This window comes from Coturnix japonica, chromosome 2 (assembly GCF_001577835.2).
Source record: "Coturnix japonica isolate 7356 chromosome 2, Coturnix japonica 2.1, whole genome shotgun sequence".
NCBI lineage: Eukaryota > Metazoa > Chordata > Aves > Galliformes > Phasianidae > Coturnix > Coturnix japonica.
Window position 1 is genome coordinate 72,101,758 of NC_029517.1, and position 144,179 is coordinate 72,245,936.

The following is a 144,179-nucleotide window of genomic DNA, read 5'->3' on the forward strand; positions in this document are numbered from 1 at the left end:
CCAGTGAAGGATCAAATATTTTCTATCCTTGTCCATTCCAAGGAGGATGGATTGGATCAATATGATGTCAAAATATAATAAAAGCTGTATGGTAGGCCAGCTTTCAAAAAATTACAGGTATTCAGAAAGCTGCATGACCTTAAATGTGTATTCGATGTAGGAGATTAGCCAGCAAAAGGAAAGCAAAGTAATTAAAGGACTGAAATATTTGCAGGGCAAACGAAGCCATATCATTTTTATGACATGGTTCTGCTCCACTGCTAAGATTCTCATATCCACATACAGTAAGAGGTCATTCAGTATCAGTAAACATACTTTGTTTAACAGTGGTCATTGTAGAATACGGGGCAAGATTTTGTTCAGGGAACCTGGAGATAATTTACAGTACTTTCTGGTTTCCTTAGAGAGGTTATTTGTTACGGCAGGGAAAAAGAAGTATTGCATGAATATAAAGCTGGTCTCTAATGCTTCATATTATGCTATGAGGATCCTGTTAATAGTTACCCATTCACTGGTAATTTGCCCAGGGACTGATACCATGGCAAATACTGTTGATCTTGGCGATGGGGCAGGGCATGCATTCAGCAGTTTTGCAGATGATACAAAGCTGAAAGAAGCGAGTCATTACACTCAAGAAAAGGAAATGCCAAGTCCTGACCCAAGGCAGGAACCAGGGTAGGCTGCTCTTTAAAGCAGTTCTGCAGTAAAGGCATTGGTGACCTGGTGGATGCCAAGCTGACCATGTACCAGTAAACTTACTTTTGTAGTAAAGGATGCAACAGCACCTTGGGCTGCATTAAGAAGAGCATCACCAGCAGACTGAGGGAGGCAAACATCCTTCTATGCTCCATCAGACAGGGCGTGCTGGTACAAGAGAATGTCAACAGACAGAGACATACTAGAGAACGTGCAACAAAAGGCCACTGGATGGGCAACTGTTGATCACAGCCTGAACCTCTGATTAACCACCCGAAGCAAGCAATGAGTCAGCTGCAGGAGCACAGGTGAAGGCAATTCAGCTGTACTCCCAGATCTCATTTAAGGGCTGACTACCACTAAGGCAGGATCTCTTTCTCTGGAGATTGCTCCTGTGTGGAGTTTATGGCAAGCCTTCAACATTGGTGAGCATTTCCCATTTATTGTAGATTATTTTTCTATCACAATTACCTTTCGTGCAAAACATCTGCATAACCTCTGTGCACCTACTGACTGTATAACTACAGTTGTAACTGCACAGCCACAAGCAGTACTTATTAAATGATTTGGAGCATATGTCACAGAGAAGGTTGAGTGAGTTGAGACTGCTCAACATTGCAAAAGATTCCAGACGGATCACTGAAATTGTGTTTATGGGTGGAGAGAGAGATAAACAAAGGCAGATTCATGTCAGTGGTGTCCTCTGCCAAGGCAAGAGGCAATGAACGCAGACAGAAGTACAGCTTTTTTCACTGTGAAGGTGATTGAATGTTGGAAAAAGTATCTGAGAGTGGCTGTGGAGTCTCTATCCTTGGAGATTCTTAAAATCCAGCTGGAAGTGCCCCTGAGCACCCTGCTAATCTTCCTGCTTTGAGCTAGGGGGGTGGGGTTAATGATCTCCAAAGACCCATCATTCCCACCTTAATTACTGTTTCAGTCTTTTCTTGACGATAATTATTAACACGCTTGGTGTTATAGGGTTTTTCTAGACTTAGAAGTCTACAAAGGTTTTCGCAAAAGGGATGTTCCTGATCAATTCTCCCGCTCTTCAAGGATCTCTCCTTTCCTTTGCACTCTTTAATACTGCCTTGAGGCTGTCATTGGCCTGCTTGCTCTGAAGCAGAACATTAACAATCCACCCCAAAAGGAAGAAGCCTGAATAGAAGCTAAAAACATTAGCCAGACAAGAAGTGAGAGCAAATGCTGCAGGCCAGAACTTGCTGGTGGAGCTACATGGTGAGCTACATCAGGTCTACTGGCCTCATTACCATCCACTGGTGGTGTTAAATTCAGTTTGCATGTACGACTTACACATGTATGACTTGGACATGTTTCTACAGTGCTGATGGTTTTTATTTTCTATTAGGAAGAAACAACACTGATTGACCAGTCATCCCAGTGAGAACTGTCTAGTATTGCAAAGGAAGGAACAGTAAGGCAAAAGGAAAGCAGCTCACTTCTTATGATGCAATTTTACAGCATGCACATGTCAACGTTAAAAATTATTAAGAAGTTGACCACCTAGGTATTAGTCTGTGGCTGCTGTTCCCAATAAAAAGAATAGCTGGGGCACACATAACTTGTGTTCAGCATTCTGTTTTAACTCCAGTATTCAATGTGTGGCTTTATTCTCTACTTGCTTCACTATATTCAAATCCATTACCTATTATAATAACAAATGTTCTTGTAATTAAATCACTTCAATAAGAGCAACAAAGTATTTATCATCTCCCTACAAGCTTCAGGAAAGAGTACTTACACAAACACTTTCTCAGATTTATTTCCCTTATTCCAAACAAGAGCTCTGGAGCAGCAGGAGAATTAATAATCACGAGTCTCCTAAGCAGTACCCAAATACCTTAACCAGGAAACCAAACTATACATCTCACATTTCTTCCATCTTGTTTATAAACACCTTCCAACCTCTGTAACAAATGGCTGGGGGACAATACAGTCAACAGCTTCTTCTGTTATACTTGTCACTGTCTGAAGGTTGCTTACAGTGAGAGCGGGGCAAGTCTCTTCTCACTGGTGACAGGATGAAGGGAAGTGGCCTCAAGTTGCGCCAAGATAAGTTTAGGTTGGACTAGGAAACACTTCTTTACAGAAGGGGTAGTTAAACACTGGAATAGGCTCCCCAGGGAGGTGGTTGAGTCACCATCCCTGGATGTGTTTAAGAGCCATTTAGGATCTGGTGCTCAGGGATATGATTTAGCAGAGGGTTGTTAGGGTACTATGGTTAGGCTGTGGTTGGACTTGATGATCTTTGAGGTCTTTTCCAACCTGAGTATAATTCCATCACATCACATGTGTTTAAGGAACATTTGGACATTGAGTGGTTTAGTGAGAACTATTGCTGATAGGCAGTTGGTTGGACTGAATGATTTCATGTCTTTTCCAGCCTCAGTGATTCTATGAATCTATAACTTCAGGGTAGTATCCTAACAGCCCAGCTATCTTGTGAAGTTCACAGCAGTGTCTTGCAGGCCGAATTCCCTACTAGCTCATACAATCCTCACTTCAAGGTACCCCAGCTGGCACGCTAGGAGGGAAATCCTGCTATTTCGAGATTACCCTGTGCATACAGGGTGTGTCCCTTTGAGGCTCTCCTGTTCGCGTTGGTTTCTCCCTGCCCAAATCCCGGCTGTCAACGAGCAAGCCGAGAGCTCAATAGCAGCGACCTCTCCTAAAGGGCCCTGACTGCGGCGGCTGTGCAGCGTCCGACCCGAAAGCAGAACTACAACCCCCAGCACGCCTCGCTCACGCAGCCCGCCCTCCATTGACGGCTCGTGGCGGGATGGCGGCGGCGCAGAGAGGCAGCCAGAGCAGGAGAGGGCGCTCGCTACCCCGGAACTGTGTTTGAAGCCGGGAAAGGGCGGTGCGCGGGGCTCTTCCCCTGTTCTCGCTCCTGTGGCGCGGCTGTGCCTTTAAGCTCGGCCGGGCGCGCGGCGTACCGCGCCTGCGCAGCGGGGTCGGCACCGGCGGTGTCTGTTGTGGCGCCCCGTGCCCCACAGCGGCAGGCCGCGGCCCACTGCCAGCCCGGTGGCGGGTGTCACCATAGCGACCTGCCCCGGCGGGATGGAGGGGCCGGCCGAGAAGGGCGGCGGGAGCGGCTCGGAGGGCCCCGCGGTGCTGATCGCCGAGATCCGGGCGCCGGGCCCGCGGCCGCTGCGGTTGCTGGAGTGGAAGGTGTCGGTGGGGGCGGCGGTGCAGATCGGGTCCGTGCTGGCGCTCTGCGCCCCGCTGCCGCCGGCGCCGCGCCCCGCCGCAGCCTCGCCGGGCTCTGCCGCGAGCCCCCGGCCCCAGCGCTCCGGCACCGAGCGCAAGCTGAAGGCGGAACGGCCCGGCGTAGTGCGGGAGCTGTGCGTGCGGCCCGGACAGGTCATCGCGCCCGGGTGAGTGCGGCACCAAGGAACGGGGGCGGCCCTGTGGCGGGGGGTGCCGGCGGGGAGCGGGCGGCGTGCCGCGCTTCGCTGCTCGCAGGTGTTTATCGGGAGCTTCGCTTCCCCATCACGACGGGCGATGCGCCGCGTAAAGCAGCAGCTTCTTCCGCTTGGTGCTTGTCTCGCTGCTAGGAGGACGAGGCTGTTCACGTGAAGCCCTGTGCTGAAACACCTGTGGGAAGCTGTCGCTCTGGGGGAGGCTGTGGGAGCTTAGGGTACGCGAAATTGTTTCCAACCCAGTGTTCCAGAACGGAGTCCTTCTGTGCTGACTTCGTGCACGAGATAAGAACGTCTTTGCTCCAGGGTTCCACGAAAGCAGTTTTTACCAGCAAACCTACCCAGAAATATCACGGTTTAGTTTGGCATCTCGCTCTTTAGTCAGCATAAAACTCTAGAACCAGCGGGGTTGTTTATTGCTTGTTTGGAGAGATTTTACTGACAAACATCCCTGCAGCGAAGTGTTGGAATTGTTGGACACAGTGCAGATACCATCAGAAGCCTAAATGCTGTCAACTTTATATGTGTCTCAGTGTGTAAATCTTCACAAGTATCAACCAAATTCTGTAATTCAAACTTAAGAAGGGCAAGGGGTTTATTGAGAGAGGTTTTCTAGTTTAACAACAGCTCTGTCTATAATATTTTATATTAGTCAACTTTTAATTTCTTAAATGTCTAACAGCTAGATAGGGCCTCTCAGATTTCTAGGTTAAACTGGGCTAATAGCTTGCTACCCTGCACTTAAAGCAGTTTTTTTTTTTTCCCTTGGCAGGAAACCATTGAAACCCTCTACTTCCTCTGTTTTATGACACCAAGTTCTTTTCTTTTATTGCAGTTCTCTTGGTTGTTGGGTGGGTGCAGCCAGGCCTAAAGGCCTAAACTTTCTTGCTTGAAAAATCACCAGCACATATGCAACGTGTGTGTAAAGAGATGCTCTCAGAGATTCAGGAGAAAACAATGTTATTATCAGTCAGCACTATGAGATAATGCGAAGGAGATAAAGTTGTATTTTTCTTGCTGCAGAAAGCATTATTCTTTCTGAGATAAGGTGGTGTCTTTCCGCTCGTGCCACATCAGCATTCAGCTGTTACATCTGGTGCAAGATGAGTGATCTCTTAATATGTGATTTAGTGCCATAAATGCTGGGTCAGAATAAAAATGTGTGTAAATATAACCAACATTTTAAAATAGTGTATGTGAGGTGAAAATCATCTTGATAGCACTGAGGGGACAGAGAGATGAAGTTTTGTGTTGTATCTTACATTAGCTGAGCACTTTGAGGGGAGAAAATGAAACCCAATGTAAGTTAAGAATAAACTAAAACATGGCTCTGTTATGGCAGCATTACACGTTTAGCTTTGTGGGGTAAAATCTTTGGGACTTAAATGCACCAGTTCTTAGGCAGTGCTTGTGTTGATTCATTTAATCTTAATTCACTATAATTAGAAAGTGCTTGCTTTGAAACAGAAAATGAACACTGTTTTTTATTACTATTGTCCCTAGCTTCCAAAAACAATTGTCTTAAACTGACAGGAGCAGGTTGTTAGTACTGACCTTTGCTGAACTGTTCTGGAGTTCTGAATTTTCAGCTTGGTTTCTTATACACTGTAATGGTGTTTGCTGGGTAAACATAGAAGACAAATTGAATTGGGGAGGTAGAAAAAGTATGACGTGAAGAGAGTAGAGCTGGTGATTTGGAGACATAACTGCGTTTGTTCAGTAACTTACAAGGCATCTTAATAAGAGTTTTATCTCTTGCCCGTGGCTTCACATTTTGTGGAATGGAAGTAAAAACATTTCACCATCTGTCAGCAATATTTAAATGCACATAAAAGTTGTTCACTATTGAAATATAGTAATTGTTAAGGTAGGTAATGTAGTAATATAGCTGAAACTTTTCTGTTGTCTCCAGCTTCCTAGATGCCATTTGCGGCTTTAAGAAAAGTGGTCTTGGTCAGTTTAACCCCTAATTCTTTGTAAACTGAAGATATGTGCAAATGTTTGCCAGTCCTTTAAGCACTGTAGGCATTCTGACTCAAATATATTTACTTCAGTTAGAAAGTGAGAATAAAAATTGCTTAAATCTTTTTGAGGATGAACAATGTGACTTGCTGTAAGTTCCCACACTGTTATTTTGGCCAACTTTATTATAATAATGTTTTCTTAGAGCACAGGTTTCTCTCAAGATACGTTTCTAATGCTTGTTCATGGTTGTTTGTATTTTTGTTTTGATCACGTATGAGCTCAGATAAAAATGAAAGTAAGCGTGCAGCACTCATTTTTCTTATAGCTTGATTTTCTGCTTCTTGACATAGGCAGTGGCTTTAGCAGTCATCCCCTCATTCAGTATGGCCTTCCCTGAAGGCCTTGGTGTGTATCGCACTGGCAGAAGCTGCTGAAATGACTCACCTGGATGCTACGGGGGAAGCCATATCTATTCCTTGCTCCAGCCTGCCTTATTGGTGTGCAGAGGGCTGCAGGGAGGGGGTGGCTGGAGTGAAGATTATAGCCTGGGGCAGGCAGGAGGTGGATGTTGCTTATGCTGGCATACGTGGGCAATGAGATGCTGAGCCAGGGCTTGAGGGACTGAGCATGACCTGCTAGGACTGCAAATAGCAGGAATGACAGCAAGCAGGTAATGGAAGGTCTTTGATGTTAACAAAGCAAAATTTTCATGGGTGGCAGGAGCAGCAAATGTCATAAGCTGCTGCACTGCTCTGTGTATAATTAATACTAGTTACTCATCAGAGTTAATCGTTTGGAAGCTGTGACTGGTATGTCAGGATGCTAGACTGGATCAATATTTTGTTTTATGTGAATATTTACATTAAGTGTTTCTAGGGTGAAACAGTTGCCTCCTTTTAGGCTCTAATAATGAGATGAACTGCTGAAATTCTCTTGTGTAGTTCACGCTTGCAGAATCTTCCAAAAGATTTATTACCTGTACATTGAGATTAAATATCTTTCTGCCTTAAATAGCTGGAGTAGCAAGAACTTGAATTCTTTTACAGAACATAAAATATATGAGAGCTATAATCAAAGTCTTAATGTGTTGGATTCCAGTCAAAGCTTATTTTCTAAGAGATGGGAATATGTTCTTTAAAGCTGTACGTTATTGTGTTGCTCCGTGGTTGTTCTTTATTTACTGTATCACCCTTTGTTTTTCTAATGTCACAAAACCTCAGGGCTTCATTTAGCACCCAACTTGAGGTGGACATTTGAGGTGGGCCTCAGTACCATTCATCTTGGAATCTTCAGGAGGAATAAAATACTGATCAACTGCAGCTTTTGAAGTAATGACTCTTGTAATAAAATACAGATAGAACGACGTGCTGTTTCACTTAAACACAGATGTTTTCACAGTATCCTGTCAAATATTGAAGGAGCTTCTTAAAATCTGCAGAAGTTGCCAAATGCTGAGGGCTGTTGAATAATACTTAGTAATCTCTATTTACTGTATCTCTTGCCTACTTCCTTTTAATATTTGGATGCATTCTGTTTTTATATTAAGTTATGGAATGCATCTTTTCAGCCTGTTTCCTGTTTATGCTTGTATTTTTTCTTTGGTGTTCTGAGTGCTCATGCTAAAAAAAGCTGCTTTTAATGTATCTGTTGGATATTTGAATTTGATGCTGGAAAGGGTTCAAGCTCCATGTGATTTTCATTCCTTTATTGCTCTGGCACCTAACAAGCACCTGTTGTAAGTAGCTGAATGTAAGGGTTGAGTACACTGTGAGAAGGTTAACTTCTCTTTCCTTTATGTGAACATCTATTTTCGCAAAACTGCTAGGATCTTCATTATCTGGAGGAATGAATCTACCTGCTCAGCAGAGTTTGGTTGGAATCAGACATGTTCAGAAGTAACTAATAGGGAGGTGAGACAGTATAGTGTGGCTGTAGAAGCCTCGTGTGTGTCATTCTGCTCAGGGAGGCCTCCTTAGATCTGGGTTTCATAATTGCTTCCAACTTACAGGAGAGATGGCTGGAAGGAATGTGCCTCCAGCTTTCACATGTCTGGGTGTTAGAAGCCATGTAGCTAAAGCTGGCCTGATCTCCTGCTTTACTTTTCATCCTTCCCACCCAGTCTTCTGCTAAATAACCCAGTCTGATCAATGCCTTCGTTTGGTTGCTTCAATAGGAAGGCAGTGTGGGGAAAGGCAGCACGTAATTACGCTTTTAGCAGTAGCTGGCATTAGGTGAGATCAAATTGGTTGTAATTGTTATAGGGATTAAATTATGAAGTGAAATCGAGAAATAACATTATTGAGGTTACGTATTTCCCATGCTGCATTCTGTGTAATTGTCTTTAGTAATGAATTGCTTTTATCCTTACAGATTTTCTCCCAAGGTTGTGTGTTTCCCGTTGTCAGAGTTCTTGCTATAAGTTGGGTATCTTACTTAAGCTCAAGGACTTTATCAGTACATGTGGAATCCAATGGGCCAGCAGTGACATAGCTCATTGAACTGCTTATGCATTTTATTGTAGATACGTTCCATGACAACAGGAAGAGACTTTTACTTTAGTCATCTGATGGTACTGAAAAAACAGATTTAGGGTGTCTGGGCTCATGTTGGTTGATTTGTACAGGATGTCATTCATCAGAATTGTCAAAATCCAGAAGGAGTTTTTACTCTTTGTACATAACAGTGTAAAACTTTGCAGTGTGCTGTGTAGGTTACTTCTAGTGGATAAAGGGAACGCAGCTTAAATGTGATCTCTGAATGGAGAAAGCGGTCAGAAGTTGGAAGATAATGTAACATTCTTCGTTAGGAAATGCGGGGTTGGAAGGATCATAAGAAATCTGGTATGTTGGTTGATATGTGGGGAAGTTGTGTGTCTTTACCTACAGAAGTGGAGAGCTTGAGAAGGGATGTGCCTCAAAAGAGTATAAAGGGGTCGGTGATGGGCAAGCCCAGGACTGTTACTGCTTGGCTTTGCAGCTGCTCACCTATGACTTAATGTTGGTGGGTAACATGTGAAAGTCATTATGTGGTTCAAGAAAACCCTACATCAGTTATTCAAGGACTGTCTGCTTCTTGGCAGATATTTTTGGGAGTTTTTCTTTAAAAAAACCTCATGGTTAAATATCTAAGGAATTAATCCTTCATGGTCATCCTTCACCTTCAAGGTGATTAAGGCTTTGAAATATTCATGCTATGAAACTAGAGTCCTCTTATAACAGAAGCTATGGTTATTTGTTACAGTAAATTGGCTTTAGGACCCTTTGAGTTGGTTCTAAATGCTGCAGCCACATACCACAAAGTGGTTCTCTGGTGTTTAAAAATGTCAGTTTCTCAAAATTTGTGAAATTAACCTGTAGAAGCAGGCTTTAAGTTAAGTTTGCTTGTTTGCCATTCTTGTCCTATAACAGCTATAATACTGCACACAAACTGTGGTGTAGATTGGCTGGATGATTCAATAATGCTGGCTATTAATAATCATGAATCTAGCGTAATTTCATTTTTACCTATTGACAATTACTTGATGATAATCTCTTGAGCATGCTGCAGAACTGGTAGGGGCAGAGGCTGTTGTTTAGTTGTTTGTAGGAATCTTACTTTGCTGTGGCAGTGCAACTTGACATCTGATGTTCATTGTTAAGTCATCAAATTGAGGTCAGCAGCTTTAAGTGACAACTGACAACTCAGGGGTTTGTGACTGTTGTGGTATTTCTTTATCCCAGACTGATCTGAGGAAATGCGCTACTTTTTTGGCTTTTCATTTGTGTAAGTGACATGCAGGCAGGTGTGAGGCAGTTACTTTATGGCATGTAAGCTGTCAGTTTTTCCATTTGTACATCTGACAAATTCCACTGTAAGTACTATGATAATGCTTGGTTCCTTTAAAAAGACTATTAAGACAAGTAAAAAAACTACTAAAAAGACTGTTAAGATGACTGTGGCTTGGTTTCCCTGTCATGAAGGTGTTCAGCTAGTGCTGAACAAATAAGGAAGATAAATACGAGTGGAAGTGACCTGTCTGCTGTGGGGAGGCTGCTCAGTAGGGTGAGTTGTTGACGCTGCCTCCATCCTCTCTGGGCATTAGCCATTTTTTGTTAAACACTTGCAACATTGTCATCTTTTCCCATCAGCGACCTTGCTGCCTTTGTTTTTCGTCGCTGGAAATGTGCGATTGTGCTGGAAAGACTGATTAAAGACAAAATTTAAAAAGCCTTTAGGAGGGTGCTTTTTATTTGTAGCGGCCTTGCTTTAGTGCACTGTTGCAACTGAAAAGTGGCAAATTGCATCACAGGTGAAAAAACCTTAAATGCTGATTTTCACATTGAAATTAACCTACCCAGAGCTAAAGCTGTGGTTACATTCGTTAGGGACTTTGTATGGTTTTGAGTTAACGTTAATGACCAGGCCTTAGGAATAGCAATGGCATTGACCTCCTCTGTTAATGAAAGCAAAATGCTCATATTGGATTTCATGAAAGCTTTCCTTCCACCGAGCTTTTTCAATCAGCAGCATGGGTAAACAGGTACTTTTAAAGGGCCTATTTTAGAAACAGACAAGGTGTACAAGTTAGGTAGTGCTGTGAAAGCCTTGATGGGCACAGAGCTATCACGTGCATCCTGATGCCATTAGCAAATGTTCATCTCTGACCATGATTGTTGCAATAAAAGTAAAGTTTTGTTGCAATTGAGCATTTAGTGCCTCTGTTTCTGATGTACAAACACACCTGGAAAGAATGGGAATAAGAGTTTCCTTATTTCACAGAATCACCTCAGTTGCATTATATATATGTATTTAAAATATATATGTGTTCTCTGAGAAAAAGCAAGGTGCTGTTAATGCTGCCAGCAATAGAATGGCAGCATATTCATTCTTTAAATTTAGAGGGGATTAATTTCTCCTGCAGAAGTGGAATAGGGAGCAGCTGTGTTCTTACAGCAGGTTTCAGTCATGATCTGGGAAAGAAAAGAAGCGGAAACCCAAACCCCTCTTTGGTGTATGCAGCCATTTAAGATAGATATGCAGGCTTCTGTTCCAGAGTTCTACCTCTGAAGATCAACCTGGATCTTGGCTCTTATATTTTGAGAATCCATCAGCTAAATAGTAAAAGGAGTGTTTCCAGATCTGAAATTCACAAAAGCCATTTTACCTGATTTCTACAGTATGCTTTTAGCAAATATACTTTTTAGTAAACATTTACAATATACGCTAAAACGTAGGTGGGTTAAGTATTTAAAGGTGCTTAAACCTTAGTAGAGTTCAGGTCTTCTTTCTGCAGCATTATGTAATATATGTTGTTAGTTTGTGTTTGTTTTCCTCTGGAAGGAGTCTGCTTAAGATCCTGGCAGCTGTGCTTGGAAGCTTGCTCAGCTCAGTTGTATGGTGCTACTAAGATCTCTGGTGCTCCAGAGTTCTTTCTCTGTCCTTTGGCTTAGATTGCTCTCAGGTACCTTTTAACTTTAGCGAGCATCAGAAAATTAGCTGTTCTGGTCATGTTTAAGTGTGCAAGGACAGAACTGGTATTTACTGGTGTTGGTGAGTATGTGACAAGTTAGGGAGGTGATGCTTAGGAAAACTGTCAATGAATAATTTAGAAGTCTCTACTCTGAGATTGTAAGTTTAACATGAACAGGAACTTTTGCATGTCCTAATTTAAATCACACCTTAGCTCAGGATTATACCAGTTGCATGTCTGGAGGATGATGTTGGGTCAGATGCGAAGTACAGAATGCCTGAAGATTCTACTGATTCTAAGCTGGCATAAAGTGGCTTTTTTTCCGAGCTATTGAAAACAATTAAATGGGGGACTCGGTTACAATTATAGTCTAGTCAGCCACTGTAAACTTTTCATGCACATTTTTGAGTCTTCAATTGATTTTGGAGGGTTTTCTTGGACTGTTTCAGTGTCTGTGTAATTCAGGTTCATGCTCTGAACATGAGCAGTTCTAGCTTAGTGTGAGCCTGACTAAGGCAGATGAAAAAGGAACTTCAGAGATGAACTAAGGTAAAGGAGAACAAAGCAAGAATGTTTGTAAAAGTGAGAAGGGAAGAAGAGTCAAATGATGAAGTAGTGTGTACTTGGGGAGATGAGAGAACTAAGTAAATAATCAAATGCCTATAGAGAAGGATCACTCTTCTTTTACGTTCTTGTGAATACCAATTGACTGCTTGTGTTCTTTGAAATATATACTTTACTTGTAAAGTGGAGGTCTGAAATGGTTGCAGTGGAAGAGAAGATGCAATTTCCAAGCAGATGATGGGCCCCCATGCGGAGGGATCTGATCTGCCCTTTTGTAAAAAGGACATGGTTCTGGCTTTCAGTAATCTAAGTACCTGAAATCAACATGCAATAAGTTGGATGCCTGTATCTCTTTTCCAGGGGTGTCTTGGTGAGGCTGGAAGGATGTAGCCATCCAGTGGTTATGAAAGGTTTGTGTGCAGAATGTGGCCAGGACTTGACTCAGTAAGTATTACAGCTCCTTTTCTTTCAAGCTTATCCTTGCTTGTGATTAGGTATTCAAACTCTTCCTTCTGTCATTTATTTTGCTTCAGTGTTCTGATCCTTGGTAGTTGTGAATCATACTTGTAAGTATACCTGTGAAGTTGTAGAAATAACTAGTAGGGAGAGAGGACAGCATTCATACTGCCTAGCATAAACAGGTCAACTTAATTTTCAAATTTTAGCATAAAGCACTCTTTTAAAAAGAAAAGAAAGTCTGTTTTGAGTTTCTAGTGACATTCTTGCTTTGAGTGGCCTGAGTATGTTAATTCACAGTCACATTATTAGTGGTGTAATTATACTTAAAAGTGTATTTCTTATGTGATAAATTGGTATTTATAGGCAGAAATTGGTGTTTTGTGGATAAAAGCAGTATTTAGAGAAATCGGTGAGGTCTGTGCCATTGTTGCAGGCTGCTATAATTTACTTTCACTATTTACACGGCGCACTTGTTTTGTTATCCTGAAGCGTGCTTTCAAAGACATGACTTATTTATATGTTGCTGTGGTCACAGATGTATTGTTTGGAACTATATTTACTTGTAACTGTTATAGAGATTCATAACTTGGAATATGAGTGAATAAGATGCCTGTTTCTTTGTCACTGCTTAAAGGCCCCAGCAGAGATGAAGGATAATCTTTTTCTCAGGAACTTGTTTGTAAATTATTTGGCGCTGTGTTCTCATGAAATAAAAACTGGATGAAGTTTAACTTTGGCTGTAGATACAAAACTTTGTGCTTGATTGGAAAGAGGTACATAAAAGAATCAAAAGGTGCTTATGTCACACCACACTAAACTTATATGATAATATTTTTAATGTTGATGAGTCAGAAATAAAGTCTTTAAAAATGGTTGTTCACAACAAATTTGTGTTTACTGGAAGCAAGTAATGCTGAAACACTGTGGGGTTGGTTGATCTGTTTTAGGGAACTTTGTACTTGTACATGCTTGTGTGTAAATGTACTTATTACACATACACAAATCCTCCTACATACATGATTTTGAGTGTATGTGTATGATATGTGCATATATAAATATAGGCACCAACTCAGGATTGCGGTTCTGTAATACCCCATTCGGTGCCAAAGAGAAATGTATGTATGTTGGGGTGTTGGTATTTTGAATTTATTTGTTTATTTTGGCTACTTCTTTTGAAGCAGCAATCAGATATATTTTGTTCTGCTACACAGAGTAAGTTTGCCTATGATTTGCATTATTATATCATAGTCCGGCTTGGAAGAATAGGTAATTGTGTGCTGAGGGTTTATGAAAAAAGGAAAATGTTTTAGCTGTGAATGGTTTGGTAGCTAACAATTTATAACTCGTCACATTGATCAATGTGTAGGTGCTTTCTTCACCTTGGGGTCTTCATATGTGGCTGTATGGAAGCATAACTAATTAACGTGAATTCTGCAAGGTTTACTTGGCGAGCCTCTTCGATATATTTACACATTTTGTTCAGTAACTTGAATTAATGATAACTTAAAATTATGGATGAGGCAGAAACATCACTTAATCATACAGTGTTTTGGTATTGCAGGTTGTGCTGTTCAAATGTTAATTCACTTAAATTTTGCTCTGTTTTGATGCCTCTTTTCTCTTTGTGGTTAGAATACGAAGCAAGAATGGAAAACAGAATGTACCATTATCCACGGCAACTGTGTCTATGGTTCATAGTGTCCCAGAACTGAAAGTGAGCTCTGAGGTAAGTACGGTTGTGCTTTCTGTATTCATAACCTTCATTGTAGATTGACAGTTGAAAAGCTTAATAAAAGGAGTTTCTTCAACATTGTATATACTTATATCAAGTGTTTGGCTCACGTATGATGGGATACTTGGTGCTGAGCATCAGTAGCCCAGAATTTTTGTGTTTATGCTTATGCAGATCAATTATATCAAGTTTTATAGCATTTTTTTTAGGCCTGTGATAAATGTTGGTTTGAGTTCATCAATTATAAGTTGTCCCTGTCATATGGATCAGGATAGGGATATATATTTTTTTTTCTATGGGAAAAGTTGCTGACGTGGCTGCCATCTGTACAACATTACTTTTATGAAGTGTTAGTGCCTTTACAATTAGTTTATAGCAGCGTTTCTTCTCAGGTTCATAATATACAGAGGCCAATAACCCTAGCTCATTTATTGTAAATTAAGCTTATTCTATGAATGCTTTGTTACAGCAAGCTGAACAGCTAGGAAGAGAAGATCAACAACGACTACACAGAAATCGGAAACTAGTGCTTATGGTAGATTTGGATCAGACATTGATCCATACTACGGAACAGCACTGCCAACAGATGTCTAATAAGGTATGTATTTGGTGTTAACTTTCAAACTGAAGTGATGACAGAGATATTTCTAAGAATATTTAAATGGTGGATGTTCTAAAACAAGAAAATAACAGCAATAATAATAAAAATACTGTTTAAATATTTATTATTTATTTTTTAAAATACTGTGCTAACTGAAGAATAACAAAAAATGTGAGGAACGTATTCTGTAAAATACTCCCTTTTCTCCCATCTCTGTTTACATTGTTAGCTTTCTTTCTTTCATTTGTGTTTCTTTTCATTTTTACATTGCAGTTACTTTAAGCAAACAATATTCAGGTTGTTGTTTTTAATGTGAGCATTTCTTCCTCTTCATCTCCCAGACTGAATATGGGATTAGGAGATGGTTTTTTTTCCTCCAAATAATCTTTGTGGCAAAAACTTGTTCTAGTCTACTCATACTGAGTTAAAATATTGGAAGTGATGGAAGAGTGTACTTTTTGAATGCTGGTATTTTTGTTTGGCAGTTTGATAACATAAAACATGCTTTTTCTTTTAGGGCATATTTCATTTCCAGTTAGGTCGAGGTGAGCCTATGCTGCATACTCGTTTGCGTCCTCACTGTAAGGAATTCCTGGAAAAGATAGCCAAGCTGTATGAGTTGCATGTTTTTACATTTGGCAGCAGACTTTATGCACATACAATTGCAGGTGAGTAGTATATTAGGTTTAGCAATGGCCCAGTGATCTGACTTGATACTCACATGATTTATTTCCTTTCGGTGATTGTTTTCAACTATTTGTTCTCTAGTTTTGCACAAAATAATTCCTGTATGCTCCTGTAAGCAGAATTCTCATCTTAGCATTTAGGTGCTGCATGCGTAATTTTAGCATCAGTCCCTTTTTTCCTCATATCTGATGTGTGGGTTTTTTCGCTTCCCTGAGAAGTTAAAGGATCAGATTATGCCATGGCAGCTATTGTATTCTGGTTTAATTAAGAAATCATGCAGTGGGGCTCTAAGAGTGATCTGCAACATCACTTAAAGATCTAAAGCAGCAGTTACATGAAAACCTACAGTGTGGATCTCCTTTGGGGAGAAGAAATTTACTATTTCTCTTAACCCAAGGAAGATTGTCTGCTATATGTGAATTAAAAGTAATTCTGTTTGTGTTGTGGAACTGATAAGTACTTTCTAGTGAGAAAAGCACAGGTCTAACAGTATTTAAATTTATTATTCTCAAAAACTTTTAAATATTTTCTCCTTGTAACTGTAAAATCAGCATTTAAATTCTAAAGCTTTTAGCAATAATAATCTGTGGTGTGGGTCATAGTCTGAAATGTTATTTTTCCAACATACATCAAAGCTAACTTGTTATGGAATCATGTGGGTTGAGGTAATGAATGTGAGGGGTGTGATCATGTGTTTAAACTACTTTTTTTCATTGGGGGGGAAAAAAAGAAAGCTTTCATTTCATCCCTGAACGTTCCATGACAGAATGGCATTATTACCTCAGATTTCCCTTTATTAATTGCCTGTAAGACGCTGATTGCACGGAAGTAGGGTGGCTTCAGGCACTCACATACTCTTCCAGCTCACCCACTGATTCAGGCTGTGACCCTGGAATTCCACTACGTGTATCAATGAGAAATAACCATTTCTGATCAAGAAAGGAGCATTTCAAAGTAGAGCAAACTATTGTAGTTATCTTAGTTCTCCGAAGGAATTGTATAAACTGAGAGCTGCGTGCATGTTTAACACGCCATAGAAAATACTTAAAATGACAAGATATCTTTGTTGCTGGAAAGTGATGGCTATTTGTCATCTCCTCAAAATAAATATCAGGGGAGAAGTGTCCAAATTACTACATTATTCAATATTGACTCAACTGTTTGAAGTTCTTCCTAAGGCTTTGTCAGTCTCTCTATTGGTGTATGTGTTGTACTGCTATTGTGCAGTGATTTTTGGTGTTTTTTTTCCACCCTTCTTGTATACTGAATGTATACTTCTTGTATACTGAATACTTATATACTGCATCTGGATACCTGTCATAAGGAAAGTGGGTGGCCTGTCTTGAGATGGATTTTGTGCCAAAATTTTTCCATGGCCTAAGGTCCAAGCATGAATACCAAATAAAGTCAGAAATTGTATAGCAAATACCCTTCTGAGCAAGGGAAAAGTAGGAGCTGCATGTACTTAATAATAGTGATTATTCTTATCTGACTGTGGTCCTGTTTTTGCTTATTTTCATCTCTGAGCTAAAATTTGGATTACCCTGCAGTCCCCTCGCTGTCACAGACTGATGCTTACTGTGTAGCAAACATCTCTGTAGTTGTCATACTTGAGCTGTTCCATCTGCTCCATAGAGAAGGTAGCAGCAAAATGAGCAAATTAATGTATTGCTGCTTTCAGACATTTTCAGACTTCTGTATGTAACCTGAGCCTGTCTAATCTCATCAGAAGCATTCAAAACAGGAGAGGATTTTTGCAATGATGATGGTAGTTTTTGTTGAAACATGTTGGTATGGAGAGACACAGAAGAATGTTGATATGACCTCGAGCCCACATGCTCATCGCCTAAATAACCAAGGTGCTATAGGAAAGTATGTATGCTAATACATATACAGTCCGCCTGGGGGCAGTATTGGCTAAGTCATTTCTCACAGGAAACAGTAGACATTTGGTTTGTGTTTTTTTTACCATTATTCCCATGCTACATAAGGACTTCTCATAAAATTCCAGGAATCTTCTTATAAGATTCCTCTATGCTTTCTGAGCTTCTCCATATACACCCTACATATATATATATATATTTTTAATTATTATTTATTTATTTATTTATTTTTGTATGAAGCCTGTGAACTTTGAGCTGCTGCGTCCACATTCTGGAGTACTTTTCCTTCAGTTGGAAAGTAGATGACATATGGTCAGGCCATTTCTGCTGCCCTGACTGTCACCTGCTAGGTGGACGTAGCTGATATTTGTAAATATGGTTTATATCTGCTCAACTAACCCATTCTTATTTTGTCACACTTGCGAAGGAGTTACTTGTATGTTTATGAAGTTGTTTTGGATATTCTAATCTAAAAGATTTTATAGTATTTTCCTTCATTATTATTTTGACCACTTGCTACCTAATCTTTTTTCTCCCACCTCTGCATAAGAGAAATTAAGTCTTTTTAAGAAAGAAGTCAGCTTGTATATTGGCTTAAAAGTTAATGCCTTTGAATTTTGGAGGCCATGAGCCAGAAGTGACGATATATGAAATCACTCTTAAGATTTATAGTGGTATTATAAAGTAGAAGTAAATAGAGGGATTTTGTATATATTTGTGTGTGTGTGAGTGTGTATGTTTGTGATTTGTTATTCACTTCTGTGAATTATTTGTTGAACTACATACCTCCTGCATGTATGTGATTTCCAGCAATGAAAGATCTCAAATACTGTTGAAAGATTTGGTCAGCAGCTCTACTGTTAATATTAGGAATTGCTGTTCAGCTCAGTCCGTCTTTTAAGATTTGAGACTTGGGAAGTATGAACTACTTACTTCTGAATGTTGTCTTGTGGTGGTCTTTTTTTGTGTTGTCTCATATACACTTCGGTTTAAGATGTGGAGCAGAGGGCCATGCTTAGAGATGAGTTTTATATAAGTCCATCTAAGATTTAAGATCTCTCACTAAGCAAATCATCCAGACTTATACTGACAAGTCAACAGAGTGAGTTTGACAGAGATTTTATCCCAGTGTAGAAAAAAGATTTACCATTATAAATATCTAGGGAAACAGACTGTTGAAAATCAAGTCCTAAAATTGTTGTAATGTTACAAACTCATTTGCGTAGCAAGAAAAGGTTTTGCTATATAAATGCCCAAGGATTGTGAAGAATTGTAACTTCATTTATGGAAACTAGTAGGAAACTAAGAAAGCGTGATGGTCAACTTTGAACAGAAGTCAAAACAGTAACTATTCTGAAATCTCTGTTCTGTTTTAACAAAAAGGAATCACACCACTGCTTTCACAGTTATGCTCAAAAATTGAGTGCATCAACGGGGTTCAGTGGGGTTTTCGTATTTTTCTGATCTGGCTTAAATAAGACTGTCAGGAGCAGAACTGCCAGTAATAACTTCCAGAACATGTAGTGTTTGGTTTTAATTATAAACAGTAACAAATTTGTACCAAACTAGGTTATGATTAATGTGAAATTGTTATTTCTTCAGACTCATGTTTTATTTGGCTTCCAATTGCAAATTGAAGTTAATGTTTTAAATAACTGTGATCTAGCTGGTCAGCTTCTTGTCTGCCCCCATTTGGAATACCATCTCTAAATAGATTAATGTATATTAATGCATCACCTTTTTAAGGGTTTAAAGCGGATATTAACATTTTATTGAAGAAAACAAGTCATGTATGATGAATAAAACTGCCTGCCTCCTGTAGCAAAAGGTCTGGGAAAGTTGGAGAGAGTACAGAGAAGTTCCTAATATACACAGGAAGAAAAGTAGAAAGGAAAAAGCCCAGGTTGAACTCAACTTAGCTACTGCAGTGAAAGACAACAAAAAACTTCTTTACAAATGTATTGACAGTAAGAGGAGGGCAAAGGAGAATGTCCATCCTTTGCTGGATGCAGTGGGGAATGTGACCACAGAGGATAATGGAAAGGCTGAGGTTCTCAGTGTCTTCTTTACATCTGCTTTAGAAGTCAGATCAGGTGTCTGTGGGTACTTAACCCCCTGACCTGGAAGTCTGCAATGGGGAGCAGAATACACCCTCCACAATTCAGATGGGGACAGTTAGAGACCAACTCCTAGATGGAGTTGGTTTGTTGTTTGTTTCTTTTTGTTGTTTGTTTTTTTTTCTTTGGTGGATTGTCACAAGTCAGATGATCATGGCCAGATGGGATTTACGTAAGGGTATTGAGAGAGCTGGCAGAAGTGGCCAGCCCACTTTTCCCCTGTGTTACTGGTCAACTGGATAAGTCCCAGATAATTGGAGGCATGCCAACAGTACTCCCAGCTACAAGAAGGGTCCTAAGGAGGATACACATGCCTGTCAGCATGACATTGGTGCCAGGGAAGGTTATGGAAGAGATCATCTTGGGTGAGATCACACAGATGTGTGGGACAACCAGGGGACCAGGCCCATCCAGCATGGGCTTATCAAAGGTGGGTCCTTGCTTGACCAACAACGTCTCCTGTGGTTGAGTGGATGATGATGGAAATGCTGTGGTTGTAGTCTTCCTCAGCAAACCCTTTCACACTGTCTGCTATAGTGTTCTCCTGGACAAGCTGTCAGCCCTTTGCCCAGACAGGTATGCTCTTTGCTGGGCAAAGAACGGGCTGGAGGGTCTGGCACAGAGAGTGGTGGTGAATGGAGTTAAATCCAGCTGGTGACCAGTCACAGGTAGTGTTTCCCAGGGTTTGGTATTGGTGCCTGTCCTCTTTAAAATCTTTATTGTTGATCTGGATTTAGGTATTGAGCGTATCCTCAGGAAGTTTGCAGATGACACCAAGTTGGGAGGAAGTGCTGATCTTCCTGAGGTAGCAGGGCCCTACAGAGGGATCTGGACAGGCTGAATATCTGGGCTAAGGCCAGTGGGATGAAGTTCCGCAAGACCAACTGCTCAGTCCTGCACTCTGGCCAAAACAATTCCATGCAGAGCTACAGGCTTGGGGCAAAATCACTGGGAAAAGCACGCAGACAATGAGGACCTGGTGGTCAGTGCTCAGCTGAACGTGAGCCATCAGTGTGCCCAGGTGGTCAAGAAGGCCAAAGGCATCCTGGTTTGTATCAGAAATAGTGTATCCAGCAGGAGCAGGGAGGTGAATCTGCCCCTGAACTCAGCACTGTTGAGGCAGCACCTTGAGTGCTGTGTTCAGTTTTGAGCCCCTTGTTACAAGAAAGCCACTGAGGCCCTGGAGTGTGTCCAAGGAGGGGCAGTGAAGTTGGTAAGGGGACCAGAGCACTTAAAGATTGGCTGCTGAGGGATCTAGGATTGGTTTAGTCTGGAGAAGAGGAGGCTCAGGGGAGATGCTGTTGCTCTGCACAGCTGCCTGACAGGAGGTTGTGGCGAGGCGAGGTGGGGTTCAGCCTCTTTTCCCATGTTGCTTGTGATAGGACTAGAAGAAATGGCCTCATGTTGCACCTGGGAAGTTTGGGTTGGATATTAGGAAAAACTTCTCCGAAAAAGTGATCAGGCACTGGAATGAGCTGCCCTGGGAGATGGTGGACTCACCATCCCTAGGGGTTTTCAAGAAACCAAGAAACATGTTAATGTGCTGCTAAGGAATGTCTTTTAATGGGCAGCCTTGGTGGTAAGTGGATGATTGGATTAGATTTAGATTAGCTTAGCGGTCTTTTCCAACCTCAAATGATTCTATGATTTTGTGATTTTTTTTTTTTTTTTTTTCCTGAAACCTAATAAAGTTAAGATTGTGTTTCACTACTGCTTTGTCTTATTGTTATTCAGATACATTAGTTCTGAAAGACCGTGCTCTGGTGCATCACTGGTTAACATCCTCTGTATTCTCAGTGAATTGTGAGGGATTTTAAAATCTTCATTAAAGCTCTCTGGAATAGCTGTGGAACAATACTTCATCGGTAATCCCTAACAGCCAGGACTTACACGTTTGGGCTCTTTTTATTTAATTTACTCTTTTCTTAGCAGTTGTAGCTAGACAGCAGTGCAGCTAAATGCCTCATTTGGGTTTTGTCATTTGAACAGTGCAGTCCAATGTACTGCAGAATCCCTCTGTGTTCACATAATTAGTAGAAGAGATGCTGGTTTGGAAGAAGAGCAACTTGTGTGACAGCTTATGTAGTTTGTCAAAATATCTGTGTGTACAGCAATAAATCTCTGTAGCTAATTTTCTCAATTCATTATGCCTAGGTACTGCAAGGGTCTCACTACAGGGGATGATTCTACGATTTGCAGCAATTCTTAAGCATAGCCGGGTGAGTTAAGGTTGAACCTCTGTCCTTAACTCGGAATTTTCTTGCTTTTATGGGTTTTAAGTTATTCCAGTTACACAGTAATACTTGCACAATCAATACTGCAGAAGTGACTACAGATGTTTTTATTATTTTTTAGTTTGTGCCCTCTGTTTTAGAAGACCCAACTTAACATATGCCTGGGAGCTGGGCTTTTTTATTCCCATTATTTAAAAAAAATAAGGACATTCCTTCTGTAAAAATCTGAGCTCCATGAAAGAAAATTAGTGTGGGTCTATAGCGTCAGTAGTCATTTTGAACTCTTCTTCTGTCTAGAAGATGGCCATAACTTAAATAGAATGAAGTTTTAATAAAAACCAAAACCACTAAGTATTTAGTTCCTTGTATTATTCCTAAGAATAATGAGAAGTTGATCAAATTTGATGAGATTGCAGATTCAGGTTAGGATGCAATTATGTGGCTATGAGGTGTGTTCATGAAGACCAACTTCATTACTGAGGACAGGTTCAGAAGCATGTGCGTGTGGGTTTGAACACCAGTCACTATTTTCCTAAATAATGGTATCTAATCTTGCTTTAAAGTCAGCTAGCACAGCTTCTCCTATTTCTTTTATCACTGTTTTTTTCCCTAAAGAGTACAGTCAGACTTGTAACTGCAACTGAGTGTAAATATTTCAGTGAATCATAGAATCTACTTCTTCTATATGAAAGTATTGAAGCCATGTTAGAGGTAGAACTTAAAACCTACAAATGCAAGAGCTCCGGCTGAAGTGGTCCCATAACTTGCCTGTTGTGCTAAAGCATTGCAGCACATTGCCGACTCTTGTGAGACTTCTTTGCAGTCCCTAGGCATAATGAGTTGAGGAGAGCATTTAGCTTTAAAGATTCACCTGTAGAGGTATATCTTGTAAGTTCCAAGAATGTGCATTTATCACCGCTGCATTTTTCAGCCTAATCTGTTTGGATGTCACAAATCTCATTATTTTAATATCAGATTTGTTGCTATGTTGAAAGAAAGTGAGATGGATTTTTTTAGAATGAATCCCACTGCATTCCTTACAAATATTTGATTTGCTGTACATACCCTTAACTCCATATGGTATCTCTTATCTTAAACTTGTCTCTTTGTTAAACTGCTGTTGCACAGATTAAAATAGCTGAATTATTTAGAACATGTAAAAGGACCAAATGTCTCAACTGTTAATCTTGTACTCTCTTCTTTCAAAAGGATTTTTGGATCCTGAAAAGAAGCTTTTTTCCCATCGGATATTATCAAGGGATGAATGTATTGATCCATTTTCTAAAACTGGGAATCTTAGGTATGTATGTGAGTCTTATGCCGTAAACAAAACAGGACAAAGAGACAATACTGCAAATTCACTAAAATTTACTTTCTCTGTAGTTAACGTGTTCTTAATCCTTCCTTATTTATCTCTTAAATATCAACACTGCCTCAGTAAAACTGAGATGTTATATACTGCAGCATTTCATGCTTGTGTTCTGTGGTAATGGAAAGGCAAAGATATAAACCAGCGACGTTATTTTTCACTTCTACTTTTTATTCTTGCAGTAGCTTTATCTCAGTTTTTTTTGGTGACATTGTGTAATGACTTAATTAAAGAATAGTACCATATCACAATATTCTTAGATCAGTTCTGTACGCTTAGTATTCAGGCTTTTCTTTTTTCTTGGTGTTTTCATATGCATGTGTCTTGATTACTGCACTGACCTCCTGGTTGGTGTAAATACTAATACTGCTTTCTTTGTTTTGGCTTGAATAAGTCTACTTTAAAAAAAAAAATTAAGTGTATTTATGTAATTTTCTTACTTAGATAAAGGCAGTTTGTTTTGGTTGTTTTTTTGGTTTTTTTAATCAGTGTGAAATGTGAAAACTAGACAGAAATTTTGTGATGTTTTGTTCATTATGAAACTTGGTAGTTCTTGCTTCTGGCCTATGGGATAAGGATTTCAGAACAGGCCTTCCCTTTTTAATTAATTTTAGTTTAAATACAATATTCTAAATTTTGTAATTTTAATATAGCTGTTTTTTTTTGTTGTTATTGTTGTTGTTTTTTTTTAATTCTTACCTTGCAGACATACCTGTAATAAAAAAGAAGTTCAGCAATAATATCAATTTCTAAACTGAATTCATTTTAACTGTCTCAACTCTTTTGTTTCTTAGAGATCTCTTCCCTTGCGGGGATTCCATGGTTTGTATCATTGATGACAGGGAGGATGTCTGGAAGTTTGCACCCAACTTGATAACGGTGAAGAAATATGTATACTTTCAGGGGATAGGTGATATTAATGCACCTCCTGGATCAAGAGAAATTCAAATGAAGAAGAAAAGTAATTATCCATAATTCTTATGTATTTTTTTATTATATTTTTCAAATGTGATTGATTGTGTTGATTTCAGTACTATCACTGTAGCACTCAGCTGAGTGATGTTAGGCTATTGCAGTTGACGCAGTGCTCTTGAAGCACGTATGGAAGTAGCTCTGTGAAAGGGGACTGGTTTTTAATAGCTTCCCTTTTGGTGAGACATTGAATCAGAAGCAGAGCTTTAGTGGTAGCTTTTTGGTTGATACGGCTGAAGACCTGTTGTATTATTCTTCTGTGGGAGGGGGGAAGTATTTGAAAGTTGGTATATAAGAAATCGTGTTGTTTTCTCTAGTTCAGCCAAGGGATTTTTTGTTTTGTTTTTGTGTGTTTGTTATTTAATATGATACATCTTTCCCCCTTTACTGAACTTGAAATATCCAACCTGAAAACAGTTATGTGGGGTCTTTCTTTGATTTGTATCACTGGGTACAGGGCAGCAGGGACATACAAAAGTGGGACAGATTAGGATTATTGTTCCTATTCATTCCTGGTCAATATCTGAGCGCAATTGTTTGAATGTCTACAGTTTCTTTATCTCTTATGTCTACAGATACCTAATGAAAACATATCCTAAAACTTTTTCTGTTTTCAGTTCATTACATTACACTTGCATTCCAACGACATCTCAAGTGACTCTTGATCAGTGTGTTTGTCTAGCTAAAACGTGTCTCTCTTCAACTCTAAAAATGCAGATATTTTGGTTAGGAAAATTAGGAAATACATAGAAGTGATGGAAAATTACAGAGGGAATTCTTGTAGTTGAGGTTCTTGGCTGGGGGCCTTGTAAAGCGAGATCTGCCCTGTATAGGTTTTTTTGTTTGTTAGTTTGTTTGTTTGTTTTTGCAGTAGCTTAATTTCTTCTGAGATGTAGTATAAAAGTCATGCTACAACACAGATTCCTTTAGTGCTTGTAAGTTGATAAATTACTTTTTAACTGTACTGACCATAAGTCATAAAAATCTTACAGAACTTCTTCAGAAAGCTGAAATTTGTTAATTCTAGTGGCAGTTGATTTCTGAAATATCTTAGCAGCCTTGAAAAGTTTAGTTGTGCTTAATGAAATCTAACTGCGTGTATCAGTTGTTTGCCTAAGGAAGAGGGAAACACTCAAAATCTGAGAAAACATCAATATGTTGTTTTTTTCTTTGTGTATCTTAGTAAACCACTCTGCTAAGCCAGAGGCACAGGATCCAGCAGTGACATTAGCAAAGGATGCCGATGAAGTGAAGAATGTTACCTGTACAGAAGAACAAAACAACGGTCTCAAGAATTCTACAAAGGACACGTGCACTGCAAATGGAAACACTTCTGTAAGCAGTGAGACACCTGCATGTGATTTGAGCTCTCATAGTAAAGTTAATACTCAGGACTCTTTAAATGACAGTAGTGACAATAAAACAGACAATGAGGTCCCTAACAATTTGTCAAGTACTAAGGAATCTCAGATTTCTTCCGAACAAGTTGATAGGACGGTGGTAGAGAAACAGCAAACTCAAGAGAAGACAAGTGATTTGGACTTTGAACTGTCTAGCGACAGTGAGAGTGAAGGTGGATTGGATACCAGAAAATCATCTACTTCTGTATCAGATAGTGAGAATGAGGAAAAGAGAAGCTGGAAGAAATCCAAACAACCTCTGCAGGATGAAAATCTACAGCAAGGGAGTTGCACTGATGTGAGTGAGAAAAAAGATGTTCAGGCGAATCATTCTGTGGAGACACAATCTCTACCAAGTGAAAATATTCTTGACAAAACTGATATTGATGTGCAAGAAGAAAGTGAACAGGAAAGTGTTTGTGATTTAGGAAATGGGTGTGCAGACAAGAAAGAAGCTGAAACAGAATCTCAGAATAGCGAACAGTCTGGTATTACAATGGGTGAGTCCTTAGACCAGAGCATGGAAGAAGAGGAGGATGAGGATGATACAGATGACGATGACCATTTAATGCATCTCGAAGAGATCCTTGTGCGGGTTCACACTGATTATTACACCAAGTATGATAAATACTTGAAAAAGGAGATAGAGGAAATTCCAGACATCAGAAAAATAGTACCAGAACTGAAAAGCAAAGTTTTGGCAGATGTAACCATAATCTTTAGTGGACTCTACCCAACGAACTTCCCCATTGAAAAAACACGGGAACACTATCATGCTACGGCGCTTGGAGCTAAAATTGTTAAGAATCTAGTACTGAGTGCTGATGATCCTGACAAAGCAACGCATCTCATTGCAGCAAGGACAGGTAGGTAAAAAAGAAAGAAAAAAGTGAAGTTTTTTATCAGTGACAACACATTCATTTCTGTGGGCTGTTTTTATATTAGCTACAGACTTTAATGCAGCAGGAATTAGGATTTAAATTTAAAAATTGCTCTTAAATTATGAATTTGGTTAGACATTTTTTAATGTCTTGCTGCTTTTTGATCATGTGATTTGTTGAAAGGGAGACACTCTAAATTACCTCTTAGGGAGCAATTTCATGTCTTCTTGGTTAAGAGTTGATGACACCAGGTTTTTGACTGCTGTGTATGTTGAGTAAAAGCTTTATAAACTTTTCTGTTATAAATGTTGGTGATCTTGTTCCAATGCTGTAGTGATGACTTCCTTCTCTATTTCTCAGGTGTATTCTGAAATAGCTACGTTTCATTTAGTGTGGAATAGAAGTCATCTTAAGAGGCTGGAATTTGATGATATCTTGTCACTGTTGTCTGTTTGTAGTCTGTATGTCTTTGTCATTAACATATATGAGAGCTTAGCATTGATATTTCCTCATTGTTAGATATTTTACAAAGCTATCTACTTTTACATCACTTTAATAGATAAGAATGTGCCATAGGTGAGCTTCAGTGGAGGAATCAAGAGGCCATGACTTGCTTCCAGTCTGAATTTGTGTGCCTCCTTTCACCTGAGGAGGATCCCGTAATTGCTCGCCTTAGAAGCTGCATGGGATCTAAGTATCTAGTGATCAAAAATATGGAATCTAAAAGTAAAACTGCATGGATGATCATCAGCATACTGTGATATGTTAATAAGCTATTTTTAATATGTTAGCCTAAATAACAAAGTGTCTTTGCAAGGTTAGTGCAAACCTTCATTTTGGTTATCTTAGCATCGAGCTCTACTGACAAAATGTTCAGATAGCATTAGCAAAACTTTATTTAGCAAAACTGTAGGAAAAAGAGACTGCAGTGTTGGTTTAGCAAAGCAGTAACAGGATGAGAACTATCAGAGTACAGAAGTAACAAATGTGTAGTAATTGTCCTGATGTAAGTAGTAAAAACAACTTGAAAATTCAGAGAGTGGAATTAGTTTCACAGGGATGAAACACAGCGAAGTAATTGAAAACTATTTTGTCTTTGAAGCATCCAACAGGTTGGGGGTGGGGAGTAGCATTATCTATATATGTATGTTTATATATAGATATCTTATGATGTCTTCTTTTGGGGTGAGTGGGTTTGAGCAAATTCTTAGCTGCCTGCACATTCTTAGTGATTGTCCACTGATGTAGAACTTAGAAACTATTTAGATTTTGATTATGTTACTTTAGAACATTTGAATCAAAACCATTATTATTTCACTATTATTTCACTGAGCAGTTCATATTTATTCACTTTATGCCAAGACCTGGACTATCTTACAGGATATTCTTCTGTTGTTGGTGTTGCCCTTGATATTTAAAACCGAAAAATACATTCAAGTATTGCAAGTGAATTAAAGCTAAAATAGCAGGAATACTTATATTCATAAATTGTTGGGCTGAAAAGCATTTATTGTCAGTATTTAGAATCTGACCCGTGTCTTTACTAAGAAAAAATAATTGCATCAATTCAAAGCAGTCTTTTCTGCCTGACAGGCAAGGCTATTGTTATCTCTCATCAGCACTCTGCAATTATTTCTGTAACAATGGCAGTGAGATAGAGATATTTAGAGTGACAGAACTATATTCTCCAACTTCTTTTTCATGTGAAGTTTTATGGATTCCATGTGGCTTTGGTTTTGTGTGGGAGAGGTTCATTGTGTTTTTTCAGCTGAAGACCTCTCACACATTTGTTTAGATAGGAGTATTTTTGCTGTATCCTAATTTAATGAGGGAATCTCTGGAATTTAATCAGATTTTAAGGATATAAATTGTGTCCTCTCACAGTTGGAGTTGTGATAATTCAGCTGTCAACATAATTTTCATACTGATTCTTGTGTGGTTAGAAGGCAAATTAGGCAAATCTTTATTTGCTGCAGGTAGGCCATGCAAATAGAAACATGAAACTTGCTTTCTATCTAATTGCTCATGAAATGGTGAAGGGGAGCATGTTCCTTCTTTAGTGTTATTTGCACACCTGTTTCTTCACTGCTGAAACTAGACATGTTGTGTGCTTTCTACAAGCACCACTCCTTGTCTGGTTATGAACTGTGAAAAACATGAAGCATAGCTGTCAGTATGATGTTTCTGCATGACACCAAGAATGGCAGACTTAGGACTCAGACCAAGTAAGTTAACCTACATGATGATTTTTCTTTAGTTGAGCATGTACAATGACATGTTCGGCACTTGTGGAGGTAAGTAGTGCTAGCTTTAGAGTGGTGAAGAGAGGAAGAATTCATCAAAGAAGATACAAAAGGGAAATCAGTGTGAAACAGAGCAACCCCCAAGACTCGGAGGGTTGAAGGAAGGTTTCCCCACTCTGTGAACACAGCATAATTACTTGTTCCATATGCAGAGCTAGTGGTTGCTATATGGGGTTGTACTTACAGTGTCTCTGCAGCCTATTGCAGTAAATAGTTTGAATTTCCTTGAGTATGTATGTGCTAGTCTGTTTCTGTGCAATCAGGCAGTTGATTTCATTGCAGTGCAGATACTCTGAATTCTAAAAATAAATAAATCCTTGTCCTTAACACAAACAAAAAAACAGAATCTTAATTTTCTCTATATAGGGAGGAAAATACTTGCTGCCTGGATTACTGGCCATCTAATCAGCTTTCCCAAATCTGAGTGACTGAGAAAAGGCTACCGTGTAGTTCCTCCCACACTATTTATATACCACATGAATCTCGTTTCATTTTTGTGAAACATCTGTTCTTTGATCTAAGCAACAGTGAACAGCACTGCAGAATTAGGTATAGCCATGTGCACACACTTGGCTAACCATTTGCTATAATGTTTCATAAATCTTGTTATGAAGGCTGCTCTGAAAGTAATGCCTCCTGTTTATTATGTTGGCCTACATCAGAGGCAGAAGGTAGTGGAGTGGCAGTAGAGGTTGAATCTTGCTGACAGTATTCCATTGCTGGTTGTTGCTGTGTGACAGATGGCAGCAGAGGGGCACTCTGACAAAATAGCATTTGACATGGAAGTGTATATGAAGCAAAGGTGTGTTTTTGGTGTTGAAGAAGGTAAAAGCTATTCAGGTCGTTTGAAAATTATTATGTGGAAATGGAAATATTTCAGTCAAGGCCCTCAACTTTTTATTTTTAAATTACATTTCTTATTCTGTCTTTTCCCATATTTTAAAAGCTATTTGGGAATCAGTTTATTGTTCTTGGTGACTTAGTGTATGTGAAGGTTGTTTAAAATGTCATTTGCCATATGACTGTATTCATCCTCATCTGTGTTCTTAATGCTTATGGCTGTGAGACTAACCTGGAGATGCTGAGAGAAAAGAGAAAGCTGCCCTCAGGGTACACTGACTTCCTAATGTTAGAATTCCAGGGGTCTTCTGAGAGTGAATCCTTAGAGTACTTTGGCTAACCCTGGAGCAGTCTCGAGCTTGCACACTTGATTACTTTAGGATGAAATTGAATTGGAAAATGCAACTGAATGAACAGTCAAAGGTATTTGGTCTCTGGAACCAGGCAGAGCTAAGCCAAAACAAAACTCCATGAAAGCTAATGAGGTACAGGTCAGTCCTCCAGCATCTGTTCTGCTCTGCTGGGCTGTGCCATTTGGTAATGAGAACGCGGCCAAATATGCCATATATAATTTCTTAGTCTTCATAAACATACAGCTTAAGTCTCATTTATCTTCTGCACTTAAGTGCCTTCGTGCTTTGGATAAGCTAAAGTTAAGTGCTATAATAAAACTGTTTTTTGAAGAATGTCTGTAGGAGTTTATTGCAGCACTATGGGTGTGTTGATTGCTTTATTAGTAATACATTTATTAGGAGGTGGTTGGTGGGGTTTTTGCATTTTATTTAGTTGTTGCTTCATTATTGTGGTCTTTTAGTTGTTTTGAAAGTTCAGTTGTAGAATTGCTCACTTCATTCCTCAGGTCTGAAAATCCTTTCCCAGTATTAAGTGCTTCCAGCTGTACTCATAGCGGGTAGATGTGATAAATTTAAACCCTAGCAGCTTTGTGTGGAAAGTCACATATACCTTCTTAACATTCTTTGGAATAATTTTAGATTGGAATTTGAAGTAAAAAAAGATGAATAAAGGAGAATAATGCAAAAGATTGTCCAGGAAACAACAATTCTCTGGTGATTTGATTTATTTATTTTTTAGCCATCTGGGTGATTCAGATATTCTAGCTGCATTAGAATTACTGTTATTGGATTAAAATCCTTTTTCTGGACTAATTGTTTTTCCTTGATAAGGATGCTTCCAAAACAGAAAGTTATACTGGTAAGAGAGGGAAGACAAGGCAAGGATGTTAAATAGTGCAGTACTATTTCTTCTATCCAGTTAAATTTGGTGTTCAATCAAGTATTGCTCAAAGAGCCTCATATGTATGAAATCTTGATTTCTCAAGATGTCATCTAGAAATAGAAGGCTGCCTGTAAGATGACAGTTGTGTTACTTCATGCTGTTTCCAGTATGCTGCAATAGGCAGCTGCACTTCAGAAATGGGGAGGAAGCAAGAAAAAACCTGCAAGTTGTAGTGCTGAGGAAGGTAGGACTTTTGGGTGCAGGGAGCTGGGTTTGGTTACGCAGTGCTATTCTTGTCACCAAGTGTATCTTAATGCAACACTGGAAAACTGGCTTACATTTCATTACAGTCCTGTTGGCTAGAAGAGAAACTTATGTAGAACCTCAACATATGTCCAGTTTGAAATGATCAGATATGCGCAAATGTGAATGTGTATGGAAGGGGCAAAAAGATGAAATAGCTGGCAATGCAGAAAGTTCAGTTTTAGGAATATCTTGAGAAAGCTGTCTTCTCACATGCGTCTTCACCTCATTGTATCTGTTAAGAGTTTAGTGGTTATGTGGTTATTATATAGTTCAGAAGGAGCATCAGCATCCTGATGGAGAAACAGATGTGCAGTAGAAGTAGGAAAGCTTTTATTCAGATGTTCCAAGCACGATCTGTGTTCAGCACAACTCTGGTTAACTATTCTCTATACTTGTTACAGAAATCACACTCATGTTGCTGTTCTGCAAGTGTTGCTCTGAAGATAATGCCTCCTATTTATTGTATTTGCCCACAGTGTCCATAAGGGCACTGTTAGGTCATGGCCTGAACCAGTGATTGAGTACACTGTGTTCCATTGGCTCCAGAGTTGTTACATGAAGAACAGCATTGCTAGTCATGTGTAGTATTTTATTCAGTATTGAATACCACGCACAAACACTTAAACTTCCAACAAGTGTCTTGGTTTTATTTGTTTTTCTTGAAATTTTTACATTTATGAACCTGATTTCAGTACCATTTCTGAAATAGCTCGTCTCACCTCTTTGTTCATCTTATATCTCTGAAATTCTAACAAATCCTCAGCTATAATACATTGTCATGTAAAGGTGCTGCTGTTGAGGGTGAGGCACACAGATAGCAGGTCAGAATCATGGTGTTTGTTTGTTTTTTTTTCTATATAGCATATACATTTAACCAATCCTGAGCAAGTTTTAGAACTTTATCTCCAAATACTAAGTCTTTCGGTAGACCTCTTATAAATACTTGAAACAAATGTTGCTTTTTATTCATTTATTTGTTTATCCATCTTCCCCCTAGTCAAATATAATAAAGGAATACATTCGTGATGTATTTGGACAGCCAGACTATACTTCAGGGTTAATTTCATCTTTTATTTTATTGGCTTGTTTTTACTCACTGGTTCTGAAGCTTCTTGGCAAAGATCTGTTGCAACATTAGAGAGTTTCTTTTATGGTGGCTTCTGTAGAGGATGGAATTTGTGATCAGTTGTTGCTTACACGGTGCACTGAAGGTGGTTTCATATGGGCTTTTTGCTAGCCGCGTGTAACTTCATGTTTGTTGTTCCCCTCTGGCACTAAATAACCTACTTGTCTGCTTTACCGTGCTTCTGTAAAACAGATGGAGTGGGTGGATGGCTGTTAAATGGCAGCGTGCTGTACCATACAGAGGTAGTGTGTAGGGGACATTGCATAATGAAATTAGTATGGTAAGTTATTTCTAGTCTTTAGCAGTGTTGAACAGCCATTGCTGCTTAGATTCTGACAAATATAAGTGAAGGAGGTGAAATGCAAAGCTTTACATTGTTTATTTAGTTAACATAGAAATGTAGAGACTTTCCATACAAATTTATTTCAGAATTCTTAGTTCCCCATGCAGATTGAGTTGGACTGTATCATGTTGTGCAGAGGCTCACTTGTATTAGTTAGAATTGTTTTCTTGGAATTTTTGGGTTTTATTTACTTATTTAAGGATTGGTGGCCAAAATTGTTTTTCATAAGCCAGTTTGTACTTAAAACTATCTTGTGTATACACCTAGGAATACTGTAATGTTACATTTGACTTCATTATAGGCACAGAAAAAGTACGGCAAGCTCAGGACTGCAAAGACCTCCATGTTGTAAACCCTGACTGGCTGTGGAGCTGCCTGGAGCGCTGGGACAAGGTTGAGGAACAGCTGTTTCCCTTGAAGGATGACTACATCAAAACACACAGGTAAACACAAATTTGAGGGAACAGATTGTGAAAATGGATTACTTAATTTCTGCATGCACTTAAATGCCACCAAACTGTCAACAGTCAAAAACTATACTAATGCAGGGGAGGCCAAAGGGGAAGACCTTTTGCAGAACTAAAATAACTTGCAATAGTATATTGTAGAGCTAGCTTCAGCTTCTTGGCTTAGTCTGTTTGGATAAACTTGTTTTAATAGCAGCTTGCAAGCCTATCAAAGGACCTTCCATTTTAGCATGATTGAATTACTTGAGCAAGTTAGAGATTTCCTTTATGAGGGCAAAATATGCATGTGTAATCACCTGATACACACCAAGGACAGCAAAAGCAGAAACACTGAGAGTGGGCTGACTTATCAGATGGGAGATTAGATGTAAATTTGGGGCTTGACTAGAACATTTTGTTTTTAAAAAGTACTGCTAGCTTATTTGATCAAATTTAGAGATGTATTTCTACTAGAAAACTTTGTGTCTGCCAGTAATCTGGACAGTGACTTGCATAGTAGGTTTTTTTTTTTTATGTCTGGGCAGGAGAATGTAAGGCTTTGTACTTATTTTAGTCAGTAGCATCATGAGCTGCACCTATAAAGGAGCAGGCAGTGGGGAAGAAATGATTGTCCCCATCTGCTTTGTCCTTACACTTCCTATCTAGAGTACTGTGTCCAAGCCTGGGGAGCTGAGTAGAGGAAAAAAGGTATTGCTGCTACAGTGGGTCCAAAGGAGGTCAACAAAGATATCAAAGGGCTGGAGTGCCTTTTGTATGAAGAAAGATTGAGGGAGCTGGGCTTGTTGGAAAAGAAAAGGCTCTGTGGAGGGGAACCTCACTGTGACCTTCCAATACTTGAAGTACTGGGAGCTTACAAACAGGTGGGGGACTGTCTTGGCAGTTTAATACTAAAAGGACATGGGGAAATGGCTTGAAACTAAGAGACAGTAGATTTAGGTAGATGTTAGGTAACTTTTTTGTTTTGTTTGTTTTACTCAGAAAGTAATGAGGTACAGGAACAGGTTGCCCAGAGAAGTTGTGGGTGCCCCATTCCAGGAGGCATTGCAGGCAAGGTTGGATTGGATTCTGGGAAGCCTGATCTAGTGGTTGGCAATCCTGCTCATGGTGGGGGCGGTTAGAGCTCTGGACAGACTTTAAGGTCTCCTACCTAACTCTGTCCATGGTTTTTCTGAATTTATTTTTTCTATTTCATGGAAACATTATGATAATTTTTCCTACTTTGTTTCAAATAAAATATACCTTCATATGTTTTCCCCTAAAACTTTGATGAGTTACACATTTATCTTAATGAAAGTACTATATTAACCATACTTTTTATACATTTTCTTAAGAAATAGTATAATTGTTTTTTGGGGTTTTTTGTAGCATTAGTTCCCTAGTGCTCTGCATGCTGGTTTATCTGATGTTGTTTATTCTTAATGAGTTGATTTGCTTCCTTTTCTTGTGGAACTTAATCTTACTTAGATAGTTTGCTGGAAGATATTCCTGCAGACTAATCTGTATATTTCTGTTAATACTTCTAAAATGTTGTAAAATACAGCAGAGTGATCAGCTGTGGTTTAGTATTTTAAATGAATTTGGAGAATTAGCAAATTAATGCTATATGTTTATTTTGTCTCAGAGCCATGCTGAAGTGCAAATGCTAAGATACAACACAGTAGCATGCTTTTTTCTTTGTTACTTATGTGCAGATTGTTATTCTGGTAGTCTGGCTGTTTTCACGTGGAAGCAGTTTCAGTAACTTTAAAACAACATTTCAGACGTATAATATTTTATCATTTTAGTAACATAAGTATGAAGTGGCTTGTTGCTTTTTTGTTTTTAAATTCAGTGAGACGTCTGATGGGGGGGGGGGGGAAGGAAGAAGGGAATGTTTCCTCAGAAATCTTCCAAGGTGTTGGTTGTTGTTTTTTGGGCTTGTTTTTTTCCCCTTATACAGGAAAAAAAGGAATGCCCATTTCTTACAGTCTGCTTTGTAGTCCATTTTAAATTTTTATTTTTTTATTTTTTTTTATCCTTTCAACAGAGAAAATAGCCCTGCCACGTTTCCTGATACACACAGCACGTTTCAGACAGCTCTGTTTCACCCAACACCCATCCATCCCAAGTCTCAACCTGGTCCTGAAGTTCGGCTTTATGATCCTAACACTGGAAAGCTAATCAGGAAAGGCCCTCAAGCATCTGGCCAGCCTATGTACATCCAGTCTCCAACTCCTCCCATCACCTTACCTGTCCATGGTGAACACTCATCCTTCAGGTACATAAAGCATAGCTATGAGTCGCTTCAACTATATGTTCAGATGTTGTAGGAAATGTAACTGATTATCTTTGCTTTTGATCACATGGTTATCTTTGCTTTGGTTTTCTAAAAAAGGATGGACTGTTTAAACAACTAGCTTAAGGAAATAAAAGAAAGAATAGTCAGTTGAAATGAAATCAGGATCCTTGAAGTGTAGTTGCTTTTTGTGCTTCATATAGGCATGTAGAAACTATAAGAAATAAATGCAGTGTGTAGCTCGTGTGCTCTGTGCTTAGGGAGGGAGCTGGGAGGTGGTTGGTTTGTGTTTTTCTTTTCTCTGAGAAATATATCTCATAGGATTTGGCTTTTGTTGGTAAAACATTTTTTTCCTTGTCTAGTAATTCTTTCAGATGTCATAGGCCTGTCATGGTTTAACCAAAAATCTACCTGTGTCCGTGACAGGGGGCCGTTCTGTTCTGAAGAATGTAAGTGGTAGAAGAGGACTGTACTGTAGTTAATGGGGTATTATTTAGTGTAGCCATATGACCTAAGTACCTAGTTAGTAATCCTAGCAGCACTAAATTGAGACATTGGAAGCAGGAGGAGGCCTGTTTTTTGAAGTGTAAGGCTAGCACCTAGACTTTGTCAAAGAGAGTGGGTTTGGTTAAGGAACACAAGCAACACTTCGCTCTTATGAATACATAAAATATTTGAAATGTATTCCTAAGAACCTGTGTAAGACATCTTGTTTTCTGGAATGCTGAAAGTTTAGCATGTCTTCCTGACAACAGTGGTTAAGAAGTACCTGACTGTAGGCTGAGCGCTTGTATTTACAAAATGCGATGAAAATTCCTTTTTTGAATGTGATCGGCATAAAACAATTGCTATAAAGCAATTTAGTTTATCAATCAACTACAAAAATACAGTAATAAATGCAAAGCTCCCTACCCTATGCCCTTTGAGATATATAATTTCTAAAGATTTTGTACAGTAGTGTAGCTTATTATGTTTTTTGTTACAATGCCTGTTGCTAAATTGTTTTGGCCTTTTAGGTTGGTGGGTGTTTTTCATATTTTTATAGACATGCTTTTATCTTGTTTCTGGGAACATAAGGGGCTTTTTCAGTCTGTTGTTGTGGAGAGGCATTGTGTTTTCAGCTCTTCCAGCTGTCCTTGAAGTCTGTATTTTATTTCACGATGGTATGTTAAAGGAAGAAATTTAAAGAATCATAGAATCACTAAAGATCTCTATAGATCTAAAGATCCAGTCTGACCATCCGACTATCACCAATGTTTCCCACTAAACCATGTTCCTCAGTACAACATCTAAGCATTTCTTGCATGTCACCAGGGTTGGTGACTCCACCACATCTCAGGGCAATCTTTTCTTGCACCTGAACACTCTTTTGGTAAAGTTTTTATGAATGTCCATCCTGAATCTCTCCTTGTGCAATTTGATGACGTTCTGACATTTCAGTACTTTTTTTTTTAACCTTTTCACAACGATGCTTAACCCCAGTGCTCTATCAGTGGGAATATTAAGATGCTTAATATTTCCATAAGTGTCCACAAGCCTACTTGTAGACTTCTAATGCACATGTATGTTGCTTTCCCTGTAAAACTAACAAGTACCAACTAACCTGTATAGGGTTAAATAACATAGAATCATAGAATGGCCTGGGTTGAAAAGGTTCATGCAGTTTCATCATGCAGTTTCAAACCCCCTGCTATGTGCATTGTTCCCAACCACCAACCATGCTGGCCAGAGCCACATCCAGCCTGGCCTTAAATGCCTCCAGGGATGGGGCATCCGCAACCTCCTTGGGCAACCCATTTCAGTGCATACCATCCTCTGTGTGAAAAACTTCCTCCTAATATCTAAACTAAACCTCCCCTGTCTCAGTTTAAAACCATTCCCCCTTGTCCTTTCACTATCTGCCTTCATAAACAGTTTCCCAGGTCAAGGAATTTAATACCAAAGAAAGTGTGTGGTCTTAAATGAGAAGTTTCAGCTGGGGGGAGAGATAAAACTGTTAAATTGTATTTAAAAATTCTTAAGAGGGGAAAAAAGGCTTGGTTTCATTCATCTACACAGTATCTAAGTCAGTTGTTTTTTTTCCCTCATAGAAAAATCTAATGTATCCAAGAGGCAAAATGCAAGGACTGTAAGTTTTGCGGTGGTGCTGAGTAGTGTTGAGTTGGTGTGCGTTTTCTGTAGCACACAATGCAACTCATGGCAAAAAAGCAATTGGCTTGAGTCATCATGTTGTCCTCCCCCAAGTTTAAAATAGGGATTCCCATTACCTGTACATGGCCATTGGTGGGAAGGAGACATACTATTTAAGAAATACAAGTCCTCAAAAGGCGTTCTATTAACAGCTTCAGACTTAATGAAATACTGATATAGAAAGAAATTTTCATATTTATATGGCACTCATGAAGATATTAAATTCATGATAGGATAAATATTTTTCTAGGACTTCATGTGGCTGAATTTACATAATTTTAAGGTATATTTGGTTGTGGAGTGTTTTTTGTTTTTTCAGTTTTTGTTATTTTGCAGAGCTGTTGTTCAGGAAACACCTTTAGAGCATGAAAATGTGAGCTTGATAAGGAGCAGCCATGCTGCACTGAAACTTGTCAGCAGGCACTGTGCTATGTCCTTTCTAAATTGCCATCGCTGTCATACACAGCTTGATACTGGTGTTTCACCTGATGGCTTCAGCTCAAAACAGCTTGAGATTCCAGATATACAGCTGCTTTTAAACTTTGTGCTAATTGTTGTCCACGCATGATCTGTTAGCTAGCTTAAAGAATTTATGACACAGGAGCTCTTTCTGACTGTGAGATCTTTAAGTATGACCCTGGGGTGTGCTGAGCTGCTGTGATGTGTTTCAGGAGGTTTGTGCAATGATAAACTTGATATTTATAGGTAAAAGTTCTGCATAGCAGTTATAGCTTCTGCAAGTCTTAATTAGCTAGGTAGTAAAGGAGGAGAAAAGTTACCTCAAAAAGATGGATGTCTGCTGCTATTCTAATTATTGTCAAGTGCTTTATTACCATTAAATAGCAATTTCCAGGAAGTTACTGTTTTATCCTTTCTGATTATTTTTTTTTGTCACTCCTTTTTTCTATATGTTTGTATGGTTAAATACAATAACTAAGGTGATAATGCTATTCAAGTTGAACGTACTGATATGTCTAAATACACAGACCCAAACAAAATATGGTCTGTCTTGCATCTTATACAGGTTTAGCATCTGGGAAGCATTTGAAGATTGAGGCCATAGAAACGAGCTTTCTACCTACAGACCTCTCATCTGAGAGGCTGAGAACTAGAAAAGTATAATTTAACACTAAAGAATACAAACACAATGTAAGATCAGGAGAAATATAGGAGTAGAACATAAGAGTTGTTTCATAAGTGATAAGTGTGTAAAACGAAGGACAAACTTTGAGTACCAACCTTGAAGTATTTTTGAGGACAACACATCTTCAGCTAATAAAGCTCTTAATTTCATTAAAGGTTTGATGTTTACAAGAACAATGAGAAGATGAGAGTAAATATCATGTCAAAGTAAGACCTTAAGCTATAGGACTGAAAATAAAAGCAGTGTTATTGAAAGACTTGATCTTTCTTTCTGTTGAGTTGATGAACATCGAAGCCTTTTAAATGAAGTCATACATATTCATTCACTCATAACCTGTATACAGGATTTTATTTCTGGACTAGTTATAAATTGAGTAAGTCTTTCTTATGTGAGACCCCTGAAATTTTTCAGAGTTGTTCAACCACACCAGCAGCAGATCTTTGAAGAAGACCTACCAGTGACTGAAAATGAAGAGCAACCTGGTCCATCAAAGCGAAAACGCCAGCCAAGTATGTCTGAGACAATGCCTCTGTACACCCTATGTAAAGAGGATTTAGAGAGTATGGATAAAGAGGTGAGCTTAACTAATTATGATAGGTTTCTAACATAATGATTATTAGTTATGCATAACTCCTTAGTTTCTGTTAAATTATGCATGTATGTGAACTAGTTTTGTATGCCTCTACAGTAACCTGAAATGAAAGCTGTAGCAGACTGAGAAGTACAGTTTAGCTTAAAATGGAAATTATGTTCTTCTAGGCAAAATCCAGTTTAGGGATTGAGTTTTTGTGCATATAAGCAGGCCATGAAAGCAGATCTTTGTTTAGTACAGCTTTGTTACAAGAAACATCATATTTGCTGTGTGTTAGGCTTTCTTTGTTGTCAATTTAAAATACATCTTAACTTGGACTGAATTAGGGCTGGACAGGAAAAAACAGGTCTGGGGCTGTAAAGAGCACAGGCTATAGAGAATATCAAAGCACCAAGGGAGAGAATGGGGCCTCATTCATCTGTAGATGTGTAATTTCAACCCCGTTAAAAAGTTTTTGGAGATGATGGGCGCCTTCTGTTAAAGAAGTAACTGTACTTCTTTCAAACCAAAATACGTTGTTTGCAATTCATTGAAAACCTCTACTAGCTGCTTATTTTATAGTTATCTTTGTGTGTACTTACTTCAAATGAACCACCTTGTGTGATACTAAATGATATAGAATGGGGGGAAAAGGGTATTATTGCTTGCTACGCTTTCATAATCATTACACTGTGCATAGCTTTACAGTAAATCCGATCTTGAGTGTTCCATTCTGAGCCCAGATCAGTTGCAAGGTGTGGAGACAAGGGTGTGTAACTTACCAACTTCTGGCTGTAAGTTGTTTATGAAATTCCAGCCGTAATCAGCCTTGAGTGCTACTTTCAGAAAATAAAAGCATGAGAAGGAAACTGCACATTTTGTGGAGGGGGAAAATAAAATTGTGTACTGCATATCATAATTTTGAGATGTGCTGTTATTAGATTCTGGAGGATCTTCAAGCTGAAGTTCAAGCTCATGTCCAGTGACTTTCTACCACCATGATCTGCTCTCACATCAGTGCAAGCTTTCAACTCTATCTAGTGACTCTCAAAGATGATAACTTCTCATTTCTCATGGTTTTTGTACCTAAGCCTGTTAACCATTAGACCTAAGGCTTTCATGAGAAATGGTATACTGTTCAATCATGGTACAGAGTCTCTAAACCTTATCTTGTTTTCTTCTGTGTTTTCAACAGTATATATAGCAATTTGTTCTTTCTGGGTTGTCTTTGAATAGTGTGGTGTGGCTTTTGGAAGGCACTTGTGAACTGCAGTTGAATGCAATATATACTTTGATCCAAAAGGAAGTATGTGCGTTTCTCATAATTAGTTCAAAAGTATTTATTTTGTTTTTAAAGACATACTCAGGGATCTTGGTAGAATATTCTGGCACTCTTTTGTGATTAATTATGTTTCTGTTGCTACAGAAAGGAATTGCTGAATAAACTAGTGTTTTTTCTAAGTATTCTGCCCATATAAACATCTTGCATTATGATGATTTATTTCTTTGAATTATGCTTTTACTTGAACAGCATCTTTGGAAGACTAGACTGGATGAACTTCAGAAAAAAATGAGGCCTCATTTCCATTGTTTTCATAGTTGATTTAGCTTTGGTTCAGAAATGTGATTTGAAATTGCAGATGCTGCCAAAAGATTTCATTTCTGCCAGTTTATGTTCTCACTCTGTCTTTATGGAAACATTTATATTTTCCTCATCCTCTGGTAGTTGAATCAGAAGAAACTTTTCATTTGGTTTTGGTGGGAGTGTACATCTTGGGTTTGTTTGGGGAGGATGTGTTCCTGGTCTGTTGGCTCCCCAGTGTGGTTTGATGAAGAATCAAAGATCAACATTGACATGGAAAGAGGGCACAGGCTATGAGGAGGTTAAACTGGACATGGTAGTGGCAGCAGGTTATCTGCTGGAAGCTGACTAGAGAGGTCAGAGGAGACTAACGTAGCCTTGAGACTATGGCCTTCATCCTGCTAAAGATAATGTAATCACGAAGAAGAAATGTAATTTAAGTAATAAAATGGATTTTCATGGTGTCATAGAATCACAAAATTGCTCAGGTTGGAAAAGACTTTAAAGATCATTGAGTTCAACCACAATCTAACCATACTACCTTAACTCTTAACAACCCTCCGCTAAACTGTGTCCCTGAGCACCACATCCAGATGGTTTTTACACACATCCAGGGATGGTGACTCAACCACCTCCCTGAGGAGCCTATTCCAGTGCTTAACAACCCTTTCTGTAAAGAAGTTTCTCCTGATATCCAACCTAAACTTACCTTGGTGCCATTTTACCTCATCACCAGTGGGAAGAAACCAACCCAGCTTTTGCTGTAAGCACCTTTCAGATATTGGAAGAGAGCAATAATGTCTCCCCTCAGCCTCCTCTTCCCCGGACTAAACAGCCCCAGTTCCTTCAGTTGCTCCTCATAGGGCATATTCTCCAAGCCCTTCACAAGCCTCATTGCCCTTCTCTGGACCTGCTCCAGCACCTCAGTGTCCTTTCTGTATTCAGGTGCCCAAAACTGAACACAGTATTCAAGGTGAGGCCTCACCAATGTCAAGTACAGAGACAAGATGACTTCCCTAGTCCTGCTCACCACACCATTCCTCTTACAAGCCAGGATGCCATTGGCCTTCTTGGCCATCTGGGCACACTGCTGGCTCATGTTCAGCTGACTGTCCATCAGTACACCATGGTCCCTTTCCATTAGGCAATCTTCCAGACACTCCTCCCCAGCCCTGTAGGGTTGCCTGGGGTTGTTGTGACCCAAATGCAGGACCTAACACTTGGCCCTATTGAAACTCATATGGTTAACGCATGGGAGTACCCCTTATGAAAAAGAGGAGTATGTGTGGTCATGTAGTCTATAAAATCCAAAAATTTAATGGAACAGAACAAGAGATTGTGCTGTTAAGAGCATCATCAACTGAAGTGAAAATAAGCTTAATAGGAATTTCCTGTTAGTGTTCAATTCACTCTCATAATGCTGTAACTAATGTATTTTCCACAGATGGCTTTGTCAACATCCAATTCTTTATTAAAATTTATTGGGAAAAAAAAAAAAAAAAAAGATTTTTTTGACAATAATGTCACTGAAGTGTGATGTTTTTGCTTCCTGCCATAAAGAGGCTTTAGTGCCATTTTTGGCTGTTGCAGTGATGTAATGTGTGTGCCATTAGCTGCTCTGCCAAACCACCATGGGGGAGCAGTGGAGTACGTTTCTGTCACAACACTGATAGCTTGCTTTAAAACAGCAAGTGCTAGAGCTGAGGAATGGTAGGTTTTGGATAATATGTGGTCTAGGAAGGATGAAAACAGATCCTGCCAATGTGGCTTTGCTGTAGTGTAAGCCAAATCTCAATTACTGCGTTCCTGCCCCTGAGCCACTACTGATTATGGGACTATACTGTAAGCCAGTTCTGGGAGCTGGTCTGGTCTGAAGAGATTACTTTCAAGGTTAATCTTTGTCATTATCAGCTTCCTGAGATAACTTGCCATTGCAGCAGCATGAGCACTAATGCCAGCAATAGGCTGTAGATAGGAAAAACTAGGAATGAGCCATGAGGGCAGAACTTCAGCACTCACTCTGTATTTGTAACTGCATCTTCATTTTTTTTCTCCTGAATTCCCTGGCAAAATCAGATAAGGATTTTTACTAGGTCAAAAGGAGTCATTTGAAAGCAAGCACTGAGTTGTATTTTCAATAAAATGTGGTAGATAATGCATGGGTTTATGCTCTTGCTGTGATTGTGAAAAAATGTTTAATATAACTGCTTTGAGTTTAATTTCTTACAAAATCTTGCTTTCTACTTTGAAGAAATCTCTGGAAAAGCTACACAGATCCAAGCAGTGAAGAATTTGCATGTAGTTATACATGAAAACCTTGTTTAGGTGTATCAAGATGGATGCCAATAAATTGGGTTTAATTGTAACTATTTCTAAAATCACTTCCTATCCTTAACCTGTTTAAAAATTATTACAGAAGGAAGAATTTCCACAGGCAGACATCTATCACAAAAATATGGTTTTAAGTGTTTACATGCAAGTTGTTGTACTCTGGGTACCAAATGAGTCAAAGGGAGTAAGTAGCATCCCAGCTGTTGGGCAGCAGTTTAAAATCACTTACTCTTTTGCACCTTTGTTGGTGTCAAAGATCTGGAAGACCATCCAGCAGTAGCTTCTTTTGCCACTGGCATAGGGGACCGCTTCAGCATAAAAGAAATGCAAAAAGCAAGAGAGTTAAATGTGCTAGGATTGCCTTGCAAAGAGATACTGTCCAATCATAATGCATACTGAGGGGATCCATGCTTGAGAAACAAAGTGTGCTAATGCTGACACATCCATTGAAAGAATTTTTTCTTCTTTCTTTCCTGTGCTAGCCATGCACAGATGCTTTGTCACTCATTGATGTTGCCTCTTTTGTGGAATAATTTAGTTTATTTATACATAAGTTGTTCAAAAAGTAATATCTCCTATTTATTTCCATGAAAACTTCAACAGATACAAAGAGTGGAATAAGAGTATCTGGCCTGCCATGGAGGTATGGAACTGTTCCTTGTATCTATTTGGTGTGATTCTTCAGGGCTGTAATCTTTCTTCTAGGGTAGGTGAAAGTTGCTGACTCACAGTCACTGTCTGTACAGTACATTGTCACAGCCACTCTGTGTAAGTCACTACAGTGCTTGTCTGCTGATGTACAGGCTGATGACAAATCTATAATAGACTGGAGATGGCAGCAAAAAACATCCAGCTGTGAATATTTAATCTGTTGCTGTCAACACTTGCAGGTCAGAGGAGGAACATCTTAGATATCCAATATGGATGTCACTGGTGGAAAGTTCAGTAAGGAAAGCTTCATGGTAGAAATATTTCTAATTGCATTTTGCAGGGACTTTTCTTCCAAGATGGCCTGGACTTACCAGTGTCCTATAACTTCTGTGTACATGTAATCTACTAGTTGTGTGATCCTTGTGCTTTTATATTTATTAGCCTTTTTAGTCAGTGTTTGAAAACAGCATCTGTGTCTTGTCAAGTGTCACCATCTGCTTTGTACAGTAAAATATTTTGCTGCTTTAAATCCCTGTCTGTGACTTGGGAGAAGGGAAGAGAGGAGATGAATCTGATACCAGTCAGACCTCCAGCTTTCTCATCTCTTACTTAGAGCTGTACTGATTCCTGCCATCTGTCTGGATATGTATTTAGCAGCTGCAGAGTGACCACACTGCAAAGGTATGTTCTGTGAATCAGTGGATCTGAGTAGACAGTTGATTTTTCCCAAGTGGGATTTGCCAAACTTCTTTTGCCTCAGAATAATTTTGTTGATTTGAGGTGCATTTGAGAGGGTAGGAGCTGGTAGAATCTGCTCTAGTTTCTTCGAAATGGTGTAGGTACAGTTGTATTCCTGAATATCAATTCTGTATTCTGAGTGGCCATGTTATGCAGCGCTTTAAGAGGCGGTGTTTTTCTTTCTCTGTTCAGTGAAAGTTATTATCTATAATAACTGGTAGCCTCTTGATGTGTTTAAAAATACTAATGTGATACAACGGATGTTCCCTAGTTCAAAATAGAAGCTGCATGGGACTCACGGGACACTATATTGTACATTAAAACTTCCTTGAATTTCCACAGTTGTTTCTTATACAAAATATCATACTGTATTTTAAAATGTAGCATTGTAAATCATACAGATAATAAATTTGGATAGCAATCTCTTTGTACATACTGTAGCTTTTTTCTGTGTGTGTTAAAAGCATATAATTGTGTATACTTGTCAGCAATTGTCATATAGCATCTCAGCCCTTTAGTTAAGATATGCTTTAAAAGATGTGGACTACTTGCACTAAAGAGAGGAAAAAAGTAAAAATATAAAATACCATAGATGAAAAAATACATGTGGAGAAGTCTCAAAGATAAATATGCTATTCTTAATCAAAAGTTTACAAGTCAGTAGTAGCCAATAAGGAAGTAATTTCTGAAAATATACTGAGCAATAAACAGAAGTAAGATAGTAAGGTAATGCTGGTACATAACCTTTGTAGACCTAGCTATTTCCTGGTGCTTCGTTTTTCTTTGTTTGCTGCCCTTTTATCACCCTTCATTTATGTCCTTCGCTCACATCTGTCCCAGCTGTGGTGCTCTGACCAACTTCTCATGCAAAGTAGCATGGAAACTGGAGAACCTCCAGTTTTCCCATCCAATCAACTTTTCATCGTCAGTGTGAATCACTACAGCTGGCTTAGACCAGTAAGACTTAACTTGTAACTTAGTTTTCTTCATTCTGTGGTTGGTTTTCTGTAGAGAAATAGTTAGGCTGTGATGCTGGGAATCTCTGTGCTGCTACTACTTATGCTCATAGAGCACTTACTGTTGAGAGGTGGCTGACAGATGCACTGAGAAACATTAATTTGTATTGTAAAGAACATAACCTAAAGCTGTTGTAAAGTACAGAAGGTATCCTTACCGCTTTCCTATGTGTAAGATTTTGACATTTACTTGTCTCTAATATTAGTTGAATAATATTTAAGCAGTTTATTCAGCCATATCATACCTGATTAGTGGTAAAAATTGATTTAAAGTTGTCAGGTACTACTTTTAACAGCGCAGCATAAGAATCATAAGTGTGGAATTGAAAGAGTTTACTGCATTGGAAGAGAAAGTCAAACTTTAAAGGAAGCTGGAAGCTTCCTGGGCAGCCATTCCAGTGCCTGACCACTCTGAGAGAAAAAGTTTTTCCTTATGTCTAATCTAAACCTCCTATGGTACAACTCGTGGCCATTTTCTCAGGTGCTGCTTGGGAGAGGAGGCCAAACCCCTCCTCATCACAGCTTCAGGAAGTTGTCGAGTGCAATTAGGTCTTCCTTGAGCATCCTCTTCTCCAGGCTGAACAATCCCAGCTCCCTGAGCCACTCCTCATAAGGCCTTTGCTTCAGACTCCTCACCAACTTTGGTGCCCTTCTCCGGACAAGTTCCAGGGCCTCAGTGACCTTCTTGTAGTGAGGGGCCCAAAACTGAACACAGTACTCAATGTAATTATTTCTCGATATTTTCATTTTTCTTCTTCATACATCTAATGTAATCAGCAGTTTGTTCAGATTCCTTTCTTCTACAGCTGTTCTCAAAATTATTTTTGCAAGTAATGTTGGGATTTTAGAGGATTTTGTCATGATGTACTGAGAAAAGTGTTTGTTTTTTTTTACATGATACTATTCTAGCACTTCTGCTGAAAATTATCTAGCAAATAAGATCAAATCCAACCTCTTTGTGTTTTTGAAATTATATGTAACTTTTCTTGCTGACTTCTAAAATATCCCTGTTGTATAGCATATACTTTATTCTAATGTTAATTTGTCTGAACTAGAAACTAGATCTATAAATTCTTCACCTGTAGAATGTATTTACAGGGTGTTTTAAAAAAAAAAAAAAAGTAAAGTTGGAATATTGTATAGAGAAGAAAGCATTTCTATATGTTGTGGTTGATTTTTCTGGTCAGTGCTGATAGTACGTTAGATATTCACAACTTTGTTTAGCCTTGTGAACAGAAGCCATGAGCCATTTTCAGCTCTGCCTGTTCACTGAAAATGGGGCAATATGTTTCTAAATGCAGCTCAATAACCTCATTTTGACATATGCATCTACCTCCATGTTCTAAATCAAATGCATCTAGGCTGTCAACACTAATTTGACATAGTTAAAAATGAGTTGTCTGAGCCATGTAAAACAATTTTCAAGCTGCTCCCTAACATAATTCTGAGCTTTCTGTATATACAGCCTGACAGCCTCATCACACATCTTAGCATGTTTTTACACTTGAGTTCTAGCTGCTGTTCTCTGTGAACATTATTTAAACTTGCCTGCACAGGTCTTGGCCTAATCCTGAACTACTCCTTAACTAGTTTTTTTTTCAATATACTTTAATATTTGTATATCAACATAAAGGAAAAAAATGCAATATAGCATAATATATGCTAAGTGTTTTGAAACATCTTTAGAAACGTGCACAGTGCTGTAATTAGCTAGAGTTGTAATTAGTTTGGAATTCTAGGGTTATAAAAAAAAAGTCCAATTTGCTGACCTAAAGACCGGGTTATTTCTAGATACAGCATTGAGTGACAGTTTATACCATTAGTGTTTAGTCCACAGTTCTCAATAGATCGTCATAAGACGACCTACTTTTAAATTGAAAATTTGCATAATTGAAGTTGCTCATTTCTAGTACTTCTTTGAGGCAAAATAGCTTTCTTTCACTTTGTTAGTCTTAGCTCTTGTCTGCTGCCATCTTCAGAGAGCAGTGAGTACAGGCACTCAGCTCTGTCTGTGACAGTCTAGCAGCTGCAAGTATTGAGCTACTGGGTCAGCATTACCAGGAGTATTTTTACTCTGAGTACAGCTTTAACATAATTATGAAAAGCTGCAGAACTGGAGCCCCCCAACTGATGCAGCAAAAAAATTCCTGCCATGATGCACTCACAAAATGAATAATTACCAGAATAGCCATGCTGTCTACTGTAGCACTATTAAATTTTGATTTTGAGAGAATGTAATTGTTGATCTCTGTTGTTCTGGGATTTTTATTGTATGTGAGTTCACAAGCTTTTTCTCTGCCAGGGCTTGAGCTGTAGGCAATATTATCTGTCATCCTCATAGCAAGTATGATGATACTGCTTTCTGTGATGAGCACAGACAGCTGCCTGTCTTGGATATTTTAGTGCTCCAACATCAAACTTGCTTCATCACAGAGGTATTGAGGGCTGGATACAGCTGGCATACTGCAACATAGCTATAATCTCAAAACCCACCTAGTATTCATCAGCTTCATATTGAGCTGGCCTCTTGTGAAACTAACCACTTTTTAGTGCCTAGGATTATCTTTCGTTGTGCTTCATATTGCTTTGTATTGTTGTTGGCTTTTTTTTAACTAACTTATTTTTATTAATTAATCTCCAAACTTACTCATGATATGAGTCATCTAGCTATGCAGGGCATCTGTACAGTACTTGTGTTGCTTCACTGCTTCATTTAAAAGGCTCGTGCTTTTTGATCATACAGACGTTGTTTGCAGTCATGTTGCCTGGTTCAGCAGAAACCATTTCAAAACTGACTTGGCTTTGCCATCTTCTCTAAGTTTCCAGTAGATCCAGTTCAGAAATAGTTTTCCCAGATGTTCATTACTACCAGCTGATGTCTGTTAATGCTTATGCTAAACTCTGGTTAACAAATAACTTGTCAATAACACAAATAACTCTGTGTCAAGTAACATGATATCCACCAGAGAGGTTATGATTAATCCTAGTCTTTGTCATCTAGGAAACTCATTGCTTTTTAAGTTTTGAGCACTGTCCTCTACAGAATGTTTGTGGATATAAACTTTGTGAAAGAGATATGATCATTGTATGTGGATTTTTTTCTTTTTTGTTTTGTGTTTCTTGGTGGAATTTCACAATTATAAGTAGTGTCAAGAAGGCACTTGGGCATATTTTGAGGATCAGAAAGTTGTTACAAAATGAAGCCTGTATCCAGAGAAAACTCGCTTTGAGCAAGCAAGTGATGGAAGCAAGAGAGTAGGTGGAATGTTTTTTACACTTCTTTCTTTAACACTTCTTTACATTTATTCGCAGATGTCCATTCTTTTTTGTAACATAAAACCAAGATTGGAGCTCAGAAGCAGTATAGAATTATAGAATCTTCAGAGTTGGAGGGGACTCTTAAAGGTGATCTTGTCCAACTCCCCTGCAACGAACAGGGACATCTAGATCAGGTTGCTCAGAGCCTGATCCAGCCTGACTTTGAATGTCTACTGGGATGTGGCACCTAACATATCCCCAGGCAACCTTCGTCTCACCATCCTAATTGTAAAAAAAAAACAAAACACTCCTTCCTTAAGTGCAATGTAAATCTCCCCTCTTTTAGTTGGAAATCATTTCCAGCGATGATTCATTGATAATGTTACAGTGCTGCCCTCAGCACTTCATTAGTATCTTGCTGCTGGCTGCCCTGTTTGGTAGTGAAATATATCAGAAAAGATAACTCAAGAGTTTAGGCACTGTGCCCTCTCAAATTGCAAGGTGTCGTTTTAATATTGTAGTAAGATTTCTAATTTCACGTGATTTTTAAAATTATATTTAAAATCCTTTCGGAAGTGGTCTTTTGTTAGTAAATTAGATCATTTTTTATTAATAAAAGCCATTATCACTAGGCTAGTTTTGCATGTCTCTCGGTAAACACTTAGGAATAAGAAAAGTATTATGACTTCTGGCAGAACTGTGCCTTTGCTAATAACTAGTGATGGAAGAGACTTGAAGAACTGTAAAATAAAGTTGTTGGTTTTTTACTGCATGTCAGCAGATTACGTACAGGTGTGCAATGACTTTTTCCCCAGTTGCTATACAGGTTTATGAGGTAGGTGCTATACTACTGTGTGTGCAGCAGGCTGAGATCTCTGAAGTATCCACCTCTGCTACCTTTAACAATTGTAGACAGTTCAAGTTTTTACCAGTTCTTTCTGTTGCCTGAGATAAGAGTATATTGGCATTAGGCTTTGTTCACTTTACTCACCTGAAATGTAATTTGTGTTGTTATAGATCATTGAAGGTGTATTTGCATTAGAATTTTCCCTTTGCTCCATTCCCTATCCTTCTGGCATCAACAGATATTTCTCTAGATTTTCTGATCTCTTCATACTTAGGTAATGCTTCTTTCTACATAAAGACAATGTGGAGTTATTGCACAATACTGTATCTAAATTCTATTTCTAGTCTCATACACTGTTCTGGCATGGATGCCTGTGTAGACATAAAGTGAAATGGGACGGGGAAACGGTGTAGCTAGGCAATAACCAACCTTAAAAAGATCCTCAAAGATAAATAAATAAGCTGTTAATATCATTGAGATTATCTGTTTACCAGATAATCAGATCTTCCAGTCTAGCTGCAGGATGCTAGAAGTGGCTGTCATACTTGCTTCTGGAGGTCATCTTGCAAGACCAGGAAAACTACCTAAATTTAAACATTATACCTAGTTGTTAAATGGGTACTTTCAGCTTGATGCTTAGTAATGTTATAGAGGAGAGCAGAAAAATCTTTGGATAAGGGAAACCAAAGACCTCCTCTCTTTTGGTGTCCAGTTTTCATCCAGTAATTTCTATATTTCTTCCCTCTAAAAAAGTTGTAAATACATGTTCTTGATAATTTTCTTTGAAACAGCATTTACATATCAGATCAGGAACAAATGTTTTATTAAGTTTAATAGTTGATTCTGTTCTAGTAGAAGAAAACCTGCAGTATAACAGTAAGGTCTAGAGCCAGTGAAGAATCAAACTGGAGTTTTTAAAGAAAAATACACAGTTTCAGGATAGAAGAAATCATTTCAGATGATCAGGAGGGCCACGAAGATGATCAGGGGGCTGGAGCACCTCCCCTATGAGGACAGGCTGAGAGAGTTGGGTTTGTTCAGCCTAGAGAAGAGAAGGTTGCGGGATGACCTCATTGCAGCCTTTCAGTACCTGAAGGGAGCTTACTCCCAGGAGGGAAGTAAACTCTTCGAAAGAGCTGAAAATAGCAGGACTAGTGGAAATGTGTCCAAGTTGAAGGAGGGAAGATATAGGTTGGATGTTAGGGGGAAGTTCTTTACTAGGAGAGTGGTTAGGCCCTGGAACAGGCTGCCCAGGGAGGTTGTGGATGCCCCGTCCTTGGAGGTGTTCAAGACCACGTTTGACAGGGCCCTGGGCAACCTGATCTAGTAAAGGTGTATGTTTGGTGGCCCTGCTAGGCAGGGGGGTTGGAACTACATGATCCTTGAGGTCCCTTCCAACCCGGGTCATTCTGTGATTCTGTGATTTCAAATAGATCTAGAATGATCTTTGGTGAAATCTGAAAAGTAAGATAAAGGGGAGAAGAACTTTGCTTTATAGAATAATATAAAACTGGAATTAAGAATATATATTTAAAAAAAAAATCTTAGAATGAGAACAGGTGTTTATTCTGAATAGATCAAGTATACGTGTGGTCCAAGTTAGTTTGGTATGTTAACTGTGAGAATTAGCAAGGGAACTTCTACTGGAAAAGTGTTTTAGAAAGTTTCATGTCCCTAAGCCTTTGAGCAAACTAGAACTCAGAAATAACTCCTATTAAACTCATTAACTGTGCTTGGAGAGTCATCAGTAGAATGTTTAAGGACTTCAAAATGTTTCCTTTCTGGAAGTTGGGAAGCTAATGCAGAAGTCTCTTGCTGTCTGTCTAAGAGTTTGAAAAACAGCTCAAACATGACATCAGACACTGAAAATTGCATTTGTTTTATAAGTACTTTGACAAGTTCTGGTAGTTACTTTGAAATACTTTTGTTTTCTGTAAACCCTCTGAGAATATGTGCTACAACAAAAGCTAAAGTATTTTCTCTTATTTAGCTCCTTCCTCTTCTTGTGCACTGATTCCAGTGTAGTCAGAGAATCATTATGTGAGAAACTGTTTCCCCTGTTTCTTGCTGAAAACATTTGGAGGAAAGGAATTATAAGGATGGTACAGATAGTATTTTAAGGAAGGAAAAACACTTGGTCTGAAAAATCGATGACATCAAGCTGAGTGGTGTGGTTGACATGGTGGAAGGAAGGGATGCTATTCAAAGGGACCTCTACAGACTTGAAAGGTGGGCCTGGGTGAACCTAATGAGGTTCAACATGGCAAAGTGGAAGGTTTTGCACATAGGATGGAGGAATCTCAGACATCTATACAGACTAGAAGGAGTAGTCCTTGAGAGCAGCCCTGCAGAGAAGGACTTGGGGGTCCTGATGGATGAGAAACTTAACATGATCCAGAAGTCTACTCTTACAGCTCGGAAAGCAAATGGTATCCCAGGCTTCATCAGGAGAGGGATGGCCAGCAGGGACAGGGAGGTGGTTGTCCCTCTCTACTTGGCTCTTCTGAGGCCCCATCTGGAGTACTGTGTCCAGGTGTGGAGCCCTCAGTACAAGAAAGATATAGAGCTGTTGGAAAGGGTCCAGAGGATGATCAGGGGGTTGGAGCACCTCCCCTGTGAAGACAGGGTGAGGGAGCTGGGCTTGTTCAGCCTGGAGAAAAGAAGGCTGTGGGGTGACCTCACTGCAGCCTTTCAAGTACCTGAAGGGAACCTGTAATCAGGAGGGGAGTAAACTCTTTGAAAGGGCCAATAGTAGTAGGAAAAGGGGAAATTGTTTTAAGTTGAAAGAGGGAAGGTTTAGATTGGATGTTAGGGGGAAGTTCTTTACTAGGAGAGTGGTGAGGTGTTAGAACAGGCTGCCTAGAGAGGTTGAGGATGCCCTGTTCCTGGAGCTGTTCAAGGCCAGGTTGGATAGGGCCCTGGGAAGCCTGGTCTAGTAAATGGGGAGGTTAGTGGCCCTGCCAGGCCAGGCAGGTTGGAGCTTCATGATCCTTGAGGTCCCTTCCAATCTAGGCAGTTCTGTGAAAAAAAAGAGATCTGATGTTGACTTCTGTTGAATCATAAAGTAGTGTTATGAGAAAAGTAGTGGGAACTGAGCATATAGAATGCTAGAATACCACAAAATTCATTCTGGGGGAGAGTTCTAGGCTGGTAAGAACATGAACCAATTATATTTATCCTGTCTCTTGAGTTTTACAATTAAAACTTGAAGAAATGTGGTCTAAGACAGCAATGCTTCTCCATTTTCTTCCAGAGTTTCAGCCCACAACTTAAATAGGCCTACATGCTTATATAGGGAGGGAATGGAGAGAATAGTGTGGACAGGTTAAAAAGCAGTCTGCATTTTGAAGTATGATCATATATTATTAATTCAAGGAATCACTGCTTTATTTAAGTTTTTCATGGCTACGATTTCCCTGTTATCAGTTACCCTTTTTACTGCTCTGTATGTAAGTCCTGGGCTCAAGAACAAAGTTGGTGGTGGTTATCCTTTCTTGCTGCCAAGGTGCGTTGTTGACCCTCGTTTAGTTTGCTGTCACCCAGGGCCTTAACCCAGCCATTCTGCTCTGTTCAGTTGCAGTGGGATCTGTGCCATGTGCTGCAAGAGGGTTCTGTGTCTGTTTTTACAAGGGAAATTCTGATCACTTCGTTTTCTGCTTGCTCTGTGCCTGTACTATCTCCCTTAAACAGCAGCCTATTCTGCCTGTTCTCAAAGCATATTTGCAGCTTCGGGGTGTTAAGAAAATACTAGAAGCATCCTTGTCGAATTTGTTTGAATAGAAGTTATATCGTATTTGTAATACAAGAGGAAGGATGATATTCTCGGGTTCTGTGGTAGTTTGAGGAATCTTCAGGTTGTTTTAAATTGTCAGCATAAACACTTGCTGTGGATGCAGTTAGAAAGAAAAAAAAAAAAAACCTGCAAACTTAGATAAGCAGAATTGCACCTTCATTTCATATAAATGAAATTCTGTAAGAAATAACTATATGTATGACAGCTGGACAATGGAGCGTGGGCTTGTGTTCTTTCTCCTGGCACAACCAGGTGTACAGAGGGTTTGCATCCTTTGTTATTAATTTTACTAAGAGAAGAGAAAGCCTTTTCTGTGGGGAGCATGGGAAAGATTTAGAGAGTGTTTGGAAAGTAAAGGACTTAAGTATATTACAGTTCAACAGAGAGCAGTACTCTTATATGGGTTCTGTAGATAGTTTGCATTGCTGCCCATTTAATATAATTTCCTTGAGAATACTATGATGTCTATGGAAGGAAATTGTTCTTGAAGATTTAATTAGTGTCTCTTGCCACTTATTTTTGTTCCATCTGTCAGGCTGTGTTGTTCAAGGCAAAAGCTTCCTGATGCTTGCACTTGATAGCATTTAAATGTCACTTGTATGCTGCTGCTGGAGTGTCTTAACAATAGTGATTTTATTAATTATGAGAGTTCTGGGTGACAGTCAAAGAAAACTCATTTTTTAATCTGAGTTTTTTTTTCAGATAAACCATTTAAATTTAAAACAAAATAAAACTTTTCTGATCGTGTGATTCTTCTACTTTGCAGACCACTGGTTTGTTTTTTAAGGTGTCTGTGGTATTACAAGACAAATATTAGAAATTTGAAAGCAAGAATATTGTTTGGAACTTTAGGTAATAAATAGGTAACTTTCGGAGCTGCCCTTTTTGGTTATAATAGTGTGATATCGGTGTGATATTGAAATATGAAGCATTCCATCATGCTTTATCAAAAGCAGGTTAATACTAAAGTTTTGATTATGACGGGAAGATTCAAATAGAAACATCAAATCACATGTTATATTAGTAAGCAAGACTGCTTTTTTGTTTTACTGATTCACCACCTTCTCAATGAGCCCATGTTAATCGAGACAGAGGAGGAAATCCGTACACAGAGACAAAGGAATGTTGGAGCCCATGCATGTGTGTCGTACATGATTCTAGAAATCAAGTCAGAAATTTGAAATGAGAAAACGCTATAATGCAAAAGAAGAACTTGCCATTGTTTCATGTATTTTCTATGACTACCCAGAAGATATGAGACTGACGTGCAGTGCACATTCTTCCTTAAATCTCATATGCTGAAGAGTGACAATAATCTGTGTCCAGCATGTTTGTACTTCTAGTGATGTTTTTACAGAATAAAATATTTTCTTTCAAAACAAAGTCCAGATCTCCTAATACTTTGCTTCATAGTAAAGTGTAATTTTGCACATGCATCATGTCATAATATCATCTCTAATAGTGTCTTAAAAGACTAACTAGATGTTCTCGAAGATATGGATGGTAGTGTCCTGATTCTCAAATAACTGTTCATAAATGGTGAATAAGTGTTGATAAGAATATACATAAGAAGCTATTCCATTTGGTGAGACAAAAAGTACAAAATAAAAAGTTTATAAAAACAGAAAAAACAAAACAATGATAACTAATGTTAGTTACCATATTTGGAATAAAATTCCTAATGTTAATCTTTTTTGCATTAACATTTTGCTGCTTAGTCATTCTGGTGTTGTAGGGTATGTCAAAGTAGCCTAGTCATGAGATCTCCATCTCTTCTAGGAAGTTTCATGTGACCTCCCAAGTAGAGCTGCAGAGAAGGGAGGGATCTTATTTGACCATATCTGACTACGTTTGTGTTTTGTTTAATGACAGGATAGGGTGATAATGGGTGAAAAATGTATGTGTTGTTGTAAAAGTAAGCTCTACAATGTAGAACAATCGTAGGAAACTGAAAGGGTGTTTACTAATAAGAGAGCGTTCCTTCAGTGTTTTAAGTGAGCAATGATTCCTTCCAAGAGACTCAAATTTTATTATAGCAGCTGTTCCCAGTGAAGAGCCAAGAGTTAAAGCTTTTTTTCCTCACGTAATTGCTTTTTTCATCCTGTAGCTGGTAGACTTTACTAGAGGCTGCTAATTTTTGTGTTTGCAGTTCAGTAACACTGGATAAGCAGAATTCTACATCACAGTGAGCAAGAATCATTCATTACAGATATACTTCTGTTCTAGTGTAAAGGTATTTAATGCAAGCTCCCTAAACCGGAAGAGCTGTCTGTGGATAGAAGAAAAAAGGCAACACCTCCCTCACAGTAATACTATAAAATCAAGCAGTATCTGAAGTTGGAAGGGACCCATGTGGATCACTGGGTCCAACTGCTGTCCAAATGTGCCATAGGATATTTAGAAAAGATAAGGTATATTTTACATAACACATTTTGAGAAAGACGATTAATTTTCAAGTATTTCTGCAGCTGAAGAACAAAGTAGTAATTAATGGGGTCTTGATTATTTTGTTAATGTTACTGTATTGAAAGGCACAGTAAAATGTTTTATTCTCATTTGCTAATGAAGAAACTGTTTTGGGGGGTGTTTTATGTTGTTTTGCAGACAATTAGAAAGTCTGAATCTCAGCTTGCAAAGATGGCCTAAGAAATTACTGAAAGAAATAAAACAACTTGTTTTACATGTTATTATAAGAACCAAGAGTAGGAATAATTAAGTATAATTTTTTCAAGAAAACAATATAAATAATTTTTAAAAATAATTCTGTGTAGAAATCTAGACTATCAACACTGATTATTTTATAGCTATTCACTTTGGAAATCCACAGTTTATGAGCTAGTATTTTTTCAGCTTCTCATGTACTGTCCTTAGATGCTTATTTTCAAGAATTCAGGTGTATGAATTTTTCTTTTTTTTTTTTTTTTTCTTCAATTATTTTATGCGAGTGTTATTTCTAGTAGGCAATTTAGGTGTTGGCTTTGTAGGTTGGGGAGAATAATCATAGCGTTAGCACCCAAAGCCTGTCATCGCTATGCTTTTTTGTCCCTCTCCTAATCTCTTCCTTGATAAAGTGATTACTTCAAATGAGATATCCTGTGATCCAGTGCTCAGTGAATAATAATAAAGTTATAAAAAAAAAAATCTGTGTAAGAATCAAGTTATGTGCTACATAAACATATGCAAAGATTTTATGGAGGTGTTTATATACAGACTATGATATTTTCATTATGTCTGTATACACATCTATATGATAAAAGTAGATGTTATATATGGGGATGTTATATGTAGGGATTATAATATACATTCATGTATTTATAAATTTGTAGAGGACTAGAGAACTTTATACATTTTTATCTCTAATATTGCAGTACTTTTCTAGTTTCTTTCTCAGAAGGTACAGATTTTATGCTGTAGAAATTGTAATGAATCAGTCATTTCTTGTAATTATTTTCCTCTGCATATAGTCTTTTTACTTGTCTACCAATATTGTACCTTCTTTTTCTTCAACCTTCTTTTCTATTTTCTGATGAACTAGTCTTTTGTTGTTTCATTTTTTCTGTTGTGTTGTTTGTTTGGTTTTTTTTCACAGTTTTCCACTGTGATTTTGATTTTTACACTGTGGATATGTGGTTCCGTTCGGTCTTTGGCAACTGATATGTTCCTTGCTGTGAATCAGCTTGCAGATTAGCTCTGAAAAAAATGCCTTAACTCTGTAGCCAGTTAAACTGTGGTAGAGAGTATTTGTTTTTACTGCCCAAACTTGCATTCTTACCTACTACTACTGCTTATCCAATCTCTAACCTGATTGTAGAATTCTGCTTGTATTGTTAAACAAAAAGTGTATGTAGTAATGAGTCATCCAGGCACATCTGTTGTCTTCTCAGGTTTTGCTTTCCTTTATTTTTGCTGAGTGTTTTATGGAGATGCAGCATTGCAGGGAAGTGATAGAATATTCAGTCAGAGCTTGTGATTACTGTCCTACTATTCACAGCTGCCATAGTTACACAGCCTACAAAAACAGTTTTTCTGTTAGAACTGATGTGTCATGTGGATTTTTGAAACTACCCATCCTACTGGGTTTGGATCTTTCAAGAATATATTGAGGGCAGAGATAAAATAGTTCTGCCTGGCTTTAGATTCCTTATTTCATAAATAAGTGGTTGCTCTGAAAGCTTATCATAAAAACCCTAAGGATTCTGCTTCAGATTTTTTTTGCAGTGTGAATAGAAGCAGTTGCTTATAACCATAAAAATAAACGCAGCTAGCTTCTGATTTTATTTCATTTTCTATAAGAGCTTTCTTTCTTTTTCTTTCAGTAGAATTGTCTTTACACTTGCAGTGCATTTTCTTTACCCTTCAGTGTTGATACTGCTTATTTTTTGCAACTGTCTTCACTAGAAATTAAAAAGATTGAAGATACATTGAATGATAGATTGCTGAACGCAGCCTCTATTATCAAGTGTAAAATGCAACCCACTGATGTCCTGTTTACTGTATATAAAAATTAAATTAATACTGAATCATAGTAGAAGACATCTCAACATTTAAAAAGAGAGTCATCACAGGCAATGTATTCTGAAAGCAAAAGATACTTAACCAACACCTGAGCTTGCTCAAGTTTTACATATTCGTAAAGTTTTAGCAGTTTTGTTTTCATCACCCTGTGCTCGAAGACTAAGAAGTTCAACTCACAACTCCTAGAAGATGGAATGGTTGTTCTGTCTGGTTTGATTTACATCCCAGTACTATCATTTACTATTAATCTCATAGGCTCAGAAGTACTTTTATTAGTTTGCTGTTTTTTAATTCACTTTTCCCCATTTAATTTCTTTTGCATCTCACTTCTACTACTGTGCTAAAGTTCCTGATCAGCTCCTGATTTCTATTGCATTTCATGTGAAATATAAGCTAAAACTCCATTGTCCTGCTAAATGAACATAGTTTGGGATAAAGCAGAATGGAGTCTTGGAAGTAGAGGGGGAAGGTTGGAAAGATAATGGGATCAAGTTAAGAATTATGGAAGCTTATGAAAACAAGCTGTCTGTCCTTTAGGGAGACTTCTCATATTCCATAGAGCATGCCAAACTGTTCCACATAATTCACTGTTTCTCCAGTGAAAGAGTGTCTCTTGGCATTATTGCCACTGTGCTGAAGAAAAATGTAAGTGCTCATTCTGGCAAAACTGGGATGATCAGCAGCGTTTTGTAGATGCTTGTGTTTCAGAGTTAGCTTTGTGATGCAAATATGGCTTCAGATGCTTTAGAATCAAATGAAGATAGAATTAAAAAGTACCATCATCTGCGTTTTCTGTTAGGCATATGTTCTTGAAAATGTATAAACCATATAAGTATGCTTACTACACTGTGTAGTTTGTATCCTATAATTCAGATGTGTAAGTCCAAACTGCTAATTCTTTCCATTTTATAACAAACAAATCTTCACACAAATCAGTCAAAGGTTATTAAGATATCAATCCCAAAATATGTTAAGCCAAATCAGCCCTGAACACTGAATTGGTTTGATTCTTAGGATTCATTATGAATATACCAGAGTTGCAGGATGCTAGCAATATAATTCAGGGTATTCAGAAAATAATCATAAAAGATGTCATATACATTTTATAGCTTCTTTTGACACTTCTGTCATAGCTCAAGTAATTATGCGTGCACAGTTTGAGATTTTCTAAAATAAATCATTACTGGTCATGTTTGAATTGTAGATAAAATAGCCTGACCAGAAACATTGAGACTTCGTTATTCAGCTAATTGAGAGAACACTAAAATAAATACAGGTGCAGGTTAAGCTAGTAAATATCTATGTCTGAGTAAGTGTTGCTTAAATATTAATGTTTTGGATGGTTTTTTTTTTAAACCATGATTTTGATTTTTACACTTTGGGAGTGGTTTTACTTTCTTACTTATTTATTTGAATGAAGGTCTTAAATCTTTTCCTGTAAAGAAAAACATTCCTTGAGAATTCTGAAAGATGAAAATGTATGTCTTAGTGTTTTTCAACACAATTGGCTGTTTCGTTAAATACTCAAGTAAAGTCTGCAGTTTGGATACTATTCTAATTTAATTGGCTTCTAAGGATCATATCTTATCAATAATTTTCATATGCCATCATTTTCAAATTTATATAGCTCACACATGCATTTTTAAATCTCATGCTAGGAACTGTAATACCAGTGGAAAACCAACTTAAACTGTTGATCTAAGAACCTAACTGATTACTTTTCGTGTTGTTTAAAAGTCATTTCATCCAAGTGTAGCATAGACTTTTAAAACCAGTTTGTTGTAAGGCTCAAGAAGCATTACAACAGTCAGGTAGGAGCAGCTGACTATATCTTGTGGAAAGATAATAAACCATCATGTCCATCTATTTGTCAAAAGACTGAAGATAAGTATTACATATTCTGTCTTTCTGAAGTCATCGAGAAATGTGCCATGTGAGTCACCTACATGTTTGGTGAAGTTGCACTATTGAGCATATTCATCCTTACTGAGTCCTACATGTTGCTTATCTCTGAATGTTGGAAAAAGAAATGGCGTATTCTTTTTACTGTTAACAAAATTCTGTATTTCCTTTTTTCTTTCCCTTCTTGCTTGCAAGATGTCTCTCGAGATTTTTCTCTGAAAAATATATTTCATTTACTTCTACAGTATTTGCAGTAGAGCATTGGCAAGAGCTTGCCTTTTTTTCCTTTTTTTTTTTTTTTTTTTTTTGCTTTCTTATTTCTCAGCCTTTATTTACATTTGAGAATTATCCATTAGGAACCAATGTGAAATCTATGCATGGTCATGTATGGAATTTTTTGTCTTGGTAAGGCAGGTATGGCGTTAAGTGAGAAGTGTGAGACATATTTCAACTTAGGTTATGAGAGAAGTTGCTTTCAGGAAAATAAAAATATCCATAGATAAATACACTCAGATTCTTTCTTTGGGATCCTCACCTATGTTTTCTGATGTTTTCAACTCTTTGCTAAAGTCAGCATTCATGCTGAGTAAAAGAGAAGCTCAACAGAATTGATCATGAGTATGATTTGCTTTTAATGTTAATTTCAGTAGTTCTGGATGTGAAGGAGCTAATTAATATGATTTGGGGAGAGCATGAAATTCTGTGCCAGCACTTCAGAAACAGAAACTATTGCTTAATGAAATGCATTAATGCTTTCATAGACTTGCCTTCAATAATTAGCATGAACAGACAAATAGGTTACGGCAGGATTCTTTACATTTAATTCCATTCTTAGTGAGATATTTATAAATGCACTTTTTTGAAGGTACGTATCTATTTAAGAATGTATGGAATTATACACATAATTATTAGCTAGGGTCTTAAACAAGCACTTGTGTTAGGCCTATAAATACATGCCGTAACAGTACAAAATACTATTCATTTTATTTCTAAAGAGACAACATTTTTTCCATATTATACTTCTTATTTACAGCTTCAGTGTTACTATAGCTAAGGGTAAATACTTTCAAATGTGACTGAATCCTGCATGTAAATATATGTGTATGTATCAAGTTAAACAGACTAAATATATGTGATTTGAATAGAGTGTTACTGGAGCTGTCTCAGGTTCCCTTTGAAGTACTTGCATACTTGTGTTTAATTTGAATTTTCACGGAGGAAGTAGAGTCAAGTGTAAGCATACTCTTAATGATTACTTAGCTGTCTAATAATTATGTAATACTGACTATATTAAAGCCTGTTGGAGGACACTGACTTTTCACTCTTTGGCAGGTTGATGACATCTTAGGAGAAGGCAGCGATGAAAGTGATAGTGAAAAAAAAAAGCCAGAAGAGAAAGGTGAAAAACCTCAGATTAGTGCAACAGAGGCTACAGGAGTGAAAACGGATCAGAGACCTCGATCTTCATCGTCATCGTTATCATCATCATCAAGTGAAAAAAGCTTAACAGGCAGCATACCCAGGTATGAGTTGGTCAAACATAAAGAGAAGTGTTAATGATGTTCAATTGTGTTTCATCATTATTCAGTACGTTTTTTAACCTTGTAGACTTTGTTGTTAACCTTAGTTTGTAGCTAGCTTTTCTTTGTAAGTATGTGAAATTGTCATGCTTGCTTTTGAAGCATTTTGGAATAGTATAAAAGAAATGGTCATAACAACTATGTTGAAAAGCAGAGTCTTATCTGTTTTGAAAGAATGGGAGATCACTAAACTGTGCCAATTTTAAAGTCTTAATCTCATATTAGGTATTGGACAGTGTCTTCTGCAGTGTTACTTTGAGAGAGGTTTTTTTTCCCAGCAGCTTTGGAAAAATGTATGTTTTTAATTCTGCCTTACGAAGAGTTTTTCAATGGGAAATTGATAAAAATGAGGTCAAGGTGGTTTTAGGCTTAAAAACTAATTTAAACTTAATAGTTTTTTCTGCAAAAATGATTTGAATGTCCCACTATAGACTGTTGACTAATGACTATCAGTCAATTTGTTGGTGAGCTAGAACTTGATAATAAAATGTATATTTCAAATGTAGTGCTTAATAGTTCTCAATCTGCAGTCTCTTAGTGTTTAAGCCTAAAAACACAGAGAAAACAATGCGGAGAGGACAATACATGATGAAGATCATACTAGTTTAAATTTAGGATTGCAGGGATTGTCATCCTGTATCACCAAGTATTAAAGATGCTAATGTGATTTAGATGTGCACTGTAGTTTTTCTGCTCACTTACAGCTGTTTCCAGTTGTAGGAATTTAAGCAGAATAGCTGGCATAACTTAATAGTTTTCTTTATGGGAAGGTAAAGTAGTAGGACTTAAGTGATTTATATTATTTTGACTTTTGTGAACCAGTGATAAATTAGAAGCACCAGCTAACAGATCAAAGCAAGCGTCACAATTCAAGTAAAAGCTATTGGATTCCACACAATAAGAGATAGTCATGGGTTTCGGTTGTGTTCTACCACACAAATGATAATGCAAGACAAACTGAGAAAAATACCACATAATTTGTTACATAAATACTCATGAGGAGATTTTGGTTGCAGTGTGTTGGGGGGTTTCAGAAAATGAGCTACAGAGGGAAATTCGCACAATTTAGTTCATTTCTAATTATTTCTAATTATTTCTAATAATGAACTGTATTTAAAAAAAAAAAAAAAAAGTTCATCTATTAGGCATAAGAAAGTTTAGTTAATTTCATGTAGTTATATTGAAATTTTTAAAAATTGCCTCCTGAATGGAGTTTGGAAGAAGAAAGTCAAACTAACAGTGAATATTTTTAATACTCCATTTGAAGTATCAAGACTTGGTGGCATATTTTTGGTAATTTATCCTAAAAATAAGTAAATAAATAAATAACAACCAAAAAGAAACCATGTTAAGGATTATTTTCAAATAGTTTTCTTCATGTTTGATTTACGAAGAGCAAGTACATTTGTAATTTACTTCTGCTGTCCTTCGGAAAGCTTGTAAGTGAGCATGGATATGCTTCTGCACTCAAAACAGTGTGAGGCCATGCATCTGTCTAGTAGTGTTGCCACTAGAATAAAGTCTTTGAAAGGTTTCCTAAGTAACTTTCCTGTTTCTGACCTTTCTGCCTTTTAAGAAGAACCCTGACATTTTATTAAGTTGCATCCAAGATTGAACCTAAATGGAGTGCTAACAGACGTATGCACAAAGTGATAGCTCTATTGCTGACTCAGTGTCTACTATGCAGAAAATACTGCAGTTTTCTGTCATCCTAGTTACATTTTTAGTTTTAAGTTTTAAATTGATGTCTTCATGGTCAATTGCTGTTATATGTGCTAATGACATACTGTGCGAGAGGGTTAATGTAAAAACAGTTGTTATACAGCAGGATTAAAATCTCCAACAGCGTAGTCCAGTACACAGAAATACTACCTCCTAGATAGAATGTGGCAGCCACACTGTTGAAGCAGTAAAGGGGGCTGTATTTCTAAAAGTGAAGCACTATACAAGTTCTGGCAAGTTTAAAACTTATGTGCTGAAAATTGGAGGCCTTGGGGTGTTAGGCTGTAATTTTCTATTTTTTCCTGCTGAGTGACATAGCCTGGAATTGTAATTTATTTGTTGCTATGAACACCATTACCTCTTGCCATGTTAAGTAAACAAAGGGTTCATGTTGTAGAGGCCAATCCCAACTATTCCCAACTATTTAAACACCTTGGACTGGCCTTTGAATCATTATTTCACAACCTCCCGTGATCACTCTTGTGATCATATTTTAGCTATTAATGTCTCCAGAATCTATAAAATGTATTTTTTTTTTTCAAAATGAAGAAAAAAAATTTCCATGATCCAGTACTTTTGTCCAGTACATCAGTATTCTAGCTCAGCTTGTTCCTGAGATGCAGCCTGCAGAGACTGTAGATTTCTTGTAAGTAATGCACCACTTACACCTCTTCAGTATTTACTGACATGGAGACTACGGCATTTTAATATAGAAATTTTGCACTTCTCTTACTACTAGACTGGCATTAGCTAGGCTTTGGTCTGGAAATCTGCAGAATATCATGACTCATATGACATATCTGAAGTTTTCATGAAAGGGAAAAAAAATAATTTTTGAGAAATCGAATAGCTATTTTTGAGAAAGAAGTTAAAATATCTCTTCTGCATCTTCTTATTGATGTTACTTTTGGAAGATACCATACAGTTAGGTTGAAATTTGATAGCATATGGGGGTAATTTTTGTTTTTATTTAGGCCCGGCTTCTTATAGAAGTCAATAAAATGCTTGCATTTATCTTGTAAATGTCATGTTAAAGGGATACTGCATAGACCAAGCAATTGTATTGTCTGATACTTAAAAATTAAAAATAATGTAGTTCGTATCAGTCACGTTTGACCTGCCTCTTGCAGTTATGAACCTCATAACAATAAAATACATCTTCAAGTTACTTTTATTTAAAAAATCTAAGTGAGGTGAATGAGTTTTTATTCTTACACCTTTTTGATCTTTATGTGGTTTGTATTATTCTGAGGTGCTGCTTCTAGAAGAATTGCTTTTAGAGCTTTGATCCATTGTTTGTTGAAGCAGACAGATGCCTGACTTCAGCAAGCAATGTCAGAAGAATATATTTGATAGAAGAATAGACAGGAGTGTGAACCAATCTTGTTAAGAAAACCTGCCAAGTGATACGTAGGTGGTGAGATTTGTGTCAGAGTTTCTAGATTCTGGAAATGTCCAGTTGAAAGTGATGCCTTGAACAGCAAATACAGTTGTTCCCTTTGTGCTTGCCTTTCTACTAATGCAAAATAGATTTTGGAAACAGTTGATGAGAAGCTTCAATAAAGCAGCTAACCTTATTTAGACTCAACGTACATCAGGCATTTCATAATGTGTTCACTGAGCTGGTACCAAGAGTCATGGTTTAGTGATGACTCAGGAGATCAGGTTAACGGTTGGACTTCGTAATCTGAAGGTCTTTTCAAACCTAGGTTGCTTCTGTGATTTCTCAGTTCATTATCAGATGCTTTGTACTGTGTCTTCTTTAAAAACTTACTTCGGATTATCGTCAAATCACAATACAAAGCCCTGTGTTTTTCCTTCAATTTCAGCTTCTGTAAAAAGATCTGTAAAGTCTAATTGTTTTGCTGAGAACTTACTCAATTTTAATTACTACTTAGTGTGTTTGGAACATGTTTTTTTAGCTTAAGAGGTATTCTCATCTGAATAACTAAATAGAAGAAGGTGGTAGAAGAAGGTGGTACTTCAAGTTTTGACGGTTTATTTTCTGAAATGTTTTCTTCTATTTTGCATATACACTGTGAGTTTCTGTACCTATGTTTCAATTCAAGAAAGAAGTGCAAGGGCTGCCTTGAATGTAATGCCTCGTATTTTATTATTTTTACCCATGACATCAGAGGTGAATGCTGGCGGTGTGGCAGTAGAGGTTGAACCTTTCTGTCAGTATTCCATTACATTTTGTGGCCATTCAATAGATGGCAGCAGAGGGACAATCTGACAAAATCTGACATGAAAGTGTCTATGAAGCAACGGTGTGTCCCCAAATTCCTCCATGCAGAAAAAATGGCACCAGTTGACATTCGTCAACACTTGCTGAACATTTATGGAGACCAAACAATGGCTGTGAACACAGGGAGGTGGAGGGTAGTGTGTTTCAGCAGTGGTGACAGCAACTGTGGGTCACATCCTCTGGTGCAGAATTTAACGAATGCGGCATGTATACTTTTGTTCAATACTGGCAAAAATGCATCGCTAATGATGGTGACTGTGCTGGAAAAATAATGTTTTGTAGCTTAGAATTTGCTCTCTCAAGTAGTGTTACTGTACTCTGTTGTATCTGTTCTAGTTTCCACGAAAATAAATAGAAGGCATTACTTTTGGAGCGACCCATGTATTTTAAGTTACTTGCTAGAATGGTAGTCATCTGAAGTATTTCAAAGAGAGTCTAAATTTCTAAAAGGAAAGGGGTTTTTTGCACTTCCTTCAGAATGTCTTTGCTTCTTTTAAGTGCTTTCTTTTTTTCAAATATAAAAGCAGTTTCTTTTAATAGCCACTGTGCTAGAAGATGGAAATGACACTTCTGCTTTCTTTCTTGCTGCCAAAAAAAGTCTCCTGCAGACTCCTCTAAAAAGTCTTGTTTGACATGTCTCATGCTAATTGAGCCAGTGTATTTGCTGCTGTTCCTATAACTTTCTTTTAACTTCTCCCTCTCTGGAGACATTCTGCTTTAACAGTCTTGGGTGTTAAGTTTCCACATTTCAGTGGTTCTCATACAGTAATCCTTACACTGATAATTCATACTTATCTGTTGGGGGTTTTTTTTGGGTTTTTTTTTGTTTTTTTTTTTTAAATGCTCTATTTCTATTCAAACTGCTTTATAGGACTAACTGTTATTAGTATATGGCGTAGGTCTTGTTGAGAATTAAGGGTATTTTCAACATCACATCTCAAACGTTGGAAAACTGGGTTTTTAAACATTTTGCCAAGGAATGTGGGTCTTGTGTTTTATCATCCGTGTAACTCACTGAATGGAGTGAAGGCTTAGTGTTACTACACTGTACAGTCTTCCAGAATCCTTCTCTAAATGATGCATATAGTGTAGGTTTAATCTTTATGGAAAAATTTAAGATTCAAATTCTTATTATTTGTGCCTTAAGTTCATCTTTTCCTGCCTCCTGTATCATTTGCTGCATCAGCATAGCTCACTTAATCATCAGGCAGTTTGATAAAGAACCTGTCATCTGAGGTGCCCAAAAGGATAATATTAGCTTTTAAGAATGATCTTTAATTTGTTCTTTGCCCTTGAAGTAGATTTTATTTAAGGGGCAAGTAACTGCAAAATGAAAAGGAGATCAATATTTCTGTCTTCCATCAACTCATGAATGTTCAAGAAAACGTCAGTATTTTTTCCCTTTAGAATTAAGCATAAAGTAAGCAATTACTCCCCATTATAGATAATAGGAATGTTTCAAGGAAAAAATCAACTCTATTTTGTTCTCATTTATGTATGTTTTTCCAAGTAATTTCTTCAGTCATTTAATCTGAATCTTTTTGGTGTGTGGTTGTTCTGAACAGCACGTTTTTCTTGCAGAATTGAGTTTAGTCACACTTAATATGTATGTCCTTTTGTAAGTTATACATTCAGGTTCCCCATTTTGAGAACTGCAACTAAGTACTGGAGTTGGATCAATCAGTACGCTTTTAAAATGACATTTTTTTTGGCTGTTGGCCTTTCATGGCAATGGCTGTGCAATTATGGAGGAAAACGTCTCAGCTTAAAAAATGTGTTCCCACAAAGCTGTTACATCTGTCTTTGCTTTGCAGAAGGAACATTTCAATTAGATGCTGGTGAATTAGACTGAGTATTGAAGCTTATTTCAATGTCTTAAAATCTCTGCATGGAATTAAGGGTGCTGAGAAGCTGTAGGAAGGAAATGTCGCCCATTTGTTGATACTGCCAGTGAGATTATGCATCCACGATCAAGCAAAGTGTTCATTACTACTGTTCCTTCCTATAATTTGGTAAATAAATGCAATTTTCCTACTTGAATACTACAAGGCATACTGATCATTAGTCCATTTTAAGAAGATTCCTCACCAAAACCCACCATTGGAAGCAATGTATAGTCATTGAGTAGGAAAACAAACAAACAAAAAAAGCCAATGCAGTCCCAAACTCTACAGAATTAAAGCAACCACCTCTTCTCCTTGTTATCAGAAGAGTTGATTCACTGGAAAAATTTGCACTGCTAGGCAGTACGTGTCATTTTGGATGTATTTTCCTGAAGATTCCTATTCTTAAGGTAGAGCAAGTAGAGGAAGCGTGTGCTCTCTCTTCCATAGCTTAGGCTCCAATTTAATAGGTACTTATATTTCTAAAGTTTAAAGTTGTTGGGAAAGCTTTTCATTTTACACATAAAAGACCAGGTTTTTGTATGTAGTTATTACCATGATTAGTCTAATTTTCTGAAGACTTCAAAAACTGGGAGAAGAGCACTTGTTTCAGGTAATGAGAAAGCAATTGATAACTTTTATGGAATGGTAAACGTTGCTCCAGAGTTTTTCAAGCTTACCACAAGCGCTTTCATCTCTGGCTTCAAACTTGACCGATGCTGGTAATGCAACATGTGAACTAGTGTGTTTTGAATCAATGGAGTGCTTCTGTTTAAAGTGGAAATTCAAAAGGATGTTTTCAGTTATCAACAATTGATACTTCCACCACCTTCTTTTTCAGCAAAAGTGTGTATTGCATCGCGTGTGTGCCAGCATGGAAGATAATGCATTGTTCCTAGTGGCACAAATTAATCCTAATGTAACTATAGTTCTCATTGCTCAGACAAGCTAAAGAGGATATTTACATGACTGAATGCCTTTGCATTTTAACAGTTATGAAATAAACATTCTTTGTATGTAGTGGATACAGGCAATTAAAAAGTTACCGCAGCTTCATGTAGACATTTTTCTAGAAAAAGCGGTGAAACGTTTCAGTCTGAAATCCAGGATCAGCTTCTAAATGCTCTCATTGGCAGTATGTCTTATTCTTTTCACATAAGCAGGATGTTCTGCAGAATTTTAATGTCACTTCAGTTTGGAAGTGATTGTGAAGACGAAGAAGGAAGAGGCCTCTGTGGGCATGCAAAACATGATTTGTTTCTGTACTTAGTGTTCAGGGAATTATCATTACTGAATGAATATGCACTGTAAACATTGCTTCCACTTTGGAACATTTTTACTTGAAAACTCTTATTTTAGTCAAAATTCCTACATGACAAAATCAGTACTGTGCTAATAAACATTTTCTAGGGTGTGTGCAGTATCGCTATCCTCACCCCACCTGTTCACACAATTTTTGACTACTGTTCTCAGAATAATAGCCTTAAATTATCCTTAATTAGGCTTGTAATAAAATACTTACATCCATAAAATTTAGCTGTCAAAGTATTTCTTGATCTGCATGCAATTATGTCTTGTTATGATGAATTCTAGTAGTGTGAGGAGGTAGATAGTGGAGAGTTGCTGCATAATTATTTAACTTCAGCCTGTTAAAATATTTTTTTCATGTGAGACAAAGATCTAAAATACCTGCCCAAACTTTTTGCAGTTGTACCAACTAGAGATCATGATACAGTCATACCTACTACTAGCATATTAGATTTCTGGTCTTTCTAGACTTACTTTTAGAAAGCAAACTGGACAGAAGGGAGACTTCAGAAGGTAATAATTGCTATGATAGAAGACATTTGCCCTTTCAGAAATGGTCTTCAGGTGAATATTTTCAGGTGGAATCAGTGACGTTAAATTGCCCAATGCTTCTTTCTTACATAACTCCACTCCAGTGGTCCAGTGGCTTGTGTCTTTGACAGATGTAAACTGCTAGAGCTGATTTGCTCTACACTTTCACACTGCTTTGCTTTTGGGAGAGTTCAGTAAAAATGGTTCCCCCTGCCTAAGCTAAGGGGAAAATGTTCTAATAAAAAAGAAAAAAAAAGATGTAGGGGAGACTGGAGTGAGGAGAGAGAGAAGGTCGGATGTGGTGTTATTATTTGAAAGGAATTATGTGGTTTCCCTTGATTTTAGGGTGTTGGATCTGACAAAATCAGTTATACTGGACTCATATTATCAGCGGAGATTTTTTTTTTTAAATGGAAGTAATAATCATGAGTAGGAAGAAATCCTACTCTTCAAATTTCATCCACCTAGCAGTGTGCTTCTGTTCTCTACCCAACTTACTCTCTCTGTAAATTAGATACTTTTTTCTTCTTTTTAAGGATGCCATTTGACCACAAATACAATTGGAAAAACTCATTCTACGTTCTTACAAACAGATGTGTAGAGTTGTTCATGTTTCAGTTGCAACTGTAAGCAGTGTTGCTGTTTGCTAATCCAGACCACTTTGAAGGATTGTCCTCTGGATTTACCTCATTTATAGCTTTTCCTTGGTTTTACTTGCTAGTAGTCTCTTATGCTTGATTTTTGTGTATGCTTATTCTTTAATACCACAGCTGTATAACAAGAATGATTGAGTTTTGTCTCCTCGATAATGAGGTAAAGCGTTTCTGTCTTTTCTTACAAAATGCTGTTATTTCATATCTCATTTCTTTTTTTAATGTCTTAACAGGGAAACTTTTTTCCCCCTTCTGATTACTGGAGAAAAATGGGAGATGTAGTGTGAATGTTACCCTGAAGAATGTTCAGCTGCAGGCAGTGCATGAATCTGGGTATTTCTCAGAGGAGAAGGGTAGGAAGGAAGTGAATTCAAAATAACCCTTAGGCGTATTTTTCACCATGATGTTAGATTGTTCTGTCAAAGCAAAACTACTCATTGCTTCTGTAGCAACAAGAAGAAATACAAGGCTTTTTATTACAACTGGCTTGGAAAAGAAGTCACTGTCTTGACCACTCATTGCTCTTCTATTCTCTTCTCATAGCAGAAAAGAAGCTGTTGTGTTCTAGAAGAGCCTTGGTAAGGGCAAGTCATTTAGTTAGGGAAGGCAAAGGAGTGTGTCCTTTCGGAGCAGATTACAGAAATCATTTCTCTTTGCCAACCTAATATTACTCTGGTTTTCTACTTGGAAATATCTATCTTCTAAAAAAGATCTGGACCAGAGTTTATCTAACATTTTCATTCTGAATAGATTCACTGGGCTCAATGAAGGGAGTTAGCAGCACACAAGACCCCCTAACTGACTACACCCCTGTGCTATCCCTCCCACCTACTCAGGTAATAATCAGCCTTGGCTCTGCTCACTAGTGTTTAAAGTACTGTTTTGTTCTGCACCTTTTTTCCTTATCTGGGCAGACAGCCCGTTTTGCTCTTTCTTATAGAGTCCCCACACACACAAACACATGCACACACCATGGAAATGCTGAATGATCTTGCTACTTAATATTCCCTTTATTTTCTCCTTATAAAATGTATCTGCTGAGGCAGTTTATCCAAACTGGGTTCACTTTTGAATTTTCTAAGTTATCCAAAATAAATGCATACAGAAATTAGTTTGAAAACAGTCTTTGTTGAAGACTTATGGTTTTAGTACTCTGTGCTATTTCAAAGCTACTACACTGATTGTAAGTCCTGTGAGAAAATTAAAATGTTTTTGTCCTTCAAGATTGAATCATGTAGCTCTTTAACACACTAATATTTGGAATAATGATACTGGTAAAATAGTAACAGTATTCTTAGTTATGCCAGGACTGTGTCTTAACTCATTCATTTCTCCTTTGTTAGACACACAAAAACAGTTGGAATGCTTCATAAATCTCTTTACAAAAGATTCAAAACTGATATATGTGAAAACATGATACCAAATTAGCTGTGCTATATTGTGCATAATCTTCCTAGAAACTTCTGGTAACAGGCTGTATTCTCCGGAAGTCTTCCTGTGCCAAATGTTTGATTTTTCTGCTTTTTTTCAATATTAAATTAGATTTCCAATCTTCTATAATGAGTGCCTTATAAAAGTAGAGGAGTTTTCTCTTCAAGAAATCATAGAATCACTTTGGTTGAAGCAGACCTCAAAGATAATTTAGTTTCAAGCACCTCTGCCATGGGTAGAATTGCCATCCACTAGATCAGGCTGTCCAGGACCCCATCCACCCTGGCTTTAAACAATTCCAAGGATGAGGCATCCACAACTTCCCAGGGCAACCTTTTCCAGTGACTCACCACCACCTGAATTTCTGAATTTCTTCCTAATGTCTAACGTAATTTTCCCCTCTTTTAATTGAAAACCAGCTTCTCTTGTCCTATCACTATGTAAACATGTAAAAAGTCAGTCTCTGTCTTGCTTATAAGTTCTTCATGTACTGGAAGGGCCACATTGAGATCTCCCCAGAGCCTTGTCTTTTCCAGGCTGAATGAGCCCAGCTCCCACAACCCTTCTCTGCAGGAGAGGTGTTCCAGCCCTCTCATCATCTCTGTGGCCCTCCTCTAAATCTAGATCTTCTGAAAATGCTGATTTGAGAAATAGGAATGTATTACTTTTTTTTTTTTTCTTTTTTTGGGGGGGCGGGGTGTTGGAGCATTGATTCTCCTAGTAATACGTGAAGGTACAGAAGATGGGTTTTCAGTACCTTTGTTAGCCTACAGGTGGATGACAAAATGCTGAAAGTAGGTAGGTAGACAGAGTCTAAGGAACATAAATGTGTAGTGATATTTGTTTTGTATGTTGTTCTGTTCTAAATTAAAGCTACTTGACAATGAAAAGGCATGCCTGACTAAACTGATTGCTGAAGGAGCATTACATTTGTGTTTTAAAACAAAAATAAAAAAAATTAAAATAATTAATCTCAACAAATAGAAGTCTGTGTGTGAGTTGCCATCAAAAAGAGACAGTGGTTTTGTAAAAGAGTGTTGAGAAATGAGTGAGGAATTCCCAGCTTTAGCTGCTTAAGGGTGTGCTTTAAGAATGTGTACTGTTCTGCCACCTTGTATTTTTTCCTGCTCCAATTGCTGGAGCAATTTGAATAGAATGTACTGCTTGGTGAACAGTTGAAGCCAGCCAATTAGGCATGCTGGGGAGGAGGATAGGGGCAGTGCAGATCCGCTATATGCTCAGGAAATGTCGCCTTTCTTTTGAAGCAGTGTTCATTTCTGATCAGTCCTTAAAACCCATCCTGAGTTCTTAGTGTTTGGTCTCATGAGGGGAACAGTAGGAAAACCATTTCACTCTGTCTTGTAATTGAGAGCCCTTGTGCTACAAGCGGGGAGCAATTCAATTCCTTTCTTTGTCAGGATTTAATCCATGTAAAAAGCTCTTGGTATCTAATTGTTTTGGAGTTGGAGCTGCTTCTGCTTCTCCACAGGAGCAATCAGCTCTACCAAGCCCCAGTACCCCGTTCCCATTCACATCAGTGAAACAGCTCTCCCAGTACTGGGTGAATATTTTAGCACTTATTATTACCACCACCCCCATTTCAGCCATCTGTAGATATTAATATTCTTTTGCAATTGTGACTTGAAAGGAACAGTGAGGAATAAAGAAGATGTGAAGTAGTATCAGGATGAGGAAAGCTGGTAACATGCTGCTTCAGTTTACATACCACTGAGAAAGCTGATGTGAAGTCTCTGATGAATTGCCATGTATATGACCATGAAATAATTTAATCAGCGTTTTCCCCTTCAGTGAATCTTCACTGCAGTTCATAAGCTATTAAACAACTGAAGTTTTCCCTTAGTAAAATATATGGATATTTAAATATCTCTTGAGAATGAGAAAACCAAGAAGTACATTAACTACTTATTAGCAAAGATTTTTAATCTTTCATTCTAAACTGCTATTAAGGCAAAATAAAGTACTTTACATTTAACACAACAACTTAAGCACATAAATCTTGACTTCTGCAAGTCTGTAACGGCAGCAAAGCAGCACTATATATCAACAGTTAAAATGGTTACTTGAAGCCTGTACTGAAAACATTGATAGAGTAAAGTCATTACTTCTTCTTAATGTAGGGGATAAAAAACAAGTAAAAATGGTTAGGTCACTCCATTTGTGAGCAGTTCATCAATCATTTGAATTCCTGATAGGTTTTTCCATTTGGAAAAAATCAAATTTTGTGTAGAATGTGAGAGCATTTCATAAGTACATTGTGTCAAGCTGATGGTGAGAAACTGTCTGTGCATTTTTTCAGCTCAGCATGTGAAAAGCATGGTATGGATGTTTTAAATACCAATTCCATAGAAGATGTCCCAGTGGCAAAAGTATCTTTTGCCACATGTCTTGTGCATTTTGCCACCACATTGTACAGAAGGATTTTCTCTTCATTTTCAGAGTCAGAATTTCACATCTCCCTTTCGGAGTCTTAACTTTGCCACTTCTTAGACTTGCTGGTGTAGCTTGAGTGTGCCTTTAGATATCCTAGGAAATATCTGTAAAGAAAGAGAATTTAATACATGTCAGTATTAAATAAACCATCAGATAAATGTTTAAAATTTCTTCTGCTGTATGTTGACTTTCTGCCTTTCATTTTGTAATTTACTGGCTTTTCTAAAACATCTTGAAGTGTACTGGAGCGTCTGAAGTACGCTTATACAATACGTTGACTTAAAATACAACTTCTTACATGGTTAAATTATTTTCTAGGTTCCATGATTTGTAGCTTTGTATTTCATGGCTATTTCATCTCCAAAATAAAGTCTTCCCAAATGAATTTTATTACATGGAGAAAAGATTTATTGTACGAAACCTATGTCAGTAAATAAAGAAGAATTTAATGTGGCAGCGCAGGTAAATTTGAGTGAGGAGGATATGGGGGAAGGAAAGTGTTGAGTATTCTGTAGCAAATCTTGCCCTTTGGAGTGATATATTTTTTCTGATTAAAGAAGCAGAGCTACTAGTTGAACAAGCATTCCATTAAAATGATGATACCAAATAATAAATCGAGCAGCTCATTTCCAGGGACAGTCTCACTCTCACATCCCTAGCATTACCACAGTCTCCACAGTATCACCTGCTCTCTTGTAACAGCTCTAATGGTGCAACCTGTATGCAAGAAAGTACTTAAGGTGACATACTCATTGAAAACTAACTGCTAACTCCAACATAGCAAAAGTGGGTAACTTGTGCTCTGTTGCTGTTGGAGAATTTAACTGATTTACAGTGCTGCTAGGCAGGCAGCAGAGCCTGTCCAGGGGCTGTCCTGAACAAGCCCAACTGAGATTACAGGAAAAGTGAATTCTAACCATAATTGTGCAGTTTGATCTTTAAACTTCAGGTGCACTCTGTTACATTGATACAAGTATTCCACCTTACATCCAGTGTGTTGCTTTGAAAAAAAATGAAGAGCATTTTATTTCCCTAGAGGAATCAGATGTTTTTTCATATAAAAATTAGTATCTCATTATACGCTTCTGAATGTTCTTCTTTGCTCGAATGTCTTACATTTTTTTTCCTATTTTTTGCCTTTATTGTATGCTGCCTTTATTAAAAGCATTAGCTCACATTTAGATCTCTAATAATAAGAGATAGACGTATAAAGTTTTTCTTCATCACACTGGGAGACATTACTGCCTGTCTCCTTCAGTATTTCCTGTGACAAAATTTAGAGTAACACAAGACTCTAGGCTTTATATATTTGTGTATGGATATAGACTAGACTACTTCCAATACTAGTGCAGCAGCACAAATTGATTACGTTAGTTGTCAGAATAGTAACATTTGTAAACTAGATAAAGCTGGAGAGAGAACATGAATCAAATAAAAAAGGTCCGGTTTAGTTTTTAAAATACTCACGTGTTGACTGATGTGGGTTTTTTTTCCTGCGTATTGGCTCACTGCTATGTTGGGAGGTTTTATTTCAAATGCAGTTGGTCTCAAAAGAAGTTGTGCAGGAAAAGAGAACAGATCATTCTGTTTCTGTTACTTTAAAATAAGATTGAGAGATTGAGAGATTACATGCCAGAATGCATTTGAGCATTTTCCATTTTAAAAGTGTCACGTAACAGTCTGACTTTCCACATACATACCAGGATATTTAATTTTCTGTTGTCTTCTGCAAATTAATGGCAAGAGTATTAGTTACATGACATAAAGTGATCATTTTTCTTTGGAAGAAATAATCCATGTTATGAGTTTTAAATTGTTTCCTTGTAACAACTACATGAATCACTTTCAAGTAATTTGAAGTTAAAGAAATAATAGATAGTAGGTATAGTTTACTTATCTGTGATTCCATAGTATAAGCAAAACTATAGATCCAATTTCTCAGTTTTGCTTTATTCAGTGCAAGCATTATTAGTTCAGTGTGTTAAATAACCTGAGCAAGCACTTAATCATTAAGGAGTAATTATTTTCAATGAAGGGGGAGAGTTACCAGATTTTCCTGTTGGCCTAAATATCAGGAAAATGCTACCTTGCCATATGGACAGTATTAGTGAAATTCCTGTGAAGTCAAGTATTCCTGTTGATATATTATTATCATTCCCAAAATCCTTTTATGCTTACTGTGATTTTCTGTCTTTAAAGACTTCCTTTCATTTTAGACGTACATTAGCATGTGTATTTCAGAGATCTAGAAAGTTGTTGCTAAAATAGTGTTAGAAGTTTTCAGAATTGTTTGTTGTTTTTTTTTAAACTTTGGAATTGCTACAACGGTAATAAATTAGATCTCAGTTATGTATGTTCAAAATCATCCAGCTGTTTGGTTGGAATTGTTGGGTTTCTTCTAATGTCTTTTTTAGTAGCACTGACAGCGTGCTGTTTGGTGAGACCAATCTCACTGGTGCTATGCAATAAATGTATTCTATGCCTTTTTCTCTGTATTAGATTTCTGGATCATCTTGTAGTTCTGCAGAGAATGCTGGATGAGTTCATGAAACATTTTTCCCGTGATGCTAAATACTGTCTTCATTGTGATAGCATTAGGGTGAGGTACAAGCATAAGCTCCAGTCTGAAAAAATGGAGTTAATGCTACTCGCTGCGCTCAGCCATGTGCTTAGTAGCCCGCTGTGCCAGGACAGACCGTTCAGTATTCTTGCACAGATGTATGAGATACATTGCCTCAGGTGTACACCTGAGCCCCATGTTTTATAGGCAGTTGCTTACTATTATACCAACCATGCATAAAGGATGATGTATCCCATGTCAAGAAGTATCTATTTCAAGCAAAACTTGGAATATCTGAATCAAAGTGTAGTCATCTTGCCTGCCCTATGTACTAAATGAATGCCCACAGCACTGATTTTCAATTACTTGTTCTCAGCTCTCACATCCTTTCATCTTGTTAGATAGGCACTGTACTGGCATCCTCAGAATTGGTTAAAGAGAAGTTTTGCTGATGTGAGTTCTAGTTCATGACGCCAGTTATCTGAATAAATTTCTCAGAGTGGAAGTCCTATGAAAGGCAGTCAGACTCCCATCGTTTTAGATTTAGAACTTAGCATCACCCTTATTGCTTTTACAGGAGTTTGTGGAACACTGCGGACTCTGTGTGTACAGAAACCAGGACAGGCCTTTCACACTGGACTTCAGAAGTGTGCCTGGGGCAGTGTAGTTAGTCTTGCAGCAATACTGCCTGGGCTGTAATTGTAGCAGCTGCTTTAAAATTCCCTTTTCAAACCATTGCCTTTGGAAGTGCCTACAGGTGCTACATGAATATTCTCATCAGAAAACTCATATTCAGTAACTTGAATAGTTTTAAGTCCCAATTCATGATATCAGTGCTATGAGAAAATTGCTTGTTTGAATAACAAAACACAAAACCAAGCGACTTGAGTCTGTAGGCTACTTTGTTAGTGTACCAATTTTAGGAGCTACTAGAAATAGCAGGTCAAGTCTCAGTGATTCAGAAGTTTACTGCTTAGCAAAGTAGGGTTGGAGTGGAGGATGTAGGCATTTGGAGTTTAAGAGTGTAAGTGAAGATTTATTTAAATACTAGCTGTACATTTGTGGTTGGTCTCCTCCAACCCAAGCCATTCTATGATTCTGCGATGCGATTTCTTTTGCAGTTGTTTGAAACAAGGTACAGAAAAAAAGATTGTTTGGTTTCGTTGAGAAGAATGTTTACATTACCCTTTGTTTTACTTGTTAGATATTTCTCTTTTCATATTGCATTGTATTTCTTAAAAGGATGCCACTGGGATGCAAAACAGACCCAAAAAAATCTGCTTTTTATTAATAGAGAAAAAAATGCACCATTTTTCAGCTATGGATTACAAACTTAGAGTGGAAGAAGCAGCAGATACTGAAGTTCTTTTCACTGCTTTGTTCCCTGTGGCTCTTTCGGAGAACTAAATTTGATAATTAAATGATAAAAATGGAATTTTGGTTTGACCTGTATTTGTATTTTGCAATTATAGTTTAGGGATCATTTTAATAGATTGAGTGAGCAGATGTCTATTTTGAATAATTTTTCCTGGTTTATTTTTCTCATACACGTACCATGCTCTATTGCAGCTCAGTTTTGTCTTCTGCCCCTGTCTCTACATTTGGAATATCGCCAAGTATATTTCTCATTAGCATTCTGTAGAGGTTTTTTTCTGTAGATAACTTTTATGTATGTGTAACTGCAACTGCTTTTTGTTTTAATATCATCACAAATTACAAGTTTATTTAAATATGCTGATAACTCAATTAAATACTGTTCCACAAATGCAGTTCTTTTTTTTTTTTTTTTTTTTTATGATGATTTCTCCATCCTAGATAAGAAAAAAGTCTCAGATGAATAATAATAATGAAATAAAGCTGCTTTTGATTTGGTTAAAAAAACGAGGGGGCTTTAGAATTATGACTTCAAAGACTGAGATGAACTTGACCATGAGAAGGAAAGCTGTAGTGTAGGATAACATAAACTCATGGGGTTCCTAGGACTGGTTATTACAAGGGATAAATATTTAATGCATAGGAAATATAAATTGTACAGATCTCTCTCAGAGCTGTCAGATATGTAAAGCTGTAGGTCTTTTGGAAAGTTTGTTTGTCAGTGAAGTGAATGACACTCAGTTATTTCGTTTGCTGTTTAATATCAGGCAAGCAAAATTACAGTTAAAAATGCAAATGAGGCTGATGGAAGCCTGTAACGAACTGCTGAATCATTCTCCCTAAGTACGGAGAAGGAATTCTTCATGTGCATAATTTTTCCACTCAGAATTGTTTGCATTATGTCTCAGAAAACTTGAAATACCAATTAGAGGGCATAAAATACACGCTTGGAATTCTTTATTCTGTTAAAAAATATGAGAAAATATTACTTTTCTCTTAAGACAGTAGTGATTAATCTGTTATCGCTCTTTTCTGAATTCACAAGTAGAAAATGCAGCATTATTTTATTGATGTTCTTCTCCCACGTTTCTATCCAAGTTAGCTTTGAAGGCGTTTTCAAAATATGCATATAAAATATGCATATAAATACTTCTGGACGCACGAAGATGCAGTCTGCAGTACACAAACAGCACAAGGTTTTTATATCTTAATAAAAGCAGCATTCAGATTGTTCCTTTTTATAGCAGAGGATTAACGTGTACCTGTGTGTTTAGTTTTGTTTAATGTTTTTTTTTTTTCCTTCTAACTATTAAATGAAGATGTTTAGAATAGAATAGAGCTATTGTTTCAAGAGAACAAGAACTGACAAAACAGATGGCATTTTGTTTTCTGTATTTCAAAAGGTGCTGCTTGATACAGCTGGGTGAGAGATGGAAACATGTCAGGACTTTCCCTCAAAGTTTCCTGGAAAAACTTGTTGTAGATGGGTACTCCATTCCTGAATTAACAAGTTAGACTGAGCATTTTAGATTGCTGTGTTTTGTTGATTGTCCGCTCTAAAATGTATTTGCTCTGGAGTAAATCTAAGTGAAAAGGGGAGTTTGCTGCATCTCCTGCTGGCTTCTGGCTTGATTGTTCAGTAAATAAATAGTTCCTCGCTTTTAGGAGTAGTGAACTAGCACTCAGTTACTGGATATTTTCGTACAGGTTCTTTGGTATTACATTGGATACCAGTAGACTTGCAGTACGTGCTGTCAGACTGTACATTTTATTTTCAGTTGGTTCATTCAGTTTCCGTAGCTGAAATGTTGTAAACATGATTGTTTTCTACTGTGAACGTTGTTCTGTAGATTTCTCTTGTGTTTTTATTTATCTTATTGCTCGGTTAGCACCAAGGCTGTATTTCTAATTTACTACTTGTTCAACAGTAATGTTTTCTGATTTTGCTGAGTAAGACTCAGCTTTCTTTATTCAGCAATTAGCTTTTCTCCAGCTAATAGTGTAATTAATGGCTAAAACTGTGCGGTATCTCTCAAGGCTGAAATCCTCGTGAAGTAAACAAGTAAAACACTAACTCTGTATGACATTTAATGGAAATGTGCTATTTCTTCCAATTGAGCATTTTTAGTCTGGGTGCTTCTTCATGTGAGAGCACCCTCCAGGTGCTTTCCCTACCAAGCTGTTTTCCAGCTGCCCCATCCCCAGCATGTCCTGATGCCTGGGGCTGTTCTTCCCCAGGTGCAGAATTCTGCACCTGTTCTTGTAACTCCATGAGGTTCCTGTCAGCCCAGTTCTTGAGCCTGAGTCCTTCTGGGTGGCATCATGACTCTGATACCTCAGCTACTCCTCAAGTTTTGTGTCATCTGCAAACTTGTTCCTACCACCCTGTACGGAAGGAAAAATAAATCTAACATCATAGTGAGCAGGTAATCAGCAAAGCAGCCGCACTGTGTCTTTTGGGCCCAGTAGAACCCATAATGGAAAGGCAGAGCAACACAGTGCTGTTCTCCTACCATTGGACATCTTGGACCCTGATTTGTCAGTTGAAACAAGGAAGGTCAGGTGTCACTGAGCCAGACAGCAAGTATGGTCTTCTGAGAATTAATGGCTCTGGACGAATGATAACAAAAACATCATTGTATATATAGAAATTGCTTTGTATTTCAGTTTTGCTTAGAAGCTCAGAAGTTTGACTTTTAATCTTCATATCTATTTCTTTTAGGTATACGTATTTCAAGTCAGTATTTATTAAAGATCTTTCTTGCTGTGTGGTACTTGTCTATACGCTTAGAAGTGAAGTGGCCTTTGCTAAATCATTACTTTTTTTGCTGAGGATACTTCGTTAATTTTTCATTCTTGCAAGTAGATGCATTCTCTAAGTGAAGCTTTACCTAACACTGAAAAGGACATCTAAGAGAGACCCACTTTGAGCATATTCCTCTGAAATTCTATCAAATGATCAAGGAGTAATTCTTGGAGGTATTTCTACAGCTCATTTTGAATTCTGTGCAAGATCTCAACTTTATTTTTGCCTCGGAAGTATATATCTGATATAAAATTCTGCTTTGGCAAAGAAAAGAGATTTTAGGGTTCCACAAATCCAAATTCTTCTGCTTATGGCTTTGTCCCAGTTGAAGTGTTAGATTTTTCCTTGGAGATCTTTCACAACCAGGAATATGATTCTTCCGGCGGAATATAGCACACATCAGCTTCCTGTGTAACGTCATGAGCTCAGCCCAGCAGTGCTGCTTCAAAGAGACACAACAAGGAGGAATGAAGCACACAAGTTGAGCAGCTAGAGCAGTCAGAGTGGTTGAGCAGTTGAGGCTTAATTTTAACATGAAAGAGATACTTAGATATTTCATATTCACATGGCAAAATAGAATGAATTCTGGTAGTTTCCCATTCTCGTGGCAGACTCACATTTTCTTGTGTTACCTGAGAGGAAGTTAAATTAACTGATTTTTTTCAAGCAGTCTTAAGTTTTGTTTCCATTCATTGTTCAGAGGAATGGGAGAAATGAAATCAATGGGAGAAATGAATTTAACAGCACTTTGCACCCGCAAGAGCAATTAAAAATCAGTAGTGGGGGTTGTTTGTCTCAAGCTGAAAAGATAGGAGTCCTTAGGCCTGTTTTTGTTTTTGTTTTTTTTTTTCCTTCTGTCAAATATTAGTGGTCTGTGTTAATAAGCAGCCAGATACTGTGATTCTTGATTCATAGACCTTTATCTCCATGTCTTTCCAGGGGCCATAAGCGCAAACTGGATGAAGATGATGCTGCCAGTGAATCCAGTAAAGAATCTAGCAATGAAGATGAGGAGGGAAGCAGTTCTGAAGCAGATGAGATGGCAGCAGCACTTGAAGCTGAACTGAATGACTTCATGTGACATTCGTGCAGAAGATGGAATTTCCAATTATATTTTCCTTCTCATAAGCAGATCAGACTTCAGATGAGTCCCTTATGTCAGTGCTCAATGTTTTTCCAAAATGTGTGTGTATATTTTGCAAAGCAACACAAGAGGTGACACGTTATTTTACAAAATCAGAAATAGATGTTTTTAAGGTGTTTTACTAAAGGAAAATATACTTTTTTAAACAAAAAAAAAGTATGGAATGGGACTTGGTGTGCTATGCCAAAGACATGTTATGAGCTCTGCAGAACCTTCATATACAGGACAGTAATACAAAGGTCTGTGCTTCAGCATACAGCAACTTCTCACAGTATTGCAGTCTGTGGTTTATTGGTAACAATCTGAAAGAACAGGATGAGATAAAGTAAGTGCGATTGCTTGAGTAGTACAGCGGGAACCTGATGAACTCATCATCCTTTTCCACAAATGAATACTATCAAATGTAAAAGGATTTTTAAAATAAATGAAAAAAAGAACAGTCTATATTTGTATAGATACAGAGAACATCGTATGCAAGCTTTGTGAACTCTGCACTTGACTCACTTGTCATTTGCTTCTGAGATAATGATCAAAAGTCATGTTTTTAAGTTGCTTTGTGGAGTAGTTGGATTCTTTAGGGACACCGTTAGGATTTTTAACTTTTCTTCTCTGTAAGCAGAAATTTAGCACAGCACACTGTGTGATCCTGTACTGCCGTAAGGAGCGTATTCATCCATTTGTGTTGTTCTTGGGAAGAACGAGTGCTACTTCAGTCTAGATAGGATTTAATTTCTTTGAAAAGAGATCTGATGTAAAGTTTTTGTATATTCTATTTCATATTTGACCCACAAAACAGATTTTCTTTCATTTAATAAAAATTCATTTTGTAGATTTTGTTTCCCTTTCCTGTATCGCAGAGGTCTGCAACAGCAGTTTGTTTGCGTCCATCAAATGTAAGGCGTCTTTCCATCTTACTTCTCCTTTTCTCTTCATGAAAACAATGGGAAACTTTGAAAACAACTGCAAAGTTAAGAGATTCTGGCAGATAACTGTGCAAGAGAAGAGAAACATTGAACTGCTGTGAAGTGTGTGAACTGTTTCATTCTGACATTTTATCTTCTCCCTTTAACTGACCTTTGAAGATACTGTAAGGGTTACTGCTGCGGTATTGAATTTCTGAAGCTAGAACTAAGGTTTATTCTGTTTCTAGCAATGGGAGAATGAGATTCTTCTAAAGCACATCAGCAAAAGAAGACTCATTAATTCAGATGTTGTGGTTAAAATTACTTTCTAGTTCAGGAATACTTAGCTTTGCCATCTCACAGTAAAATTGGGAGGATATTTTAGTACTCTGTCAGCTGCCTTACAAAGAACTGGCTAGTTTTTAAAGCTTCATAATGGCAGTAAAAGGAAGAGTGAGAAAACAGGAGAATCGTCTCCAGTTATTACTGCTTTTCCATTCAGAATGCAATGTCGTCATCTATGACATAAAAATAATGTTCTCAGTAAGAAAATACTGACCTTACAGGACATTTACACAGGTGCCACATAACTGAATTCTGCAGTGACCTGCTTTCTAGATCTGTCCGCTAAAACAAGCAGCGCTTTTCCAGGAGACTGAACTGCATAGCAAAATAAATTCATTTTTAAAAATAAGGCTAAAGAAATGTCTGTAACAAGGGAAGTCAAAATATAATGCGGCCTCCTCACATAGCAGAGGATGAGTATCCTTGCAATGAAGCGGTAAAATGTCAGGGTTTGTGGGTCCTTTCCTTGTTTTCTCAAGTTAAGTACAGTTGAAATCATCTGAAATAATGGTAGTTTTTCAGGTCGCTGTGATGCTGCAAATGGTTTCACAGTATGAATTTCAGCAGGGAATCGTTCTGGCTGATGATCTCTGTCAGTCACATGGCTCTGACTGTAAACAGCCAGCAAACAAAAATGGGTAGATTTCTATGGCTTGAGCAATGTTCTATATTGGCTTAAGCTGGATGCCATGTTCCTTGCAGAGACAGCTGTTCCTTATACTTAGCAGAGTGATTCCATACACGCCAAGTTTGAAAAGCTTTTTGGTGTGAAAGGCCATATCCTTTTCCTGGTTGTATTTAGTGCCTTCCACTTTTGGTTTAACTCATATCAGATGTGTCTGGGCAAGAGCCCTAAAAGCGGTCAGCTCTCTGCTAAACCCAGTATCAAATGGCCTAGTTGTGTAAATACCATATGAGGGCTCTTCTCCAAACTGAGATGTGCATCCATCCAGGGGTCTGCTACCCACAAAGCCCCCTCTGCTGCGTGGGCTTAGCAAAAGGGAAGAGCAGTCATTATTTCATTTCATCTTAAAGAACAATGGTTTTTCTTTCTCCATTTTCCCTAAGCAGTTCTTAAGAGAATGGAAAGACATCACAGCTCTGTGTGGTGGTATGCAGTGGACCTGTTATAAAAGGAAAAGGCACTGGGTAGCGGCCAAGCTTTTCTCTGTGTGTGTGTGTTCATGGAGGGGAAGGCAAGGGAACGGTGTCACTTAGCCCCGAGATGTGAAAACTCTAAGCACGCAAATACCTCCACCGTTGGGTTTTGTGCATATGTGGAGTGGGCCCCTAGAGTCTTCTCAGTGCAAAATAGTAGCATCCTCTGCAGAGGGTGGAAAGTCTCATGTTTCCTTCTTGGCACTAATGCTTGTGAAAGAGGTGTCTGTCTTACAAGTGTGAAAATCCATACACACAAACTTGGAGATGAACCTAAAGATTTCTCAGCTCTGCCTAATTTTACTAAAGTGAACACTGCAGCAGATGACAGGTCAGAGGCTGATTATATAGCGGTCTTGTTAAGAAAGTGGATTTTTTCACGCAGCTGAAAACTCAGCCTGAGAATTCTCCTATAAATTATTAAATCAGATTTAACCAGAACAAAAACATCTGTGAACCATCTACCTGTTTTCATAGAAACATCAGAAACAGACCTACATGTCAAGGCTTTTTAAACAAACATCAGAAACAGACCTACATGTCAAGGCTTTTTAAACAAACACAGCTCCAAACAACAGTATCCTCCTCATTGTGATGCACTGCTGCTCTCCCAGCTCCTGGCCCAGCCTTGTGTTCCCCAAGAATAAGCCTGGTAGGTACCAACACACTTCTCAGGCATGACCATGCAGGTACGGTGCTCCTGCCCAGGAGCAACAGAAGGGTGGTGAACTCAGTGCTCCACCCATTGCACACACATTCACTTCTGAAACGCCTGAGACTTCACAAAGCCAATCTAGGTAAGTCTCTGTTTCTTCGAGGTGGGCAGGTGGCTCCTACAGTTGCTTTAATTGACTCTTAACCCATCTTCATTTCATATGTATGAACAATAGTCACAACAGTACAAATAAGAGAAACTACTGCTTCTACAGTTTCCTGAGCAGGGAAGATTAGGAAAATCCCAGGCTCTTCTCCTGGTCACCAGTGGCAAGATGGGAATAGCACATGGCTACACCAGGGGAGGGTCAGGCTGGACACTGGGAAACATTTCTGTTCCATATGATCAGACATTGGAATAGGCTTCCTAGGGGGCTAATTGATTTCCCATGCGTACGGTGTTCAAGAGACATTTGGACAATTCCCTCCTGAATGTGCTATCTAACACCCTAATGTCACAGCTGTTTATATCTCCTCTCTACCCAGTGAGATTGCCATTTCTGGGGCTATGGTGTCTAGTCAGGAATAATAGTTTTCCCTGCCTTTTAGATCTAACATTTTTCTTCCTTCCACTTTTGTCTTCCAGTGTTTCTTAGAGAGATGAATGCTTGCCTTGGTTTAATTCTGTTCAGCCTCTTAGGCTGATTCCCTTTACTACATTGAGTTACAGATGAGTTACATGATATGATTGGTGACTGATCCTCCACAGCAAATTTCTACCAAAGACAAAACATTAAATGGATTTTAATACAAATGTGGTGAGTTTTAGGGGCCAATTGAGATTTCTGTATGAGAACAAGGTTTGAGAAGTTTGCGAAGCACTTGGAGTTCAGAATTGCTACAGCTGTGGAGGAGCAGAAATGAGCTAAAAGCCATGGCCCTATTCACATAAATGCTGCTTCCACTACAGCCAGTTATCACTTCTGCAGTTTGTGGTGCTTGTGTGCTGCACACAAGGTCCAATGATGGGGTTGTTCATATACCCTGAGCATTAAAACCTTTTACTTGTCAAGGTGGAGGCTGATTTTGACATAGATTCTGTACAGTGCTTGTGCAACAGAGGACAGTTCTGATGTGACTGCATTACCCTGTATTGCTGAAATGCTACAGCATTTCTTAAACCCACCAGTTATCTCATTTTGTAGTTTTCAGGCCCAAAGAGCCTATGCTGCCACACTGATGGGTGGTGACTGATTTCCATGAGAGCTTTCTTGGCAGAAGATGATTTCCCTGTGATCAATTCTTTATTCTTTCCACTCTCTTTCCTAATTCTGTTCCCTTAAATGATAAGGAACCTCCTTCTGTGGACACAAGTGTATTCTGAGTATCTCCATCCCCAGAAGCAGATGGAACAATTTAGCCATTGGACAGGCTTGGAGGTGCTTTAAAGGCGAAGCAGGTGTTAGTAAACCTGTGCTAGTGTGACTGCATTTTGCTGCCACATCTGTGGGATGGACATCTGCATCCACAGCTTGTTTTGCGCTGCTCACTTCCATTGGACTGTCTTCTGTAAGCCAGTGTGTCTCATCAGGAGGAAACAATGAAATAAATGAATGAATTTTTCCACCTGATGCACCCTGCTGCAGGTTGGCCTAATTGCCCACCTTCCTGCTGCTCTCCTCCAGAGCCAAACTCTCACCATAGATGACAGACAGCAAGTGTATTGCAAAGTTATGTTGTGACAAAACATCTGTCCTTCACTCAGTTTGCTGCAGGACTTGAGCAATGAGACATCTCTCCTCTGCTCGTACGCCTGCCACAGACAGCCCTGAAAAATGTGAATCACCGTGACAGGTCCATGCTCTCAGGAACAAGAAGAAAAAGTCCTGCCTATGGCTACGTTCCCTTCCCTGCCCCTTTGTTAAAGACCATCATCTCTATGTCCACAAGGCTATTTGCCTGCCTTGTCTGTCAGATCTGGATGTTATTGCTCTTTCACAACAGGCAAGCTGTTCTCACAAAAGCGCAGCCCACTGTCGCTATTATCAACTGTCAGCAGCACAGCCTGGAGGCAGCAGCCTCCTCCTCCTCATGCTGCCTGCAGACCAGGTGCCAGTACTTTTTGGCAGGAAGTACAGCAAGAAGTCATAAAAGCTTTCTATATTTTCAGATCTGCCACTGTGGATATGTATGACCCTTTCAGGACAGAAGTATTATGCGTGTCACTTAGCGCCAATATAAATGGCCCTTGGGAAGGTCTCTGTTTTAATAAAGTGGATGTGTTTGATACTCAGAAAACTTATTGTCTCTCTTGATCTTATAACCCATAGTAAAAGCTTTCTTTTCCTCAACATCAAATACAGTATAAAAAATGCTTCATCTTATTTCTCTGTTTCTTCCTTTCTGTCCTTGAATGCAGGTTCTATTGGACCACACACAGGGACCACTGTGAGACCCAGAAGGCAGCAGTGCCCTGCTGGTTCCCCCAGAGGCTTCCCAGTCAACAAATGGCAGGAGGTTTAAGGTTGGATATTATATTCAGGCCGGGGAGGTGATCCTGATCCTCTGCTGTGTGTTGAAGAGGCCTCACCTGGAGTACTGCATCCAGATGTGGAGTCCTCAGTACGGGAGAGACATGACCTGTTGGAGAACATCCAGAGAAAGGTCACAAAAATGATCCAAAGGATGGAACACACCTTCTACAAGGAGAGGCTAATAGACCTGGGGCTGATCATCCTGGAGAAGAGAAGGCTCCAGGGAGACCTAATAGCAGCCTTTCAGTGTCTGAAGGCAGGCTGTAAGAAAGAAGGGGACAGATTCTTTATCAGGGTCTGTGGTGACACGAAAAGGGGAAATGGTTTCGAACTGAAAAAGGGGAAATTTAGACAATGCATGGTGGATGCCCCATCCCTAGGAACATTCATGGTTGGGCTGGACCTGGCTCTAAGCAACCTGATCTACCTGTAGGTGTCACTTTTCATTGCAGAGGAGCTAGACTACGCAATTTATAATGGTCCCTTCCAACTCAAACAAATCTGTGATTCTGTGATTAGAAAAAATAATGTCTCCATTGAAGGGTTGTGAAGCTTTGGAACAGGCTGCCCAGGGAAGTGGATGAGTCACTCTTCCTGAACAGACATGTAGATATGATTCTAAGGGACATGGCTAAGTGGCAGATTGGGCAGTGCTGGGGTAAGGATTGGACTTGATGACCTGAGAAATCTCCAAACTAAATGATTCTATGATTCTATGATTCCGTTCATTTCTTCCATTGAAGGGAAGGAAACTCTAAGCACTTCTCATAGCAAGGGCTGCATGTCTTCTGTCCAGGACAGTGCTGTCTTCAGTGACCACTATCATTTCCTTGTTGGTAAAAACACCATTTCAGCTGCCTTGTGTGACATGGTCACAGCCTCCTCAGCTGCCTCCTTCTCAGCAGTTCAAGACACTTTCCAGCACTCTGTTTTTGTGTTACACTTAAAAATTAATCTTGCTAAAAAAAATAATAATAATAATCAGAAGGTAGATAAGGAGATGAAAGCAGAGGCCCTGAGTGAACTGTGGGACACAGAAAAGAACAGTCTGAAAATTACATACTGCGTAAGAGAACTTGTCTCTCTCAACAGAGACTATGCATAAACTAGACAAGGAAAGATAGCAGTCCATTGTTTTTCCAGCTCAAGGTACAACCTGCAACAATCCCTTCTGACTGTGAACTGCAGCACTGGAATTTTGTGAAACTGGTTTTATTCTGCAAGATTGTAAGATTGTAATCTTAAGCAGCCTGTCCACACAAACAACATTTTATTTTCTGGGAAAACATGAAACACACACATCCATCCTTGAAGGGCTTGGAAAATCAGCCCTATGAGGAGAGGCTGAGGGAGCTGGGGCTGTTTAGTCTGGGGAAAAGGAGGCTGAGGGGAGACCTTATCACCCTCTTCCAGTACCTGAAAAATGCTTACAGTGAGAGTGGGGCAGGTCTCTTCTTACTGGTGACAGGTGACAGGACAAGGGGAAATGGCCTCAAGTTGTGCCAGGGTAAGTTTAGGTTGGATGTTAGGAAACACTTCTTTACAGAAAGGGTAGTCAAGTACTGGAATAGGCTCCCCAGGGAGGGGGTAGAGTCACCGTCCCTGGATGTGTTTAAGAGCTGTTTGGATGTGGTGCTCAGAGATACGATTTAGCAGAGAGTTGTTAGAGTTAGGGTACTATGGTTAGGCTGTGGTTGGAACTGATGATCTTTGAGGTCTTTTCCAACCTGAGTAATTCTATGATTCTATGATCCTCCATGTCATAGCCACTCAAGCATGCAGCACAATACCAATGCCTGCATGTTACAAATCTCAGATGCTTTAAAGATAGGAGGTGGAGAAAGCTGGTGCTGTGAACAAAGGCTGTGAATTGTTTCCTTGTATGAGAGGGTCATTGATCTGTAAGGAGGAGGAGGATGGTAAAACAACAGTTCATCAGATCAAAAACTGCCCTCCTCATCATGTGCTTATGACTGCTGTTCACTGAGCTTGTGTTGGCCCAGCAACTGTTACTGCCTTAATTACTTGAGCCAAAGCCTGTGCACAGGCCATCCAGCAGAGGCCCCTAATTTGCTTTATTACAGGAAATCAACTCAGCTCATATGGGTACGCTCTGCATGTGAATAGATGCAAACTGGTGCACAGCAGCGGTTAATTTCAGATGTGACTTTACATGACTTTTCTTTTAACTGCCTACATTTGACAACTTTGAGGCTAAGGCAGAAATGGCTGCAGTGGAAGTGCTGAGGAATAAGTCACTAATTCTCATTTTCTCTCCAATCTTACATAATTTTCCTCATTACAGTATTGCCTGCTGCCCTTGGCTGCTGTTTGCTTACTTAGTTAATAGGTTTCACGTGCCTCAGTGACGCATCCTTTTGGCCAAGTTAGGTTTCTGATGAGCCACACCAAGTCACCTGCACCTGTGTCCAGGCTGCAGTGATGCTGGAGGACAACCCAAATGCCCTGTACCTGTGGTGTAGCAGGTGAATACTGAAGCTTTTAGAGACCATGGGAACACAAAGGAGAAAATGCTCTCATTGCTCAGACTCCTGATATGAAATTTATGATTTGATGCTTTTAGCTCCTGTGTTTCGATGTTTGCTAAGTTTTGTACGAAGGCATTTAGCTAACGAACATGATTTAGTATATTCATATCTGTGAATATGGCTGCACAACTTGCAACATGGCTTTCCTACAACCCCCGCTGTTACCACCTCCTTTTTTTCCACCTAGAATGGTAGTTCCTGCAATCCCGTAACTACAAGGATTTCAATTAACACTTTAAGAAAATGTAAACTTTTTCTGTTCTCCTTCAAGTTGTGAAACGAAGTCAGAAATTTTATTTTGGCTGCACGGCAGCAACAAGCAGACCTGCTGATATTTCATGGCTTTGTGAGCTTTCACTCACAACTTTGAATGTGAGAAGCTACAACTGTTAGTCCAGACATTTAGGCAGAAAGGTGTAAACAGTGTGAGATCTCTCAGTTGGATTTAACTCAGACTCCTTCCAGTCTTTTGTGAAATCTCAGCACAGCTGAAAGGAAAAATTTCTGAGCAGCATGTGGGATGCGATGTTGGGAACAGGTTCTTCACTGTTACCGAGTAAGCATCCTGCTTCAGAAATTATTTCCAAGCCTTTGCAGAGCAGATGATTTTATAAATATGTTCTTTATGTTCTGGTATGTGAGTCCAGGCACTGGTGGATGTACCTGTTTTCCAGTGGAGAAGATCTGAACGATGTAGTTTCAAGAGAAGAGTTAAGGCTCAAAAATAGTCTTAATGTGAAGTATCCTTTGCTTTATAAGGCAGCAAAACAAAAACAAAACAACAAAAAAAACCCAGAACAACTAGACTAAAATTCAGAGATATTTGGTTCTAGAGGCATGCAAGCCACCCCAAGTACTGATGATAACAATGAATAAGGCACGAATATGAAGGACTCACAAAATTCATTATTGTCCTTCATGATTTAAGTCACGTTTTGCCTCTGTGAAGACCACCTGAGATGTAGGCTCAGAGCAAAGCTTGTCATGGCCAGTCAGCTAAGTACTCACTCGCTATTTGCCATCCTTTACTCAGGCACTGTGGACCTCATGTTTTTAAATATTTTTCATGTCCCATCTTACATGATTCATTATGCAGTTCTTCATCGGTGCTTTCAGAAGTTCCAAGTTCAGCTCTTCAGTTGCTGTGCAGATGAGCTGACTAATTAAAGCAGGAGTATATTCTTGTTTACACCTGCTACTCCTTGAGTGTCTCAAGCACTAACCTGGAATACAACATGGCCATCTGTATTAAAAATACCAGCATCCTGAATCTGAGCTGTGTTGCCAAGTTGATTTGAAGCCTTAATTTTGAAAACATAAAAATAGGTTTTTTGCAACCTACTTGACAGAGGCAGAGAGAGACTGCGTGGGTGAAAAGACAAATGTGGAGTGGTTATCGAGAGCTGCACTTCCATTATAACAGCGCTGTGAGGTATCCTTAGTAAAGAGCAGTCGGTGAGTTTTGAGTTCTTGGTCGAGACCTGTAGAAGCACTATGTTTGGTTAGCTCAGGTGCATTGTTCTTTAATAGCTGAGCAATATACTTCACTTGAAGAATGAATAATAGAGAGTCTTTTTCCTCCCCCTTACTCCCTCCCCAACATCTTCCATTGTTGGTTAGTGTTGTTATGAACTAATTTCCCAAACCATTGCTTTAACAATCTTTTCTTAGCTTCTAGGCATTAAGCAAGGATTGCTGCAGCATAATTGGATTAATTCAGTGACTGACTTTGAACAGCATAATTGATTTAAATTTTATTCCATTTTCTCTAGCCACTAATTTCACTATGTCACAATGCAGCAAGGGCTGTAAGCCCAGGCAGGATCTCAAGCTCTCTGCAGGCAAATCCCTGGATGTGAGTGTCCCCTTGCCAGTTTCACACTCCTTCCTTCTGCCACTCTCTGTGGGTCTCTGGGTGCCAGAGGAGCCCTGCACAGGTTCACTGACCACAGTTTGCTGGGGAGGGAGTTGCTGAAGTGCAGAGAAAGTGAGACATAGCACCAGGGTGTGCACAGTGGGAATGTAATGGCCAGGATTGTGAGACCAGCCCATGGTGCACCATGCAGAGATCCCTCTCAGAGTGAAAAGGAGCAGCCCTACCAACAGGACCTGGCCAAAGGCTCCTATGCTGCAGCACTGCCCCTCACAGCACCAGCTTTGCTGCCTACTTCTGCACAAAGCACAATCGCTTTTCCAACCTGCACACTGAGGGCTGTGTGAAGTCCCTCAAGGCAAGAGGTACCTGTAATGCAAGCAGCGAAGTTCATGACAGGACACTTGGGCAGACAAAATGTTATTGTTTCTTTTGCTGATAATCAACACAGAGTCTTGGACCTAAGAGAGATCTTAGCAAGGCAGCAGCTGGTAGGGCTGTTTGCAGGCCCCTGGGGCTCAGAGGCAGCTACTGCAGGCTTGGAGCAGGCTTGTTACTGAGGGGTTCTTCTGGTGGTTCCATATGGGTGGGAAGCTGGACTCCACCCTGCTCCTCTCATTCTGCATTTTCAAAGAAGGACGGGGAGAAAATACAATGAAAAACAGCTCAAAGGTTGAAACAGAGATAGGGTGTCGCTCATCAGTTACCATCACAGGAAAAAAGACTCAGAGAACTGAGTTGAATATATTTTATTGCTAATTGATAACAGATTAGAGCACTGAAAGAAAACTGAAAATGTCTTTCAACAAAGAGCTGAGTACAGAGTTGAGCCTCGAGAGCTGCAAAGACATGAATCTGCAAGAAACTTGGAGGACAAGAAGGGAACAGAAGGGAATCAGCTGAGGCAAGTATAGGGTCAGCTGTGGGAGCACAGGTGAGAGTAATTCAGCTGTGCTCTCGGAAGGGATGGAGCTTGACACCACCTCCTCTAGACCTCATTTAAGGGCTGACCACCACTAAGGCAGCATCTCTCTTGGAGATCATTCCCCGGTGGAGATTGCTTCCTTGTTGTCCAGTGAAGGTGTCCAGATTGGTGAGTTTTTCTTTGTAAATAACCTTTTGAATATCTGTTATCATCTTTGTATCAATCCACCTTACACTCTGCAGTCTGTCGCTCTGTTGTTGGGTCAAGCTGCAAGGGGAAGTGTTGCACTTCCTTCAGCCTGCTTCTACCTCTTTCAGGTACACGCACAAGAGCATTCTTCAAAGGACTGAAACAGCAAAGGTGGACCTGAAATACCATCTGAAGACCAGACATGAGCAAGGCTGGTCAAGAGCTGGTGACAGAGGCAGGAAAGGTAAGGGACCCGTGGGCTGCCAGCAGGGGGCTCTTTTTTTTTCTTTCCTCCTCATCTGGAGACGATTAGGGCTGACATTACCACAGAGCACCTGGAAGAGCACGAGACACTTCCGATGTCTCTCTGTACCCATTATGGGAAAGCCTGAGCAATCCATTGCAGAGCGAGTTCTCGGGGCAGCCCTCTCACAAATGGCCACTGGGATCTCCCCATCAGAAGACACTTGCCCAGTGGCCTCCACTCAGCAGCCTGTCCGGCCTGCCCTGGAAACCACTACCCTTGCTTCCCTTTGTATTCTCAGATGTCTCAAAAGCAATTTCCTCTATTGTGAGCACACCCCAGTAGCAAAGCTGTGTGTGTGGGACATGCATTGAGCGATGCAAGAGCCAGCTCCTCCTGTGCTAAACAAGTCCCCTCCCCAGAGCAGCTCTTTGAGACCACCGGCATCTGTCAGGGCCTCCCCTGTTTCAGCACACAGACGAGGTGAAGGCATCCAAATAGCATTCCCCGGGGAACAACGCTGCCCCATAGCCATGAAGAGATGGACCAAAACTGTGCCAGAAACACAACTTTTCCAACATTTTCTCCTTTCCTCTTTCTATGCAGAGGTCTATGCCTCTGCCAGGCAGAGACCGGAAAGCCAAGGAGAAAGCACCTCGCACCAGGTGAGACTCCGGGCAAAAGAAACACGTGTGATGCCGTGCTCTTGCCTCTGTGGGAGTGAAGTTTCTCCTGGATCTGTAGGCTGTATAAATTCAAGCAGCTCAGCATGACAAACATCCTACAGGCATGTCTTTTAATTTCCATGTGAATATGAATTTCTGCTGTACCTGCATAAGGATAAAATGAAGGGAAAGACAGTGAGAAAGGAGAAAGCCCATCTCCATACTTTCTCAACTGAGGCGCCTGCTAAGTAGTTCAATTCCAGTTTATACCATGCATGTATCTACCTGTATCTGCTCAGGCAAAAGCCTCAACCCCAGCCTGACTCAGGGTCTGGTCAATCAGCCCCACAGCAGGCTACCCCAGACTGGGACTGGCCACAAGAGCTGCAATTACATGACAGGGATCGTGAGCTTGCTCTCTCTAGACACGCACAAGCAGAGCCACTCTTATACTGCAGAGAGACTTGCAGTGTTGCGCTGCGTGTCTCTGCATTCACAAAACTACAGAGCTTTAAACTGAACTCCTTAGGTCCAGAGAGTAGCGTCTGTGCACAACGACGAGGACCACGAGAGATCTGCTAGCACTGAGACTCCCGAGTGAGACATCCAGCCAGTGTCACCCAACAGCTCAACAAGGACCACCGTTCACTTTTGGTGACGATAATGGTGACACTGTTAAAAGCAAGTCACCATTTCCCATACCACCCTTTCCCTATACCCTTGGTCACTGCGAAATGCACGCTTTACAGCAGGTGCTTTGTAAAGCCAGGTGCCCCCCTCCCCAGAGTTCTCGGGCCTGTGTTGGCAGCGCTGCCTGGAGCTGCATGGGCACCATGGTGTGCTGCGAGGGTGGTGAAATCCAAGGCAGGAACCTTGCGTGAGGAGGCGGGAAGGGAAGCCCAGTCCCTTCCTGAAGAGAATCCATTCAGAGAGACCTTAACAGGCATGAGAGGTAGGCCCACATGAATTGAATGAGATTCATGAAGGTTAAATGAAAGGTCTTGGACTGGGACAACTTCAAATGTGAATACAGTCTGGGTGGTGAGCAGACTGAGAACAGCCCTGTGGAGAATAACTTGAATAAGCTGACTTTCAAGCATTCAGTCCAGCAATGGTTGTTGCTTTTAAGCTTCTTACCATGCAGCAAGCCTGCTTGAGAAGCTATCACTGATGTGGGCCCTGCTGATATTCAGCTGGCTTGTATCTCAACTGGTACTTCCCCCTGTGAATGCTAGCACCTGCTCCGGTGGCTCATGCCCCACACAGTGCCTTTTCCAATACCTGGAAAATTTCATTGCTTTCTCATGCATTTGTTCATCATTGTTCACTGCCTTGGTTAGGCATTCTCTCCTTTTCAAATGCATGTTCTTTCCATCCAGATATTATAATTACATACACTGTAATGCACTACAAGATTTCTATTTCCTCCTCCACAAACATCTAAAGTTATCCCTGCCTGCCTAGCTAATCTGTCTTATCAGATCCAAATGTCCCATTTGGAGGTATTTAGGTTTGTGATTCTGATTCAGGCTTATATAGAAAAAGAAAATATTGAAAGGTCACTGCATTTTATTTCATTCATTAAATGAAGCTGAAAGATGTTCAGTGCCACTGTTAAAATGCATCACCTGAAACATACATCCACTTGCAAACAGGGTGGCTAATTGGATCTGGAAGAGTTTAATGTAAGTATTGCTTTACTTTTACTGTTCTCTTTACTTTTCATTGCTTATATAAATCACATCAAAGGCAAGATTGCTCATAAGATAATGCCTTGGCATTTTCCCTCAATGATATTGACTTTTAAATAGCAGTGGAGGAATAAACTAGTAGATTAAACTGCCCATTCAATTGTCCTTCTGCATGTATTATGCACATTATTTCCCACAGTGAATATTCAACATTACACTGTATGATCATTAACACAGTGGGTGCTGTTAGACAATGAAAGCCAGCAGCACGCTAATGAATAACACAATATCCTTAGCAATAAAGCAGAGAAGTTGTTTTAGGAAAACAGAAACTGTGTGGTGGAGCACACAGTCAGGGCTTTCTGTGCTAGTGTGCAGATACTTTTATCACAATGCTGATATTGAAATGCTAGCCCAGGATTTGAGGGAAAGCATCCCCTTGAATCAGAGAGGTAAGCATTACCTCCCAGAAGCTCTCTGTTTATGCTGCACTGTTTAACTGCTCATCAAGACATGAATGCCAAAAGTTTAACAAGCACTTCCCAGTTTTAGTACTACCAGGTTACTGAGTTGTAGTGCTACTCTTTGCTTCTTCAATTTTTAATTCTAATTGGAATTGCAGAATACCCTGAGTTGGAAGGGACCCACAAAGATCATCAGCTCCATAGCAGGACCACTCAAAAAGTACCTAAATCAAGCAGGACGCATTTCCTGATCCCTAGACAGATGTAAAGGGCCTTTTTTGAGTACACCTTTGAGGGTGCACTCAATGCCATTGTCTGTGTCACTGATGAAGATTCAGAAGAGCACCAGTCCCAAGACCAGATCAAAACCCTTTGGCTGCATCCAGCCAATCAATCCTAATCCATCATACAGTCCATCCTTCAAATCCACACCTCTCCGATTTAGAGCGAAGAATGTGATGATGAACCGTGTCAAAGGCCTTGGAGAAGTCCAGGTAGATGACATCCATCACCCTTCCCCCATCCACCGAAGCTGTCACTCCATTATAGAAGGCCACCAGACAGGTCAGGCAAGATCTGCCTTTGGTGAAGCTATGCTGTCTCAAATCACCTCTTTATCTCATTTGTGCCTTACCAAAGCTTCTAGGAAGATCTGTTCCATGATCTTCCCAGGCACAGAGGTGAGGCTCACTGGCCTGTAGTTCCCTGAGTCCTCCTTTCTTCCTTTCTTAAAAACGGGAGTAATATTTCCCTTTTTCCAGTCACCAGGGACTTTACCAGACAGCCACGATTTTTCAGACATGATGGAGAGCAGCTTGGCAAGCACATCAGCCATCTCTTTCAGAACCCTAGGATAAATATCATCCGGCCCCATCTCTTTCAGAACCCTAGGATAAATATCATCCGGCCCCATGGACTTATACACATTCAATTTCATGAGGAGGACTCCAACTTGTTCCACAATTACAGTGGGACAGAATCTGGTCCCCATACCTTCACCTAGAGGCTCAGGGTCCTGGCAGACAGGAAGCCTGGCCACCTGTGAAGACTGAGGTAAAGAACTCATTAAGTACCTCAGCCTTTTTTCCTATACCTGAGGAAGCCAGCTCCCCATTACCTTTCAGCAGAAGACGGGGAACACTCTCCTTGGCCTGTCTCCTCCCACCTATGTACCTGTGGAATCCCTTCTTGTTATCTTTCACATCCCTCACCAAGTTCAGCTCCATCTGTGCCTTGGCTCTCCTAATCTTATCTCTACATACACACGTGGATAACAGCCCTGCATTCTTCCCAGGCTGCACAACCCTGCTTCCACTTTCTGTACATATCCCTCTGTACCCTCAGTTTAAGCAGCAGGTCCTTACACGGCCACGATGGTCACCTGCCTCTCCTGCTTGATTTCTGGTCAGGGATGAAGAAGCACTGCACTCTCAGAAGGGTGTCCTTAAAGAGCTGCCAGCTCTGTTCTGTACCCATGCTCTTAAGGACAGTTTCCCAGTGGATCCCACCCAGAAGTTCCTCGAGCAGCCAGAAGTTTGCTCTCCTGAAGCACAGAGTCCTGACTCCTCTTTTTGCCAGGTCTGCATTCTTCAAGATCACAATCTCCACCAGGGCATGGTCACTACAGCCCAGGCTGCCACCAATCTTAACCTCTCTAATGCTCTCCTTTGTGTTATTGAGCATCAGATCCAGTAAAGCTTCACCTTGGGTCAGTCCATCTAATACCTGGACCAGGAAGTTTTCCTTGACAGACTCCAGGAATCTCCTGGATTGTCTGCCACCTGCCATGCCACTATCCCAGCAGATATCTGGGTGGTTGAAATCCCCCATCAGGACAAGAGCCTGTGAGCACAACACTGCCTGCAGCTGAAGCAAGAAGGCTTCACCAACAGGCTCCCCGATCAGGTGGCTGGTAGCAGACCCCAACTACTAGATGCCCTTTACTGGACCTATCCTTGTTTCTTACCCACAAGCTCTCAACCAGACCATTGCTATTCCTCAGACACAGCTCTTTGCAATCTATCCATTTCCTAACATAGAGGGCAATTCCCCCACCCCTCCTACCCTGTCTATCCCTTCTGAAAAGTTTGTAGTCCTCAAGCAAGGTATTTCCATCATGGGATTTATCCCACCATGTTTCCATGATAGCAATCAGCTCATATTTTTCCAATCTTGCCATGGTTTATAACTCCTCCTATTTATTTCCCATGCTGTGTGCATTGGTACAGAGGCACTTCAGCTTGGCTATTGGCCTCGTTGCCTTCTTGGAGGAGCCCTCCCTAATACCTCCAGGACAAGTCTGGGGTTTTCCCCTACCACCTCCCAAGGTGACAGCATTCCCACACCCAGTCAGGTGTACTGTCACCAATACACCTCCATTCTCCATCATATCTAGTTTAAAGCCCTGCTAACTGGTCCAGCCAGCTTGTTCTCAAGAATATTTGTAATGTACTTCAAAACTCTTAATTTCTTTCTAGGCTGTATTCATCTATTAATCTAACTACAGGTTTTTAAGTCTTCTCATTCATCCTTATAAGTTAAGCTTACTTTTGACCTTGATGAATATGTTTGCTGCTCTGAATTTATCAGATCCTTTTGAATTTGATATAGAAATGAACAGACTATCCCACACAGGATTGTGAAAAGATTATGGTCATATACTCCAGTTTCATTAAATGCAGCTCTGACTACTTTATTGCACTATCCTATATTGCAAAAAACCAGTCCCCTAACATTCTTTGCAGGCTTATCTGATTGTGCATGCCTTAGATTATTCTTTCCTCTTGTGAATTAGAATAGCTTTTTAGTTTTGATTGAGTTTTATTCCATAAACTCTATCTCATTTTGTCCCTACATGCTTTATCAGGTTGAATTCTTTCTTATTTTCCTTTTTTTTTTTTTAATTAGCAGTTTCCCTCAGTTTAATGTATCTGGAACTTTCATTAATATGCCCTTTATGCTCTATACTAGATAATTAATGAAAGCATAAAAGAACAGTCAAGTTATTTATCAACAATCTCTGTAGTGTCCCTGCTGTCCTTCAAGCCATCTCTTCAACTATTTATTTTAAATGTTCACTTTTGTCTTAAAAAAAAAAAAGTGACCATCTCTTAACATCAGTAAGAGAGAGTTTAAATGAGATACTCAAGAAAACATTACACAAATAACTCTAAATACAACAGGAGGAGAAAGTCAGATGAAAAGACCACAGCAGCCTATTTGTCTTTGGAATCAACATATGTTGCTTCCTAATTGCTGTTTGTTTTGTAATGTTGCAACAGAAAGTACAGCCACAACAGCAGAGTAGCACAAGCCCAGACTGCAGCAAACAAGAACAAGCCCAATAAGTAGCCACAGACTCAGAAATGAAGAAAGGAAAAAAGCTTACCTTCAAAAGACCCCCAGTAGAGAGAGGCATCCAAGGAGATACGCTTGTCTCCACTGCCAGCCCTTAAATAAGGTCTGGGAAGGCTCCACCCCTTCCAGTGTTAGTGCTGCTGATGCATATTGCATACACCTGAGCTCCCCTGGGCTGGTCCCACCTTCCCAGCATGTTCTCAATCACTGTTTCAGGCCCTGACTTAGCGTTTCTGCTGCAGGGGCTCAAAAGACTGAAGATTTTCTGTGCTTTTGCTCCTCTTTTTATTTTATAATTAACTTATTTGTCTGTTGAAGCATTTATCTTTCAAAGGGTAATATAGATTGTCTTATAAATTACTTTTTCTAGCTTTACAAGTTTGGTAAAGATTTTGGATTACATTTTTTCATATGAAATTCGTCAAAACCCAGTTCTGGCTATAACCAGAAATCTTACCCAAGAAAGGTAAAATCCTGTTTTGTTTTCCCTCATTTCTTTTCCTCAGCGTTGTTCAGTTCTTACCTCAATTTCCTTCTAAATTTTTCCATTTTCTTATATATAATAATTTTTTAAAAATGCACATCAAGGATACTGTCCAAAAGCTGCAAGAAGGTTCATTAATCCTATGTGCTTTGAGGGGACCAAATGATCCCAGTTTCCCCATTTACCATTGTACCTTCCTTAATGGTGGATAAGTGGTTGCTCTTACATATCTCTGATTTCCCTCCTTGTGTTTTTGTGATTCTTGCTGCTTATTGTCCCTACCATCACACTGTTAGAAACGCTCTCCAAGGCTTTCAGGAGCTGCATGGCTGCACAGTGGTTGTTTCTCTGATGGTGTTCATACCATAACTTGACCAGAGCTGGAAACAGACCTCCTCTAAAAACTCTGTATGGCTTTTACTGATCTCTGACCTTCTATGAAGCTTTGCAAATTTATAACATTTACATGAGCAATATGGAGAGTTTACTGGCCCATACTGAGAATGCAATGGTGTTTCACTGACTCTCCATTTAGTGGGAGAAGAACACAGAAAGACCTGTAAGACACACTTCCAATACTGGGAAGCTTCTCCAAAATCTCTAGATCTTTGCAAATCAGCTTCATATCAGAATTCCTCTTCATTATGTTTTTCTCCCTGCTCACCTACCAACAGCATAAAACATCCCATACCTTTGCATACATTGCTTATTCAGAGAGAACAGCTGAACTTTGTGTAAGCAGTGTACATATACCACGCTTCCTTTGCCTACTTTCTTTTGTCATGGAAGATTTTCTACACAGGTGTTCAGTATTTCAGCCATTCGCCATTCATAATTCAGATCCTTCATGATATGTAATTGAAATCCCATCAACACAGTAGGAAAGATGGTTTAAAGCAACTGAAGGTCTATGCTGACTAATCCTCACTTGTACAGATAGCCGCACCATCTGAAATTTTGAAGGAAGATCATACTTCCTGCAAAACTGAACTCACAGCAAAAAAAAAATACAGTGCCAAAAATGCTTTGAATTAATCTAAAATCAATAGTGGCACCAAAAAATTGTCTCAGGAACCAGCTAAACTTGAAGTTTGAGCTCATTTCTGCCTAGTAATAAGCAAAGCTGATCAACTTCAAATATTAAGCTGATGAGTAACGGTTCATTTTAAGAACTAATGATGCCATACATCAGTATATATTGCAGCACTTCTGTAATGCTTATTAATTTTACAGAGGCCAGTGACAAACTGCCTGAACTTTATAGTTCAGTAATCTCCACCTCCAGCAATTTCAGGTGGCTTAAAGCAGACCTTATGAAATAAGATTAAAAACTCAAGATTACTGCATCAGTAAGTCTAGTGTAGTAGTAGTAATCAAGATTGTACTGCACCAGTGCAAAACAATGTAAAATAAAGCTTCACCTCAACCTTAAAAATTGTATTTTAAATTATGAGAGCTGCTCCAAAAAAAAAAAAAAAAAAAAACCTTCCTATTTTATTATATTAGCCTACAACATCAGATGTGGATGGGTGGTATGGCACTAGAGGCTGAACCTTCCCAACAATAATCCATTACACTTGGCTCTGGCTGCAGACTCAGTACCAGTGCTGGTCTGGCTGTTGGCTGAGTCCTGGCCTCTTCCAGCTTGCAGGTGAGCCATGCCCTCATCTCCCAGCTCCCACTCAGCATCTCCTTCCCACAAGCCCATCATGGCTCCCAACAGCTGTACCCCAGCTCCATCTCCTCTCTGGCTGTGACAGCAGATCCACCCCAAGACTTGCACACAGCTACCCATCAAGGCTCAATGTGCAGCCCATGCCTCCACTCTGCCCCATGAGCTGCCTGGGAAACAAGATGACACAGCTAGACGAACCACTCTTTTTGAAAACAATGAAAACTTTAAGCTGCAAGAAAGAAAATAAAAGCTAAATCTCCAGAGACTGGCATGCTTCATCTTGTATATCCGTGGATAACATTTCTGTGTACTTTTACTGCAGTAGATCTCTGGTAACACACAGCAGTCTTGTCTTTTCCGCTGTAACTGTGAAATCCCCTTCTGGATGAAGGCTGTAACTACTGGCTAATATTCTTTTGACTTGAATGGCACTTTCTGACAGAGCCTGCAAGTGCCAAGTCAGAAGCGCACACAGGACCTGAGTGTCTTTTCAAAACACAGCACATGTGTGAGTGCTCTGCTGACCTGCAGGCCGGGCAAAGATGACACAAAGTTTGTAAAGACAGCTGGTAACTGCATTGTCCTGTGTCCCTGCACATAGAAACTGCTGGTAGGACTGCCATCCCGCTGCCTGCCAGAGCCCGGCTGTTAACTTCTCGGTGCTGGCAGCAAGCAGCATCAATAGCAAGCAGCCAATTTGCTGTATCAGTTGCTCTGGCAGGCGGATAATTACGATGGTGAAAACTGAAACAGAGAATCTAGGCGGGTTTCTGCAACAGCCAGGCAAATCAGCTTCTGGCAGGTTTCTGACTCCTATTCTAGAATATGTTTGCAGTTCACAAAGCGGCTTTGCAATTGAGCACTGACCTAATTATTAAGCAGTGCTTTCTAAGGTCCTGTCTCTTATTTACCATTCAATGTCTTTTTTTTTTTTTTTTTTCCGTGAATTCTGCTTTAAAGGCATTTTCTTTCCATTTTCTTGAATCACTACCCTGGTTAGTGTTTACACCAACAGCCTCCGGGCTTTGTACTGGGGCTGGAAATCTTTCTTTCCTCACTCCCCAAACCAGCTATGTTCAAACACAGTGCTTGTGTGGAGGTGCTAATGTGTTTTCACTGGCCCTTTCAAACATAATTTAAAAGCTAGTGGTTGAAAGCATAAGGTAAAAAGAAAGCATTTGCAAAAGGATATATTTTTCTCCCACTTTTTAAAGAACTGTCTAAATTTCTCTGAGAAACGGAGCCAGAGCTCATTTTACACACTTGTTTGGATATATTTGAGTTACAATTCAATTCCAAATTTATTTCTTTGCTTTACAATTCAGTATTGCTTAAAAGTCTTTGATGGCTCTTCAGACTTTACCTGCATGGCCTCCGCCACATATCAGAAATGCATAATGAAGTGTAAGTGCTGTGAGATTCCATTTGGAAGATGGTGTCACCCAGGATTTTCCGTAATACACAGCTCTTCAAATATTTTGTTTTTTTCTTTTTATTAACTCTTTCACACCAGGTATCTTTTGGTCTGTAACTGCAGCTTCATGTCCAACTAATGTTTTGGCATTCTGACTCCTGAAGAAGACTGATAATGATGTTTTGTGGTTAAATTTGAACTTTTCAGGTCTGAAATAACTAATTCATCTTTGAATATGCAAATACGATTTTTCCTCAGGATGGAGCTCCTCTCACACTCTTCCAGACATCTGTTGCCTCGCACCTTTCTCTGTCTTCCTGATACATTATGAGGAAGGGTGAAGCCAGGTGGCCACTTAATGGCATTTGTTTTGGTGATTTTTACTGTTCTCAAACATGCCCTTATCCTCAGGACTTAAGCCCACTCATTCACTTCACATCCAACAATCTGAGTAGACTGCTGGTGTCTTGGAGCTGCTTTATTATGGCTAAATCAGTAGACTGAATATACCTTAGGCTATGTTGGAGCTTGACTCAGTGTCTGTTAGAACACAAGCGTCTTCTGTTGCCACAAGCAAATCATGACAAAGAAAATTAAACACTTATATGTTTAGGTGTCTAAGTCCCAGTATGAAATCCATCAGCCTTAATCCTTAACCCTCACCGGAATTCTTCTTCTTGCAAGGAGCTGTTCTGAAGATAGCTTTTAGGATCTGTGGAGAAAAATTGAGCTGCAAATGTTGTTCAAACACTTTATCTGAGACTAGTTCGATCCAGGTTCTTGAATATGTTCAGCCTGGAATAGGATAGGTTGAACCTGCATATTAAAAGCTTTCCATGGCAAAGTGGGACAGTTTGGAGCAAAGCGCCATCTGTACAGCCTAGCCTGTGAAATTCCTCTTTTGCAGTTTCTGTTTCGCTAAACGTGTTAACCAGACTTCCCTGACTTTAGATAAATTTCCCAGAGTGATCTACCTCATCAGGCATGTTCTTCCACTGCCCCTTACAAGATGGCTACACGCTGCCTAAGTGAGCCAATATTTCTTATTTAATAGCTATTAAGGCCCATCATTCATGTGCAGGAGAGAGCTATTACAAAGCATTTGTGGATCAAGATACCTTTTTTCTATGCTGTAATTAATGGCATGGTTTAACATCACAAATAGTGCAAGTAATGAGCTTTTTTTTTTTTTTTTTTTTCCGTCATCATGTTTATACAGGTATCTTTTGTTTTTGTTTTGTTATCATAGGGAAAAATACTTGATTTGTTTGTGCCAGTAACTTACTTTGTTTGCTTCCCATGCACAAAGATATTCAAGCAAATTTTATATCATTGCAAATAGAATTAAGTTGTAGGCTAAAAAGGGCATTTGGGGGATGTTGCTTACATGTGCAGAATATATAATAGTCTTGAGGGTTTTTTACTATGCTGCATGGGTTGTTTTTTTTTCTAATTGACATCCCAGACAAATGGTTTATTTTTCCAACAGACAAGCTAGTTGATAGATGCTGCAGTAGTGCAATAGTTCAGTCTGTCCAGCGATGGGGCTCCAGTGCGTGATGTTACCCTTTATGCCACCAAGGTGGTTTCTCTTTAGGTCAGGGAGCAGATGACAAACTGATGGTCTGAACCCATTTCCAGTCAGACATTAGTATACTCAGACCCACCTGTGGGACATCTGCTTCCCACCCCATCCCATCCTACCCCATCCCAACCCATCCCATCCCTTTCCCCCCACCCCCTTTCTTTCTCCCTCTCTCTTCCTCTCCTCCTCCCTCCCCCTTTACCCCAAGAGTTTGTCAGGTGAAATGACCTATAATTTTACAACTATGAGATGAGGGAGTCGAACTGGACACATGGAATAATTAACTTGGTATTTTAAATATGAAGGTCTTATGAGCAAGGGGAGCATCACAATGAGAAGCATGCATGCCTAGGACTGGCACAGTTCCTTGGAGTATGGTCAGATAAACCTGTTGACTTTAATGGGGTAATAGCAAGGTGTAGTATTTTTCCCCAAAACAGAAAATTGAAGGAAAAAAAATAGCCTCTTTGGTGTAGATATATTTCTTTTAAAAAGTTCTTGTAACTTATTATGTGTCTTCTTGGAATAAACATATGAAAAATAAGTAGGAGGAAAAATCACAACCCTGGAAAGTAAGTGTGTTGAGGTTGGTATCTGATAGCCTGCGGAAGCTCCTGTAGCTGTTTCCAGGCCTTCTAGGCAACAAAGTCTGACTCTCAGGGCTTTGTAGTATGGAGCACGTCCACCTATTCTGCAGCCCTAGCACTTGGTGTAGTACAAGATGAGCAAAAATTACTTTTTTATTCTCTACTGTGTGAGGGTAGCTTTTTCTCACAGTAAAGCTTAAATGACTTCTTTATCTGTATCTCCGCTTCAAAGACAGTGGGTATGAGAAGTCAACATGCTTTTGTTTGCTACAAAACAATAAGCCCCCCAAAAAATAAAATAAAATAAAATTAAAAAAAAGGGAATAGGCATGAAAAAGAAGATGCATCTAACTGAACTACCACCTGCTTTGCTAACAGCACAGGAGCCCCACGAAGAGTAAAATAAGTTTTAGTAGCAAATTACTCATAATAAATACAAGTCTTATGTGTCTGCTGATTCTTTCAAAGAGTCTCACTTAAAGAAAAGCGCAAAGTTTGCTGGTGATGTTTCATCTGTCTCCTAGGTTTTACTGAGGACAGATAGCAGGACATCTTTCCTTTCAGCTATAAAATGACCTTCAGCCAACCAGCATTGTGTTTTCACACCATAACCAGGGCAGTTTCAGCAGAACCTCATCCAAATTTTTCAGCTCTGCTCTGGGGCTCTAAATGAGGCACCACACATTCAAAGAAAATCAAAATCAAACAAACAGGTTTATGGGCTGCTCAATAAAACCGGCTCAAATATGATATAGCTCTAATTGAGTTAACAAAAACCACATCTCTAAAGCAGCCGAGAGAGAAAATGAGAAAACTCTTTTGCCTTCAGCGGTTCAATTCAAGAATGTCCCAGCACAAAGCACAGTTTGATCCAGCTGCCGCAAATGCTGTTGATTGCATTAGAACTTACATAAGTGAGTCAATTTTGCTGTTTCCAACAGTCTCATCTCTGTCATGACTATTACATGATAATAAGCACTTCACAGAGCAGCCTCATCTTCTAGCTCAAGTTAATTACTGGTCAAGGAGAGGCAGTCTGCTAGCTAACATGCAGCTTAACACGTATTTTTTTCCCAAGCTACCTTCCATTTGAACCTGGCTGCACTTCAAAAAACAAGCTAAAGACAGCCAAGATGGCTGCTGTTCCTTGACAAACAGCATTACTCCATCTCCTTCCCTGTCATTCCTTCTGATCCGCAGCAGTTACTGCACCATGGAAATGGAAAAAGTTCCCTCATTACAAAGAGGGAGAACAGGCCAAATGCAATCAGCTCTTTTGTAATACTTCCCACTGGAATAACGCCATCGGTGCTTCTGAGCATTTGTCTCAGTCTCTGGGAATTCTGAAGGTTTTGTTTGTGTAGTTTCTTTTGCCAAAAGTACTGCTGGTGACTCTGAGCATTCATTACCTGATAATGTAATCACTTGACTGTCCTGACTTTTTTTTTCTCTATTATTATTAATCTGAGCAGCTCCACTGCTATCAAGCAGTAAACATGAAAAGCAGCATAGATGGAACATCACTCTTGTTTTTTCATCAAGACCAAACGCTGTGAGAAAAGCCTCAGTTATCACACAGATCTACTTAAATAATTCCGCAGGTACCATCACTGAGATTACTCATGTTCTTAACTGCAGTGACCTTTCCCTGTTTCATGCTATGGCCGAATCACTGTCATTTCCAGACACATTTTTAAACATCATTCAACTTAACTGATAAAACATACATCAGCCCTTCCTTTACAAGTTTTAGGAGCATTTTATTTTATTTATATATTTTATTTATATATTTAAAGACATGCTGCTAATGTGAACCTCATCAGAATTAAGGATTTAACAGCATTTTCTTCCTCCTTCTCTAGATGTCCACATCCACATCATCATATACAAATTCTAACTCTCCACACAGCTTGTATTTTTAAACCCATAGCTGCCAGGCATTGCAGACAACACAATGTGCATCTTGCTAATTTAACCTTCCTTTTAAGGTAGCTCTTCCCACTTCTCTTATGTACGCCTGAATCCAAAAAAGTATCTGTGTCATAGGTAGATTTTTAAGGTTTATGGACAGCTCATGACCACAGCTACTTGAGATCCACTTGTGGCCATTCGTTTGGCACTCTTAATTGTGGTGTAAAAGACCAAAAGCACACTTGATAACCTTGGAGTTTTCTCAGTTTATGTTGCAAGCTTCTGGAAGAGTAGGTCTGTTTTCATAACCCAGAAAAGCCACGCTTCTCAGCACTAAATTGAGATTCAATTGCAACAAGAGAAAATGATTTACCTGTTTCTTTTCTGTTCAGAAGCAAGAGGATTCAAGGCTGAAAGGTGATACAACAGTATATGAGGAATGCTCCAAAAGTAATGCCTCCCATTTTATTATGTTTGCCCACAATATTAAAGGCAGATGTTGGTAGTGTGGCAATAGAGGCTGAACCTTCCTGTCAGTATTCCACTACATTTGTGTGACAGACACAGAGGGGTGGTCTGACAAAATGACCTCTGACATGGAAGTGTGTGCGAAGCAAAGGTGTGTCACTGAATTCCTCAATGTGGATAAAATGGCACCCACTGACATTCATGGGTGCTTGCTGAGTGTTGTATGGAGACCAAAGAGTGGATGTGATGATCACAGTGAGGTGGTGGGTGGTGTGTTTCAGCCATGGTGACAGCAGGTCACCTCTGCTGGTGCAGATTTTTATGAACGTAGCATGCAGGCTCTTGTTTGTTGCTGGGGAACATGCATAGCTAATGGTGGTGACTATGCTGAAAAATAGTGTTTTGTAGCTGAGAATTTGCTCTATCAAACAGTGCTATTGTACTCTTTGCATCTGTTGCAGTTTCCACAGACATAAATAGGAGACATTACTTTTGGAGGGACCCATATATATACTTAACAAGTGCAACACTGAAGTCACTGGTAGTACATCCCTTCCTGACCTTCCTGTCTCAAAAGCTCTGCAGCAACTTCAGCTCAATACAAAGAAACTGAAAATATTATTAAAATGATTATTAAAAATACATAGTCAGTTTTCTTAATCCAACCGACCTCTTGCCTGGTGAACCCTGCATGTTCATAATGTATGGGAGTCTGGTGTTTCCAGTGCTACTGGCCACACTATACAGTTGCTATTAGCTACTGTTTCTCATGGCAAACAGGCTGGGGGAGGAATAGCTTCAGGGCCAGCTCTCAACGCAGTCTGTATAGCACATTTTTACAAGTGTGCTGTGAATGTTCTGAACAAAGCCTCTCTTACTTCCGCATCAAGTGCTGTGACAGCTTGAATGGTGCCATAGGCATGAAAATGAAGAGTGCTTTCCTGCATCCTTGTCCCACAGAACAGAAAATACCAATCTCTGCTAACTCAGGGAGCTTCCCAGCCATTTTTAGCAGGTATGCAGGATGCTGGTGCCCCCAGACTCCCAGTGAGCCCAGGCTGACTTCAGACTAGTCCTTCTGCAGAAGACAGGCTCTGCTTAAGTATGTCTACTTTAGCATTGCTGTTCAGCTGAAGACTGTGCTTTTGAAAACAGCTTCTTGATACTCCCTGTTTACTGTGCTTGGGTTCATACTGCCTGACCTGGAGCACTTCTGCAGGAGCTGAACTGAAAGCTGTCTCTGGGAGCACACTGCAGCTTGCCTAACTAAAAACTCCTGAAACACAGAATGCAGATGTTGGTCTTCCAGACTGTTTTGCTCCTAATGTAGAGACAGACATCATTTATCATTTGTTCTCTGATCCGTTTTGTACCTGAAGCACAGCAATATGCACAAAGCAAATCAAGTAATACATACATTCCATCTATTTGGATGCATGTCTATGTAGGAAGTTATCACAAAGTTAAGAGTAGCACTGCAAACATACTGTAACCTGGGTCCTTCAATAGATCACTCCTGCTTTCCTGCATTAAATCTTCTCTTTCAATGAGAATTTAAAAGCTATCTTACAGCCCATTTAGTTTCCTATGCTCAAAAACCTCCGAGTGTCATCAATGCTGGAATTCTTAAATATTAATTTGAACCAACATTCAAAATGGTTTTGGTAAACTGAAAAAATTTCTCAGTGCTGACAATCAGAATGAAACCCCTCTTATTGCATTTTTCCACAATGAACTCCAATTTAGTGAGAAAACTTGAATTCTTATTAAGAGAGTCAAGACAGGAGGTCAGTTTGATTCAATGATCCATTTAAAATATCTGAAACTAGTTAGTTTGGATTATTTTTTTTTTTCTTTTTAGTGTTGATAAACTCAGTAGAGATCATCCTGATATTATTCTTGTTACTCTCTCATTGTCCTTGATTTTTATCCAGGTGGCTTTGAGAGAATGTTTTGGACTGCAAAGCCTGTTTGCTGCAAAGCAGCAAAAGCACACAGGTATGATGTTGAATTTGCACAATGAATTGTATTAAAGAAGCATTAACCCTTGAGGTGAGAAGCTGGACAGGATCAACACTTGGATTTTTCTGTCTCCCTGACATGTTGTTATTCAATAGGTATTATTTCATCTCAGAGCCTCACATACCTACATTTGCTTTGAGAAACAAAAACTAAATTCCAAACTACTTGCATTTTAGGTACTGTATTTCTTCTCTCTTGTAGAAAGAATGTCATCTGTCTTGGTGTTTTAAGTGGGAAAAGCCAGATGCTAGGAAAGTATCTTTTCATCCTGAGCTTAGCTGGTAGGATTTGCTGTACCAGCTCAGAGGCTGACTTGTTTTGATTTTTACATCCAAACTCTTTGTAGAGAAGCAGTTTCTGGACAGATGGCACAGCCTGCAGTGAAGACAGCAGCGCTGTCTGGCTAGGAGGCCTAATGCCATCCACCTGTGGTATCTTGGTCAGGTCTGCACATGGGAACAGTTTACAGTGCAAGTTTTTAACCATACCGGAAAAAGTAGTGGCAATACAATGGTACATACTGTTCTCCTGAGTTTGCTGGCTTGATAAATGTTGTTAATATGTATACCTGCTTAGCACTTTCAAATCTAAGAGCCAAATAGCTAATAGGTTCTTTTTTTTGGCAGAGCTACACTCCCTTACACTCCACCTACCATTACTCTGGAGATAAACACAGGAAGAAAATAAACACCTTCATTAACAACAAGTTTAATGAAGTTTTCATTTTAGGGTAGATTTGCATACACTGCCTTTAAAACTGAGTAAAACTTTAATTGCGAGGTGGCTTGAATTGTTTGTTATGACTGTGCTCTTAGAACTGGAGATTACAAAGATAAAGATCATAGAGACTTCCCAATCTAAGTAATTTTCCCTAAAATAAATTGAAAAATTGGCTTTAATATAAAAGTATACCCTGGCGAAGCTGGTTATATAATTCCTGTATGTAGATTGCAGAAAACTCTATACCCTTCATTTTTAACAAAACAACGTATATACACTGTAAAAAATGGTTATATTTAAGTAATATGTATGCCTTGCCACTTGGAACAAATTAACAAGAACACTGCACTTAAAGGGAAAACTACTGCACTTATTTCACTGCTGTTATTGATGCAGTTACACCGTCCTTCCCCACTGCATTCCTATCTGCAATATGATTTATCAGCACTAAGAACTTAATTTACATCAGCTGCTCTGAAGAGAGCTGGGTGATGTCAGGGGAAGGGAAAACTCATCACTCTCCAAAAAGTACCAGAAGGCTGTGGTCAGTCTCTTCTCCCACTTGACTAGTGATAGCATGAGAGGGAATGGACTCAAGTTGTGACAGGGGGCATTCAGGTTGGACATGAGGAAAAATTTCTGCTCCAAAAGCGTGGTCAGGCAGTGGAATGGGCTGCACAGGGAGGTGGTGCAGTCACCACCCCTGGATGTGTTCAAGGAACATTTAGGTGTTGCACTGAGGGATGTGGTTTAGTGGGGAAATACTGGTGATAGGTGGACGGTTGGACTGGATGATCTTGGAGGTCTTTTCCAACCTTGGTGATTCCGTGATTCTAAGTAATGTAAACAGAAGTTCACCTTAATTATTTTCCAGTTTGAAAAATCATTCTTAACTTGAAGCAAGCAATGTTTCATTTCCTTGTTTTTCTCATTCTCTCCCTACAGCTACAAAAATAATTATTTCCATGACAGGTGCCGAAATTTTGCTATGTGCCTCTCTCTCCCTTCAAACACACGCTCAGCAATGCGTTCTGACAATCGATCAAAATTAGTACAATATTAATTTTCAACACAGTCTTCACAGACACTTTCACTTACCCATCTCTGGGACATCTATTTGCTATTCAAGTTGAGAAGTAGGAATTAGGCTTCATGGGGTTTCCTTTTCTCTCCCCCGATTCTGAGTAGTTTCTACACTTATCTACAGTCTACACACACCTCAGGCATCCAAAATTCAAGGTCACCCATCACCTTCCCTCCATTTTGAGGATTCATCTTTTAATATGAGAATAATACCTCAAGTTCAGCTTCTGCCTGATACCAACATTTCTAGGGGTGTCCCCTGCAAAGGCTCCCACAATTCACCTTATAACCCAGCTGACTGGGCACCAAGCTGAAACTGCAAAATTACCCTGTAGCTTTAGTACAAGTTCTTACAGCCTAAAGCTACATCCCATTTCTTTGGCCATCAGAGAAATAATTTTATCACAGTGACTCAGTTTCTCCATCTGTAAAATGAGTGTACTAATGCATATGCAAACCCTAATAATAAAAGCTACCCCTGGGCTCATGTAAGGGCCAGACATGGAAGGGAGAGCATCTTTTGGGTCTGGGCTGCTTGTCTGAAGAAACGCTGCATAGCTAGAGATCTCCTTCACCAGTTGGGTGAGTAGTTGGGTGAGTTCAATACTTCTTTCTGTATATGGCCACTAACCTACCTGCAAATACTCTGCTTAGTGTTGCCAAGAATCTGTCAGAAACAGTTTCACTGCTCTGTGAACAGAACAGGGTCACAGTGAGCACTGCAAGCATGTAAAGTGTGTTTTTAAGTCTATAAATCTAAAAGACTGTCAAAGACATTTGAAACTAATTAAATTAGTTAAGCTGGTGTATGTCATGGCTTCAGTGTATGCCCTGTCACTGTTCTCATAGGTACAATCTGTGGAAGAGAATCAATGGTAACACTACTAGGATGGATCAAGAAGAAATGCATAAAAACACCTGCAAAGCATTTAATCATGCTCCCTTTCTTATAACTGGGACTTGGGGTGGTGTTTTCTTTGGAGAAGGATCAGGTTTAACCAGTGTTTTCAGGCTGGAAGAAGGATGAGGCCATACTTGCGCCTATATGTAGGAAGAGCTCAACACAGAAACGTCTTGTTAATTGCAGTAAGAAGGCTTGATAGTAAGCAAAGCTTAATAGATTTATTCCAGGGAAGCAGAGGAACAAGAGTAAGAAGGGTCAGTAGTCCTCATACTTTATGGTCATGAAATGAAACTGTTCTACCTTTTGACTTATGGCCCAGTTTTTCTGCTCCAGAAGTGAAATTGCAGCTATGCAGTCATGCTCACTAGTCAATTCTGGGACACGTATCAAACTTGCATGCAGAACAGCTTGACCCAGCACAAACTAAAGGCTAACTTCTGGATGTAATAGTACCACACCAGCATGTGAACAGTTGAGCTCCTAACGTCCTAAAGTGTAAGCAACAATTAGTAAAAGGATGACGTCTGCAAGTATGTACAAAGAAAGCCTTCCTAATGCCTGCAGCTAGGATGAATAGGATGAACAAAACCACCTGGGGACAGAGAACATCTCACCACACAAGGCGTGCAACCCAGTGGCTTCTTTCAGCAGGCTTCTGCAATGGGCATCTTCAGGGCTGCTTACAGAAGGTAAGAGCTTACTGTTTTGTTTGAGACATGCAGAACTGGCTCCTGTCCAAGCAAGGGGCTGCCTGAGATTAGCACCTCTATCAAGTTCCTATACACTCCTATCAGATTTGCAGAGAAAAGGCACTAGGAAATACACATATGATCTTTGCTTCAGTCTTAAGAGGCAAAAAGCATAACAGAGAGCAGAACTAGACAGAAGTTTTCCCTGGGGGAAGAGGAAGAATACTGAAAGAAAATGGAACAAACGACAACATAAGCAGTAAATAAATAACAGGATGTTAAAGACTGACAAAAAAAATCAGGACCCAGAAACCATCGAGAGACATTTAGAAGAAACAGGCAGAGATAGAGGGGGCAGGAAATACACTCCAGTGCACTTCAGTCTTTCTGTACGTGAGATGTTGTGTCCTAGGGCAGCCTGGAGTAGCAGCTATTCGCAAGAGCGGGTGGAAGTGCAGGACGATGCCCTCGTTATTACAAACACGGCAGGCATTAGTCTCGCTGTTTGACAGCGGAGCAGCTTCGTGTGGGTGCGCGGGAGGCAGCACGGGGCAGCACGAGGCTTTACAACTTCCCAAATCCTGCTCGCAGCCCGGCGGCTCCGGGCACGGCGGTCACGGTCCCTGCGGGCGCATCGCCCCGCTAACTCCGCCTGCCCGACGGGCCCCTGGAGAAGCCCCGCTCTGCAGCGCTGCCTCGCCGGGGCTCTCGGGTACCTCTTCACGATGCGTTTCCACGCCGGGATCCCCGGTGGCGGCGGCAGGGCAGAGGCACCGGAGTGATGCAGGACCTCAGAAGGAAGCTGTCCCAGGCTCCGAGCCCAGGGCAGGATTTCGAAGGGGTGAACGTACCTGGGAGGAGCGGCACAGCCGCAAACGCTCACCCCTCGGGATTGCATTAGGTTTAAGCTGGCGTTTAGCTTTAGGGCGCCTCGCCCTGCAGTGCTCGCAGGCGGCAGCTTCAAACCGGGACGACCCGGTGCGCCTTTCTCCGCTGCGCTCGCGCATCAGCGATAACATCGGTGCCGCTTCCCGCTCGCAGGGGCACTCCCAGGACATCCTGCGGGCAGCCCCCTCCCCGCGCACAGCCTGGCGTCCTTCCGAGAGCTGCCAAGGCAGGAAAACGAGCCCGATGGAGGGTGGACCACCGCAGCACCTGCCCCTCCGCCGCGAAATGGCCGCCTCTCCACGCGTGTCCCCCGGCGGCAGGCGGCGCTGCGCGGTCTGCTGGCGGTGGGCGGAGGGGAGCCGCGATGGAGCGGAGAGCGGCCAGCGAAGAGGAGGCAGCGCCCGCGGTGAGAGGGGGAGCGTGCGGGGGGACTGAGCGGTGACCGGCCGCAGACTTTGCGGGAGAGCGGCCGGCAGGGAACCGGGACCCCCGCGCTGTGGTCCCCGTGGGGTAGGCTCGGTGCTGCGGCTGCCGGCAGTGCGGCTCCTCAGCTTCGCGCTGAAGGTAACGGAGCTCGGTGTTGTTCGGGGGGGCTCGGGACTGCCGGGCGGAGCGTGGCAGCGCGGTGTCTGCCGGTGCTAGAACTGCCCGAGAGCGCTTCTCCCTTTCCCTCGTCTTTTTAGGAGTGTTTCTCTTTAGTTGTAGAAATGAGATTTCCTGGGCTGTCACTGCCGTGGGGGTAACGCACTCTGGCGTGCGAGCACAGCCGAGCCCTGCTCCAGGAGTTAGAGCTCAGCCCACCTCCCGCCGGGTTCCCGGATCGATCTCGAGGTCTGTTCGGTATTCGGTCGGGTTGCCGTATCTACGAAGTAACGCGTGTAGCCAGCGTGACTGATTGTGGATTTCAGTCTGGATCTTAAGCTCTGAGTGTGCCTGTCAGTTACAGCGATGTTTGTTACACGTGTTACTAAAAGTTTGGGTGTTGACGTGTTCTAAGTAACAGTGAATTGTAAATAGGGAGGAAACATCGAGAGTCTGCTGTGTGAGTGGCTGTGACCTGCGCTGTGCAGTGTTCGCATGCCGTCTTCAGCACTGGTCCTGAAAGCAGGGGTAAGGTTTGTTCCAGGGACGAAGATTGTTATCTGTGAGACCCTCGATGCCCATGATCACCTTTATCGGTGCCTTTCCCTAAGAGACGAGCTCTCTTTCCTGCGTAGCGTTGGTTCAGGAGTTGCTTTGACAAGTAGGAGCTTTACAGCACATCCTTTGTTCCTGAGGAAGGTTGGCTGAGTCCATACAAAGTGTCGGACTTCAGCTGAGGACTTATTCTTGGTGCAGCCCCCAGCGCCAAAGTTGTTTCAGTAGGAGAGGCTTCTTTCGGATCTCCTGATCAGCCACTGCTATTTCCACGGAGCTGGAATTCCTTGAGGATGACCTTCAGAGAAAGAACCCAGCCTTGCTCAAAGGATCACATACCTTGTTTTTTTGCTCTTCTTGAGTCTTCCCTAAAACAATAAGTAGAGCATTTGGAAGGAAATCCACGATTGAACAGTCAGTACTTTGTCTCTCTTGTGGAAACGCCAGTAGACATTTGGACTTGTTATGGGTCCTGGAGAGGTTTCTAGCCAAGCACAGAAGATGGGATTTGGTACTGCTGCAGGAAAATGTGAGGTGGGGGAAAGGATACTATTCCTTTTCTGTTTCTCATCTTTTTTGTGAAGAAAGAAGGTTAAAAATTGGGCATGTTTGTTTGTTTTAATCCAGATCGCTTTTACTTGTTTAATCAGTGTGTTTGTTTCTCTGGAATCTCAAGACTTCTGCCTTTAAAAGAATATTGCCTGATATTCTCAGGCAGTATGAATCTGAGATATTACTGCATTTGTTAGGAGATGAACAGCACTTGGCCTCGTGCCTCTGGTCTTGTGCCTAATGATACGTTGTGGGAGCAGTGTGTTAGCTGTCAATAAATGTCTGTTGTCTCTTAGGTTTTAATTATAAAATGGTTTTAAAACGGCACACAAAGGAAATCTTCAGCTCAGTGTATTAAGTGTGGTAGAGCCCTGTGTATGAATGACAGTGCCCACATCTATCAGCACTGTCTCCATTAATAAAGCCCCGTGTTGTTTCTGTGGCTTCAGTTTCAAAGCCCTAAAATATGTGCAGTTTTCTGTATGGTGGTTAGTTGTGGTTTTTTGCCTCCTTTAGCAGTTCTGTGCTTGTAAAACAGTTGCATTTCTTCTTAGAACAAGATAGAGGCAGGGCTGAAATAGCTGCTGGATGCTTTTTCCCTTTTCTTTGCTGTCATGTTTGATTTCGAGAACAATTTCAGGACGGTCTGAGGTTGCTGCTAAGTAATCTGTCCTGTATCAGGCACTAAACGCAGCCCTGTCTGGGAGGGAACTGTGAGTCAGGCAAATGCTGGATGGCTTTTGATGTGCTGTGGAAACCCTCTGTAAGAATAAAGTTGTACTTCTGTAGCAGATCTGTAGCTTTGCAATCTAGTGCCAGAATAGCTGGGGGGAACTATCTGAGTAGTAGCTAACCTACACTAGTATCCTGCACACGCATGTTGTTTTTTGAACTTTGAGTAGAGCTTTTATCTTGTTAACTTGCTCCTGGCAATCATTTGGTTGCTTATCTTGAGCAATTGGGAGCACAGAAGAATTGGATGTGATTGCTGTGTCCTGCCTTTGCAAGGCAGAAAGGTAAGGATGCATCTTGAGACTGAACAGATGATAAAATGCATTTTCAATTTGTGTTATTAAAAGAAGAAACAGAAAACAGGAATAGTAAAAACTCCAAATGTTTTTTAAAGCTAGAAATGATCAAGGAGGCTGTATCGTATTTTAAAATCTATGTAGATGCTGTAGGACCGGAATTGATTTTTCATACATGTTAGTCTTGTTAGGGGGTTTAGAAACTTCGGCAGGTGTATGTAGATGATGAGAATCAAGATTGTTTTTGAAAAAGGCTCCAGAAAAAAACCTGACAGGAAACTGAAAAGAGACTAAGATACCTCAGGTACCTCATAAAGTGTGCAGTGTATGTTGCATTGAGTTGAGTAGCTTATTTGCTTAATTAAGGCATCCATTTTGGGTTACTGCCTTGCACGTTTCCCAGCTCAGATTAATGTCTTCATCACAGTGATCGTTACACCATTTATATTCAGTGAACCTTAATGCTTTTTTTTTTTTTTTTTTTAATTAGTCAGGTATCTTTAAGTATTCACAATATTCTTGATAACTTCAAGGTGCTTTTTTTCCTTCTTTTCTGGTGAGTTATAGTTTATATTCTTATTTGGTATCACAGCTGAACTCATATTCCATTTGAAGGAAGGAGGCAAGGCAGATTCTTGCTTCTGTATGTTTGCATGGCATCTTGTTGTGTGGAAGACTTTTTCCCTGCTCCTTGCTTTTCTTTGTCAGTGGGGTGAAGATGCCAAAGTGAATTCAGTTTCTGTGCAGCGTGGTTAAATGTTAAGCAGAAAAAAAGTATTTGAAGACCTGGCTAATGCAGGACAAGCGCTGATGGTTGTCTCTGGCTTTCACCTGACTTCCCAGAAGAGCAGACTGATGCTCTCCTTTGATACTCAAGATGAAAGAGGGGCCAGAGTCCCTCTGCTTCCTTGATGCTGCCTTTCTGCCCTTAACAAGTCAAAATTCATTTGTAACGTCATACTGAAAGGCAGTGTGCTTTAGGATGAGTGTTGTACATTTAAAAACTTTCAGTGCTTCCACTAACTTTAGGTGCGTGTGAATACATTGAAGAGCGATTTCTGGAGCATTATTCTTATTAAATATTTAGAATCTCTGCATCTTTTTCACCCTCGGCAGGAGGAGGGTGGGGGGCGGGGGAAGGATAGTCTCACAGCTTCCTAACACGAACTGACATCTCTGTTAAATGTTCAGGTTATGCCAACAGATGTGCCATTTCAGAGCCACAATGATGATAAAATCTGAAACTTCGAAGTGAAACAGTCATTTGTGGTATGTTTTCCTAATGGTAGAAAACAAAACAAAGAGCTTACATGACTGTAATTGAATCAGGTCGCTTCAATGTCTTCCTACTCCGGGTTAGAATAGGTGCCAAACAATCTCTTTGTTTTTCAGGATTCTAGATAACTAAATTAGAATGGAAGGGGTCATTAGAACTGTTAAATGTGGTGCCAGCTATTGAGAAAAATTGACACAAAGTTGCTTTGTTTACAGGATATTCACACAAATAATGGTTCTCTGTGCTTACTTGGTTAGCCACTGCATTGCATATTCTGAGCAATCTTGGCAGAACTGGTAAAGTTAGTTGAAAACAAAGGTTCCAACTGAGGTGTGTTAAATACAAGTTCTGCTCAGCTGACAGGAGGTAAATCAGTATTAGGCAAATGGGAAAGAACATAAGCCTTTAAAAGGAAAAAGAATTGTATGGAAGATTCCAGGAAGCAACAGCGATTAAGCAAAAATAAAGAATTAAAAATGCATCCTTTCGGCATCACTACGAAAGGTTTATTATGAGTTAGCTTAAATTTAAAAATCTACTTAGGAAATCAGGAAAACCTACCAGAAAACAGGTGCTGGGTTGATACAATACGTTCAGGCTGGATGTTAGGAAATACTGCTTCTCTATGAAAGGGTGGTCAGGTGCTGGGATGGGCTGACAGGGAGGTGGTGGAGTGTTCAAGAAACATTTAGATGTTTTTCTGAAGGACGCAATTTAGTGGGAAATGCTGGTGGTAGGTGAACAGTTGGGCTGGATGATCTTGGAGGTCTTTTCCAACCTTGGTGATTCTACTATTCTATTGATTATGCATGCCAGTGACTATTGAGATTATTAGATTCTTCTTTTTGAGAGCTTTGAACTTCTTGAAGGAGCAAATACTGTTTACGTTGAGATGATACGCACAAGAAGCTCGTTGAAAGATTAATGTTGTTAGGTTGACTTAGAGCCATTTGCCTAAGTCCTCTATTGATGGCTCCACTAGCAGAATGATTAGACTGGTATCAGCTGGGCAGGAAAGCCAGTTCTGGTGCTGTCTGTGCTCGGATTTGTCTTGAGCCCAGCAGCTCGAGTGAGTAGCTGTGGGTATGCTGGTTATACCCTTCTCACTCTGAACTGCATCCCTGCCTGCAGCAGTAGGAGCTCAAACATTGGTGCATCGAGGATTTGGTCCCCTGGAATGATAAGTAAATTCAGTTTACTGAGAAGAGCTATTCAGTATATACAAATATCCTGTGCCATCCTTTCAGGTTTGTTTGTTTGTTTTAGTATTTCTAGTGAGACATTATTTGAAAGAGCTGAAAATGAAGCTTCTCAGATATATAGAAAAGCAGGTGTGTGTTGGCTGCAAGGCACATTTCTCCATTTAATGCATATTTACTGTATCTGAATTACAAGGCATCTGTAATTTCAGAATGTTTAGGAAGAGACTGGACAGGTAAAGAAAAGAGGAAAAGTAAGTCAGATTTAGAATTAAACTATCCTCTAGAGATTTGACAAGGCTGTGAAAATAATTCTTGTGGCAAACCTTGTAGCCCTGAAAAATATCCCTAATATCTTCAAGTCTCGCTTTGCTGAGACTTTCGGATTCTGTTTGTCCAGGGTGTTGAACAGAGCAGGATTCTGAATCCTAAGTTCATTTCCATACATTATTTTCTTTTTCCCATCTAGGACTGAACTTAAGGTATAGTCTTTAAATCTTTAGCACATCAAACTAGCTTTGAATCAAAGAAAAAACTGTTTACCACTGATCTGACTGACAACAGGGCATCTTCTATGGTAAATCTGCTCATTGTATGAACTTATGAGGGTTTGTGTTATCTTGATGTCTCTCTCTCTTTCATCTTTTCCTTTGGCTCCTTACTATACCTCGTCAGTACATGGATTGTGAGCGCTAATTTCTGTACCTCACATTGCTGCTGTGTTGGGCTGTCATTGGCATGAGCTGGAACAATCTTGTTCGTAGCTAAACTGAAAATTTGGTTACAGCTGGACTGGCTTTGATGAGTAATAATATAACACCGTATGCAGCAGCAACAGGAACATGCCTGTTTAACCACAGAAATGATGTAATTCATGAAGGGAAGGATATGTGATTCCCTTCAGTGAGCTGAGGTCATGTTCCTTGCGTGGGTAGTGTGAAGGAATGTCAGCCTCAAGTTTGGCATGCTGTTTGAAATGGATTATCGAACATGCTGATGGATTTTTCAGCACACAGGAGAATTGTTATGATATTTATTTTTAAAAAGATAGCCATCCTGTTTCAGAAATGAGATGGAAACAATTGCTAGAGAAAGTGCATCATAAACACTGGAAAGGTCAGAATAATAGGGAAAGGCAGAGTCTGGGCTTGAGGAATAGGAGGGTCTTTGAACTTCAGATTGAAGAGTCCTGGGTACTTCCCTCTGGTGGCTGGTGAGCAGTAGGAGGAACAGTTGTTTTCCTTCAGATTTTCAGTGTGGCTTTTTCCAACCGATAAAGGCAGGAAGCTGGAGCCTCCATGGAGGCTCTGCAATCATAATATAAATCTGTTTGACAAAAGTCAGAATGAAGCCCAAATCTCTGTAGTTCGAGCTTTCCAAAGATTATTCCAAGGCTAAGGGCTGTATAGGTTAGGATTCTGCTAACTGACTTGCTAGAATGAAATCCTAATGTGGATCTTAAGAATGATTTCTCACAAACTGTCTTTGATAGTATGATTGAGTTAAAGAGGTAATGCAGAAAAGCAGTTGTTTCCCAGGATGCAGAACGCACACTCAGAAGTTTTAATTTGTAATTCTGACATACTAAGTGACTCCTTATGATGATTGCTGTAAATTTTGCATGAAAATTTTGATACACCATCAAAATTGGCACCATCCTTGTATGCTTTGTGCTTCCTTTCCTCTTCTCTTTTTTCCCGTTACTGAATTTTCAGTTATGTTTTGAGAGCAGAAGCTTGCTGTGTTTCTCCGCACATTACTGTTACTGGACCTTTTGCCATCTCTTCAGGCTGTGCAACACTGTCAATCAGCTGAGCTGTTAAATTTATTTACAATAATACTAACCTAGTTCTAACCTTACCCGGCTGTTCAGAATAATGAATGATTCTTATTTTGCCTTTCAGCAGATTTCACACCTAAGAAATCAGTGAAGCCACAAGAAGCTTGTTTGGGACTTTTATTGACATAAACATGCGCTTACATTGAATGACATCATTTATATGATGTTGCTTAATATCCAGAAGTACACATTACAATCTTGGCCCTCCTACGTGTAATCACAGTGATGTTTCCTGTGGAAGTACTCATAGTAATATTCAGTCTTATTTACAAGCTAATTTTATGTACAACATTTAAGTTCAGCTGAACTTGTGTCTGCTGATTAAGGGAAAGTCGTGGTTCCATAGCAGCACGTTAGGACTTCTCCACTCTTGATCCTACACAAAGGGAGGAGCAATGCCAAGCAAACCAGTTCTAGTTCAGGTATGGTTTGTTTCCAGAAGTTCTGTAGCTACAATAATTTTCTTGCTCTTTTGTTTTTACTGATGTTTGTCAAGGGACAATTCAAGGTCAATTCAAGGTTGTCTTTCAGCTGTGATTTTTCATTTTATTAGATGCCTGTTATATCATCAAAGGTTTCAAAATGACTTTTCTGAGTATGACTCAAAAACCCGGGAAAACCTTTGAAAGTATACATGGTTAAATGAAGCTGATTAGTGTTACATATGAAAGAGGGAAAGAAAAGGAATTTCTGGATTGTTCTTTGTGACAAGCTGGAATGTTCTTGAACTAGATTAAGGCTCCATTTTGTACTTAGTGGCTTCGAAACCAAAGACTGAATCCTTTGGGATTATGCACAGCTTTATTGGAGAGTATAAACAGACAGCATATCCTCCACATTTTTGAGTCGTAGCAGTTGGTAACTGTAGATTTACAATTTTCCCTCCTGTATGTATGTTCTTTAATGTAAATGTCACTAAAATATTTCAGTATTACACTTAGTATTTCCTGAAATTTATTGAGTTCAGTCTGTCTTAGTGGTTTTATGAGGTTTCATGCTGTGAAGGCTTCCTCTGACTGCAGAAATACTTGAATTTGTTCTGGAGACTGCTGTTAAGGGCTCACAATGGAAGCAGTTCCTGGGGAATGTTCTTGGTTGTGCCGATGTAAATCAAAGGATCCTGTCCAGATTTACCTTTGTATAAATGAGAGCACATCTGAGTCCCAGATGTTTGTTCTAGTATTTCTTTGTACTTGTACTGTAGGATAGAGTTGAAACCTTCAGTCATGGATTAATAATATATTACCCTTGATCTAAGCAATGGTGAAAGTTCTGATTTGATTTCTTTTCTACCTTAAAAATAAAAGTCTGTGAAAAGAGCATACGTTCAGTTCAGTGCCCAATCCTGGCTGGCTTTACCCTTATTCGCACAAATGTTCCTACTGAATACATAGATATCCTGAAGTGAGTATGAACTCCTGCAAGCAAGGGGTTTCAAGAGTGGGTTTTTACAGAACTTCTAAATACTTTTCATTTATCAAGCCTCATACATCCTCATTACTGCTTCACAGCTGCTATGATTTGTCATGTTAAGAAGTGTGGTGAATTATTTTTGATAGCCGTGTTGTTACTCTATAGGTTCTGATAGTGAATTACACTGTGACAAGTAACACTTGTTCAAATTTTAGGTATGCGCATACTTCTCAGAAATACACTTTTTAGTTTTATATCAAATGTGCTCATTATGCAACAACCTACTCTAATTCTGAATGCTGGATTGTAGTCTTTTAAGATTGTCTAAAATTAAAATTTTTCTCCAAATTAAGGTATCTTCCCTCAACTTAAAAGTGAGAGAAGACCAGTGTGTGCATCTAAAGCCCATACTTTCATGAAATGATAAGGTACTTGTAAAAAAAGTCCAAAAAGGGGGTTACATTTCTAGATGAATGTATTCTAGTCTGAAAACCCAAAGTCAAATGGGAATTTGTCATGTATAATGGCAGCAGCCTGATTCTTCTCTTAAACCTCTGGAGTCAGCATTTCCCTGAACTCTCCTTGTCTCCTTCTTGGTTCAGAAGATTTTTCAACTATGGTCTAAAAATTAAAGAGGTGACATGAGACTAGCAGAAGCTTAGACAAGAAAATAGGAACGGGGAGCACAAAGTCCTAACCAAAGAGTTCTGCTTACACAAAAGTGCTGTTTCCAGGTGTTTTGAAAGTAAAAACTGCTAAGGCCCAATCCTCAGCCTCCTCCCTCCCATTTAACATTACTTATGAGTACATGTTTGAAGTATAAGATAGAAGTGAGCTTCATGCTTGGAATTACTACTTTACTTTGAAGACATAGGGTTTGATTTTGGGGTGGTTGAGTTGGACTCCGTGATCCTTGTGGGTCTCTTCCAAATTGGGATATTCTATGATTCTAACTCTTTGCCACTACTACTTCAGAGATTTCTGCAGGGTGTTGGAATGGTATGCTACAGTTCTTGCCTTGTTCTTTGTCACAAGAGGTATTATGAGGCCCATAATGATCTATTTAAAGAATTTTTATAGTACTTTTTTTCTCGATAACCTAGTTGTTCCCTGTGTACCTTAGCTCAATCAACCTCAATTGCAGGCAGCGTACAGATCTCAGAGGAATGCACAGAAATAATTTGCAGTCCTGATGGAGAGCAATGTTTTCTTAATTGTCTTTTTTCACAAATGTTAAGGATTCACTAGAGTATGTTAGATTATGCCACTCTTGTTATTCTTAAGAGTGAACGTTATTAGAAAGAAAAAAGAAAAATTAATCATAGCATAGAATTATCCCACTTTATAATTTTGAAGTTATTCTATGCATCACTAGAGACTTCAGCCCAGAATAATGAAACAAGAGAAATGGCCTCAGTTACGTTAAATAGGATAGAAAGGTATAAAAGAAATCAAACAGTTTATTTTCAGAATGTAAATGAAAATGCAGTGTTTAGATTTGCCTTTGTAGTGGCAAGCTGCCTGTGTGAGCAAGACAGCCATTATTGTGCATTATGAGGTTTTTATGTCTTGTTTCCTTTCATTATTAATGAAGGATCTTGGCAGACTTGAAAGGTGAGCCCTTGTGAACCTAGCGAGGTTCAACATAGCAAAGCACAACATTTTGCAGTTGGTTCAGAGGAACTCCAGGTACATGTACAGACTGGGAGAGGCACTCCTTAAGAGTAGCCCTGCAGAAATGGACCTAGGGGTCCCGGTGAGTGAAAAACTGAACATGAGCCAGCAGTGTGCTCTTGCAGCTTGGAAGGCCAATGGTATCCTGGGCTCCATCAGCAGAGACAGGAAGGTGATTTATCCCTTTCTACTCTACCACGTGAGGCCCCATCTGGAGTACTGTATCCATGTCTGGGTCCCCCAGTACGGGAAAGATGTGGAGCTGTTGGAGAGGGTCGAGAGCAGGGCCATGAACATGATCAGAGGTCTGGAGAACCTCCACTACAATGACAGGCTGAGGGAGCTGGGTTTGTTCAGCCTGGAGAAGGCTGCGGGGTGACCTCATTGAAGCCTTCCAGTATTTAAAGGAGGATTATAAACAGGAGAAGATTGTAATCAACTTTGTACGAGGGTAGCTAGTGATAGGGCAGGGGGGAATGGTTTTAAGCTCAAGGAGGGAAGGTTTAGATTAGATGTCACGGCTAAGTTCTTCACAGAGAGAGTGGTGATGTACTGGAATGGACTGCCCAAAGAGGCTGTGGATGTCCCATCCCTGGAGGTGTTCAAGACCAGGTTGGATGGGGCCTGGGTAGGCTGATGTAGTACCAGATCTGAGGGTGATGGCCTTGCCTGTGGTGGGGGTTGGAACTTGATGACACTTGGTCCCTTCCAACCCAATACCATTCTATGATTATTATACGTAGATCACTCTGGAAGTAATACCTCCTATTTATGTCCATGGAAACTACAAAAGACACAAAGAGCACAATAACCCTATCTGATAGAGTAAATTCTCAGCTACAGATTGTTATTTTTCAACATGATCACCAGCATTAAACATTTTCATTGGCCATTAACAAGAGCCTGCATTCCACGCTTGTAAAAAGCTGCACCAGCAAAGGAGACTCACTGTTTCACAACTGCTGCGATGGCACTGTTGCTTGGTAGGTAGGTGTTGTCTTCACAGTCCATCTTTCATTGGCTTGAACAGATGGAAGTCAGAAGGCACTAAATCCAGACTATGCAGTAGGTGTGGTATGACAGTCCAGCCAAGATTGGCAGCGTGCTCCATTATCTTCAGACTGACTGGTTTGGGGCTGGCATTACTGTGTTGCAAGAGAAAGGTGGTCTTTTTCTCTGTCCTGACTCTGGAATTTCATGTCTTTCAGCTCAGAACTGCAGTGTAGCAGTCAGAGTTGATGGTTTGTGTCCCAGAAGAGATACAGTTAGCTGTCACTGAAACTTGTTAGGACGATTCCCATGATTGAACTGTGGCTGTCAAGTTGTTTAGAAGGCACAGGCAAGGAGGGAGAGGAGGGGGTGTTGCTATCTATATCAGGAAGGGAATAGAGTATGAAGAGCTGTCCTTTAGTCACGAGCAAATTAAAAGCTTATGTGTAACAGAGATTGAGATAACAAACGCAGCTGGGTGATCGTTATCTACTGCAGGCCACCTGATCAAGCATAGCCTGTTGATGAGGGCTTCTACCTCCATCTACAGGAGGCATTGCAATTTCAAGCACTTGTCCTGCTGAGGGAGTTCAACCACCCAGATACCTGCTGGAAAAGTAGCATGGAGAGCTGTAGGCAATCCAGGAGGCTCCTGGAATGTGTTGAAGATACCTTACTGAGTCCAGTAATAGTCCAGGGGTCAGTGCTGGGACTGATATTCTTTAATAACTTCATCAGTGACATTGACAGTGTGGTTGAGTGCGCTCTCAGCAAGCTTGCTGACACCAAGCTGTGGGATGCAATCGACTCATCAGAGGAATGGGATTACCATCCAGAGGGACCTAGACAGGCATGAGCAGTGGGCCCAGGTGAGCCTCATGAGGTTCAAAAAATCCAAATGCATGGTCTTGCACCTGAATCAAGGCAGCATCCACCCACTACCATTACAAGCCGGGGGATGAAAGGATTAAGCATGTTCCTGCTGAGAATGACCTGGGGATACTGGTGAATGAGAAGTTGGATGTGAGCCACCAATGTGCCCGCACATCCCAGAGAGCCAACTGTATCCTGGGCTGCATCAAAAGAAGCATTGTCAGCAGGTCAAAAGTGGTGATCCTGCCCCTCTCCTCTGTGCTGGTGAGGCCTCACCTGGAGTACAGCACCCAGATGTAGAGTCACCAGTACAGGAGAGACATAGACTTCTTGGAGTGCATCCAGAGGAGGGTCATAAAAATGATCAAGGAGCTGCTCTCCTGTGGGGAGGGGCTGAAACAGATGGAGTCATTCAGCCTGAAGAAGGCTCTGAGAAGACCCAATAGCAGCTTTTTAATGTGTAAAAGGGAGCTACAATAAAGGGACAGGCTGTGGCAGAGTCTGTTGTGACAGAACAAGGGGAAATGGTTTCAGGCTTAAAGAGGGTAGATTTAGATTAGATATAAGGAAAAAGTATTTTACACTGGAGGTGGTGAGACACTAAATCAGATTGCCCAGGGATGTGATGGATGCCCTGTCCCTGGAGACTTAACCAGGGTTGTCTGGATAAGGCTGTGGGAAACCTGATCTAGCTGTGCATATCCCTTGTTAATTGCAAGGGAGTTGAACTAGTTGTAAAGGATTCTGTGATCACTCCTTTCCTGTCCCAGAAGTCAGTGCACATCACTTTACCCACTGAGGACTGCATCTTGAAACTTTTCTTGGGCGAGGAATATGCATATCACAACTCATTGGTTTTTACTCTGACTCATAGTGGTGATGCCTTACCTCATCACTGACAATAATGAAATCCAGGATACTGTCACCTTCAGCCCTGTATTGTTTCAGTAGGTCCTCTCAGACTTCCATGCAGTGTTCTTCCTGTTCCTGTGTAAGCATCTGTGGGACCCACCTGGTACACACTCTACAGTTTTCCACTGTTGCCACCGCTGTTGTTTTCAGTGCATTGAAGCTGTTATTCAACTCCATCCACAGTTCCCTGTTTGCAATCCACTGATTTGCATGGATGAGCTGATTAATACACTCTTCATTTTGTTATGTAACAGATGTGCATGGCCTTCCAGGATGTGGCTTATCTTTCACATCTATGTCACCACTGCTGAAATGTACCACCCACCACTCCCTGTGCTCGCATTCACTGTTCGGTATCCAGAAATGTTCAGCACGTGTCAATGAAGACTTAATGAAGACTTAATTCAGAGCTGCTTATGAATTGGACAGATTCAAAGGAAAACTTTCCCTTATCTCATGCGCCATGAATCAACTTGAAGAAGCTGTAGAGCTGAGCAAATTATGCCATGGACATAAACTAGAGTAATGTGGTTTGAGTAGAGGCAGAAGGACAGAGGGAAGGAAAATAGCTTAGTGTAACCAAGATTTTCTTACTTTTATACATGTCCCTCTATGTTCAAATGAGAAATACTCATTTACAGATTAAAAATTAGATCTACAGAGTATTTCCTTTGACTTTTCATCATGTTGGTAATCCAGTATACAATTTGTTGGCCTCGCTATGCTGAAAACAGACAAACAAACAAACCAGATACTAAAACAATTTGTATCCATCTGCCTTACGGACCACAGTCAGGTGGTACAATTTCAGTCAGGGTATTGGTGTACTGTAAAAGCAGGGTGTATGGGAGACTGTGGATCAGAGCCTGAACCTTTTATTAACCATCTGAGGCAAGCAATGAGCCAGCTGCGGAAGCACAGGTGAAGGTAATTCCTAGATCTCATTTAAGGGCTTCCCACCACTAAGGCTGGATCTCTTTCTTTGGAGATTGCTCCTGTGTGGAGTTTTGCAGTGAGCCTCAACATTGGTGAGCATTTATCATTTATTCTCTCTCTATTCCATAACCTCTGTTTATCCATTGACATGATAATTGTACAACTGTAACCATACACAGGGTCTAGAAGGAAAAACTTGCTTGTTTATCCATTTACTAGGGAAAGGAAGGAAATATATTTGTACTAAGGATGGCATATACTTTTGGGGGTTTTTTTGGTTCATATAGCGTGCCTTAGGTATACTTCTCAGCATTGAATGCCAGTTGAAATGAGACTAGTTAAGCTTAAGTAGAGATGTGTGCTCGAAGTTTGCCACACTTGCTTGCCAAGGGTATAGTCTGTCCTCACATCATCTCAAGCTGGTATTGAATTTCAGCAGACCAAATTCTGAAGCTTTTTAGAAGTGCCAGGTGTAATGAATTGAGATAAATCTGTGAAAGGAGAAGATGTTGAGGAATAATGAAAAGTGCTGACGGTTAATTAACCTAGTAAATTAGGGTTACATATTTAACAGGAGGAAAGAAAAGTAGTGAAAAGAAAGGAAAATTGATACTAGTCTCTGTCTTAGAAGGTAAAAGATTATATGAGAAAAAGGAGCAAGTTAAATTTACAAAACTAAACAGAAAGAGATGGGTGGATTTAGAATAGCATTCATCAGAACATAAGATTATTTACAGTAAAAGTTCCAAGAGAAGAAGGAATATAAGTCAGTAAAACAGAATGACTCTGAAATAGTGTTCGTGCTCTAATTATGTGTCTGCTTTTGCATACTCTGAATTTTACAGCAGCCTCTGACTGAATCAGTTGTGATTCTTTTTATGGAGAATCTCCAAATGCTGAAAGAGGTACTATAGAAACGCTTAATTATATTAAACTTTAGCATTTCTTATTCAATATGCAATATCCTCTGGATTTTAATAGCCAAGTCTTCCTTGAGTTTCTGGTTTGTGTGTTTCCATTCACCAAGAAATGAAAAATGGTGTCCTTCAGGGTCAGTACTGGGACTGTTAATCTTTAACATCTCCATCAATGACATCAACATTAGGATCAGCAGGTTTGCAGATGACACCAAGCTGTGTGGTGTGGTTAACGTGATTTAGGGATGGGATGCTATTCAGAGAGACCTAGTGGGCCCAGGTGAATTTCATGAAGTTCAAAAATCCAAGTGCAAGGCCTTGTACCTGGGTCGTGTGCATAGGAATTGCCATGTCATGGCCTGAACCAATGGTTGAGCGCCAGGTGAGAAAGTGTGGCTAACCCAGGGAGCTCAAGTGCAAACAGTGCACCTGAGTGACCTTGGGTCCACCCTTCCTTACCCACATCTAAGGGTTATCAACTGAGGGATTAGCATTTCTGGGTAGAGATAGTGTTCTTTTTGAGCTGTCACCAGTCATCAGAAAGGGTGAGCTATTTTTTCTTATTTGGCATCATCCTTTGCTCCATAGATAGTGTTTGCATTCCAGTAGAAGGCAGTACTGTTGCCTTCCTTTGCTCCAGTCATGACCACTCCCACTGACAATACAGGTGGGGGACTTGAGGGTACTGGTGGATGGCAAGTTGGACATGAGCCAGTAATTGTGCCCTCATGGCCTAGAGTACCAACCATGTCCTGGACTGCATCAAAAGCATTATGGCCAGGGAGCTGAGTGGAGTGATCCTGTCCCCTACTCTGCACTGGTGAGGCTTCACCTTTGTGTCCAGATGTAGAGTCCTCAGCACAGGAGAGATGTGAACCTGTTGTAGTCCATCCAGTCCAGGTCACAAATGTGATCCCCTATGAGGAGGGGCTGAAAGGCTGTTTACCTTGGAGTAGAGAAGGCTCTGGGAGGACTTGGTGGTATTCTTTCAGTATCTAATGGGGGCTGTAAGAAAGAAGGGGACAGATTCTTTAGCAGGGTCTGTGGTGATACAACAAGGGGAAATGGTTTCAAACTTGAATGGGGGAGATTTAGATTGGATATAAGGAAGAATATTTTCACAGTGAAGGTAGTGAAGCGCTGGAGCAGGTTGCACAGAGTGGTGGCAGATGTCTTATATTTGAGACATTCAGGGTCAGGCTGGATGGACCAGGCTCTGAGCAACCTGATCTGGCTGTAGATATCTGGTTGTTGCAGGGGATTTGGACTACATGACCTTTGAAGGTCCCTTCCAACTAAGCAATTATATGATTTGAATGGCTGCATAGCTAATTAGCTGTTATCACTGTGTGGGCATACTTTTGTGCATGCAGACAAGGAGGTGGTAAAAAAGTGACCATAAACATAATTTACTTTTGTTACTGTTTGGATAAGTAAAAAGCTGTTAGTCATTGCTTACTGAAGGTGTCAGGAAATTTTCATTTGTTGCTCATGTATTCCCTGTTAATGATGCAACAAATCCTATTGTGTTAGAACATGCAGCTGTAAGTAGTGATGAAGAGCAAATGACATCAGTGCACAGCGTGCTAAATGAAAAGTCAGGGTGAAACTTCTGAGACAAATACTAAAGAAAAGTCTGTCGCCTGAAAAACTGGTTTGAGCTGTGACTGTTTCAAAAATCAGGTTTTAAGGCCTGTGGGGATCAGTTCACAAAAGCTTTGAAGGTAATTGTTAGGTAAATTAAAGTAAACCCAGCTTCAGTAATCCATATTCAGTCAAAGAAACCATAAAGAGCAACTTTTGACTTTGTGGCTTAAATTTGATGGCAAGGAATAATTGGGATGAAGTTTTGTGATAGAAAACTATCTCTTACAGGACTGTTTCTTATAACACGTGACCAAATGGTATGTGAATTCTATGTGCTATGTTGTGTAAATGTAATGGTGAATGTCTCTCTGAAAGACAAAACGGATCTGATAGCAAGGAGCTGGAACTGATGCATGATGAGTTGATACTGTGAGGTGTTTCTTTGTGGTGAAAGGATCTATGAAAAGGGAAAAGGTATGATGTTGTACTAAAGAATGACTTATTGAGAGAGTAAATAAACTGTTTACTTCTCAATTGAGCGAATTTATCATTAATAAATAAAACAGTGCAAGCATCTCCTTTGTGTTTTTATTATTGGGAGAGCAGCAGAAAAGAAGCTAAGAGAAGAACAGAGGGTGATTTATTTATGCTCTAGTAAAAATTAAAATGATAGAGGTTTGATTGAAAGCATTACTCACTTGTGAGGGTATAAGACTGCATGTCTAAAAATGAGGTGCTTAGCAAAAATTATGACATATCCAAGAGAATTTGGAATGGAAATGTCTGTGACAACTATAAAATTTCTCACCACTGTCCATCGAGAATGGTTGGGTTGGAGGTAGTGGAACTTCTGCAGTTCCAGTCTTTCCTGTATGGAAATAAAGCCAATTGGGAATGTGAGGTAGGGGGTGGAAGTGAGAATACATGTTGTGTCTTCCATCGCATTATCCTCAGCTTGTTGCTATGATTTTGCACTCTGGAATGCTCCTATGCTGTGGTTTCTCATTCTTTGCTTTCTTTTTTTCATCTCATTCAGTGGAACCTCACTGGAGCTGAGGCAACGCTGTTTTGTTACCTTTTTTTTCTGTGTGTAAAAACAGAAGTCTGAAAATCTTAACAGGTTTACATGTAAAATGAGCGAGGACATTCTATGCTGTTCTGAACACAGAGTTAAAACAAACCTTCCTAACTTAGATTCCAGAAGGCTGTTGTGAGACTGCATCTACAGTTTTGGGGCACCTTATTAGCTGCATATTTATAGTACTTTATGACAACGTGACAAGCAGCACAATATGTAAGTATTTTGAAATAGTAACCAGTTTAAGCTCATTTGATGTTTATACGTACATCATAGAAATTTTTTTTTACTGTTCTGGACTGATGAATTCTGTGGCCCCAATTTTCTTTTGTTATAACAAATTGTAAATTGCCTTAAAATAAGCGTGGATGCAGAGCGTACATAAAACTGGTGCAGTAGTAGAGCGTGAGATCCTTACATAGGTATCATAGAAGGGGATATTCATTTGATATATTTTTTAAAATTTGTATTTTTTGACTGACCGGTATTTTTATATAAATATAGTGGACAGTAAGATTTTGTGGGTTTTGAGGAAACTTGACTTCTTTTGTACTGTGATTCCTGGAGAATGCAGGTCAACAAGAATATCTCCTATTTTTAGATGACAACATTTACCCAGCAGTAGAACAGGTGATCGTTCCTGATGTTTGCTGACCCTTTCACTGGCTTTTCTTTTGTCATCTGGCTCTTCCATGTGCATATGTGCCTTAGAAGGCATGTGTGAGTACTGTCGGAAAGGAAGATCCATAGAGCTTCTGTTATGTAAGGACTGTTAGGTCTTCCATAAAGCCATTACAGGATCAAGGTATAGTTTTTTAATAAATAAATAAATAAATAAATGATTATTTCCCTTTTTCAGCTTAGATAACACGTGTATTGTCATAAATACAAATATGTGTTTCTAGCTGCCTCTCGTGGTAAATACCTGTGTATGAGCTGACACTGGATTGCGCTATGCGCACTGGTTACATGGAAAAAAACAGCATCTGCAGTTACTGCATTTAACAGAAAGACACGTACTCCCTTATATAAATTGTTGGAATGTGATTTTCTTCAGTAAAACAAGAAGCACTTAATAATAAATATACTTCCCCAATGTGAATCTTATTAAAAGCTTCTTCAAGCATGATACTTACGTGCAGAAAAATTCAGCTTTATATGCACTACAACACTATGGAAATCTATTCATTTATAACAATACTTTTGTTGTTTCAGACAGTAACTTAGAGAGATCAGCTGATACTCGATGCTGACTTTTGATATAAGAGTGCTATAGTAAGGTCCACTGGGAATTAAACCCAGCAGGAGACAGAGTCGACCCTCAGCAACTTCGATGGTACAAAGGCGGGGGGGAGGGGGTTAGGAACCTGAAACATCTTTATGAGGAAAGGCTGAGAAAACTGGAATGACTTAGCTAGGAAAAGACCGAGAGTATCTTTTCAACCATTAAAAGTACATGGGGGGTGAGTGTCAAGAGGATGAGGTCGATCTCTTTTCTGCCACTGAGAAACAGCCATGGTTATCAGGTTGAGAGCTTGTGGGTTAAAAGTGGGGACCAGATTAATAAAGGATGTCTGATGGTTGGGATCTACTATAGGCCACCTGATCAAGGGAGGGTCTGTTGACCAGGCCTTCTTGCTTCAGCTACAAGAAGCATTGTGCTTGCAGGCTCTCATCCTGATGGAGGATTTCAACTACCCAGATATCTGCTGGGAAAGCAGCAGGATTATCTGCAAGCAACCTAGTAGAGTCTGAAAATAACTTCTTGATATAGGTATCTGACAAGCCAGACAGAGGTGAATTGTTACTGGGTCTGATGCTCACCATTGTGGATCATTAAAGAGGTTAAGACTGGTGGCAGCATGGGCTGTAGTTGTAGTGACCATGCCCTGGTTCATGAACTTACATGAGCCTGGCAAAGGGTGGTGCTAGGACCATGAACTTCGAGCTGTTTAAGAAATTATTGGAAGAGATCCCTGGGAAACTGCCCTTAAGGATATAATAGCAGAACAGAGCTGGCAGTCCTTTAAGGACTCTTTTCTGAGAGTTTAAGAGCTCTCCATCCACCAGCATAAGAAATCAAGCAGTGAAAGCAAGAAACAAGCATGACTGATCAAGGTCTTGCTGGTCAAACTGAGAGATAAGAAGGAAAAACACAGGCAGTGGAAGCTGGGATGAGTGACCTGGGAGTATGCTGTTAGGACTTGTGTATATGGAACTGAACTTGGAAAAGGATGTGAAAAATAACAAGAAGGGATTCTACAGGTACATTGGTCAGAAAAGAAAGGCAAAGGAGGCTGTATCCTCTTTTGTAAATGAAAAGCGAGAACTAACAACAACAGTTTGTTCTTTGCCTCAGTCTTCACTGACAGTCAGGCTTCCCATGCCTCTTGTGTTGCTGAACTTCTAGTTGGGGGGTAGGGGAGCAAAATCTCACTTATTAAGAAAGGGAGAAAGGAAGATCTGGGGAACTACAGGCTAGCGAGCCTCAGTTCTGTGACAGGTAAGATCATGGAACAGATACCTGTGGAAGCTATGTTGAGGCATATGTAAGATGAGGAAGTGATCCGAGACAGCAAGCGTGGCTTCACCAAGGAAGCCTGACCAATCTGGTGGCCTTCTGTAATGAGGCAATGGCATCAGTGGGCAGAGGTAGGGCAACTGATGTTATCTACCTGGACTTGCACAAGGCCTTTGATATGGTCCCCCACCAAATCCTTATCTCTAAATTGGAGATGTGGATTTGAAGAGTTGGGTGGATAAGAACTGGTTGGATGATCGCAGCCAAAGGGTTGTGGTCACAAGCCTCTGCCTGCACATAAATCTGTTGACAAGTGTTGTGCCCCAGGGATCTGTCTTGGAACTAGTTCTCTTCAGCATTTTTATCAGTGATGTAGACAGTGGAATCAACTCCATTTCAGTATAAATCATCATGTGAAAACCAAAAGAAAATACCTCTGCTGGTTAAAGGGCTGGAAAGCATGTCCTTGTGCAAAGGTATTCAAAGGCACAAGAAGACTTTGCATACCTGGATCAAGTCTGGTTGCTTAAACACTGGTTTTCAGTACTCTTTAAGATGTGCTAGCATATTTTTCTTAGTTTTTAGCTGTTCCTACATAACATCTATTGTTTTCAGATATTGAAGAGGCACTGGATGCCTCTGTGCGTGCACTGGTCTAAAATTTCCTTGTTTCCATTGGAAACCAGTGGGAGCTGATGGCTGTTTTGACCCTTGTCCTTCCTTGCACCGTGCTCCTGAGAGTTATGCTTGCATATCCACAAATGTCTCAAATCTCACGTTTGTCATTCCTCCATCTGTTCAGGGGAGTATATGTATGTGGAATACATACATAAGTGTAAGAAGTAGAGGGAATACACAGTGTGTTTGTGCAGGCACATGCACAAATGCGCATGTGATTGTGCTTAGTGCCAGATACGCATTTACTTGTAACTGTTTTCTTAGCTGATATTCCAGACTAAGGGCCTGATTCTAAGAGGCAGAGTGACTTTCAAAATGTTTGACACGTGCTGACTTAATGTGAAAAGTGCAGAGACTCTGCATATACTTGGATTAGTCTCTAAAATAATTTAACAGCTTAATAGCTTATCTGACTCTATTCAAAGCCTTTTGTCCTTTACTGTGCCTCATTATTCATGGTATTGCAGGAAATTACTTATTTCTTTTTGACTTTGTAATTATAAGCATAAAACCGAGTGATTGTAGTTCATTATCATATTTTATCTAAACCAGCATGATTTATATTTCCTATCAAACACAGAAATTTATGCTATGAACAGGGTTTATTTTATAGCACCAACAGGATCCTTTATGTTGGTTAGTTTGGTCAGGCAAGCATTGCCAGAGATCCCCTCTGTTACAGCAGTGAAAAAGTCCTGAGGATTTAATTGTACAGGAGGATGTTTCCATCACCTTTTCAAATACTCTTGATTGAGTTAAGCTAGGGCTTATGTAGTATGATGATATGCTTCAACACAGTGCTTATGAGACCAAATGGGGCTGCGTGTTGCTTTCCAGGTACAGCATTATTCAGCAGCACAGTATTTATTTATTTCATGCAGTTGTGTGGGATTGAGTTTGGAGCACAATTTTTCTTGTAGGAATGGGGACTGAACAAACTGGAGAGCAGCTGCTTATTCTGAGTGTAAGTGTAATGATTCAGTACAGCTTTATTTAATACTGAATGCATTAAATAAAATGAGGTTGCTTAAGATGTAAAATACAAAAAGAATTACGTGCTACAGATCAGATTACACAAAATTGCAGGAGTTGGAAGAGACCTCAAGAGTTCATAAAGTCCGACCCCCTGCTACAGCAGGTATCGTACAGTAGGTTGCTTAGCTAGGTGTCAGTGGGTCCGGAATATCTCCAGAGAAGGAGACTCCACAGCCTCTCTGGGAGACTTGTTCCAATGCTCCATCACACTTAGCATAAAGAAGTTCTTCCACATGTTTATATGGAACATCTGTGTTCAAGTTTTAGGCCATTACACTTTGTCCTATCACTTGGCACCACCAAAGAGCCTGGCCTCATGTATTTGCCTCCCACCTCTCCTCTTATGTTTATAAATATTAATTCCCCCCTCAGTCTTCTTTTTCCTAGGCTGAATAGACCCAGTTTACTCAGCCTTTCCTCATCATGGAGATAATCCAGGCTTTTAATCAACTCTACAGCCCTCTGCTGGATTTGTTCTAGGAGATCCCTGTCTTTTTTTAACTGGAATGCCCAGAATTGGACACAGTGTTCTAAATGCAGCCTCACTAGGACAGAGTAGAGGGAGAGAATCACCTCCCCCAGCCTGCTGGCCATGCTTTTTAATGCACCCCTGGATGCTATTGGTTTTCTTGGCCATTGGGACACACTGCTGGCTCATGGCCAACCTGCTGCGTACCAGAACACTCAGGTCCCTCTCTGCATAGCTCCTCTCCAGCAAGCCATCCCCCAATCTGTTCTGATGAGTGCAGTTATTTCCTCCCTGAGTGCAAGACTCTACACTTACTCTTGTTAAACCTTATCAGGTTCCCCCCTACCCAGCAATCCAGGCTGTGCAGGTCCTGCTGAACAGCAACACAGCCTTCAGGTGTGTCAGCCATTCCTCCTAGCTTTGTATCATCAGCAAACTTGCTGAGGCTGGACTCTATCCCTTCATTCAGGTAGTTTATGAAGGTGTTGAACAGGACTGGACCCAGTACCGACTCCTGCAGAACACCGCTAGTTACAGGCCTCCAACCAGACTCTGCTGCTGACAGCTCTGAGCTCTGTCAGTTCTCATTCTACCTCACCATCCACTCATCTGTCCCGCACTTTGTAAGTTTCATAACAAGGATCTTGTAGGTGACAGTGTCAGATGCCTTGCTAAAGTCTAGGTAGACAACATCCACTGTTCTTTATCTACACAGCCAGTTATGACATCATAGTAGGCTGCCAGGCTGGTCAAACATGCTTTCTCCTGGTGAATCCATGTTGACTACTCCTGATCACCTCTTTCTCTTCCATTTGTTTGGAGAGAGTATCCAGAACAAGTTGTTCCATCACCTTTCCAGGGTCAGAGGTGAGTCTGATTGGTATGTGGTTTCCTGGATCCTTATTCTCGCCCTTTATGAAGACCGGAGTGACACTAGCTGTCCTCCAGTCTTCAGGCACCTTTCCAAAGCTAAGACCTTTCAAAGATGACAGGGAGTGGTTCAGCAGTCACCTCTGGCAGCTCCCTCAGCACTTGTGGGAGCACACCATCGGGGGTATGGATTTTTGTGCATTGATTTTTGGACTAGATGCTTTCTAAGCAGATCCTTCTCAACCAATGGGATATCTTCTTTTACCTAGACTCTCTTTTTAACTCCGGGGTTTGAGAATCCTCAGGAGTAGTCTTAGCATTAAAGACTGAAGTAAAGAAGGCATTAAGAATCTTCATTTCAGCATTCATGTGACCAGGGCACCCATTTCATTTAGTAGGGGACCCACATTTTCAAAACCAACAAAAAAAACAAAACTTGTTCTCTTTTACCTCGTTTGCATGGTTTAATTCTCCAGCAGGGCCTTAGCCTTCCTCACTGCATCCCTACAGGACCTGGCAACATTCCTATATTATTTCCAGGTGGACAGGCCCTTCTTTTACATTTCCTGGACTTTCTTCTTGTTTATCTGTGAGTTCTCTGTTTATCCATGTATGCCTCTTGCCACCTTTCCCCAGTTTCTTACTCTTATGGATACAATGATCTTGAGCTCAGAAGAAATTATGTTTAAGTGTCAACCTTAAGCTCTCCTGGACCCCTGGACCTGGACCCCCTTTTTTTCTAATGCCGTATCCTATGGGATATCTCCAAGCGGGTCTTTAAAGAGGAGTCAGTTCTCCTGAAGTCCAGGGTAGCAATCCTATTATTTGCTTTGCTTCTTCCACACAAAATCCTGAGCTCCATCATTTCATCCCAAGCTGCCCTCAGGCTTCACATCCCTGACCAGCCTTTCCTTGTAAGTAAGAGAAAGGTCAAGTAATGTACTTCTCCTCATCAGCTCCTCCACCACCTGTGTCAGAAAGCTGTCTTCAGTGCATTGCAGGCACTGCCTAGACTGCGTGTGCGTGGCTGTGTTGCTTATCCAGTATCAAACTGATTAAAGCCCCCCCATAAGAATCACTGCCTGAGGTTTGTAGAAGGCCTCATCAACCTCCTCCTCCTGATCAGGTGGTCTGTGGTGCACATCCACAAGTGTCATTTATGTTAGCCTGCCCCATAATTCTTACAAGCTCTCCACGCATTCGACCCCAGATGCTGCTCAGTACATTTTATTTCCTCTCCCCCATAAAAAGCAACTCCACTGCATCGCTTCACCATTCTTATGGCAGATGTAGCCATCCATGACAGCATCCCTGTCATGTGATTTGTCCCATCTTGTCTCCATGATTGCAATGAGATCATGGCCCTGTGACCACACACAGATCTCTAGTTCTTCCTGTTTATTTCCCGTGCTACGTGCATTGGTATACAGGCATGATAGGGAAACAGAGGGTGCAGACATCTCTAGAGGGATGCTAAAAGGTTACAGCAGGGCTGTTGACCCCTTCTCTGAGGAGTCCTCACAAAAATCCTTTTGGATGATTGAGAGGATTTCCCCTGCAGTTTCCTTAAATGACAGCATTCCCTGTCCCTTCTCTATCACAAGGAACTATCCACTCCCTGCACTGAATCTAGTTTAAAGTGCTGGTAATCAATCCAGCAACTCCATCCCTTTCCCCCACTGAATCTAGTTTAAAGTGCTGGTAATCAATCCAACCAGCTTGCTCCCCAGCATGCTTTTGCCCCACCTGCTCTGTCACATTCTGTCTGATGTCCACATACCTGGTCTCTCAAAGGCCTGCCCAAGATCACAGTAACCAAAACCTTGATCCTGACACCATTACCTGAGCCAGTAATTTACCTGACCCATTCTCCTGCTTTTTTCTGGGTCCCTGACACTGGTTGAGAGGGCACTGCTTTTGCTCCTGATCCCCCCTTGCATCTTTCCGAGAGTTGCAGTCCCTTTTAATGTTCTGTAATTTCCTTTTTGCAGCCTCCTGGGACCCTACTTGAATGACAAGTGGGTAGTAGCCTTCTATTTTATCAGAGGCAGTAGAGTCTTCTTAACATCTGTGACATGTGCCCCCAGATAACAGCAAACTGCTCTGGAGAGGTTATCTGTTAGGCAGATAGAGGCCCTACATGATTCCCAGCAAAGAGTCCCCTATAGCTAAGACTCTTTGCCCTTTTTTGGTGGCACTAGTTCTGATATGATTCCTCAGCTGGCCTTGATCTGTGTACTTGCTGCTTCCTGGGCTCTGACGGGTATCCAGACACTCTTGTCTCCAGCCCTAGAGACTTGTATCTATTTCTTGGGAGGACTGGGGGAGTAGGGGAAAGGCATCTCCTCCTCCTCGTTTGAGCAGAGATGAGTGTCCATCTCCCTTCATGTTGGGTGCTATTGTGTACTTTATCCTTCAGGTGGGAAGCTGGTTTAGATTGTATGTTATCCTTTCAAACGCCCTTATTGAGTAGGTGTTACCTACTTATCTGCCAATTTTATTCACATTTTTAGATGACAGTATCTGTGTTTCCTCCTTACTGGTCAAGAAAGTAAATGGAATATGAATTTGTATTTTATGAAATTTTTATTGAATTATTTCAGGAGGAGAGAGAACGAAAGTTACTTTGTGTGAGTTTCCTCCAGAATTATTGTGTGCCAACAGTATATGTGCCTTATTAGTGTGAAAACAGTAAAATAATGACATTTTGGATGTAATGCTATAGAATAAGTGTATGGGAAACTGGTAATCACAGCCTGAACCTCTGATTAATCAGCTGAGGCAAGTGTAGGGTCAGCTGTGGGAGCAAAGGTGAAGGTAATTCAGCTGTGCTCCCAGAAGGGTGGAGCTTGACTCCACCTCCTCTAGACCTCATTTAAGGGCTCATTTGTGGAGATTGGATAGCCAGCCTCAGTGTTTTCCAGCCAGACTGAAGGCATACATATTGGTGAGTTTTTCCTATAGATAACCTTTTGGATGTCTATCACCATCCTTCTTGTATTATTACCATCTTTTGTATTATTTCACTGTACAAATAAGTAAAATAGAGGTAGGTAAACCTGGGATGTTCTACTGCATGGCACAATACAAATATCACAGAACTGTTAAACACATAAGCATTGTGCCATAAAAATGCGTTTAATCAATACTGTCACTGTGATAGCAGAGGAAAGTAGGTCTTTATTGAGAAAGCCTGAGTGACCTGATGAGTTAGCCCAGCTGCAGCGCACCTTTGGAACTGTTCATACATGTCAGTATCCAGTTTTCTATGTTGGAGCCTCTGACAAAAAAATTAGGACAGTCTTCCACTGCTGAAAGTGAAATAGTCGCATGTATCCTCTTAGCTGCAAAATAGACTGGCTAGCTGCTACTAGATAAAGGTCAAATGAAGAAGCTGCAAACTTAGAAAACCAAATTCCTCAGGTCTCTATACCCAGATCACCAAGATCTTGGGCAGTTTTTTCTTTTCCATTGGTAATGGAGTTTCCACATGTCTCTTTCCACAGATCTAGTGCATCTTATTGTTGGCAAAGTCATCAGGGCAGGCAGTAGTATGATCCTGTAGTATACTGTGTTCACGTTCAGTTTTGGAGTTACAGTTCTGCACAGATATCCAGTGTAATTCAGATGCAGAATAAGTTTGATTGTGTAGCTCTACTGCTTTTGCTGATGTGGAACCCATTTCTGTTTCCACACAGTACTACATACTAACTCTGCCTCTTTGGAGTTTTATAAAATATAAATTGCATTGGGAAGTTGGAATCAAGTGAAAAAGGCTATCTTCTGGCAAACCTGAGATCTGTAGTGAGAGGTTTAACACCCCTTCTGAACTATGGCTTTGATTACCTTCTAATTTTTTGTTTTTAAACCATGAGTACTAGACATAGTGCAACTCGTGGAGCCTTCCTGACAGAAAGAGAAGATGATCAGAGGTGGAGCACCACTCCTATGAAGACAAGCTGAGGGAGCTGGGCTTGTTGAGCATGAGGAAGGGGAAGGCTCCAGGGAGACCTTATAGTGGTCTTCCAGTACTTAAAGGGGGCTTGTAAGAAAGATGGGGTGAGAATACAAAAGCATGTAGGTTAAGGAGTAATGGTTTTAAACTAAGAGAGTAGACTTAGATTAAGCATTAGGAAAAGACTATTTCCTCAGAGGGCGATGAAGCACTAAAACAAGTTGCCCAGAGAAGCTGTGGATGCCTCTTCCCCAGAGATGTTCAGGGCTGGACTGGATGGAGCTTTGGGCAACCTGACTTAGTGGATGGTATCCCTGCCAGTGGCAGAAGGGTTGGAACTAGGTGGTCTTTAAGTTCTCTTCCAGACCAAGCCATTTTGTGATCTGGCAGAGGGATTTATTTTTTGTAGCACTTGCAGAGTAAGTGTGCTTTGTGAGTAACAGCATGTCCTTTTTCAGCATGAAAACAACTGCTCAGAAACAAAACCCTGAGAATAGCAGTGATTGCTGTAAGATGAACTCCATAGCTTTATTTTATCCTGATGTTTCTGTGTTGCTGCTAGTAGTTGCAGTAGAATAATGGTGAGAAATGTGGTGGAAGCTGAATGTGTTCTGAACAGGTCAGTGCTTTCTCTTGGGGAGCATGAATTGTTCATTTGCTAGGCCAGTACAGTATCTACAAAATTAATTAGTAGGTAAATAACCCGAGTAAATAACCTCTGAGCATCACATGAAGTCCTGTATTGTTTTCTTAACATGCTAGTTTTTTACCTGTTTTTATTACCCCAATAGCTCTCCTTACTAGTGCTTCTTATAAATCTGTTGTGTCAAAAGCCTCTGGACAAGTGGTCCCATTAGAGCTGAGCTTCTTGTATTTCTAATGCTGGAGCGGTTCTCTGGACATGTTGTTTCAGAGCATGTGTTGATCTTTGTATGGGTTGTGACGACCTCTGGTCACCAGTGTTTTTCACCAAAATGCCAGTGAAATGTTTTCATCTATTGCATATGCGGTTACTGAGCCTTTTAACCCCACCTCTCACACTTGTTCTGGTGTTTTTAGAAGGGGACATGATTGAAGGATTCAGCGTGACTGTGGAACATACAACCATCCCAGTTATGTACAGTATTTTACTCGATTTTTAAAGCCATCATCTTCTCAGTGAAATCTGCTAATTGCCACTGTGTTTCTTAGGTAAATCTATCGAAATATAGATGTGTACAAAACAAGATTTTTAAAAATGCTATCAGCATTGCTCAGCTGTTGCCTGAAATAATTGCACAGATAAATGAAAAAGTATGTATTTGAATTAAAGGATTTCTCTGCAGCATGCAGCAATGGCAGGTCAGGGCAGGAGACAGTGGGATGCTGAGGATTGGAATTATATGGAAATCCTGGACTATTTTAGTTCATTTTCATCCTCAAGGTCGAGAGTGTGAGGAATGTATACCTATATCCCCAAACTGTGAAAGGCCTATTTTGTTACCTGTTTGAGGAAAAAGTCCAAACATCTCCTGCTATTCTAGCAACCAAAAGCATCAGCGCTTCTACCCAGAACCTCTGGCTTTATCCCCTTTTTTAGGAAGATTAGGGTTGTAAGTACAGGCATCGATCTAAGAGGAGTTCAGCACAGAAGATTATAACATGAAGTTGGATGACATTTTAAAATTAATATAAATACATGAGGGATACTTTGCTAGTTACATTATTAATTTTCATATTTAATTTTGTAATTCAAGTTGTTGCATAATTTCTAGTTTACCACACCTGAAAGCTGAAAATATACATCTGTCACAGGTTATAGTAAATACCATAACCATGACAACATGTTCCTTAGTAAATACTACATAATACAGAATGGCAGTGGGATATGCAGATAGAGATGCTTATTAATTGCGAAAATGTAAACTTGTATACAGGGTAAGATCTGGAAAGTCATCTCATTTAAAAACAGGTCTGGTAGACAGGATTCCTTAATTCTGCCTATGTAGTGTAAGACAGAGAATGCTCACTGCATTATGCAGAAGATACTAGCATTTTGTCATTGTTCTGAGTGTTCAGTTTGTGGCACCAAGCCTTAATGGAGTTCTGCAGCAGCGTTAGACTCCTCACTGTTTAAAGGTCACTTCATCCTGCAGCTCTAGAAATTGCAGTCTCATTTGTATTGTGCTAAAATACATGTCCCTGTCCATGTGGTAGTTTTACTGGGACAAACATAGCAGAAGTTCTGCAGACAGAAGAGTCTAAAAGCAGTTGTTTGGGTTGTTTTTTTTTTAATGTTTACATGATTCAGGTAGTACATGCATGTGAGCATGTAAAAATAATTATTTGGTAGCGTACAAACAGTTTAAATGTTTGATATTTCACTTGCTTAGTACCTGAGGGTTCACTTACATTACAGGGCAATGCTGAGATTTAGAAACAAGTCTGTTCTTATTGTAGAATCACAGAACAGTTAAGTTGGAAGGGACCTCAAAAGGTCATCTAGTCCAACTCCCCTGCAACAAGCAGAAATCTACAGCTAGATCAGGTTGCTTGAAACCTGGTCCAGCCTGATGTTGAATGTCTCCAAATATAAGACATCTACCACCTCTCTGTGCAACCTGTTCCAGTGCTTCACTACCCACACTATGAAAATCTTGTTTCTTATATCCAATCTAAATCTCCCCCATTTGAGTTTGAAACCATTTCCCCTTGTCCTATCACCATAGACCCTGCTAAAGAGTCTGTCCCCTTCTTTCTTACAGCCCCCATTAGATACTGAAAGTATACCATCAAGTCTCCCCTGAACCTTCTATTCTCCAAGATGAGATGTTTTGGGGCAAGTAGAAGGGATCATTCCTCAACTCTAGCTTCTCCTTTTCCTTGTGGGCTGGAATCTGACAGATCCTGTCTGCTTGGAGTTGCTAGAATTTGTTTCCAGCTCCACAAATGGCAGAATTACTTTCCAAAGAGTTTGTGTCTCTTCCTATCCAAAAAAAGGTCCACGGAGATGATCAAAGGGCTTGAAAACCTCTCCTGTGAGGAATGACTGAACAGGCTAGGTCTTTTCACTCTGAAGAAGGCTTAAGAGGGCCTTCACATCACAGTAGTTAAAAAGAGCTCCTAAAAGAAGACAAGGACTCTGTCTTTGCAAGGAGCCACATAGAGAAGACAAGGGGCAGTAAGTACCATTTGCACTGGGAGAGGTTTTGTGCTGATGTAGAAAAGCAATGTTTTACAGTGAGAACGGTTGGTCACTAGAATAGCCTCTCAGAGGCATGGTGGAATCCCCTTCACTGTTGATTTTCAAGATGCCTAGCTAGAGACAGTAGATGTCATCTAGTGTCCCTTTTCCCACGAAAAGATGGGCTTCTTGATCTTTTGAGATCTCTTTCAGCCTGAACTGTTGTGCGATTCTATTCCCTTTTTAAAATGAATTATAAAGCTCCCTGCTCTTTCAGTCAGAATTTGGAGGAGTGAAGGGCTTTTCATTTTGCATCATGTTATCTTTCTGCCAAAGTATATTTTGGTCTTCTTGGGACTTACTCCCAGTCATGACTTGAGTCAGCGCAAACCTAGCATTTCTGGATAAAAAATTTAGGAAGCATTTTGGAAATATGCATCCAGACACATAATAGAGAAACTGAAGTGAATACCTGAGACAAAGTATGCATCAGAGGCACAGGAGTACTCTCATAGAAAAGTG

The 144,179-nt window shown here is 39.9% G+C and overlaps 2 protein-coding genes across 7 annotated transcripts in view; both read left to right on the forward strand.

The window, feature by feature from the left end:
* Positions 1 to 3,640: 3,640 nt before the first annotated feature.
* CTDP1 (CTD phosphatase subunit 1) lies at positions 3,641 to 82,405 on the forward strand. Its single transcript, XM_015854801.1, has 13 exons — positions 3,641 to 4,091; positions 12,475 to 12,558; positions 14,206 to 14,299; positions 14,775 to 14,903; positions 15,424 to 15,574; positions 23,037 to 23,127; positions 23,991 to 24,157; positions 25,352 to 26,434; positions 32,905 to 33,046; positions 35,097 to 35,327; positions 39,091 to 39,253; positions 61,216 to 61,406; positions 81,370 to 82,405. Exons 1-13 carry the CDS (start codon positions 3,775 to 3,777, stop codon positions 81,509 to 81,511), a joined length of 2,985 nt encoding a protein of 994 aa, XP_015710287.1. The 5' UTR covers positions 3,641 to 3,774; the 3' UTR covers positions 81,512 to 82,405.
* Positions 82,406 to 110,770: 28,365 nt separating this feature from the next.
* The window catches only part of KCNG2 (potassium voltage-gated channel modifier subfamily G member 2), a 66,292-nt gene continuing 32,883 nt past the window's right edge, over positions 110,771 to 144,179 (forward strand). Inside the window, exon 1 of one of the 6 annotated variants that reach the window (XM_015854805.2) lies at positions 110,771 to 112,666. The gene's annotated coding sequence lies outside the window, so the exon portion shown is untranslated. The other 5 variants (XM_015854802.2, XM_015854803.2, XM_015854806.2 and 2 more) reach the window with 5 other exon arrangements.

Coding starts and splice junctions, on each gene's coding strand:
- CTDP1 (XM_015854801.1), top strand. CDS start 3,775: ATGGAGGGGCCGGCCGAGAAGGGCGGCGGGAGCGGCTCGGAGGGCCCC. Junction 12,559..14,205: donor TGTGGCCAGGACTTGACTCA/GTAAGTATTACA, acceptor CTTTGTGGTTAG/AATACGAAGCAAGAATGGAA. Junction 23,128..23,990: donor TCTAAAACTGGGAATCTTAG/GTATGTATGTGA, acceptor TTTGTTTCTTAG/AGATCTCTTCCCTTGCGGGG.